Source organism: Dama dama, chromosome 20 (genome assembly GCF_033118175.1).
Source record: "Dama dama isolate Ldn47 chromosome 20, ASM3311817v1, whole genome shotgun sequence".
Classification (NCBI taxonomy): domain Eukaryota; kingdom Metazoa; phylum Chordata; class Mammalia; order Artiodactyla; family Cervidae; genus Dama; species Dama dama.
This window is the reverse complement of record NC_083700.1, coordinates 53,272,747-53,416,925: the sequence shown is the minus strand read 5'-3', so window position 1 is coordinate 53,416,925 and position 144,179 is coordinate 53,272,747. Positions and strand designations below refer to the sequence as shown.

Genomic DNA, 144,179 nt, shown 5'->3' with positions numbered 1-144,179 from the left:
CCAAAGCAATCACTTTTTTTCTTAACATATATATATTATTGAAGTATAGTTGACTTACAATGTTTCAGGTACACAGTGAGGTTTTTCAGTTATACATATACACATATATTATTTTTCAGATTATTTTCAATTATAGGTTATTACAAGATATTGAAGATAATCCCCTGTGATATATATCAAATCTTTTTTGCAAAGCAATATTGAGAAAGAACAAAACTGAAATATTACATACCCTGTTATCAAACTATGCTATCAAATATATCAATCAAAACTGTATAGTACTGGCACAAAAGCAGACATATAGGTCAACAGAACAGAATAGAGAGCCCAGAAAAACACCCACACTTATATGGCCAACTGATTTACAACCAGTGAGCCTAGAACTTACAGGGAGGAAAAGATAGTCTCTTCAATAAATGTTGGGAAAATTGAATAGCTGCATGCAAAAGAATCAAACTGGAACACTTACTTTTACAATATATAAAAATAAACTCAAAGTGGATTAGACACTTAAATGTAAACCTGAAAACATAAAACTCTTAGAAGAAAACATCAGGAGTATGCTCTTTGACACTGGCCTTAGAGATATTTTGAGGGGTCTGTCTTCTCAGGTGAGGGAAGCAAAAGCAAAAAAGTAGAACTGCATCAAACTGAAAAGCTTTGTACAGCAAAGGAAACCATCAAGAAAGGAAAAAGCAATCTACTGAATGGGAGAAGGTATTTGCAAACAATATACTCAATAAGTGGTTAATATAAAAATATATAAAGAGTTCATTACAACTCAATAACAAAAAAATAAACAGTCCAGTTGAAAAATGGGCAGAAGACTAAATACACGTTTCATAGGAAGACAGAGAGATGATGTACAGACACATGAGAAGATGCTCAACATCACTAATCATCAGGGAAATGCAAATCAAAACACAATGAGATGTTATCTCACAACTGTCAGAGTGGCTATTCATGGCCATTGTCAAGAAGACACACAAAAAACAAGTGTTGGTAAGGATGTGGAGAAAAGGAAACATTCATGTACTGTTGGTGGGAATGTAAATTGGTGCAGCCACTATGGAAAACAAAATGGTGCTTTCTCCAAAAAATTAAAAATAGAACTACCATTCAATACAGAAAATCCACTTCAGAGTATCTAACCAAATAAGACAAAAACACTAATTTGAAGAGATATATGCACCCCTAGGTTCACTGCAACATTATTTACAGTGACCAAGATATGGAAGCAACATAAGTGTCTGCCAATAGATGAATGGACAAAGCAGATGTGATATACATATACAATGGAATATTTCCCAGCCATTAACAAAGGATAAAAAGTTGCCATTTGCGACAGCATGGATGGACCTAGAGGCTATTATGCTCCTGAAACAAAACAGATAGAGAAAGACAAATACCGTGTGATTTCACGTACATGTAGAATTTAAAAAATTTTTTTAAAAGCACACAAAACAAAACTGAAATAACTTACAGATACAGAGGACAAACTGATGGTCACTAGAGGGAAGGGGAGGATGAGTTGGGCCGAATAGGTGAAGGGAATTAACAGGCATAAACTTATATTTATATAATAAATAAGTCATGGAAATGTAACATACAACATAGTGAATATAGACAACAATATTGTAATCACTTTATATAGTGATGAATGATTAACAGTCTTAACAAAGTGATTAACCTGTAATATATATAAAGGGTGAATCACTATGTTGTACACCTGAAGCTAATATAATATTTTATGTCAACTATGCATCAGTTTTTAAAACTTTAAAGAAGAAATATTGGTGGATAATTATTTTCCAGAAATATTGAAAGGAAACCAAACCACAAATTCAAGACCAATTAATCAAAGAAAATTACTTCCAAAAATATCCATATAGACACAACATGGTAAAACTGCAGAACCACAAAAGCTTTGAATTAGGTGGTAGAACAACTAAATATAAAATCAACAAGGATATAAAGGACTCAGCATCACTATCAAACCACTAGACCTACCCGACAACTGTAGAGTAGTTTTCCCAACAGCAACACAACACACCTCTTCTTTTAAAACACACCTGAAACGTTCTTTAAGACAGACCATACACAAGGCTGCAAAATCTTTTAAAGGATTGAAATCATGTAAATATATTCCCTGAACATAATGGACTTTAAATTAGAAATCAGTAACAGAGGGAAATTTGGGGATTTACAAATATGTGGAAATTAAATAACATGTTCCTAAACAATGACTGTGTCAAAGAAAACATCACAAGAGAAATTAGAAATACTTTGAAATAAATAAAAACATGAATTCAACACAATATATCAAAATGTACAAACGTGGCAAGAACAAAGCTGATAGCTGTTAACACCTCTATCAATGACTAACTAGCATAAAAGAAAATTTTAAAGGGTCCCTTACTTCAAATGAGAAATAAACACGAGGGCAGCAGAAAGTGAGTCTCTCTTAGCCTTGGCATAGCTCTGCAAGATTGGGACATGACGCACAATTCTGGGACTTCCTCTTCAGGAGGGAGGGAGAGAAGAGGCATGCACACTCAATGGCCAGGCTTTTCAAAGCACTGCCCTAGGAAAAGGGACAGGTAGTTTATGGAAGTCACACAGCTCTGTGAATTTGAGAGAAGGAGCATAACCTTGAGATTTCTCCCTCAGATGGGAACGAGAAGGATAGAGCATGAATTCAACATCTGCCCTAGGTAATGGGGTTGTGGGGGGGAGCAGGAAGGACAGCAGCTCATGGTGGGTGGTAGCACAACTCTGCAAGTCTGGGGGAAGACACACAGCCCTGAAACGTCTCTTCTAGGAGGAAGATGAGGCATGGAATGTGCACCTCCTTGGAAAATGTTTGAGAGCTCCCAGAACTTCTAGCCAGGCCAATTGCTAAAAGCTTTTCCCTGCCATAGCCAGTTCATTAAAGCTATGAGGGGAGTTACTTTTTCAAATCACAGAAGCCGGTGCAAAGCTGCAGGGAGCAGAAGTATCAGCAAAATAAGACACAAAGTAAATCTCCAGTAACTTATCCTAACGAATTTGAGATTTCAAAATAATCATCTTAAAGAAGCTCAATGAGCTTCTAGAGAACAACAACAAACTTTTTTTAAAAAAGAGAAAGAGAAAACAAAGAATATTGAAACTGTACAAGATCCTGAGTTCTTGTCTTTTGAAGTAAAATGCTGACTCAAGAGTTAGTGATTGGGGATTGTGAAGCTGTAGAAACAAAGGGTAGTTGTTGGGCTGGGGAGCTGGTGACAATTTACAATATAGTTCTGCCACATAGCAGAATCACCAGATTCCCAGTTCCCTTAAAAATACAGATGGAGGCCTGACACACATTTCTAAGTTGTTTCTACAGGAAATATACCAAACCATAACATGCAAGACAAATGATCTAAGCTCAAACGCCAGTTCATTCAGCCCACAGTCCTTTTATAGAAGAGTCCACATTCTTAACAATAACTCATAGGGACATCTGTGTTCTAAACATAAAACTACAAACAATAGCTAAAACTCCCAGACTTCACAAATTCTAAATAATTCCTGCAGAGACTATCATGTGTTTAACTCCCACCCCCTGCACCCTTCCTAATTTCCCAATTTTGAGATGCCACCTGGTTCCCTATTGTGTATATTTTCCCTGACTACAACCAGCAAAATAAAGCTTTTTCCTTGGTGAGTTTTGACCAGTGAGTGTTTAAAATAAAGATATAAAATAAAAGAAGTTAAGAAAAATCTTTATAATATAAATTTGAATTGAAAAAATTTTATGTATGTATATAACAGTTTGGCCCACTAAGAGGTCCTGGAAACAACAGAACTCTAATAATATTGAGTAAATGCAGCACCCAATTTTTTGTTTTTAAACAATTTTTTTCTTTTTTTAAAAAAATAACAGCAAATAGCACTCCTTGGAGAAATCAGAGGTTGCAGGTATAGGCAGAAAACATAAGGTGTGGCTGTGATATAGTTCTGTGCCAAAAAGCAGAAGCACACTCAAAGATTAATGAGTTTATATCAAGGACAAGGAGGCTGGCCAAAGGGACATCTCATGGACAAGTTTGGGACAATTTTAATATCAAAAAGAATCATGACTATGAGTGACTATAATCATATAATCAAAGGCAGTATCCTGATCTAACTTCAGTGATAGGAAACATGGGGGGAAGAAAAACAAAGTAAATGAAACTGCAAGAAAATGGATAGGCAGATTATCTGGAGTTTTCTATAAGAAAACTAATCTAGTTCTTTAAAAATTAAATGTCAGGGTTTCCCTGGTGGCTCTCTGGTGAAGAGTCCACCTGCCAAAGCAGGAGACACAGGTTCCATCCTGGTCCAGGAAGATCCTACATGCCCAGAAACATCTGAGCCTAGGCACCACAGCTGCTGAGCCTGTGCTCGAGAGCCCGGGAGCCGCAAATACTGAAGTCCAGGTGCCCTAGAGCTTGTGCTCCACAACAAGGGAGGCCACCGCAGAAAGAAGCCCACGCACCATATCTAGAGAGTAGCCCCCGCTCTCCACAACTAGAGAAAAACTGGGGCAGCAACGAAGACCCAGAACAGCCAAATAAATAAATGCATAAGTAAATAATAATAAAAACTTTTAAAAAATCTAATGTCATTTTTAAAAAATGAATAATAAAGAATAATAAGATGCCACTTCTAATAGATTGATCTAGACAGATACAACATACAAATAACTATAGGGCACCCTGCTGCTGCTAAGTTGCTTCAGTTGTATCCGACTCTGTGCGACTCCATAGACAGCAGCCCACCAGGCTCCTCCATCCCTGGGATTCTCCAGGCAAGAATACTGGAGTGGGTTGCCATTTTCTTCTCCAACGCATGCATGTATGCTAAGTCGCTTCAGTTGTGTCCGACTCTATGCGACCCTATGGACAGCAGCCCACCAGGTTCCTCCATCCAGGACTCTCCAGGCAAGAACACTGGAGTGGGTTGCCATTTCCTGCTCTGCTATAGGACATGAAACTTGGTTTATTCTGATTCAAAAATATAAATAAATAAAACAGTTATTAAAGCATTTTTAGATACAGTTGAGAAGATTTGAATATAGGATGACTCTCAGGTTATATCAGATAATTATTCATTATTATTAACTTTTTAGGTGTGCTAATATCATGTGCTTATTTGGGAGAAGATACTTATTCTTGGGAGATGCAGGCTAAAGTGTTCAGGGGTGAAGTATTGTGAAGTCTGTGACTTTTAAAAGGTTCATCAAAAAAGTATGCAGGGAGAGAGAGAAAGTAAATGTGGCAAAATGTTGCATTAACAAATTTTTAATCTTGATGACAAATATACGGGTGTTTGTTGCATTTTCCTTTCTATTTTTCTGTATGTTTTAAATGATTCAATTTAATGTTGGGAGGGAGAAAAGAAGGGTTCAAGTGCACAAAGTCATTCTTGCAGCGCTGTTGAAAATATTAAAACACAGGGTACCACCTACAGGCTCTGCAAAAGGAAATGAATTGATCACCTTTGGTACAGCTTTAGAATGAATTCTGTCAGTCAACAATTATTGACCAAGGAAATTCTTTGCAATGCATACTATCCTAGGCCCTGAGGATAAAAGATAGAGAAGGCCTTGGTTCTCAGGAAAAACCTAAAACAAGGAAACAAAGAAATGAACAAATTCATTATCAATAGGACTGACAAGGCACGCTGCATGAAGGAAATGACAAATGACAGAGAAAGCTCCCTGTGCTGAGGGATAGGGAGGACCATATGGGGTTGGCAATATTTCAGCTGAGGCAACAAGGAGCTGGCAGGGGGGAACACCTCCTAAATCTTCCCATCCTCTTAAGGAAAAGTTGAGTGCAAAGGCTCTGAGGCTATGCAGCATGAAAAGAATGATGCAAATTACACAGCACAGCACAGCAAAAGGAGTGCATGTGGTGTGTGAGAAGAGGGATACGGAACCACTCCTATACCAGGACACAGCTCCTCAGAGAGTTATATGCACATGTGGGATGACAACGCAAACTGCCAACAGCTTGTCAGTGTGTTGACATTACAGATGACCTCTACTGTCCTTCTTTCACTATCTGATTCTTCTAATGTGCAAATGAACATATTCCTTTTATTTAAAACAAAAAACGAAGGGTCCCACCCTGGAGGTAAAGAAAAGCAGCAGCACAGATGGCCCACAGTAACCCCCTGGTGCCCAGAATGAAGGTCAATCTGGACACCTGAGAAGACCATTCTGATCACTGTTTGTAATAGTCCAGGGAGAGGCAGGTTGCTTGTTCAAAGGAGGCATCCACTCTGCACAGGGAGAAGCTTCTTACATTTATGAAATGCTTTGCTTTCTTCCCTGACTCCAAACCTTGGGACTGAGACAGAAAAATAGTGGAAACTATTTATAAGCTGCCAATAACAGAAAACTTGCTGACTCTACCAATTAAATTAAATAACAAAAAACGAGTGTAGCTGTGACTGTGGGTAAGTGTCCTGGCTCCTGCCAGAGAGGAAAGCAACCTACAAGGAGCTCATCCCTGGAGCTAGGTGATTATCCCGCCCATTTCCACACCAGTGATCCAGCCAGTTTCAGTGGCTTTGGGGAGCATGCCTGATATCTGCAGATGCCCACAAGAGGGCAGCAGAGGAGTTTTTCTGAAAGTGCTGGAAGACTTGACAGGACAGAGGGAGGCGGCCAGGAAGAGAGAAATGGGAGATTTTTAATAAATTTTATAAAGAATCTAGTTTATAAGAAATTTACAAACTTTTAGTAAAGTTTGTAGAAGTTTCTTAGAAGTGATTCAGGGCAAATAAGCCAAATTTGATAGAAGAAAGGTGTAAGAAAATCAGATTTTACTGTTAGTAGGACTTCCCTGGTGGCTCAGACAGTAAAGAATCTTCCTGCAATGAGAGAGACCCAGGTTCGATCCCTGGGTTCAGAAGATCCCCTGGAGAAGGGGACGGCAACCCACTCCAGTATTCTTGTCTGGAGAATTCCGTGGCCAGAGGAGCCTGGTGAGCTACATACAATCCATGGGGTCGCAAAGAGTCGGACACGACTGAGCAACTCACACACAATAGTAAAACAAAAAAGAGAGGAAGTCAAAAAGAGATCAACTTTCAGCTTTTGGGGAGATGGCAGGAAATATTAGTCAGCAAACCAAATATTCCAGGATATTGTGTTCCGGGAGGTTTTTTATTCACTTGGGGAAAGCTGCATATATAGTGGCATTTGAGAGACCCCAAAAGTCCGATCTGTCTATAAATATCTCCCCTTCAAGTGAGGAAAGGTTTATTTCTGTATTTCTTTCTTTTGGCCACACCACCTGGCTTATGGGATCTTAGTTTCCCCACCAGGGAACTTGCTGGTTCCCCCTTGCAGTCAGTCTCTAGTAATGGAAGCATGGGATCTAACCCCTGGACTACCAGGGAAATCACTGGAAATGTTTGGTTTTTTATGTTATTAATATGATTAGAATTTTGAATCAGAGCACCTACAAATACTCGAATATATTTGAAATATAGTTGAAAATATATATTTTAAACCTTGAGGAATTTTTTTTTCTCCCCTTCCCTATGTTTTCTCCCTTCCTCTTCCTCTTTCAAACAAGTAGCTGGCTCTGTGCCAGCTCTTCATTGCCTTCAGAGAGGTCTGTAGCAGAGCCAAAAGCAAAAATTTCCAGGTTTTATTTCACAAATTCTAACACGGAAGGATTTAGAAAGTGTGGGGGAAATGAAAAGGAAAAAGGAATTTACATGCTGAGAGTCTTGGAAGAAGTAGCAGAATAGAGGGACTGTCCTCAGCCCAGATAAAAGACTACCTCTGGGAGGGGGAAAATAAACCAGAAGACAAGTGGGTCCCTGAAGACTGGGGGCCAGGGAGGAGGCAAGATCCCAGAGACCAAGAACTGTCCCATTTTCGAAAAGGAGAGCAAGGCAGGAGTTGCTGCAACAGGCCTTGGGACAGAGCCTGAAAAGACCACACAGGCCCAGGGGAGGCCTGGACAGCCAATCCTGTTAGAAAGCAAAGATGTGCTCTTTTGAGGGTTTAAATGAAGCTGATCCACCACCCAGTTCCCCCGGTGGTGACCATCACACACTGTGTAATTACAAAGTGGGGTCATGCTCAAAGACCCACACAAACTAGGGGGTGGGAAGAACAAAAGGGTGGAGGAGACAGAATCCCATCCTTCCCCAGTCGTGTCTGTTTCTGAGTTTTCCCCAGAGGGGTCTCATCCAGGTATGATATACATCACCCCTTTGCTCTCCACTCCAATCTTAACCCATTTCTCTGACCACAGAGCAGAAGTGCTAGAAAAGAAGGGTGGGATCACTCAGGGTGAGAGCTTCCTCATCAGAATCTAATGGGAAAGAGTGTGGGGAGTGATGTTCTACTAAGTAGATGTGGGTGCAGTCTATGAGTTTCATTCCCCCATTCCCTGCCCCCGCACTGTCCCTATTGCTTAATGCCAGTGAGGTACCAGCGAGCTGCCCGCATCTTACTAAATGTTTGATTAAAAACTAATTACTGCTTCCTAGATTGCCATAAATCCAGCAAATCTGCTTGTTCTCATAGTCTAGCAGGCCCAGAAGTTTGAATATTGGCTTGGGTAGAACTGTCTTTCTGACCTCTTCTGATCCAGTTTCCTTTAAAGTCCCTCCTTCTCTTTTCTCTACCCTTAAGCCCCAGACAGCCCTTCTCCTGCCTATTTCCATTCCTTCCTAATAATGACATTTCTTTGGATCCAGTGCTAGGTGATGGAAACCTTGTCTAATAAACTACATATGTGTTCAGTCACTTCAGTCGTGTCCGACTCTATGAGACCCTATGGACTATAGCCCACCAGACTCCTCTGACCATGGGATTCTCCAGGCAAGAATACTGGGGTGGGTTTGCCATGCCCTCCTCCGGGGGATCTTCCTGACCCAGGGATCAAACCCATGTCTCTTATGTCTCCTGCACTGGCAGGCGGGTTCTTTACCACTAGCCCCACATTCTTTGGTTTCTAAGGTGATTAGCTATAAGTTAGAGAAGCCTTCCACCCACCCTCAAAATGAACTTACATTTGCACATCCTTTCACACTGAGAAGACCTCCCAACATAGCCAGATTATGAAGCTGCTCCCTTGCATCAGTCTGCTGATATTATCCCATCACTTAGCAAATATTAATTAAGCAGTTACTATGTGCTGGGCATTGTGCTGCATGTTAGGGAGTTAAAACAAGTAAGCCATTGTCTCTATCTCTAGGGATTTCCAGGTAACTAAGAAGGGACTAAGAGAAATTATTCAGCTCCATGATTAACTTTCTAAGACTTTCACTGAAAACAAGCAAAACATGTCTAGAATCCACTGTGAAGTGTGATTAGTCTCCTCTTGACCCATGGCTGAGAAATGCATTCTTGTCAGTCAGGGCATATTTGAAATGGTTGACTGTGTCCCCAGTACACAGTTTTGTTAATCATTTTGCCCCACTTAATCTGTGGGCAGCCTGGAAGGGCAGAGTTTCGGAAAGCACGCCCCAACCCCAAGTTGAACTCAGCCTGACCCTTGCTTCCTTTTTCCCATTGGCTCCTTATAACCCCAACACAGCTTTGGAAAATTCAGTCTACTTTTGGTAGAAACTAGGTGCTGACTAATTGTTGACCTAAGCCTTTTGCAAAGGTTAAGTTGGATCGTTTTGAGTAAAGTTCAACCAAAATAACTGTCATATTCCTTACAGATGAACTGCTATAGTAAAGTGATATTTCTTCTGAATTTACTGACTTAGCTGGAAGGAGGTTCTTCTGTAACTGATGACTTCTCAGAAAGGCTAATATTTTCCTTTGAAAAAGCTGAATACGTTCCTTATGAATTATTTTTGTAGGCAAATGTAATTGTCTAGGACAAATTCAAGGACATGACCCTTGGAGTCCACATCTTAGGTAGGTTTTGAGCCAGTGAGCCCAAGCTGTGTTTGGGTGGGTCATGTAGGCTTCCTGGAACCCTCCTGCATGCTCAGATGCCTCCTCACTCTCTTGCAGGAGCTCAGAGGAGAAGAGAGTGGAGACCAGTGACAACCTTCACACCCTTTGCTGAGAGGCTCACGGCAAATCCAGCCCTTTGGGGCTGGAAGGACGGACAGCTAGTACTTGGAGTTTTATATTTACTAGAGATAACCTGGTAACAGTACATTTTTAAAATTTTTGTTGGAGTATATTGCTTTTCAATGTTGTGTTAGTTCCTACTGTGTAGCAAAATAAATCAGCTATACATACACATACATCTCCCTTTTTTTGGATTTCCTTCCCATTTAGCTCACCGCAGAGTATGGAGCAGAGTTCCCTGTGCTCTACAATAGGCTCTCACTAGTTATCTATTCTGTACATAGTATCAACAGTGTATATATGTCAATTCCAATCTCCCAATTCATCCCACCCCACCTTCCCCCTTAGTAGCCACACGTTTGTTCTCTACATCTGTGTCTCTCTTTCTACTTTGTAAATAAGATCGTCTATAGCATTTTTTTGTTCCACATTTATGTGTTAATATATAGTATTTGTTTTTCTCTTCCTGACTTACTTCACTATGTATGACAGCCTCTAGGTCCATCCATGTCTCTGCAAATAACCCAATTTCATTCCTTCTTTTAGCTTAGTAATATTCCATTGTATATATGTACCACATCTTTTTTATCCAGTCCTCTGTTGATGGACATTTAGATTATTTCCATGTCCTGTCTATTGTAAATAGCACTGCAATGAACACAGGGGTGTATATGTCTTTCTGAATTATGGTTTTCTCTGGATATACGCCCAGCAGTAGAATTGCGGGGCCACATGGTAGTTCTATTTTTAGTTTTTTAAGGAACTTCCATACTGTTCTCTGTAGTTTATGGCATGGTGTGCATGCTCAGTCATGACCAACTTTTTTGCAACCCCATGGACTATAGCCGGCCAGGCTCCTCTGTCCACGGGATTTCCCTGGCAAGAATACTAGAGTGGGCTGCCATTTCCTTCTCCAAGGGATCTTCCCAACCCAGGGACTGAATGTGTGTCTCCTGCGTCTCCTGCATTGACAGGCAGATTCTTTACCACTGATAGTGGCTGTATCAATTTACATTTCCACCAACAGTGCAAGAGGGACAAGTCTAGGATGTTCATTTTGTTGGCATCCTTTCCTTAGTTCTAAAGTTGAGATTTTGCATAGATGGAATCTGAATCATAATTTCAGGGTCTTCAGAAAGGATCACTGCCTACTTTGCAGATCCATATCACTAGTTTGAGACCGGGGCTTCTATCCTAATGCAGCTATCACTGAGAGTGCAGGACTGTATGTCTTATGGACCACTTATGCCTCGATCTAGATGACCCTCTGATTACTTCCTGAAGCCAACTCACCAAAGACAGGGAAGACCTAAATGGGAAATGGACACAGATCTATACATAAGATGGGTACTGCAGGCAGGTGGGGCTACTGCCAGGCCCGCTGCATTTGGAGTAGAGCAAAATATTTTCTGGCCGACACTTCTCCAATGGTCACATTTTTTCAAAATACTTGTTTCTGGAGAAAGAGATCGCTTTGGTGAGACAGCCAGATATCTTATGCACCATGGTAATATTTAAATAACTATGCTTCCAGAGTTAAGTAAATGTTTAGATTACCATAGATACATCACCCAAAAAGTGTACATTTAATCTCCATTAAGGCTTTGGACTAAAAACACTTCAGAAGGAACCTGATAGCCCACAATGTCAACATTACGTGGAAATGATCAGTGACCCCAGAATCTCTTAAGTTGGGCGCTTCTGTTTGCAATTGTGAATGTACATGGAAGGACTTCATAAAATGTTACTCAAATACTATAATTTTATGACTATAGAAACATTCTCACAACATTGCACCTTTGCTGTGATTGCAAGTTAAACAAAAAGCCATAGTTTACATTTCAAAGATACTCCCCAGTCCCTATGCATGAATGTACTTTTCATCCCTCAATAATTTGTAGTAAATGTTAGAAATAGCTCTCTTGTATACATAGACATTTGTCTTCATGCCTCAGCCAGTGCCAAAAATCAAAGATTTTACTTGTCATTTTAATGAAATCCCCATCAAAAGTGCAGTAGAAATTTTAGGGGACCTCAGCACATTTAGGACATGGAAGAATAAAAATTCGTGAATACCAAACTTTGTTCTTTAAGTATAGAAAAGGGAAGGGACTCTGCTCCAGAAATTAAGTTACACTATGTATCCTGGTGGCTCAGACAGTAAAGAATCTGCCTGCAGTGCAGGAGACCTGGGTTCGATCCCTGGGATGGGAAGATCCCCTGGAGGAGGGCATGTAATCCACTCCAGTATACTTGCCTGGAGAATTCCCATGGACAGAGGAGCCTTGGGAGGCTACGGTCCATGGGGTCGCAAAGAGTTGGACACGACTAAAGCAACTAAGCACACATATACATCCATAGTAGCAGTTCTTTTAAATACACAGTATTCATACAGGGACAGATAGACCATTAAGCTAAATATTGAGTTCAGAAATAGGTCCAGGTGCATATGGAAACTTGTCATGTGATGGGTACAGTACCAAAGACAAGGAAAGAAAGGATGTGCTGTATGTGAGATGGTGTTAAGAAATCACCTAGGAGAAAAATAAGCTGGATCTCTACCTCATACCTCCCACAAAAGTAAGCCTTGAAGGTTTAAGAAACCGAAAGTATGAAGAACTATATAAAGCTAATAGACAAAAATACAGGAAAGTATTTTTGTTGTCTTGGAATGGGGAGAACATTTTTAATAGGACCCACAATTCACACATCATCAGAGGGAAAATGATTGAGTATCTTTTCATCAAAGAAACTCTTGCAATCTTAAAGTACATGTGATTAGGCAAAGTTATTTATAGCATTTATTATTGACACAAAATTTACATCTAAGTATATCTCCAATACTTTGGCCACCTGATGCAAAGAGCTAACTCATTTGAAAAGACCCTGATGCTGGGAAAGATTGAGGGCAGGAGGAGAAGGGGAAGATAGAGGATGAGATGGTTGGATGGCATCACGGACTTAATGGATATGGGTTTTGGTAGACTCCGGGAGTTGGTGATGGACAGGGAGGCCTGGCGTGCTGCGGTTCATGGGGTTGCAAAGAGTCAGACACAACTGAGCAACTGAACTGAACTAACTGATAATAGATATTATAGAGTTAACAGAAGAATGAAGATTTGGACAAGAAATTTGAAATGTCTAACCCCAACAACGAAGTAGCATCTAGAACATTCAAGGGACACCAATAAATTAACAAATAACAACAAAATCTAGTTAAGCCAAGAAAAGAAATGAGCAAACAATCAGTATCATATAAATTATGTTTATTATTTGTGTCCATAAAACAGAGAACTCTGTAAAACCAGCTAGTATATAAAGCTATGCTTACGTCCAATAGTGCTTAAGAGAGTTGAAAAAATAAATAATAGCTTTTTGTACCCTTCAGATGGCAAAAGTCAAAGTCAGAAAATACGAAGTGAACAGGAACACTTGTTCAAGTGGTGGAAGAAATGATATAGCCTTTTTATAGTGCAATCTGTCAGTACTTATCCCATGACCCTTCTTCTAACTAGTGTGTGTATATGCCAGAGAAACTTTTGCACAAATCTATGAAGATTCATGGGCTTCTCAGGTGGCTCCATGGGTAAAAAATCCACCTGTAGTACAGGAGACATAGGAGACGTGGGTTTGATCCCTGGTTTGGGAAGATCCCCTGGAGGAGGGCATGGCAACCCACTCCAATATTCTTGCCTAGAGACTCCCCGTGGACAGAGGAGCCTGGCAGGCTACAATTCATAGAGTCTCAAAGAGTGGGACAAGACTAAAGCAACTAAGCATGCATGTATGTATGAAGATGCCTATGAATGGATATCCATCTGTAGTCAGGATAGATGCCCATCACCACATGGGCTGAGGTGGACAAATCCTAAACAATGCAACCAGTGAGTGAAAAAAAAGTAAGAAATAGACACACTTTAGAGCAAATATATAACATTTAATTTAAAACATGTACGTGGTGGCTCAAACGGTAAAGAATCTGCTTGCAATATAGGAGACCCTGGTTGGATCCCTGGGTTGGGGAGATCCCCTGCAGAAGGGAATGGCAACCCACTCCAGTATTCTTGCCTGGAGAATCCCATGGACAGAGGAGCCTGGCAGGCTACGTACTTAGGGTCACAAAGAGTTGGACACGACTGAGTGACTAACACACACACATACACACATGTATTATAACATACTGTGTCTTTTAAAAGAATATATATGAATCCAAAGACACATAGCAAGCACATTAGACACATTAGAGAGGGTTTGTTGAGAAGGCAGTGGAGGAAGTGGGAATAAGAACCAGAGGAAGAGATAATAGTATTGAAACTTGACTAAACGAAAATTAAACAAAAGTGATATTGCCCCAGGAAAACAGTAAGGAGTACAATGATCTCAACTATGCACCCAAGGCCCAAATTTTAAAAAGAAAAAGAAGTGGTAGGGGGTAGAATTTTTCTGAGATCACACACAGAATTAGAAGCAAGACCTGGGCTTTAATGGTGTTGACAGCCTCATTTACTGAGACCTTAACCTGTACTAGTCACTATTTAATAGCTTGACATTCTGTGCATTATCTGATTCAGTTCTCACACACACACACACACAAAAAAAAACATATTATTATTCCCATTTTAGAGATGAGTAAGCAGAGAATCAGAGAGGTTATGCCATTTGCCTAAAGGCACACAGCAAGAAGTAGCATACTTGGAATTTGAATCTAGGTCTATATGACTCCTAAGTTTATTCACTTTATTTCCTGCCATTGTTCACAATTATAAGAAATAAATGAAGTTACCAAAACCAAGTTCATTCTTTCCTACTCTACTCCTCAGTTCTCTATCGAATCATTGACTGATTTGTTACTGTGGTAAGTAAAATAATCCCCCCACACACAGATATGCCACATCCCATCAATCTAAAACCTCTGAATGTTTCCTTAAGTGGCAAAAAGGAATTTTCAAATGATACTGAGATGGTAAGAATATCCCGGAGTATTCAGGTGAGTCCACTGTAATTACAGGGGTATTTATAAAAACATCGGAGGAGGCAGAGAGAGGAAGAGAAGTGATCATGGAAGCAGGAGATGGGAGTGATGCCAGGGAATATAGGGAGCCTCAAAATGCTAATTTTCTTGATGAGCTCTTTTCCCATTTTCTTGTTTCATTTTCTTGTGCTCCAAAATCACTGAGGATGGTGACTGCAGCCATGAAACTACAAGATGCTTGCTCCTTGGAAGATAAACTATGACAAAAAGCAGAGACATTACTTTGCCTACAAAGGTCCGTATAGTCAAAGTGATGGTTTTTCCTGCAGTCATGTATGGATGTGAGAGTTGGATCATAAAGAAGGCTGAGTGCCAAAGAATTGATGCTTTTGAACTGTAGTGTTGGAGAAGACTCTTGAGAGTCCATTGGGCTGCAAGGAGATCCAACCAGTCCATCCTAAAGGAAATCAGTCCTGAATATTCACTGGAAGAACTGATGCTGAAGTTGAAGCTCCAATACTTTGGCCACCTGTTGCAAAGAGGCGACTCAGTGGGAAAAGACTCTGATGCTGGGAAAGACTGAAGGCAGGAAGAGAAGGGGACAACAGAGGATGAGATGGTTGGATGGCATCACTGACTCAACGGACATGAGTTTGAGCAAGCTCCGGGAGATGGTGATGGACAGGGAAGCCTGGTGTGCTGCAGTCCATGGGCTGCAAAGAGTCAGATTTGACTGAACAACAACTAGATGCTAAAAACTGCAAAGAAATGGATTCTCCTGTGAACCTTCAGAAAGAACCGACGTCTTGATTTTAGCCCCATAACACCCATTTCTGACTTCTGGCCTCCAGAACTATGAGAAAATAAACCTGTTGTCTAAAGCCACTGTTTGTGGCAATTTGTTAAAGCAGCAATAGAAATATTAAAAACTCACTTCAGGATCTTTAGAGCCATCGGGTGGGGGGTGGGAATGGTAGTAGTAGACGGGTTACCAACAAGGTTTGACAGCTAGTTAATACTGAATGTGGAACTGGAATCTGGGTTTCCTGATGCTGGACTCTTCCTAGTTCATCTTTCATTGGAAACACACAAGTCTCTGGAGTAATAGCAACAGGGAATTTGAAATCAATAAGCAGACACTGAATGTGTGTGACTCGTTTCCACGGGGGCACAGGTTTAGACACCACGCACAGGGACCATATAATCCCTGCTGTCCTGTTACAGACAGTAGCTCAAGAGATAAAAAGAAATGTTTCTAGGCTTAAAGTCCTGCACCTGGCTATTGGTGAAGTAGAACAATTCAGTTTGATTCAACTGCTCTAATAAAAACCACTTTCACAAGGCAAGAGAAGTATAAATAATGCTGTTATTTACTGGGTAATAGTTTACTGTATATTTTTTAAAAGTTTACTGCAATATTGTAAAACTGGGCTTCCACAGTGGTTCACACTGTAAAGAATCTACCTGTAATGCTGGAGACTCGCGTTCAATCCCTAGGTCAGGAATATCCCCTGGAAAAGGAAATGGCAACCCACTCCAGTATTCTTGCCTGGAGAATCCCATGAACAGAGGAGCCTGGTGGGCTATACAACCCATGAGGTTGCAAAAAGTCAGACAAGACTGAGCAACTAAGTATACAATATTGTAAAGAGAGAAAAAGAGTGCTGGAGTTGAAATCAGAATTGTGTTCAACTTCTAACTCTGCAGTTAGCTCTGTGATCTGGGCAAGTTAGCTTGCCCCTCCAGGTCTCAGATTCCTCACCCATGGAACGATCTGCATCAGCCCCCACATCTCATCCATGCTAGGAGCAAACCACTCAGTGCTCTCCATGGGGCCAGTGCCGTCATCCTGACGCCAGCCCCAGGCTGGGAGCCAGAGGGAGGAGCCCTGACACTCACCTAATACCTGCTGAGAGTCTGGTGCTGCGCTTCAGACTTCACCTGTGTCACGCTGGTCAGTGTTCACAGTTCCGCAGGGTCATATTATGACACATATTTCACAACAGAGGAAATCGAGACCCGGAGAGTTATAGTAACACACTCAAGTTCCCACAGCACATGTTAGGAAGAACCAGATCTGACCTGACATGTCGTAGTCTACAGCACTGTGTCATCTCCCATCTCTTCCCCAAAGGTTAAATAATGTAACTAACACACACACAGACATTTTTAGCGTCAGACACTTCCACAGTCAACGGTTCACTCAGACCGAAGAGCAATCCTCTGACAAAGCCAAGGCAGATGAGGAAACTGCCTCAGATATTTTTAAGGAACTTGTCAAAAGTCACAGAGCTGAGAAATGGGAAAGACAATGGAACATGAATTCGAGTCTCTCTGTCTCCCTGCTTTAACTATGATGCCCCAGGACCCTACTCTGCTACCACCAAAGGGGTCTTGGGTAAGTCACTTAACCTCTCTAAACTTCAGTTCCTTCTCCTGTAGTATTTCAATTAAAATACCTGCCCCTGAAACCATCTTGAGGGCTAGATAAGTCTGAGAAAGTGTTTTGCAAGCTTTTAAGAATGTACAAAGAGGGGTGGGGAGGGAGGTGAGAGGGGGAATTGGGATGGGGAATACATGTAAATCCATGGCTGATTCGTGTCAATGTATGGCAAAAACCACTACAATATTGTAAAGTAATTAGCCTCCAACTAATAAAAATAAATGGAAAAAAAATAAAAGAACGTACAAAGGACAGGAGTGTTTCAGCTTGCCTTGACCAATGACTATTTGTGTCATCTAGTTTAACTCTTTTCTTGAAAGTTTAGACAGAACTATCATAACATGTCAGGAACTAAATAGTTCTATGAAATATAACTCTATAAAGCCTGGTACAGGCTGAGGGCTTATGTGTTTGCTATTGTTAGTAAGAGAAGAGGCTTAATCACTAGTTGTTCAGAAAGAGAAGCCTAGCAAATGCTCAGATCATCAACAACAGCTTCTAGGGCAGTAGCCAGTCCATTAACTGGTTTTGAAACCAGAGTTCCACATCACTGAATTTTAGTGCAAGGGCAGAATCCATTTGCCATGAATGAAGTTCAGTATAACACTGAACCTGCTGTGGGCTGGATAAACCTAGAATGAGTGCCAGTTTGCTATAGTTGGAATAATTTTGATTTCAGAAATCTTATAACTAGCCAAGAGCACTGTTTTTTAAAATCTTTTTTAATGATAGATTTATTATCATTTCTGGTGAATTTCTTTGACTAGCATTTTGTTCACTATAATTATGAATTTATAATGTATATATTTAAAATGAACCACAGATTCATGATGAAAAGTTGTGGAAGAATCACAGTTGGTGCATTTTAAAAAAGATGTTACCAAAATTAATTAGAAATTTTGAAATATATAGTCATTTCAAACTATTTATAATAATAAGAATTAGGAATAACACAGATCCCCAAAGATGATTCTTATAACAAAACTTTTATTATTGCATAGATTCTGGAGTTTGAAAGACACGTACTTGAGTCCTACCTCTGCCATTCACTTGCTCATGCTTAAACTCATTATCTGTCATATGGGCATAAGGATGACACCCTAAGGGTTTATTTTTATCAAATTTTGTAATGACTATGAAAATATGATATGAATTGTAAATGTTAGTTGGTATTGAATGTTAATAAATTACAAGATGCATATTTTGTTCAAATTATAATAGAAGCTATGAGCCTTAGAATTCAAAGAGATTACTCATATTGTAAGTTGTTCCCCATTGTATTACAATATTGAGAAAGCAAAGAAAGGTATTTCAAACACCCAGCAAATGAAAGGCATGACAGGGTATAACTGAATCTGAAATACTGATGAACTCTAAAAATTGTTGCCAGATTATTTCTCAATTTAACTCTATAAGGAATGTGTTAATACAATTCAGATTAAAATTATAACACTCTACTACATTTAGGTGATAGGCAGTGTGTGTATTATGGAAACTAGGAAGATGACTAAGGTAAAATCTCTGCCTTTGAGAACAAAGAGTAATGAATAATCTTTAGTTATTCATCATCAGTTGGAATCATTGCTTATAAAATTAATTATTCCCTTCCCCCTCTCTTCCTCTGTCTCTTCCTCCTCCGTTCCCTCTGGTCTACATGTTTTGCTATGTATTTATATACATTTTACATGTGTGCATGTATATATATGAACATATATATACAATTGAATATATGTTTATATATCATCTAATAGCCTCTGGGATAATTTCTTACCCAGAAAATTACTTGTCCCAAAACATACTCTTGCCTCAGTCTTTTTCACTAAGTAAATGGCACCACCATTCCCGTAGTTGCTCAAACCACAGAGAACCTGGAAAAATGAGAGTGAAAATAAACATTATTTTTATAAATGATCTTGAAGCCATAAGAGAAGATATGATAGTAGTTAATAATATTGAAGCCTTATACATCATATATTGCCCATCTCATTCAAACCTCAGAACTATGCTATAGTTACAAAAAGACCTGAATAAACTTTTTGGCCAACCCAATAGTTATTTCTATAAATCCAGTAAGGAAACTGAGAATCAGAGAATTTTAGTAGCTTGCTCAAAGTCATACAGTTAATGTGTGATAAAACCTAGAATGAAAACCTAAATCTGTCTTATTTTAGAAATCATTTTTGTGCATGTGTTTGTGTGTATGTATTCCATAAATGTCTATGTAAGTATTAGAAAAACTAATAAGGAAAGCGTACATGCTCAGTGGAGTCCAATTCTTTGTGACCCCATGGACTGTAACCATCCAGGACTCTGTCCATGAAATTTTCCAGGCAGGAATACTGGAGTAGGTTGCCATTTCCTACTCCAGAGGGTCTTCCTGACCCAGGGATAGAACACATGTCTCCTGTATCTCCTGCATTGGCAGGTGGATTCTTCACCACTGTGCCACCTGGGGAGCCAGGAAGGAAGGCAAACTTGAGCATTAAATCTGAAATGTGAGAATTAGAAAAAACCTTCTGTGTATATTGATGGAAATCAGATAAAGATTAAAGGCCAGATTCCATAAAAGGACATAGTTTAGGGGAATTAACTGATCCTTTTTTAGGAGTAAAGGAGCTCATCAAAGAGAGATTCTAATAGACTGATCTTGCTGTCTTGATGTGATTAATTGCTTCGAAAGATGGCCCCCTTATTCTCATCTCTGTGTCCACGACACTTCATCCTGAGGAAGGGGAATCTACTTTTCCTCCCTTTGAATCCGGGTTGTCCTTGTGACAGGTTTGTCAAAAAGCTTACAGCAGAAGTCATGTTTTGATAGTTTCAGGCCTAAATCTTATGAAATTGGTAGGTTCTACTTTAATTCTCTTGGAAGACAGTAGCCATATAAAGAAGTTCAACTACTATGTCAGAGAGGAGAAGCCTCTTGGATGGATAGGTGCATGGACAAATGGGTGGCTGGGTGGATGACTAAATAGATAGATAGATAATGATTGATAGATGGATAAATTCTGGCAAGAAGATAGATAGACAACTATGTACATAGAGAGAATTGGATAATAAGAGAATTTGAAAGAAAAGAGAGAAGACGAGCCAGCCCCCAGCTGATCCAGCCACCCCAGATTATCAACATGTAAGTGAAGCTTGAATTACCCCAGTCAACACCACATGGCTCAAAGACAATACATCACCACTGAGCCCTCTTCAAACTCCAGAATAAGGAGAAAATGAATAGATGTCATTGCCTTTTGTTTTAGTTACCTATTGCTCTTTAACAAGCCACTCTAAATCATAGACAATGCATAACTGAAACACCTAGAAAATTGGTTCATAATACATTTTACTTTGAGCAACAGAAACAAAAATCATGACTGCATAATGACTTGCTCAGTTTTTTAATCAAGCCGAAGCTGAACAACAAATTCTTATTACTTGCAGCTTAGTGGTAACTATAAAAATATGTTAATATAGTGCCAGTAGTGATGTATTTTTGATGTTCAAATTTGGAAATTGCAGGACTCAGGGCAAACATCTCATTTACTTCTCAAAGGAAATATAACAGATTTTAAAAGATAAAAAAACTTGAGTCTTTTTGAAAGGTTAAAAAAAAAAAACTTAACTCTTTTGAGAGATATGATTAAGAAGCTGGGATACCTAAACAAATTATAAATAGAAAACATTCATCCCAAAGTCTTTTTAATTTTATTTAGTTTAAAACATGATAAACTGAATTTAGTGAAGCTGAGAATTTGTAAAGGAGAATAAGAAAGTTTTATTTTTCTTTTAAATCAGAAACCATTTTACAGTAGCTGGAGACAGAGTGAGGTCAATTTTTGCTTTATTCCTGCCAACCTAGAAGACAGAGATGGAAGACCTTCAAAACCACCCTTCATCCTCAGACTAGATATTAGTTTCAATCCACCCAAGTTCAACAAGAACAGTTTAAGGAGAACAGTATTTCCTTAGATTGGATTTCAAATCCCTGGTCATCTAGTGCAATTGAAAATGCCCAGAACACAGACAAAGCCAAACATTAGTAAGAGTTACTGGATATCAAGAAATATTTTAAATGACCAAAAAGTTGACTCAGAAAAGCTCTGTAGAAATTCTGGAGGTAAAGGCCATTAGTCTGCCACATGTGTCACTCCATTTATCACCAAGGTTGATGGCTGATTAAGGTGAATGAGGGCCCCATCCCCTGTCATTAAGTCACATAGACCTACAAATGCTGCCAGGTCAACCAAGGAGGACAGTATTCAACATCAAGGAGATGAGTAGGTGTACTTCCCTGCTCCATGCCCTAGAAAGCTCTCTGTTTGTGGCAGGGCATTCAGGAAACATTTGTGATAGTCTAACAAACATAAACTACATAATGAATTTAAGAAATAATCAATAATCAATCTCTAGCTTCTGAGTGAGAGCATAAATATCAAAAGCAAGAACTTTCTAATAAATAATAAAAACAAAATAGTTCACAAATTCTTTAAACCTCTACCTATAAAGTTAATTTGTTTGTACAGTGATCTCATTCTTGACTATTACTACCATCACAAAAAGTGTTTTATGTTCTCTTCTGCTGAACCAAGTTCTCTGATACAAAATGAAATAACAATACACTATATTTTTCTTAAATTCTATTTGTTTTATTCTTAATAGCTGAACTATTCCTATGGAATATTAAAAAGAATGCATATATGTGTGAAAAATTAATGTGGTCCAAACTTCAAATGAGGATGTAATGTTAAAAGTAAAATTCCTATCCCGCCTCCTCACCACCCAGTTCCCCTTCCTAGAGTTTCTTGTGTATTCATCCAAGGATATTTTATGCCTTTAAGGTATATATTTTCCCCTTCCCATGTTTTTAATATACAAATGGCCACCTTATAGTTGTATATTTTTCTGTAATATCCATTAAGATAAATTATGTTAAGCCTTAAAACTCCTTGAGGTAGGCATTTGCTCCAGTTTTATAATGAAAGTGAAAGTTGCTCCGTCATGTCTGACTCTTTGTGACCCCATGGACTGTAGCCTGCCAGGCTCCTCTGTCTAGGGAATTCTGCAGGCCAAAATACTGGAGTACGTAGCTGTTTCCTTCTCCAGAGGATCTTCCCAACCCAGGAATTGAACTAGGGTCTCCTGCATTGCAGGTAAATTCTTTACCAGCTGAGCTACCAGGGAAGCCCAGTGAGGACACTGAGAAAACATTTGAAACACTTGACCAAAGTTGAGATGACACAAAAACCTAGATCTGCTCATTTCAATCAACATTCCTTTCACTACAATCCAGTATTCTTGTTTATTTGTTCATCTCTCCATTCATTTTGCAAATGTATATTAAGCTTCCAGTACACTCAAAATATACATTAGATGTTTTGGAGTGTATATATTTTGTGGTGGTGATTTAGTCACTAAGTCATTGATGAGACCCAATATCTTCTCCCCAACAGTTTTAATTTTACAGTGGAAATAAAATCAATTTAGATGAGGTAGAATCTTGCACTGTAATTTTGCAAATTAACATGAGGTCCAAAAGAGGAAGTATTTTACCCTGAGATATCAAAAACAGTTTCATGGTAGAAATGGCCAAGCCATTAAATGTGCCAAATGTGCCAAGCCTTAAACTATTAACACAAGTAGAATAGAAATAACTCAAACATATCTGTACAATTAAAATATATGTATTTAAAAAGTGTGATAAGTATGTATGTTATAAGGCATTTAGTTAAGCAAGCAAAGAATTTTCTGTAGTGATAAATTTGGAATCTCTCTAGTACATTAATTTGTTTGTTCTTTATAGCAGTTCTATAGATAAAGAGAGCTATTTAATGATAAAATTTTCAATTCACCAATAAATTATAATAATTCTAAATCTGTATGTATCTAATAATAATAATGTCTCAGATGATATAGAGCAAAAATTGACCAAACTTCAAGGAAAAATACATAAATCCAATATGCCTACTGGGAAATTTTACCATGCCTTTCTCATTAACTAGAGCAATGGGACAAAAATACTAATATGTCTAGAAAAGTTTTAACAATAATATGATAATGATTTGATATATGAAATGCTGCACAAAACAACTACAGATATCCTTTTTTTGAACATTTTCTGGGTCATAAAATAAGTCAGAAATTTCAAAACTTGCAGGCATACAGAATGCAGTTTCTTATCACAATGGAATTAAGCTAGAAACCAATGCAAAGATAAAATTAAAATCCTCACATATTTAGAATTTTTAAAATACTCTTTGTAAATAACTCATGGGTCAGCAAGGAAATTGAAACAAAAATCATAAAATATTTTGAACTAAATGATAATGAAATCAGTCAATACCAAAACTTTTAGAACATAGCTAAAGCCAAACTTTTATAGTCTTAACACATACATTAGAGAGAGCAAAAAGTAAAAAATCAATGAGATAATTACAAAACTGAGAAAAAGAATAGCAAATTAAACCCAAAGAAAGTACAGAGGAAAGAAAGGTAAGAGCAACTAACAAAATCGAAAAATAAATGTGGAATAAAGAAGATCAACAATGCCTAAAACTTATTATTTGAAATGTATAAAAATAATGATTGATCCCTGGCAATCAAGAAAAGAGACAAAAAAGGTGCAAAATAAATAATATTGGGAATTACAAAGTGACATCAGTATGAATCATAAAGACATTGAAAATATCATTAAAAGGATATCATGAAAAATAGTATTCAAGTATATTTTAAAATTTAGATGTAAATCAGTACATTTCTTTAGAAGAACATAACTTTCTACAATGACAGAAAAAGAAATAGCAAATCTAAATAGTGCTGTAAAAGAATTGTGTGTAATTTAAACATTTTCCATAAAGAAATCTTCAAACCCAAAGGATTACCAAAAACAAATATTTTTAATGTTTTACCAAATACTCCACAGGAAAGGAGATATTTGTTTTTCTTATTGATGATCATTGACACAAAGATCCCAAACAAAATATTAATAAAAGCAAAATAAGCACAATAGTATATTAAAAAGATTATATATCACAACAAATTTGAGATTATTCAAAGAATGCAGTTAACATTTTTAATCAATTAATATTATTCTTCACATTAACAAAATAAAAGAGAAACCTGTATGATTATCTCAATAAATGCATAAATTTCAATACTCTTTCATAATTTAATACAGCAAACTACAAAGAGAATCTTCCTTAATTTACAAAGGGCACTTATAAAAGAGCCACAGAAAACACCATACCTAATGATTTGATGCAAGTAGTGGATCCTGCAAGAATAGAATGAGATTAGAAATACACAATATATCCAATTCTATTCCACATATTTGGAAATCCTAACCAGTAAAATAAATCAAGGAAAGGAAATAAAATGATTAATAACTGGAAATTTGTCATTATTTGCAAACGGCACAAAAATATAAACAAAATAAACAAAAAGCTATAGGTCACATACACAGGTCAGTATGACAAAACTCAAATCTGTTTCTGTTTACAATACGTGTGTATATGTCTGTAAAAGCTAGAAAATTAAAATTCAAGTATAATAACATAAATAAATATCACATATCTAGGAATAATATTAATTTTAATTTAATTCAATTTTTAATATGCAAGAAATCTACAATGAAAATTTTATTTATATATATACATATTTTTTTCTGGCTGTGCTTGGCCTTTGTGGCTACACAGGCTTTTCTCTAGTTGCAGCAAGTGGAGGTTACTCTCTAGTTGTGTCCGGGCTCTTCATAGCGCTGGCTTCTCTTGTTACGGAGCACAGGCTCTAGGGCATGCAGGCTTCAGTGGTTGTGGCACGTGGTCTCAGTAGCTGTGACACGTGGGCTCAGTAGTTGTGACACGTGGGCTCAGTAGTTGTGACACGTGGGCTCAGTAGTTGTGGCACGTGGGTTCAGTGGTTGTGACTCCCAGGCTCTGAAGCACAGCCTCAGCAGTAGTGGTGCAGGGGCTTAGCTGCTCCACAGCATGTGGGATCCTCCTGGACTGGGGATTGAATCCATGTCCCCTGCATTGGCAATCGGACCCTTTACCACTGACCCCCCAGGGAAGCCCTACATGGAAAATTATAAAACAGTATAGAAAGAAATTAAAGAAAATTTACATATACTATATTCAGGGATTAAAAGCTTCAACTGTAAAGAGGAAAATCCAAAGTGATCAATAAGTAATTGCAATCCCAATAAAAGTCATAACAGATTTATATTCTTATGTTAATTTTCCAATGGATTGTGAGATTTGTATTGGAATACAAAGGGCGAAGAGCAACCAATGACTAGAAGAACTGCTTTATGAGATGTCAAGAATCACTGATTATCAAGCTTCCATAACTAAGATACCCTGGGCAGGTGGTATTGGAACAAGGAGAGACAAATAGAACAATTAAGCAAAACAGAGGGCTCAGAAAGCAGACCCCATGTACATGGACCTTTGTTTTGTTAAAAAGGTAGCACTGCAGAGTATCTGAGAAAGGTTAGTGCTGGATGAATGAAAATATTTATGTGAGGGACTTCCCTGGTCAAGTGGATAAGACTCTGTACCTCCAATGCAGGGGACATGAGTTCGATTCCTGGTTGGGGAACTAAGATCCCACATGCCTGTGTGCCTAAATAAATAGATATTTACGTGATAGAAAGTTAAACATTACCTCTGCTTCACACTATAATTAAAAATCAAGTCCAGGTGTATTGTAGATGTAAAGATGAACAGCAAAACAATAAAATGTCCAGATTTCATGGATGATACCAAGATTGGGGGGCGAGGGGGCTTCATGGTGTAAAAATAACTAAAACAAGACTCAAAAAGCAAAAATCATAAAGGAAAAAATTAATTAGACTAAATTAAAATTATGAATCTAAGCTCATAAAAAGATTCTATTAAGTTAATAACAAGCGGGAAAAGAGATTTTCAACCCAGACAATCAATGAGTGCACTTTCAGAATATACGAACATTCCTACTAATACAAAAAGGACAAAGAAAGCAATTTACATATGGTTCTCTTAAGAAAGATTCTTCACAAAAGATCATAACCAAAGGGCCAACAAATATATAAAAAGGCTCTCAATCCCACTGATCCTCAAGGAAATACATCAGAGTATCTAAATCTAAGTACCAAGTGCTGGCAGACTAGGACAAAACAGGAACTTTGTCCTCTTCAGGTAGAGTTTAAATTAGTAAAACATTTTGAAAAAATATTTTCTAAAATGGTCATGCACACCCTACAGCCCTATGTAGTGGGTCTATCTGCATAATTTGTGAGTCCAATACAAAATAAAAATATGGGACATGTTATTCAAACAGCAGGAGAAAAGTGCTGCAAAAGGTACTAGAACAAAAAAATTTTCCTTTCAGTTTCTCTGGCAACTTGTTGTGAAGCTGTTTATCTTCTCTTTAATGTCTTCTAAGTAAAGAAAAATTAAAATTTTAAATTACTAGCCTGAGTTTTACAATTAATCTCTGTATTGTGCAATGCCAGTTTTAAGTGCACCTATAACGACCTTCGACTCAGCTGTGGAATCAGCACTATTACAGAATTTGTATTTTATAGCCCATACATGCAGATGTACTTTATTCTACCAAACAGCGGAAACTACACAAAACTAACTCTGCTATTTTTATTTCACTTCACATTCTATCTACATCCTCTACCTTTGGCTTACTTTAGACTTTACTAAGGAAAGACTAAAAAGAAACGAAACTAGGATTTCTCCTATCTTTCCCTCTCCTTCTCTGTCATCATTTTCAAAGTTACTTGGTTGGCTAGTAAAACAAAGTCAAAATTCTTAGAATACATTACCTTCTCCCTGCGTTTGATGAAAATTATGATTCAATTGAAAGCATGGCCTCTCAAGGCTGTCATCCCCCACTTACTGTCTTCAGTCTGTAGATGAAACACATTTATCTTAAAGTTGTTTTGAATCTTGTTGAACTTCCATGAACCGTGACTCCACTGGAATTCTGTGCTTGCAGGCATTCAGTCACAGGTGGGTAAACCCACCAGGAACTGTGAACATGGACATTGTGTCTTTCTCCTCTGCTATGCACATGCTCATTAATCCATCAGGCTTCAATTACAAAACACAAGTTTCAAGGTAAAATTAAAAATTTCAAGCAAGAAAAGATGAAAGCTCTAACTTTAAAAGATAACATGTACCCCAATATTCATAGTGGCACTATTTACAATAGCTAAGACATGGAAGTAAACTAAACATCCATCAACAGATGAATGGATAAAGAAGATGTGGAATATGTGTGTATATATACATATATATGTGTGTGTGTGTGTGTATATATATATATATAATGGAATATTACTTAGCCAAAAAGAATGAAATAGTGCCATTTTCAGCAACATAGTAGACCTAGAGAATATCATACTAAGTGAAGTAAGTCAAACAGAGAGAGACAAATGTTATATGATTTTACATACATGTGGAGTCCTAAAAATAGTACAAATGAACTTATTTATAAAAGATAAACAGATTCAGGGACATAGAAAACAAACTGATGATTACCCGAATGGGGAAGCAGGGAAGGCTAAATTAGCAGTACACATTACAACATATAAAATAGATAAACTGCAAGGACCTACTGTATAGCACAAGGCACTATATTCAATATCTTGTAATAACTTACAGTGGGAAAGAATTGGAAAAAAGAATATATGGGTAAATAAATGTATAAGTGAATCACTTTGCTATACACATGAAACTGACACAATATTATAAATCAAATATAATTCAGTAAAGAAGAAGTATCTCAAGACAGCAATGACAAGGCTTTAAACTAAGAACTGAACTTACATGAGCACAGGGCATTGTACAATTGTACAAGTTTCATGTCCATGAAGCCAGCTCTGCCCAACAAATTCACTCTTAAATTTATAGCCAACAGAAATGCCTGCATATGTGCACCAAAAGACATATTCAAGAACATTCCTAATATCATTATTTCTAATAGCCTTGAACTGGAAATCATTCAAATGCCTATCAAAAGTCCCTGGAGAAGGGCACAGCTACCCACTCCAGTATTCTGGCCTGGAGAATTCCAAGGACTGTATAGACCTTGGGGTCGTGAAGAGTCAGACACAACTGAGCGACTTTTACTTACTTTATTATCAACAGTAAATGAATAATTACATAGTGTCAGTTCAGTTCAGTTCAGTTCAGTTCAGTTGCTCAGTTGTGTCCCACTATTTGTGACCCCATGGACTGCAGCACGCCAGGCTTCCCTGTCCATACTAACTCCCAGAGCTTGCTCAAACTCATGTCAATTGAGCCAGTGATGCCATCCAAACATCTCATCCTGTCGTCCCCTTCTCCTCCTACCTTCAATCATTCCCAGCATCAGGGTCTTTTCAAATGAGTCAGCTCTTTGCATCAGGTGGCCTAAGTATTGGAGTTTCAGCTTCAGCATCAGTCCTTTCAATGAATATTCAGGACTTATTTCCTTTAGGATGGACTGGTTGGATCTTCTTGCAGTCCAAGGGACTCTCAAGAGTCTTCTCCAACACCACATCAAAAGCATCAATTCTGTGCACAGCTTTCTTCACAGACCAAATCTAACATCCGTACATGACCACTGGAAAAACCATAGCCTGACTAGACGGAACTTTGTTGGCAAAGTAATGTCTTTGCTTTTTAATATACTCTCTAGGTTGGTTATAACTTTCCTTCCAAGGAGTAAGTGTCTTCTAATTTCATGGCTGTAGTGATCTGCACTACCATCTGTAGTGATTTTGCAGCTCAAAAAAATAAAGTCTGTCACTGTTTCCACTGTTTCCCCATCTATTTGTCATGAAGTGATGGGACTGGATCCTATGATCTTAGTTTTCTGAATGTTGAGCTTTAAGCCAACTTTTTCACTCTCCTCTTTCACTTTCATCAAGAGGCTCTTTAGTTCTTCACTTTCTGCCGTAACAGTGGTGTCATCTGCATATCTGAGGTTATTGATATTTCTTTGTTCATAGTGATGCTTCCTAAGGCCCACTTGACTGCACATTCCCAGATATCTGGCTCTAGGTGAGTGATGACACCATTGTGATTATCTGGGTCGTGAAGATCTTTTTTGTGCAGTTCTTCTGTGTATTCACCACCTCTTCTTAATATCTTCTGCTTCTGTTAGGTCCATACCATTTCTGTCCTTTATTGTGCCCATCTTTGCATGAAATGTTCCCTTGGTATCTCTAATTTTCTTGAAGAGATGTTTAGTCTTTCCCATTCTATTGTTTTCCCCTATTTCTTTGCACTGATCACTGAGGAAGTCTTTCTTATCTCTCCTTGCTATTCTTTGGAACTCTGCATTCAAATGGGAATATCTTTCCTTTTCTCCTTTGCTTTTCACTTCTCTTCATTTCACAGCTATTTGTAAGGCCTCCTCAGACAGCCATTTGCTTTTTGGTGTTTCTTTTTCTTGGGGATGGTCTTGATCCCTGTCTCCTGTACAATGTCACGAATCTCCATGTATAGTTCATCAGGCACTCTGTCTATCAGGTCTAGTCCCTTAAATCTATTTCTCACTTCCACTGTATAATCTTAAGGGATTTGATTTAGGTCATACCCAAATGGTCTAGTGGATTTCCCTACTTTCTTCAATTTTGGTCTGAATTTGGCAATAAGGAGTTCATGATCTGAGCCCCAGTCAGCTCCCAGTCTTTTTTTTTTTTTTTTCTTTTTTTTTTATTATTATTATTTTTTTTTTCCAGTGGGTTTTGTCATACATTGATATGAATCAGCCATGGATTTACATGTATTCCCAATCCCGATCCCCCCTCCCACCTCCCTCTCCACCCGACTCCTCTGGGTCTTCCCAGTGCACCAGGCCGGAGCACCTGTCTCGTGCATCCCACCTGGGCTGGTGATCTGTTTCACCATAGATAGTATACATGCTGTTCTTTTGAAACATCCCACCCTCACATTCTCCCACAAAGTTCAAAAGTCTGTTCTGTATTTCTGTGTCTCCTTTTCTGTTCTGCATATAGGGTTATCGTTATCACCTTTCTAAATTCCATATACATGTGTCAGTATGCTGTAATGTTCTTTATCTTTCTGGCTTACTTCACTCTGTATAATGGGCTCCAGCTTCATCCATCTCATTAGGACTGGTTCAAATGAATTCTTTTTAATGGCTAGCTCCCAGTCTTATTTTTGCTGACTGTATAGGGCTTCTCCATCTTTGGCTGCAAAGAATATAATCAATCTGATTTTGGTGTTGACCATCTGATGATGTCCATGTGTAGAGTTTTCCCTTGTGTTGTTGGAAGAGGGTGTTTGCCATGACCAGTGCGACCTTTTGGCAAAACTCTTTTAGCCTTTGCCCTGCTTCATTCTGTACTCCAGGTGTTTCTTGACTTCCTACTTTTGCATTCCAGTCCCCTATAATGAAAAGAACATCTTTTTGGGGCGTTAGTTCTAGAAGGTCTTGTAAGTCTTCATAGAACCATTCAACTTCAGCTTCTTCAGCATTACTGGTCAGGGCATAGACTTGGATTACCATGATACTGAATGGTTTACCTTGGAAACAGACAGAGATCATTCTGTCATTTTTGAGATTGAATCCAAGTACTGCATTTCAGTCTCTTTTGTTGACTATGATGGCTACTCCATTTCTTCTAAGGGATTCTTGCCCACAGTAGTAGATATAATGGTCATCTGAGTTAAATTCACCCATTCCTGTCCATTTTAGTTCGCTGATTCCTAGAATGTTGACGTTCACTCTTGCCATCTCCTCTTTGACCACTTCCAATTTGCCTTGATTCATGGACCCAACATTTCAGGTTCCTATGCAATATTGCTCTTTACAGCATCGGACCTTGCTTCTATCACCAGTCCCATCCACAACTGGGTATTGTTTTTGCTTTGGCTCCATCCCTTCATTCTTTCTGGAGTTATTTCTTCACTGATCTCCAGTAGCATATTGGGCACCTACTGACCTGGGGAGTTCCTCTTTCAGTATCCTATCATTTTGCCTTTTCATACTGTTCATGGGGTTCTCAAGGCAAGAATACTGAAGTGATTTGCTATTCCCTTCTCCAGTGGGCCACATTTTGTCAAATGCTTTGTCAAAGTCTTTGGCATAGTCAATAATGCAGAAGTAGATGTTTTTCTGGAACTCTCTCACTTTTTCAATGATCCAGTGGATGTTGGCAATTTGATCTCTGGTTCCTCTGCTTGTTCTAAATTCAGCTTGAACATGTGGAAGTTCACAGTTCACGTACTGTTAAAGCCTGGCTTGGAGAATTTTGACCATTACTTTGCTAGTGTGTGAGATGAGTGCAATTGTGCAGTAGTTTGAGCATTCTTTGGCATTGCCTTTCTTTGGGATTGGAATGAAAACCAAACTTTTCCAGTCCTGTGACCGCTGCTGAGTTTTCCAAATTTTCTGGCATATTGAGTGCAGCACTTTCACAGCATCATCTTTTAGGATTTGAAATAGCTCAAATGGAATTCCATCACCTCCACTAGTTTTGTTCATAGTGATGCTTCCTAAGGCCCACTTGACTTCACATTCCAGGATGTCTGGCTCTAGGTGAGTGATCACACCATCGTGGTTATCACATAGTATACAGTCATAAAATTGAATTCTATATAACAATTAAAAATTTAAAACTATAGCTCACTGCAACACTGATGACTCTCAAATTTAACGTTTAGCAAAAGCAACCAAAAACTGAAGAATACATGCTCTGTAACTACTTTCCTGTAAAGTTTTAAAACAACCAAAATGATTCTAGAAGTCAGAATAATGTATGCTCCTTGGAAAGAAGGAAGGAAGCATTGTTTGAGAGAGGAATGAAGACAATCCTCTGTCTCTTAGCTTGGTTGGTGATTACCTAGTGTGCTTACTTTATGATAGTTTATTGAGCTGAATACTTATAATTTGCTCATTTTTCTGAATTGTCATAGTTAATTCTATTTTTTTATTTTAAAAATGGAAATATGGAAAAATATGGGGAAAGTGTTCCTTTTTTATTTTTGTAGTGCCGTGGAAAATATGAGTTCATTTAAAATTTTTATATGACAAAATAGTAATGATGATAAATAGCTCCTGCTATGATAATCATAGAAATCTATTTTAAAATGAGCACACTACAGCTTTTTCAGTTTGCTGCTTAAGAAGTTCCTCTTTCATTACTGCTACAAATCACCACCACGTGTATTTCCTAATACTTCTCTGATGACTTTATCTACTTCTGGTAGTTGCAGTTTGTTCTGTATACCCAAATATCATAATCATGGAAATTATTGAGATTTTATTCATTTTATCATCTTCTATAAGATTATGACTTTGTCAACATACATATTCAGGGATTTCTTAAATTTCTGTTTATAATTACCATGCACTGAGGAAACAAAAATAGAACAGGCCTTGAAGTCTTGTGTGGATTCCAGCTTCAAGAGGGCAACAGCAACAATCCAACCATTCAGTATTGACAAGAATATCTTGATTTCTATAACTGCTGAACACATAAAACAGATGAATTCATAGAAATTAGGTTCCTACTTCTATATGAGTTGACTGTAGGAATAAATAAATGGTGAGAAATAATCCCTTGTTTTTGATGTAACTTTGGAAGAGGGGTCCATGAAAAGCAGAAATTATGCCAGAAGATTAAGTTTTGGCCACAAGAGGGTGATATGAGGTACAGAATGCATTGATTCCTAGGTTTTGAGATCTATGGCCTTCCAGGGTTATAAGAGAAATCACTAACATCATCTTCATCACTAGCTTTAGCCATCCCAAATTTTGTACAATTTTTGGTCCAGGGCCAAGGAGGGAAAATTAAGAAAAAGAGATAATGAATGGCAGTGTTTTTTTCCTGTTCGCCAACTCTACTTAATATATAGTTCTCTTTCCCATTTTTAGGACCTGATGTTGAATACAACAGCTCATGTGGATATATTAGGAAAGAGTAGAATAAACTTCTTTCTCCAATTCTTCTAGTGATCTCCAAGTCCTAAAAGAACCATGTATGAAAATATAACTGTGTCAGAACCATTCCAACCTTTATGATCATTAAATATGATTCCAACCACTGAACTAACACTACCCTACTCTGCATCTATGTAGAAAAATGTAAAAGGTAAATGAAAATTACAATTGGCAGTGTTCTATAACAATTCTGTAGCTCTCTAAGAAGTACAACTATATCTATTTCATAATTGTAATAGTATTTAATTGTGGCTTTTAAATCTTTATTATATATTTTTTCAAATTCATTAATTTTCTCTAAAAAGACTAATTTAGATTCAAGTGGATTGATTGTTCAAGTTAACTAGAAGTCAACAAAAAGGAAGTATATATAATAGCAAGATAAATGATTAAAACCTTCTCACAACATATTATTTAACCACAAATCTGAACCACAAGATAAAGCCATCAGTGGGATTGCCCAATTTTCATTCATACAAGAACACGCTCAATTCATTTATATCAATGCTTTATAAATTAGCTACACATGCAAGATTTCTTTTTCCTTTTCTTTCTGCCACAACTATTAATAGATTGTGATTTTAATGACCAATTGCTTTAATACCTTCATATAGTTAATATTACTTAAGTCTTCTTTTCTAGGGGATTGGGTTACTTTAAGATACTTTATACCTTAAAATCAGACTACTGGGAATCAAAGAAATTAAAACCATCTAAAACTATCTTTCCTGGTCAGCATGTTGCCTGTGGTGATTTTGAAAGTATGCCTCAATATTCTTTGAACCTTCTCCCTTCAGGAGGTAAAACTTAATCTCCTTCCCTTTGAGTGTAGGTTAGTTTTAATGACTAATTTCTAATGATGTGGATATAGCAAATGTAATGATACCCACTTCTGAGACTAGAGTATAAAAAAATCTGTAGCTTCCTCCTTGGGAATGTGCTTTTTCTCTCCTGGATCATTTACTCTGGGGAAGCCATATCATGAGTAGCCCTGTGGAGAGGCCCATGTGAGGAGGAACAGAAGTCTCTTGCCAAAAGCCATTGGAAAGAGTTAGAAATGGAACCCCAACCCCACCCAAGCCTCCATAGACTGCAGCCCAGCCAACAGCTCAACTAAAACCACATAAGAGATCCTGAGTCAGGACCATCCAGCTAAGCTGCTCCAAGCAGCCTTTGAAAACTGTGAAATAAGAAATATTTGTTACTTAAAGTTGTTATATTTGAGAGTAATTTATTACACAATTGATGGCTAGTATAGTTTTGGTATCTGGAAATGGGATGCTACTACAACAAAAATCTAAAATGTGGGAGTGGCTTAGGAATTGGGCAATGGGCATCAAAGATGGCATTAATAAACACCTAAAGTGCATTGAAGTAGTTATTAATAGATGCCTGGTACTGTTGATAAGGCAGTGAGTGAAGGCTTACAAGAAAATGAAGCAACAGTTACTGGAACCCAGAATCAAGAGGAACTTTGCATTTTAATAGCAGAAACCTCAGCAACACTGTTGCATGTAGTTTTATGAAAAATATAAAGTGTAATGAACAGGGTGACGTAAGAGATTTCCAACAACAGTGTTAAAAAGTGCTACCTGCCTTCTTTTGCTGCTTACAGTAGAATGCAAGAGGAGAGAAATAAACTAAAGAAGAATTACTAAACACAAAGACACCAGAGCCAGAAATCAATGTTTTTGAAACTTCTTAGCTTTTCAGGATGACAAATGATTCTAAAATTAAGATATGAAAAAATAAATAAATAAATAAATAAAATTAAGAAATGTCTTCCAAGCAAAGAACAAATCCAAGGCACTGCTAAAGGAAAAATAAATGGGTTTAGTAAGAAAACAAGGACTGAACGGTCTTTTGTTTAGACTGCAGGGTCATCGAGGTGATTCTTTAGAGGGTGATCTAATCAGAAAAAGACTCTGAGGAGATTTAAAGTGTGTATCACAGATGCTCTCAGTCAAACCATAGGGCCTCTTGGGACTTCCCTGGTGGTCCAGAGGTTAAGTATCTGCCTTGTAATGCAGGGGACACTAGTTCGATCCCTGGTCCAGGAAGATCCTAAATGCCATCGATCCCTGGTCCAGGAAGATCCTAAATGCCAAGGGGCAACGAAGCCCACACACCACAACTACTGTGTCCTCGCTCTAGAGCCCATTCATGCACCCTAGAGCCCACGCCCCACAGTGAGAAGCCAGCATAGTGGGAAACCTGCACACCACAACTAGAGAGCAGCCACCACTCATCACAACTCAAGGAAGCCCACATGCAACAACAAAGACCCAGCACAACCACAAATAAAAATTTAAAATAAAAAAAAGGGGGGGGGGGTCTCTGGAAAGCTTAAGTGTACTATTGTTCCTCAGCCATCTCAGAAAAATCCCAAGGAAGAGATTGGGCTACATTGAAAGGATTTGTAGGTATGGCTTTTGTCTAACAGTTCAACTTAATAAGGTTCACGGAAAATCCACAATCTTTAAAAGAATTACACACTCAGAAACATTATCAGGTTGGCCTGAGAGGGACAGAAACAGTACAATATGAAAAGTAGACTTTGGACTACAAAATTTCCCTAGAAGGAAGCAGGCTGAGAAAATTGCTCAGTGGCAAACACACACTATCTGTTGTGAAAAAGGAAGGATTTCTCAGAGGGCAATGCCAGGAACCCAGAGAAAGGCATGGAGAGCCACGATGAAGTATTTCTAGGCCTGGCAACCTAATCAAGACACCCAATATGTCTGACTGGATTTTATAACTGCTCTGATCAGTGACTCCCCATTCCCCCTTTTTGTATACTAGAATGTCTACAGTAGGTATCTTGTGCCTTTCACACAAGTGATCATTGTGTGTGAGGGATGATCCTTTTTTTTTTTTTCTAATTTTTATTGGAGTAACATCATCATCATCAAGTAGTTACTCAGTCATGTCTGACTCTGTGCGACCCCATGGTCTGCCAGGCTCCTCTGTCCAGGGGATTCTCCAGGCAAGAATACTGGAGTGGGTTGCCAGTGCCTTCTCCAGGGGATCTTCCTGACTCAGGCATTGAACCCAGGTCTCCCACATTGCAGGCAGATTTTTTACCATTTTAGCCACCAGGGAAGCTTATTGGAGTATAGTTGATTTAAAATGTTGTAACTTTCTGCTGTATAGCAAAGTGAATCAGTGATACGTGTATATAAATCCACTCTTTTTAAGATTATTTTCCCATATAGGTCATTACAGAGTATTGAGTAGAATACCCTGTGCTATACAGTAGGTCCTTATTAGTTATCTATTTTATATATAGTAGTCTGTATATGTCGATCCCAATCTCCCAATGTATTTCTCCCCACCATACTCGCTCGTGTAACTATAAGATTGTTTTCTTTCTCTAAATTTATAATTCTGTTTGTTTTGTAAATAAATTCATTTGTACTATATTTTTTTAGATTCCACATATAAGCAATATCATACAATAGTTGGGGGCTTCCCGGGTGGCACTAGTGGTAAAGAATCTGCCTGCCAAAGCCAGAGTCATAAGAGACATGGGTTCAATCCCTGGGTCAGGAAGATCCCCTGGGAGAGGGCATGGCAACCCACTCCAGTGTTCTGGGCTGCAGAATTTCATGGACCGAGGAGCCTGGCAGGCTACAGTCCATAGCATTGCAGGGTTGGACATGACTGAAGCAACTTAGCATACATGCTCACATACAAGAGTTGTCCTTCTCTGTATGGACTTCTCTGTATTTCACTCAGTATGACAATCCCTAGGTCCATTCATGTCATCATAAATGGCATTATTTCATTCCTTTTTATGACTGAGTAATACTGAGAGGGATAGATCCTTGTCAGTTTAGTTCACAAACATACAGATCTAGGTAATTATACCTGAGAAAATACACCCAAGGAGCCTCATCCACACCTGCACCTGACTTAAATGATGAGATTCCGGATACTGCAATGAGGGCCAAGGGAGGAGGTGAGCGTAGGAGGGGAGGTGAATCAGTGGGGGCCAGAGGACACACTGCTGTAACCAGCTTCCTAGAATTCCCAGTGATCCCCCATCTCCTGGTGTCAGACTTTTGTGGGGTCCCCTCCCATTCTGTACCAGGGTTGGTCTGTGTGACTAAGAGCATTGGTGGAAGTGACAGCATGTTACTTCCAAAATTAGATTATTAGGAATTACAGCTTCTGTTTTAGGAAATGTTTCCTCTCCTCTGTTTTCATGCCCTTCACTCCCTCTTCCTGCCTCTTTCTCTTTCTCTGAGACCACTCACTCTGGTGGAAACCATGTCATGAACAATCCTATGGAGGACCCATATGGAGAGTAACTGAAGGCTCTTGCCAACAGCTGTGACTGTCAGCCAAGCAGATTCTCCAGACTCAATTAAGATTCAGATGACTCCAGCCCTGGCAGACACCTTGATTAAAGCCACATGAGAAACTTTGAACACTACCACCCACTTAAGCCTTTCACAGATTTCTGACCCACAGAAACTGTGAAACAATAAATATGTTTGTTGTTTTAAGCTAGTAAGGTTTAAGGTAGTTTTTTATACAACACTAGATGAGAAATACATTGACATATGCTGAATTGGATGTGCATATTTCATAGGAGCATAAATGAACAACAAACTGGGTGTTTTTTTTTTCTAAAAAAGATGTTTTGCCAATTGATTAAGTGCTTTTCCTACCATTTCTGACACCACTCTATGACCTCTCATGGTTAACAAAACAAAAAGTAAAATTCAGTTCAAAAGTTCCCTTAGCTATTTTCATTTTATCCATTATAAATAAAGAATTATCAAGGACTGTTTAATCAAGAAATCCCTATATTGGAACTTCCCTGGCAGTCCAGTCGTTAAGACTCTGCACTTCAACTGCAGGGGCCACAGGTTCAATCCCTGGTTGGGGAACTAAGATCCCACATACCTACTGCGGTATGGCCAAAAAAAAAAAAAGAAGAGGAAGTTCATCTCCCTGACCAACAGACTGGGCAAAATCTGTGATTCTATTAACAGGCCATTTTGACAGCACATCTATTGAAATGGTGCGGCAAGGGATGAGGCTTAATAGGAGTAATTATGAATATTTATAAATCACTTTGCTTTAAGAATAGTTTCTGAGTAATTTTTAATAGTTTTCATGTTTTCTTAACTAGTGTAATAGCACTTTTCCCATTTTTTTCCAGATGTTCAAGCTGCATTTATAAAAGACAGAGGAACCAGAGATCAAATTGCCAACATCCGTTGGATCATCGAAAAAGCAAGAAAGTTCCAGGAAGACATCTACTTCTGCTTCATTGACTATTCCAAAGCCTTTGACTGTGTGGATCACAACAAACTGGAAAATTCTGAAAGAGATGGAAATACAAGACTACCTGACCTGCCTCCTGAGAAATCTGTATGCAGGTCAAGAAGCAATAGTTAGAACTGGACATGGAACAACAGACTGGTTCCAAACAGGAAAAGGAGTACGTCAAAGCTGTATACTGTCACCCTGCTCACTTAACTTATATGCAGAGTACATCATGAGAAATGCCAGGCTGGATGAAGCACAAGCTGGAATCAAGATTGCCAAGAGAATTATCAATAACCTCAGATGAAAGAGGAGAGTGAAAAAGTTGGCTTAAAGTTCAACATTCAGAAAACTAAAATCATGGCATCCAGTCCCATCACTTCATGGCAAATAGATGGGGAAACAGTGACAGACTTTATTTTGGGGGGCTCCAAAATCACTGCAGATGGTGACTGCAGCCACGAAATTAAAAGACACTTACTCCTTGGAAGGAAAGTTATGACCAATCTAGACAGCATATTGAAAAGCAGAGACATTACTTTGTCAACAAAGGTTCATCTAGCTATGGTTTTTCCAGTAGTCATGTATGGATGTGAGAGTTGGACTCTAAAGAAAGCTGAGCGCCGAAGAATTGATGCTTTTGAGCTGTGGCGTTGGAGAAGACTCTTAAGAGTCCCTTGGGGGGAAAAAAAGAGTCCCTTGGACTGCAAGGAGATCCAACCAGTCCATCCTAAAGGAAATAAGTCCTGAATATTTACTGGAAGGACTGATGCTGAAGCTGAAACTCTGATACTTTGGCCACTTGATGGGAAGAACTGACTCATTGGAAAATACCCTGATGCTGGGAAAGATTGAAGGCAGGAGGAGAAGGGGAAGACAGAGGATGAGATGGTTGGATGGCATCACTGACTCAATGGACATGAGTTTGAGTAAGCTTAGGAAATTGGTGATAGACAGGGAAGCCTGGTCTGCTGCAGTCCATGGGGTCGCAAAGAGTCAGACAGGACTGAGTGACTAAATTGAACTGAACAGATTTTACTTATTAGGAGCCTGGTAAATAGTAATACTGCATTCCTATGCCACTCACCCAGATATCATAGGAGCCCAGGCAGAAATCTGTATCTCTTTAAGTTAGTTTAATAAACATTTATTATTTTATGATAAATGTTCCAAATACTAAACTAGACACCAAAAATACAAGGAAAAGTTGGTACATACATTTATTCTCCAGAATATTAAAATCTAGTAAATGTAAAAGTGAAATGGTGAGAGCAATGATAATAGTGATACACCACGTACAGTGACAGCAAAGCGGAAGGGTACTTTCCCTGTTCTCTTACGAGCAGGAGATACTTGGTCTTGGAACTCTAAGGATTCTTATTTTTCCCACTGATTCTATAGTCCAATGAACTCTAAATTCCCTGTATCTTAAACAGAAATAGTTGAGAAGCCTTTTTGACAGATACATTTTTGTTTATATGAAAGTGAAAGTGTTAGTCGCTCAGTCATGTCGGACTTTGCGATCCCATGGATTGCTTATATGATAAGACATCAAACTGGAAATTTTGTCTCATGCATCACAATACAATAGATATTTAATTTCAAAGTGAGATGCCAGGCCATATGTAAATTTTCAAACAAAAGTATGAGAACCAGTTTTGGTTCCTTTAAAACCCCTGACCCACTTTGATGATATAAAAGGTTGAGAGTTTAACCTACTGAAAAGAGCTTTGTCCTTCTTCAAATGAGGTGAGGAAATCCTGAGGGAGACTCTGGGTTCCATGCAGTTGTAAGGGCAGGCTGGGCTGGGGTGTGACTAGTCTGAGGCCTATGGCTGGATTCTAGAGCTACTGGCCAGAGGTGTCAGGACACAGACATCCAAGAGATTGGCTGCTGCTAGCTCATCAACTGAGACAGATCACTGATTGACTTTTGTCCTAGAATCATTTTAAAATTGCTGTTCAGATAGAACTTTGGCCTGATGGCAAGAAATCACAACAAAATCTGGGCTTGGGTGGACTGCCTCAAGTCTAGAAGCTAAGTGGGAGCCAGTAGTCATTGAATGAGGGGTACAGCCCACACTGTGGGAGTTGAGGTCAGAGGGGCCCAGCGGGTGAGCTGTCAGATAATCCAGAATGACTCCAGAAGGAGAAAGTCAGTTTTAAACATCAACCAGGCCCAGAGAGTAAGGAGACAGAATGAAAGTACCAGTTAAGTAAGAACCTTCTGTTCCTTTTCTCCTTGTCCATCCTTGAGGCTAATTTAGGTGGGACAAGCCACCCGTAGTCCCTCCCTGACAAGGCTGCAAGGAGGCAGCTAGGGATGGAAGGGGGAAGGAGAGGGGAAGGAACTCTTATGTATAAATGAAAACTAAAATTTAGTCTAGACATTCTAATTTTTGAATCAAGCTCTATTTTGCAAGTTAAAGCAACCATGGGACTTTCTGTCATTAAGTCCCCTTGAGCTTTTATCTAGCAGCAGGAGAAACATTTATCTTACTGAATACACTTTAAAATGTCAGTGGGAGGCAAAAATAAAATTGCTTTTCTTATTATATCCCTCAAACCATGCTTATTCAATATACCACTTGTATTGCTAGATTATGAAGAAAAACAAGAATTTAAATAGAAAATTGCATTGCTATCATGAAAAGTTATTATTAGGAATAACAGTCACAATGCCTTACATTTAAAAAACTTTTTAAGAAAAAACTTAAAAATCACCATCGCATCTATTTTTCATTATCTCTACAATTCTTTGAAGTGGTAGCAGAATAAGATATTAACACCACATCAAGATACCTACATACACTTAGGGCTTTATAAATCTAATATAGACTTGGAGGCTTATAAATCTAATAAAATATTAGATTTATAAAAGAAACCAGCTTAGCCTGGTTTCTCATCTCTATATCTTTTCCCACCCAGAATCACTGGGTCTGGGCCCAAGTCCGTATCAACTGGCTGGGTCCCTAGTCCTGGCCTAGGACTGCCCCAGCCCCACGTCCCAGAGTCCCATGTTGCTCAATTCTATTCTATTCTATTCCATTCTATTTTATCCTACCTATCCTATTCTATTCTAAACTAACCTGATATGAGTCCCTATTTCTGACATCTGCATTCCCAAATTTTGGCATCTACCTCTGTGACTTACAGTTGGCTTCTGCCCATCTCCAAGTTCTTGATTACTCACCTATACTCCAGTTCTTTACCAGGACGTTTTCCAAAGGTCCCTTCCAAAGGATTGGGGCCCTGTCCTGGAAATCAGCCTAGAGAACCAAGCCTTTGTAATCCTTGACAAATCTTCAAGTCTTCATTGCTGTGTCTTGCTCAAATGCCAGAACTCCCTGCTACATTATCGCCAGTTCTGTTACCAACTATTTTCCTGACTGAATCTGACTCAGCCCTCGGAAAGACAGAAAGTGTGCTTACCCAACAGCTTAAATCTCCAGCCCAGCACACACATCAGATGCCAGCTCCCCTATAGGAGGGTTTATTGCCAGGTCATAGGTCCTGTTATGAGTGTATTCTGCTGGAAAGAATTGATGTGCTATACTAAAACTCAATAATAATAAACATTATGCATATCTTACTAAGTTCCAGTCACTGTGAAGTATTATGTTATTTCTTACAACTCTATGCAGTAAATACTATCACCTTATGCAAATACGGAAACCAAGGCACTTACTGGTGAGAATCTTTGCCTAATATTACTTGCTCAAAAGCAGCAGAGACCAGAATCGACCACTTAAGATTGCAAGGAAGCAGCATAGGATAGGAGTAGGAAGAATTGATAATTGGATACATACACATTCACCAGGAAATAAAGCACTAAATAGAAATGATACAGGAAAACTTTAACTACATGTAAGAGAAGATTAAGTGCATTTTAGAAAAAGTAAAGACAAGTGAAAATGAATGACTTTAAATTTGTTGATACACAGGTGAGTTGAGCTACAAAGGGGAAAATAAAAGCTGAATTTGCTAACTGGGCAACTGGACAACCGTTGGCAAGAGGCACAAGAGAAAAAGACTGGTTTCAGGAGAAGAACGTTTGGTTGCCAAAACCCTGGAGGGAGAAGGAAGCCCAAACTTTGTCCCGGTTGGACAAGAGCTGGAACTGCTCCAAAGTGCTGAGTGAGCTGTTGAGTCTGGCACACTGAGCATTTTAACTCTCAGTCCAGGAGGGTTTTCTACCACCTATTGGGAAAAAGGGCTGTAGTACGACTGTTTGGAGTCCAACCAAACTAGGCTTCTTGGATTCCATGTCCCACCACTCACTCTGAGAAGATAACTAGTTTTCCTGACTCTATTCCCTCAGTTATAAAATGGGAACATCATGATCTCCCCTGCAGGATTATGACGATGTTGTGAGACATTGTGTAAATAACCACCACAGTGCCTAGCACAACCCAGAGGCTCAGCAAATACTTAACAACGGTACCATTGTAATTTGTGGGGAGAGAAGGGGAAAGACCAACAGGATACAAAGAAAAGTATTCTGAGCTGTATTTGTAACAGAGTTCCTCGCACACAGTAGGCAGTCAATAAACATTTGTGTAAATAAAAGAGTAAAACAAGGAATAAATGAATCTTAGTGTTTCCATCTCAAGACCCAGAATGTAGTTGTTTGCAATAGATAGGGCAGTATATGTGCTGACATCTGATGTGTCATCCAAAGTTCTGTCATTCACTGTATCTCAAGGGCTTCTGGGTCTTGCAGGCTCTGAGGCAGGGTCCAGTATGCTGGCACAGTGGTGTGCTGTAGGATATTCTGATGTTTTTAATATATAGGATTCATTCATAGTAATAGATGCCACATCTAAATCACTTCAGAATTTTTATGAGTCTAATTTGAGTATTTTTCCAGGCTTTACTTTTACTTTGGAGGTAGGTGGGTCAAGAAATTAAAAGATACCATGAAATTAAATGACACTTGCTCCTTGGAAGAAAAGCAACGACAAACCTAGAAAGCATGTTAAAAAGCAGAGACATTACTTGGCCAACAAAGGTCCGTCTAGTCAAAGCTATGGTTTTTCCAGCTATGTGAGAGTTTAATCATAAAGAAGGCTGAGAGCTGAAGAATTGATGCTTTTGAACTGTGGTGTTGAAGAAGACTCTTGAGAATCCCAAGGAGATCAAACCAACCAATCCTAAAGGAAGTCAATCCTGAATATTTATTGGGAGAACTGATGCTGAAGCTGAAGCTCCAATTATTTGGCCACCTGATGGGAAGAGCTGACTCATTTGAAAAGACCCTGATGCTGGGAAAGATTGAAAGCAGGAGGAGAAGGGGATGACAGAGGATGAGATGGTTTGATGGCATCACCAACTCAACGGACATGAGTTTGAGCAAGCTCTGGGAGATGGTGAAAGGACAGGGAAGCCTGGTGTGCTGCAGTCCATGGGGTCGCAAAGAGTCGGACACAACTGAGTGACTAAACAACAACAACACTTCACAGCCTAGATCTTCAGTTGCCTGAGCAACCTCTTGGTCCACTTTCACCTGGGCTTCCCAGGTGGCACAATGGTAAAGAATTCACCTGCAGAGGCATAGGCTCAATCCCTGAGTCGGCAATATCCCCTGGAGCAGGAAATGGCAACCTGCTCCAATATTCTCGCCTGGAAAATCCCATAGACAGAGGAGCCTGGTGGGCTACAGCCCATGGGGTCACAAAGAGTAGGACTCAACTAACCACACACACATACACACACACACATATACACACACACACACCACCTTCACATAGTAGTATAAATGTGGTGAAGAGCATCACTTGAATATAGATCCTTGAAAGTTCTGAAGTACATAGATGTGACCTTTATCTCTTTGAAAAAGAATTGAAAGTTGGAGAGAAGCAATAGAAGGAGTTCCAAGAGTAGGCAGGGTGGATTAAAGGAAAATCAGTATGGAATGAAATCATACAAGAAAAATGTTGTAGTCATGTAGCAAAAATCTTTCACCACATTCTATGAGACTGACTACACTCATTCCATATCAAGAATGAAATAAAATACAGCATCATAATGGACCAGAGACTTTTAACCCTGTGGTGTTTTTTTTTTTTTTTTTTTTTTGGTCACAAAGAAGGGAACAACAGATTATTTATACTGATGGCATTTGAAGAGTATCTGATACTAGTAAATGATGCAAAGTTCCACTGCAATTAATAGTATATCCAAAGCCAGTGATACAGAAGGGAGAAACCAGATGCTTTTAGGGACCCACTCTTCGTGTGAGGGCTGAATCCCCAGAGCAAAAATGAATACTAATGAAGAGAACTGGCTAGCAAAATAGATGCCTGGAGCTATCATACGGCAGTTGGTCCAGTTCCAACTCAAACAGCAGCCCAATCTGTGGCACTCTACTATCTTTCCACAGCCTGGCACCAGGCAACAAATAGCCCATCTGTATTGCTGAGATGGCACCAATGAGAGCAGACATCTATTTACATAAGCACAGATTTCAACGGCTAAAATTACTCTTTGTTTGGCATGGTTTGCTCATAAAAACTGAGCATGTAATATGCCAGTGGGCTATAATTGGTTCTATGAATTGTTTTCTTCATGCATGGTAAATTTTCAGTATTTTTCAGAGTCTAAATTTACAGTTTTCAAGGGCCTAAATTGTTTTAACTTAAAGCAAGCTAACTAGAAAAGTTATTTTACATGTTGTTGGAATATAACTATGTGGCCCTTTGTACTCAAAAAATATATATTTACTATTTCCTTCCAAAATCAAGGATGTTTTTTAAGTTTTTTCTTTTTGGTTGATGAACTGGGCTTTTTTTGGTTCTGTTTTTGTTTTTAAGGCAAGGACTATGGAGTCCTATGGATCTGGATTATAAACTACTTTCCAGTCCTTACTAGCTGCATTACTGTGGTTATTTGTGGGCCTCTGTTTCTGATTTTCAAAGTAAGAATAGGAACGCTTTTTTCAAAACTGTTGATGCTAAATGGAACACAGAGCATTTCACAGAGTCTGGAGAAATTAAATATTAAATAAATATTAACTACCTCTGCTTCTTTCTTCTCTACTGTCAGTGTTCTGACACAAATGCAATGTTTTTAAATTTTAAAAAGTAATTTGACCTAAATTTGACCTAAATTTAGCTCTCTGCCCAGATAGATGTATTTTTCAGGAAGTAGTTCAGAGAGGAATCTATGCAGTCATAATGATTATGGGTAAAGCTAGTGCACAAATTGGATTTTTTAAATCAAATGATTAACAATGAGTTTTTTTTTAAAGAAAATTTTAGAGAACAGAAAAAATGTTTATTTAAATAGTAAAAACAAACAAAATAAAAAACCAGTGATTTTTAAATCATAGTTCACACTTCAAAAAGAATCACTTGAGTTAGTAAACTTTGTTTGGAAAAAAGAATCGCCCCTAATTAATCTGCTTTATAATTCTGGGTTTCTGATCCTACATGATGACCTTGTCTAAAATGGGATATGTCTCTTAGTTCTTTGTAAGTCTATAGTTAAATATTTACTCATCAAAGTCAATAGATTTTGAAAAGGAGTACTGCATAATGTTTATTATATTTATATTTAAAAACATACTCTTTTCAAGAGTAATATTTCAATTTTTTGGAATAATAGGGCCATTGTTATATTTCAATCTTCCATGGAAAGAGCCTGCCTGATGTGTGAGTTTGTGTGTGTGCGTGTGCATGTGTGTGTGTTATAACATGGAATATAAGCATATACTCCACTAGTACATAGTATACCGCTAGTGACTGTTGGTTTTAGCAAATAGTGGTGCTAGTGGTAAAGAAGAGTGAAAATCGTTCAGTCATGTCTGACTCTTTGCGACCCCATGGACTATACAGTCTATGGAATTCTCCAGGCCAGAATACTGGAGTGGGTAGCATTTCCCTTCTCCAGGGGATCTTTCCAACCCAGGGATTGAACCCAGGTCTACAGCATTGTAGAATGATTTTTTACCAACTGAGCCACAAGGGAAGCCCAGTGGAAAACTTGCCTGCTAATGCAGGAGACATATGGGACATGGGTTTGATCCCTGGGTTGAGAAGATTCCCTGGAGCAGGGCATGGCTACCCACCAGTATTCTTGCCTGGAGAATCCAATGGACAGAGGGGCCTGGCAGGCTACAGTCCTTTGGGTTGCAAAAGTTGCAAAGACTGAAGCAACTTAGCACGCAAACCATCATCAGCCACTAACACTTCTTTAATCGATTTAACTGGGCAGAGTTTAAAGGGTTAACAAGAGGGGAGATAAGACTGAAAGGATGCAAAAGGTCTTATCCCCTCCACTGAGAGTTTGGAGCTGTGGGACACTGAAGGGAAATATAGGTCACTGAAGATAAAAATTCACTGCAAATGGAATACATCTGAGAGAAAATCCATAGAAATATTAAAAATTGGCATATGCAGAGTACAGGTTATTTTGCATTACATCTTAAAGTACTTGTCCATTGTTCTAATTGCATCATAAAATCAAAATAATAATACACAATAATAGTGAATTATAGGTGTGTCTGATTTTTTCAGAAATCAAATATCAGAAGTGGCCATCTAATGATTAGTATCATTGTGTCAAGTATTTTATCTAATCTAGCTGTGATTTCTGAATCTACTTCTACCGATATGGATAAGGAATCACTTTTTAAGGAAAGTTTTTTAAGTTCTCCTAGAAACTGCTATCAGAAACCTTTAAAAAAATTGAAATGTCCTGTGCTAAAAAATTTTCTTGCATGACAAATTTAAGCAATGTGAAACCCAAGAGATTAGAAATATGGTTCAATCATTTACCTATCTTGGCTAGCATTGAAAAAGCAGATGTTATACTAAACTTTAAAGCATTTCATTTGAATATAATAGATCTAAATTTTTCTCAGATGTCTTTGTTATAACTTCCACACTATTCATATGACAATGAAATCTCTGTAAAATTTGGTTGTTGGGGTTATTAACTTGTCAAATTGCATTGATATTTCTAGGTCCAAAAGCATAACTCCTATTTTAGGAGATTGGGAGAGTTTTGTGAAGAAAATCACCACTTTCAAATATTTCTGTGATATTCACATGGCACACCATTTGGAATCACAGGTGTTACTGAGAGAGTAACTTACATGCTAATATATTCTGAATTAGCAAGACACAGTGAAAAACTGATTTTGAATTTCAACTAAACATTCACTGTTTAGTTAGGTGCCTAATTTATCATTTAAGTAGAATTGTAGTCCTGTTGAATAGCAATTTCTCTTTCAGTTCAGTTCAGTCGCTCAGTCGTGTCCAACTCTTTTCAGCCCTATGGACTGCACAGGCTTACCTGTCCATCACCAACTCCCAGAGCTTGCTCAAACTCATGTCCATCGAGTCAGTGATGCCATCCAACCATCTCATCCTCTGTCTTCCCCTTCTCCTCCTGCCTACAATCTTTCCCAGCATCAGGGTATTTTCCAATGAGTCAGTTCTTCCCATCAGGTGGCCAAAGTATCAGAGTTTCAGCTTCAGCATCAGTTCTTCCAGTGAATATTCAGGACTTATTTCCTTTAGGATGGACTGGTTGGATCTCCTTGCAGTCCAAGGGACTCTCAAGAGTCTTCTCCAACACCACAGTTCAAAAGCATCAATTCTTCAGCGCTCAGCTTTCTTTACAGTCCAACTCTCACATCCATACATGACAACTGGAAAAATCATAGCCTTGACTAAATGGACCTTTGTTGGTAAAGTAATGTTTCTGCTTTTTAATATGCTGTCTAAGTTTTTCATAGCTTTCCTTCCAAGGAGCAAGCGTCTTTTAATTTCGTGGCTGCACTCACCATCTGCAGTGATTTTGGAGCCCGAAAAATGAAGTCAGCCACTGTTTCCACTATTTTCCCATCTATTTGCCATGAAGTGATGGGAACAGACGCTATGATCTTAGTTTTCTGAATGCTGAGTTTTAAGCCAGCTTTTTCACTCTCCTCATTCACTTTCATTTAGAGACTCTTTTGTTCCTCTTTGCTTTCTGCCATAAGAGTTGTGTCATCTGCATATCTGAGGTTATTGATATTTCTCCCAGCAATCTTGATTGCAGCTTGTGCTTCATCCAGCCCGGCATTTCTCATGATGTACTCTGCATATAAGTTAAATAAGCAGAGTGACAATATAACAGCCTTGACATACTCCATTCCCAATTTGGAACCAGTCCATCGTTCCATGTCTGGTTCTAACTGTTGCTTCTTAACCTGCATACAAATTTCTCAGGAGGCAGGTAAGGTGGCCTCGTATTCCCATCTCTTTAAGAATTTTTCACAGCTTATTGTGATCCACACAGTCAAAGGCTTTAGAATAGTCAATGAAGCAGAAGCAAATGTTTTTCTGGAACTCTCTTGCTTTTTCTCTTAACCTACTCTAAAAAAGCAAAGGTTTTGAAATGATCTCTACCATCTACTTCACAAAACATCTTCAGTGTAAAAAGAAAGCATTTATTGTACCTAACAATGAGTATGGCTCAACCTATAAATCCTCCTTTACATTATTCTTACTAAGAAATATCACACTGTCACTTATTGAAGAGAGACCAGGTGCTTGTATCCTCTGTTTAAAAATATCTGGCTCCTTTGGAATAAATCACTGCAGGATGGTATTTAAATTTATATTCACGGAGCACCTAAACATTTAGCACTTGAACCACAGTGGGACTTAGGGGGTATGTAGCACCACTTGAAGTCTCTCCGTTGCCAATTAATTTGAAGGAAAATATTGCCATGTGGGATTCTCGCTTTAGAGAAAAAGCTCTGCTCCTTGTTAAACCAAGTAATTTAAGCATGTTGAGTGGGAAATGGGCCCAGAACCATATTGCCCAAAATTTTCACTTCTTGGAGGATCTTAATCAACAGATTTCAGCATTGTTGAGCCCTAACAAGGCTGACCCCAGAAGACCTGATCAAAACCAAGGGTATTTGTGCTAATGAATACCTACTGGAGCAAGTGCTGGTGGGAACTCTCATGCATGCCGTTGCATTTCTGCTTACCATTTTATTCTCTTTGTTTTTTCCTTTTCTTTTTTTTTTTTTTTCATTTCTCATTTCTTACTCCTTCTTGGACAATTTTGTGTAGGTAACAGACAGAGGACAGGCTGAGTGACCTAGGACAGGTCAGATCTAATCTCTTCATCTGCAGAAATGAAAGAATAATATTAAATTTACTGTGTAATAAGAATTAGAGATAGTAAGTGTAAACTTATTTAAGAGATAGAAGGTAGCCAATAAAAGTTCTATTACACTATTTTTATTAATATTACTACAGTTATCTTTATGAGGTTGATTTAGATTCTTATACCAGGTACTACCGAACTCTACTCTGAGTTTCTTTATTACAGAATATCCATCCCTAGATGCTATGAGTGTTGGCTGCTAGACAGGCTCACACCATCTCCCTTGAGATACCTGGGAACTTGCATGCTCTCATGTCACCACTTCTCTAAAGATTTCTTCTAAGAGGACTTAATTAACCAATCATCTATAACAACTATGACCTTAGACTTTGCCTCTGGGATACTAACCTAAAAAAATTATTGCTAGTAGTAGTAGTGCTATGACTCAGTCATGTCTGACTCTTTTTGACCTTTGGACTGTAGCCTGCCAGGCTCCTCTGTCCATGAGATTTTTCAGGCAAGAATACTAGAGTGGGTTGGTATTTCCCACTCCAGGGGATCTTCCTGACCAAGGATCAAACCCGCGCCTCTTGTGTTGGCAGGTGGATTCTTTATCTCTAGCGCCCCCTGGGAAGCCCATTAGTAGCAGTAGCAGCAGTAGTCGTACAAATATATCTTATGCTTCCCACTAGCAACTAAAAATACCTCAAGCATTCAACTAAAGACAATGGTAATCTATACTTGATCAGTTTCTCCTTCCCACTTCCACATCTGGCATTACAATATGCAACCCAGACTCACTCCTCAGCAAAAGTGATGAGAAGTATTTTTAAACAGCCATTTAAAAATAGTTGGCTGGGGACTTCCTTGGTGGTCTGTGGTTAAGAAGCTACCTTCAAACTCAGGGGATGCAGATTCAGTCCCTGGTTGTGGAACTAAGATCCCACATGCGGCAGGGCAACTAAGCCCATGAGCCAGAACTAGAGAGAAGCACAGACGTCACAACTAGAGAAACTTGAGCTCTGCAATGAAGAGCCCTCATGCTGTAACTAAGACCCAACATAGCCAAATGAAAGAAAACATATTTTTAACTATTAAAAAAATAAAAATAGTTGGTTGTATAGGCATATAAAAATATAAATGGCCCTACAGCATACAAGGAAATATTTACTCAAGAATATTTACTGAAATTCCATAAAACTACAAGAGTCTGTGGTATCTGAACCAAGATGAACACTGTCCCTCTCTATTACTAGCTTAAGGAGATGGGAACTCCATCCAGACTGGTACAGCCAAGAACACAAGGGTCTGACTCCTCCCCAGGTCCCAGCTGGCGGGCTATCTTCCTGAGAAGGATAAGAAAGACATCAGCATTTTTCATGCGGCACCCAGCTACTTGTTCCTGAGGGAATGTTCTAGATAAGTGTAGCCAAGAGGCAAAGGGCTCCTTTCTCCCATTCATGAGACAAAGGTTCTACCTACGTAGGACACTGAGATTCCAACTACTCTTGCCTCAGCTCATAGGACAGGGGATTTATGCCAAGGGAGACAAGCCAAGGCTACCTGGGGCTGTGCCCCGCATCCACTGAGCACTTAGTTCCTCAAGCTGGGGTGTCACTTAGAATTGAGCTGTTTCTTTCCATTTTTTTAAATATTCTTTTATTTGAATGTGCCAAGTCTTAGTAGCAACACACAGGATCTTTGACCTTCACTGTAGCATGTGAACTCTTAGTTGAGGTATATGGGGTCTAGTTTCCTCACCAGGAATGGAAACCAGGCCTCCTGCATTGGGAGCACCGAGTCTTAACCACTGGACCACCAGGGAATTCCCTTGAGCTATTCTTATTCTAGCGCCAGAGTTGTGGCTCAGACAATCCAATCAAAAGGCAGAGACTGTCAGACTGGGTTCAAAAAAAAAAGATCCAAATATGTGTTAACTACATTGCTAATCAGCTGTTGGACTTCCCTGGTATCTCAGATGGTAAAGAATCTGCCTGCAACGCAGGAGATCTGGGTTTGATCGTAGAGTGAGGAAGATCCCTTGGAGAAGGACAGGGCAACCCACTCCAGTATTCTTGTCTGGAGAATCCCATGGACAGAGGAGCTTGGCAGGCTACAGTCTATAGCATTGCACAGAGTTGGACACAACTGAAGCAACTTAGCATACTCCAGTATAAAATAAAAAGTCTTTTAAAAAACAAACATATGCTTTCTATGGGAGACAGGTTATTATCAAAATTACAAATAGATTAAAAGTAAAATAATGGAAAAAGATGCACCCTGCAAACAACAACCACAAAGCTGAAGGGACATAATATGATACTAAAACTATCAGTCCAGCAAGAAGATATAGCAACTATAAATATATTGTCACCTAACCACAGAGCACCAAAGATATGAAACTAGAACTGACAGAAATGAAAAGAGAACTGTATACTCATCCTTTAGTATCCACAGTGTATTATTGGGTCTAGGACTACCCATGGACACCAAAATCTATGAATGCTCAAGTCCTTTATATAAAATAGTGTGGTACAGCTGGTCCTCCATATCTGCAAGTTTTGCATTTGTGAATTCAATCAACAGCCAATTGAAATTCAATCCACAGATGCAGAACCTGTGGATACAGAGGGGTGACTATGTTTACATAAAGTTCCACCTATCATAGCATCCTTAAGCCCTGGTCAGATTTATTATAAGGCCCCAAATGCACAGTTTGGGGAATACTTGATAGAAGATTCATTTCTTTATAGCTATTTTTAAAAATTAATATACCTAACAGTTTGCCTAATAAAAGGCAAAAAATTTTGAATTTAATCAAACCAAAATAACCTATTACATTACTTTTATCATTTCTTAATCTGTTCTTTTGGCATTAAAGAGACATAATTTTGGATTATTTCTTTAGCTTTAAAATAAAAAGCAAACAAACAAAACAGAAATCACTTGATAGGCATAGCTCTACAGGAAATCTTCATATGGCAATGTCCAGATTCAAAAACTCTACCAAAGCCTGAAATTTTGTCCTATGGTTATTAGATTTGGGTATACTCAAAGGACATTGATTTTGCTTAAAAGGAGATGCAGTTCATAGAACTCACCTTTTTAAAGTGTACAGTTCTCCGTTTTTTAGTATAGTCACAGCATTATGCAATGATCATAACTGTCTAATATCAGAACATTTCATCAACCCCCCAAAAAACACTGTTCCCATTAGCGGTCACTTTCTGTTCCTTCTCCACCCAGCCTCTGGCAATCACTAATATGTTTGTGTGTGTGTGTGTGTGTGTGTGTGTGTGTGTGTGTAGACTTACCTATACTGGACATTTCACATAAGCAGATCACATATTATGTAATATTTCATGACTGGTTTCTTTCACTTAGCATGTTTCTGAAGTTCATTTATGTTGTGTATGTGTGCTAAGTCGCTTCAGTCATGTCCAACTCTTTGCCACCCAGTGGTCTGTAGCCCGCCAGGCTCCTCTGTCCATAGGATTCTCCAGGCAAGAATACTGAAGCAGGTTGCCATGCCCTTCTCCAGGTCATTTATGTTGTAGAATATATCAAATCTTTATTTTTATGGCTACAAAATATTCCATTGTATGGATATACAACAATTTGTTCATTCATTCATCAATTGGTGGACATTTGGACTGTTTCATTTTGGCTGTTATGACTAACACTACTATGAACATTCATGTACAGTTTTTTGTGTGGCCATGTATTTTCAATTCTCTGAAATATATTCCTAGGAACAGAATTGCTGGGTCATATGGGCTTCCCTGGTAGCTCAGATGGTAAAGAGTCTGCCTGCATTGTGGGAGACCCGGGTTTGATCTCTGGGTTGGGAAGATCCCCTTAAGAAGGAAATGGCAACCCACTCCAGTATTCTTGCCTGGAAAATCCCATGGATGGAGGAGCCTGGCGGGGTACAGTCCATGCAGTTGCAAAGAGTTGGACACAACTGAGCGACTAACACTTTGACTTTAATAGTAATTTCTTGTTCGACACTTTGAGAAACTGCCAGGTTATTTTTCAAAGTGGATACACCAATTTACAATTCCACCAGGTATGTCATAAGGATTCCAATATCTCCATATCATTACCAAGATTTGTCATTTTCCAATAAGTTTGAAGTAGTATCTCCTGTGAATTTGATTTGCATTTTCCTAATGACTATTGATACTTCATGTGCTTATTGTCCATCAGTACTTTTTTTGGTGAGGGGGAATGTTGATTCAAATACTTTGCTATTTTAAAATTGGGTTATTTTTCTTCTTTTCATTAAGTTTTCTTTCTATATACTCTAAATACAAGTGTCTTATCAAATATATGATTTGTGGATATTTTTTAACATTCTATGGGTCGTCTTTTCACTTTTTTAACATTAATATTTTATTTAATGCCACCCTTCTTTTTTTATTTAAAATGCATGAGAAAAAATACAATATTTGTAAAAATGTATAGCTACAAATGCTCTGGAGGAAAGGCAAGGAAGTGAGACTTGGTTTTTATCACAAATTATGCCATTCTCAAGGCCATAACACCAAATCTGTACTTGCAGCACAGTACAATATGTCTATCTGACATATCCTATTCCCAGAATCCAGGACATCTGAACTCAAATCAGTGTCTGTCATCAAAAAAAAAAAAAAAAATCATTAATTGCTGCACTATGAATATCTCCAGTAGAGAGCACCAATGTTTCTTGAACATTTTGTATAAGTTGTGTTAAGCTAGAAAAGGCTTAGGAAGCAGTTATGACCATTTTCCACTCCCACATACCTGGGAACATAAGACACAGGCATTTATTCCACATTTATTAATAGTTTATAGAGCTTCCTGGGTAGCAGGAACAGTTTATAGAACACTCACTATTTCCAGGTACCACGTTAGTCCTTGGATCCTAAAGAGGAAAAGATATACTTCTTACTCTCAAGGAATTTGGTGTCTAGTGAAGAAGCTTATCTCAATTTCCCAATAGTCTCCCCTTCCATCAATCAAGGAAAGCATTTACTAACTAATCATGCATTTCTCCATCCCTAGCCATACACACATATGGTAGAAAAATGCATGAACTGTCATTGCTTTAAAAAAGTAGGTCATAACTTTCCTTCCAAGGAGTAAGCGTCTGTTAATTTCATGGCTGCAGTCACCATCTGCAGTGATTTCGGAGCCCAAAAAAATAAAGTCTGACACTGTTTCCCCACCTATTTCTCATGAAGTGATTTCCCATGGAGAAATTAAGTAATGACAAAAATCAAACAGCTCATAAGTGCAAAGCCATGATTTGAATCCAAGCAGTCTTGTTCCAGAGTTCATGCTTTTAAACTATGCTATATTCAAGTAGCTATTTCTACAGGTAATCATGATTTCTGACTCATGTCTTTACACTGTCTTGTTACTTTCCAGCATCTCTAAAGCAAAATTTTTGGTCAAAAATTATCAAAGAAATCTCAAGATACTATGGCACTTCAAAGGCACAAGACACTCAAGTTGAGAAAAACAGCCCAATCCAATGTGGATGTACACATTACCAACAGGAAGAGATGGAGGCATACGTGTGCGTGGGTGCTAAGTTGCTTCAGTAAGTCTCTAACTCTTTGTGACCCTATGGACCATAGCCCACCAGGCTCCTCTGTCCATGGGATTCTCCAGGCAAGACTACTTGAGTGGGTTGCTATGCCCTCCTCCAGGGATCTTCCTGGCCCTGGGATGGAATCTATGAGAAATATAATAAGTAATCTTGTAACAGGCAATTTTTTTAACTAACTTTGATAAATGTTGCCACTTGTATATCATTGCTTTCTCTTCCTGACTCACCCCCATGTACTCCTCCCCACTTCCAAATCCCAGTCTTTGCTTTTTGGCTGTTCTGGGTCCTTGTTGCTATGCACTGGCTTTCTCTAGTTGCAGTGAGTTGGGATTACTCTTTGTTGCAGTGCGTGGGCTCCTCCTGTTGCAGAGCACAAGCTCTAGGTGTGGGGACTTCAGTAGTTGCAGTATGTGGGCTCCGTAGTTGTGGATATTGGGCTCCAGAGCACAAGCTCAGTAGTTGTGGTGCAAGGACTTAGATGCTCTGTGGCATGGACCAGGGATTGAATGTTGTGTCCCTTTCATTGGCAGGTGGATTCTTATCCACTGTACCACCGGAAAGTCCCAAATCCCAGTGTTTTAAATTTGCTAATTCTTCAATCAAGTAAGATCAAGTTAAACTATGAGAACTAAAGTGAACAAATCTAGGAATTAAATCCTGAGATGACCCTAGAATACACAAGATAGAAAAGATGTGCATTTCAGAAGTCTCAAACTTCATTTCATTTTACTCTTTCATTTATCATCCAACAAATACTTGTTTTGTGCCTACTATGTGTAAAACACTGCCCCTGTTTCTGAGGATGCACGAATCCTAGTGATAGATATGCCTTTACCCTCCTGAGGTTCACAGTCTTGCAGCATTTCTCTAGAGGATGTTAGGGATGTAGAGTTAAGTAGTTGCCAACTTTCAACCTACTGGGGCTCTGAATGATGGCTGAACTGCAAGAGGATTAATAGAGTGACTCAGCAAGTCTAAGGACTGCTAATAGATAACATCACTCTTAGATATACAGACTTCAGAGGAAGAGCATATTGTTTAGAAATGCTTGTAATACATGATTTGAGTGATTTGTGTGAATTATAAAACAGTACATAAATAGAAATTATTTGCATTATTATTATATTTTGTCAGAATGCAACATCCTTTTTGTCTTCAAGGACCCTAGAGAACAAAATATTCTAGCTTCTTATTGAATTGGTAAGTAAATTAAGTAAATCTCGGAATTTTACCGGACAATCGACTTCATTGAAGAAAGATAAAACTATAAATTTCCACCTACTCATATATCTGTTTTCATCCTTCAGTATGCTTTTGTCTCATCTTCACTTGTAACCAAGCTGTCTGTAATTCCTCCACCTACACACAGCCACCAAGAGCTGTTCCACTCACCAAAACAACAGGCTTCCCTTAAGCCCTAACTCATTTACCCTTAGGTCTGAATTTCTCTGAGAAGTCTTTCCTACTTTAACCCACTTTTTCTTCTACTAGTGTAAGACCTGACTACCTTTGCCCCTCAATTTTGAAATGAGATAAAGGGCACCTGGCTTATTACTGTTCTTTTCATAAGGTAACCTGGTTATATAACAGCTATCATAAAGTGTATTTGAGTTGTAGGTTCTGAACCATATCAATATCCTGCATTAGGAGATGTTACTTAGCCCCACAGTTGCTCATATAACCAGCTATATATTTGCTTCTATTTTTTTAAGATTTAAAACTTTAAGCTTCTCGAAGGTACATGTCTTTCTGCTCTTATATGCTCCCCAAACAACAATTTGGTGGAGATAGATGGTGGAATTGGATGTAAAGACGTCTGCAGAGATACGTTAGTAGAAAATAAGCAGATAATTTAAATGTGTATCTGCATTTGGGTACACAGAATCCAGGAGACAAAGCCAGAAAGGATGGTGGTGTCAAGAAACTCTGGAGTTTGGTTAGTTAGTCCAGTGTTAACCAAACACTGGAGTTTGGTTAGTGAGGACTAACTGATTTATTAATATCACAGCCAGCCTAACATTCCCTAGAGGAATGCTGGGAAACTGTAGACTCCAGGAGGGCAAAGGCCACATCTATCACATGACCCAGTGTATCCCCCAAATCTAGTACAGTGTTTCACATGTAGTAGGCACAGAATAAATAAATCAATAAATATTTGTTGGATGATAAATGATTGAGTCTCCTTCATGGATCACAACCTTGTCAAGGCAAAGGGGTTTGTGTAACTCAATGAAGCTATGAGTCATACCGTGCAGGGTCACCTAAGAAGGACGGGTTATAGTAAAGAGTTCTGACAAAATCTGGTCCACTGAAGGAGGAAATGGCAACCCACTCCAGTAGTTTTGCCTGGAAAACCCCATAGGCAACATGAAAAGGGAAGAAGATGTAACACTGGAAGATGAGCCCCCCAGGTAGGAAGATGCCTAATATGCTATTAGGACAGAGTGGAGAAATAGCTCCAGAAAGAGTGAACAGGCTGGACCAAAGTGGAAAAGATGCCCAGTTGTGGATGTGTCTGCTGGCGAAAATAAAGTCCGATGCCATAAAGAAAAATACTGAATAGGAACCTGGACTTTTCGGGTCATGAATCAAGATAAATTGTATGTGGTCAAGCAGGAAATGGCAAGAGTGAACATGGACATTTTAGGAATCAGTGAACAAAAATGGACAAGCATGGGTAATTTTAATTCAGATGACCATTATATCTACTGCTGTGGGCAAGAATCCCTTAGAAGAAATGGAGTAGCCCTCACAATCAAAAAATGAGTCTGAAATGCAGTATTTGGGTGCAATATCAAAAATGACAGAATGATCTTGGTTCATTTCCAGGGCAAATCATTCAACATCACAGTAATCCAAGTCTATGCCCCAACCACTAATGCCAAAGAAGCTGAAGTCCAACAGTTCTATGAAGACTTACAAGACCTTGTAGTGAAGTAAGTGAAAGTCACTCAGTCGTGTCCGACTCTTTGTGACCCATGAACTTTAACCTACCAGGCTCCTCTGTCCATGGAATTCTCCAGGCAACAAACCACTGGAGTGGGTTGCCATTTCCTTCCCCAGGGGATCTTCCCAACCCAGGGATTGAACCTAGGTCTTCTGCATTACAGGCAGACTCTTTACCGACTGAGCCACCAGAGAAGCCCAAGACCTTGTAGAATGTAGAACTAACAGCAAAAAAAAAAAAAAAAAAAAAAAAACCCTTTTCATCATAGAGGATTGAAATGCAAAAGTAGGAAGTCAAGAAATACCCAGAATAACAGCAAGTTTGGCCTTGCAATATGAAATGAAATAGGGCAAAGGTTAACAGAGTTTTGTCAAGAGAACACAGTGGTCATAGGAAACACACTTCTCTAACAAGAAGAGAGGTGACTCTATACACGAACATCACCAGACGGTCAAAATCAAAATCAGATTATGTTTTTTGTAGCCAAAGATGAAGAAGATCTATTCAGTTAGTAAAAAACAATACCTGAAGCTCACTGTGGCTCAGATCAAGAGCTTCTTATTGTAAAATTCAGACTTATATTAAAGAAAGTAGGGAAAGACAATAGGCCATTCAGGTATGACCTAAATCAAATCCCTATGATTATACAGTGGAGGTGATGGATAGATTCAAAAGATTATATCTGGAAGACAGAGTGCCTGAAAAATTATGGACAGAGGTTCATAATATTGTACAGGAAGTAGTGACTAAAATCATGGAAAAAAGAATGCAAGAAGGCAAAGTAGTTTTCTGAGGAGGCTTTACAAATAGTTGAGGAAAGAACAGAAGTTAAAGCAAAGGGGAAAGGGAAAGATATACTCAACTGAATGCAGAGCACCAGAGGATAGTAAGGAGAGATAAGAAGATCTTCTTAAATGAACAATCCAAAGAAATAGAGGAAAAGAGTAGAATGGGAAAGACTGAAGATCTCTTCAAGAAAATTGGAGATATCAAGGGAACATCTCATTCAAGGATGGGCATGATAAAGGACAGAAATGGTAAGGACCTAACGAGGCAGAAGAGATTACAAAGAGGTGGCAAAAATACACAGAAGAATTATACAAAAAAGGTGTTAATGACTCGGACAACAATGACGGTGTGGTCACTCACCTAGAACTGGACGTCCTGGAGTGTGAAGTCAAGTGGGTCTTGGGAAGCATCACTATGAACAAAGCTAATGGTTGTGATGGAATTCCAGGTGAGCTACTTAAAATCCTAAAAGATGATGCTGTTAAAGTGCTGCACTCAATATGTCAGCAAATTTGGAAAACTCATCAGTGGCCACAGGACTGGTGAAAGGTCAATTTTCATTTCAATTCCAAATAAGGGTAATGCCAAAGAATGTTTCAACTACTGTACAACTGCACCCATTTCAAATGCTAGCAAGGTTGTGTTCAAAATCCTTCAAGCTAGGCTTCAGCAGTACCTGAGCCAAGAACTTCCAGATGTACAAGCTGGGTTTCAAAGAGGCATAGGAATCAGAGATCAAATTACTAATATTCGTTGGATACTGGAGAAAGCAAGTGAATTCCAGAGAAACATCTACTTCTGCTTCTTTGACTACACTAAAACCTTTGACTGTGTGGATCACAACAAACTGTTGGAAATTCTTAAAGAGATGAGAGTACCAGACCACCTTATCTGTCTCCAGAGAAACCTGTATCCCAACCAAGAAGTAACACAATCAGACATGGAACGATGGACTGGCTCCAAATTGGGAAAGGAGTACATCAAGGCTGTATATTGTCACCCTACTCATTTAACTTCCATGCAGAGTATATCATGCAAAATGCGAGGGTGGATGAAGCTCAAGCTGGAATCAAGACTCCTGGAAGAAATAACAACCTCAGATATGGAGATGACACAACTCTAATGGCAGAAAGTGAAGAGGAACTAAAGAGCCTCTTGATGAGAGTGAGAGAGGAGAGTGAAAAAGCTGGCTTAAAACTCAACATTCAGAAAACTAAGATCATGGCACCTGGTCCCACCACTTCATAGCAAATAGAAGGGGGTAATATTGAGGCGGCGACAGCTTTTATTTTCTTGGGCTCCAAAATCATTGCGGACAGTGACTGTATGAAATTTAAAGATGCTTTCTCCTTGGAAGGAAAGCTATTACAAACCTAGACAGCATATTAAAAAGTAGAGACATCACTTTGCCAACAAAGGTCCGTAGAGTCAAAGCTATGGTTTTTCCATTAGTCATGTGTGGATGTGAGAATTGGACCATAAAGAAGGCTGAGCACTGAAGAATTGATGCTTTTGAATTGTGGTTCTGAAAAAGACTCTTAAGAACCCTTTGGACTGCAAGAAGATCAAACTAGTCAATCCTAAATGAAATCAGTCCTGAATATTCATTGGAAGGACTGATGCTGAAGCTCCAATACTTTGGTGACCTGATATGAAGAGCCTACTCATTGGAAAAGACACTGATGCTGGGAAAGATTGAAGGCAAAAGGTGAATGGGGTGGCAGAGGATAAGATGTTTAGATAGCATCACTAACTCTTTGGACATGAATCTGAGCAAACTCCAGGATATAGTAGAGGACAGAGGAGCCTGGTGTGCTGCAGTCCATGGGGTTTCAAGAAGTCAGACACGATGTAGTGACTGAATAATAACAATAACAATAGCAGGTGTTTGAGTAAAATAAAATGAAATCTGAGATATCTGGAAGATGAACTATACCTATCTTCTTTTCTTATATAGTCCAGGATACATATATTAACACATTGGAAATTAGAAACTCTAGCCTAGACTGTTAGTGGCTTGCCCTGGGTCTGTTAGTGGCCAGAAGAAACACCAAGTTCTGTGATCTTTCTGGCATATATTTTTCTCCTGCATCTCTGAAATGTTCTGAATCTCATTCTTTTATTAATAAATTTATTTTGATTTCTAAAATTCTTAATAAACTACATATTTAATATACATATTAGCTCCTACTCTTATTAGAGAATCATTTTATATGAAAATTGAAGTCTAGTTTTTGAAGTGTATTATAATTAACAGATGGCCTTATATTAGGCCAAGAAGCCACACACACAAGTACATACACACACAGCTGTTGAGAAAAAAAAAATGGTGGGCGGTGGTGGGGAGAATCAAGGGCTGATTAGTGTTAGATCTGAGCTACTTAAACCAAAGAAATGGAAGGGTCTACTATGAAGAACCTCAGAAACCAGCTAAACCAGTTGCTTTTTCCAGTAGCAGGAGACTTTTTGCCTAGATTTCAACATGATCCAGGGAACAGAGACTCAGTCCTCACAGGGATCCCAGTAAGCACTCAGAGACTAGCAGAACCCCTAAAGGCTTTTTTTAGACTACTTTGCAGGAGCACAAATTCTGCTTTAAATCTAAGATTTCAGTCTGGCTTCACTTGTAAATATTTTCTTAGAAGTCTTCTTTTTATGGATAGGAAAGGGACAAGAGTCAATAATTGGCTGGCTGCTGTGTGGCAGACTCCAATACGTGATCCAGATGACGGTATATACTCTTTAAATGGGATGCATGGGAAACTTTCAAAGAAATATTTGGACATCTTCCCAGAAGATAGATCAACTGGGGATGCTGGGCATCCTGCTGCAGGAATTCATGCTTTTCCTTTGGAGAAGAGGCTGGATGTTCACCTTTCTAGCACCTGCCTCATAAGAAAATGGAAATGCATATTTAAGACATAGTGGGCAATCAGCACAGTGGGACATGAGAACATAGTGTAACTAGTCATGAGTATTCCATCCTGGGACCATGATAAAGGATCAACTCATACAGAAGTGCACAGCTGGCCCTGCACAATTAGTTTCTAGTCAAGCTCCCTTATTCCAAACACATGTGCAATGTCCCACTCATCCTATCTTTGGACTTCTCACCACTGAGCTCATTCTCAGGGGTCATTCTCAGAATTTTCCCCAGGCCCAAGGAAAGCTCATGACAAACCTCTGCAGAGACTTCCTTGGTGGTTCAGTGGTTAAGGCAGACACTATGGGTTGGATTCCACACACAGTGCAGCCAGATAACTTAAAAACAACAACAAAAAACCCCTCTGCAACCATGAAATTGAAAAGATCAGGACAACATGGTGAAGTACTTGGTTAAAAATAGATAAAAATCTTTGTCAGTGACAATATGCCCAACTATACACAGCTGAACCAGGGGGGTTCTGGCAAAGTTTCTGAGAATGCAAAACCATGAATGCCTTCTAGGTTTTCTTTTCTTCTGACCTGATGTCTTGGTAAAACTAACAAACTTGAACCATGATGGTGACACAGTATTTAAAAGTAATATTCTGATTTAGAAACTTAAAGCTAGCCAGACTTCCCCAGACCCATGTTCATTTGATTCTCCTCCGACCCTGTATGGCTCCCCAACCTCACCTCCCCTTTAAGATGCTGTTTGCTATCTGGATAAACCTTCTCCATTAGAATACACATCTTTTAAGAAAAGGAATTATTATATTTATCTCGGTATTCTCCCTCACCTCTGTCAGATCTCCAGTGCTTTCTTTTATACACTGTAGGCATTCAATGTTTAATTAATTTAAAGAAATAAAGGATTTTTCATTATCAAAAATAATTTTAGAATTAGAAAAGAACTCTTAATACTGGATAATATTCTGTCTTACATTAATCATGAAAATTCTCAAGACAGAGAAAACTCTTATCAAGGCAGCCACATGGAGCATAATTTAATGCTGATGTCACTCAGATTTTTCCCCCCAGGGTGTCAGCTCAAAAGGGGCCTGCCAAACCCAAAAGTTACTTAATTATTTCTTCTTGATCATGTAGTTCAATAACCAGATAACCAAATCATAGTGCTCCTTTCATTTCTATTATTTGTGTCACTGGGCAGAGGAACCAGCCAAATATATTTATTTGGCTGCAAATATATTTGCTAGCTATAGTCATCCCTTTTATCATATGAATATGACGAACCTATCACTCACTAGCTATTTCTTATTCAATGGGATGTTGTAGAAAACAGAATTTCAACTTCTGCTTCTTCTAGAAAGTCTGTTGTTACCAGAAAGAGACTGACTGAGCCCTGAGAATGGATTGGTTATTTTAAGACAATATTTGGGGTAGATAAGACAAAGATATGATTCAGTTTTTCTAAATTTTGCTTTTCTTTCAATAAAGTTCCCCTTTCTTCATGAGGCTTTGTCTATTACCATCTACACTGATCCATCTCTTCAGTGGAGCATAAGTAGTACTTGTTTTCAATGGGTTCATCTAAGCTATGGGCTGCTGAGGTCAGGAACTGCTGAGTCTCATGCTGTTTTGGTATGCCCACCATGTCTAGCATACTTGCGTGCACACAGTAAGTGCTTTAATATACATGCGTGCATGCTAAGTCACTTCAGTTGTGTCCGACTCTTGGGTTTTCTTGGACTATGGACTGTAGACCGCCAGGCTCCTCTGTCTATGGGATTTTCCAGGCAAGAATACTAAAGTGGTTTGCCATTCCCTTCTCCAGGGGATCTTCCCAACCCAGGAATCAAACCTGCATCTCTTGTCTCCTGCATTGGCAAGCAGGTTCTTTACCACTGGCAAAAGATTTTGACAAATTTGGCTGTGGAAATAGTGACTGAATCTTTTAGAATTTTCTTTAATCAAAATAATCATTTTCTTTCATCAAAATGAATTGATCAGAGTCCCTTAGAGGATTTCAGATACTTCTTTAAGGACTGAGAATATTTCAAGATTCCACTCATCTTGTTTTCGAAGAGATTACAATGTAATAGAAAAACTGGGCACAGGCATAAAATTCAAACAGTATTTGTATTTCTCATTATAAAGTCTAGCCTGGTGTAAGGCATAGTTCCGGCGAGGCAGAAAAGGAAAGACGACCTCAACAGAAGTAGGTTACCTTTATTCAGGCAAGGAGGGGCGACAGTCGGCCTAACGACCAGGCTGAGCGCCGAGAGGGGTCAGGGAGGCTTCATACTTATAGGGAGGTTTGTGGAAGTGATGAGGGAAACGTCAACCAGGCGGGATATTTTGAGTATTCTTTTGTTGAGATGACACTTGTAGTTGGGCAGGGGGTGATAAGTCTTCTGGGCGGGTGGAGGGGGTGGTAGGTTTCCGGACAGGGGGTGATAAGTCCCAGATAGATGCAACTGGCCTGGAGCATCAGGATGGAACTAAAGTTATGCTTTGTTTTCTCCGAAGTTAGATGATTCAGCAAGGGGCCTTTGAGACTGTTGTTCTCTTTTCTAGGCCCAAAAGACTCCTTCACCTGGGATGCCAATAATTTCTAATTACTAAATATTCCTCTGTATCGGTTTGAATCATGTGCACAGTATTAAAGCTCTTCGAGAATAGCATTTGAGGTCATTTATTTTTCTCCTGCGATATAAGCAGGTGCTTATATGAAGTGAAACAGGAGAAAGAAGAAACAAGAGAAGCATCTGTTGCTACAGTTTCAGAGAAGTAATCTCAGAAGCAATACCGCAAATTCAGAAGCCCATTTTCTCCAGTGTCAGTAATATGTGTCACCCTGGAGGGTGATTTTGTTAATGAGAACTGGAATAAATACATTCATAAGCCACATATCTGAGATGAATCCAAAGCTAATAGTTTTAATGAACTTGAGCACTTTAACTTCCTGCTGACGGTGACTTGGGTTATCAAGCATGGGAGTCATTTTTTTAATTCATACTCTTATAGGAACTGAAAACATAATTTTCAATTATGATCATTCAGTTTATAATCTATTTTATCGGTGAAGAGGTTGACTTCCAAAAAGGTTAAGTGTAACTACTCCAAGTCACACAAGTAGTGATATTCATGGTTTTTGGAAGGGGAGAGAATACTCCTTTCCAAACATTCAAAGATACATATGGAAAGTTAGACATCAAAAATTTTTAATGTCATGACTTTACAATCAATATTTCTTATAGAACTTGCTTTTTTCCTGTTTCATAAGTAATTCTGAATACATTTTATTTTCTTCTCCAGGTTTTAAGCAGTTTGATGACCAAACTCAAAACTAAATTAGCTTAACACAGCTGTACATACAGTGTCTCACACTCATAAGCTATATTAAAACTCTATCAATGACCAAAGGAAGAAATGCTCTTTTGGCTTTTCCTCCAAGACAGCTGCCAACCCAGAATGGAATGGACCAGGAGAGAAAAGAGTAGTGTCATCACAAAGACAACCAACCCTCTTATTCCCTTCTGGGTTAATTCAGATGGTAGTCGTAGCCTCAACAGCCTCTGTCTGACACAACCCAGTCTCACATAACTCAGTTGTTCCATTTTCTTTACTCCCATTTATACAAGCCGATCAGATATGTTCCAACTGTGAGTCTTTTATAGTCTCTATTTAATTCCTTTGGGAGGTCTCTGTACAAACATTTTTTTAATGGAAATGTGACTGCCATAGCAACTCAGAGATAGAAATGTTGCCTAAGTGAATCACAGTGTTAAGGATGATAGTCTGCAAAAAGACTGAGTTAATTTGGGGTGGGGATGAGAATCGGGAGTGAATGACGATGATAAAAAAATTTTGTCCCCCGAATTCCTGGCTTTGGATTTACTTTCTGTTTAACTTTCCCCACCTAATTGTGGAGGGAAAGCAGTTGGGGCAGTAGATGGGGTGAGCCTGCAGTTTACCAGCAGTGAAACGCTGGTGATGAGTAAAGCAAGACCACTCGACCGCGTTGTTCTCTCCCCATGCGGAGGATAAGGACGCATATGAGAAAGAGGATGCTATTGGAGGCCCAGAATCTTAACTTAAGCCGCTTAGTTTGGTACAACCGTAAACTGCCACACAGGACTCGGCCCAGCAGCCTAAGGACGCAGCGTAAGGAAAGGTGATGGGATTTCCCGCAAGCTCCACCCCAGGCTTCCCTGAAGATTCAAAACATATTATGTAAATAAGTTACTCTGGGTGTGCACGTGAGAAGGCGCTGGTCCGACCCAGAAATACTGTACTTCCAAAGCCCCTTGCACGTGCACCTGGCCATTCCTAAGTCCCTCTGCGGTCTCTTGAAACCAGCCCTCCGCGTTCCTAGCCCCAGCTCGACGGGCGCAGGGCACTGCAGGCTGCGCAGCGGAGGCTGTGCGGCGCGGGCCGGCGGCCACATGGCGCGCTCCCGGGCGACGGCAGCTACGCTTTGTTTCCATCAGCAAGGGGTGAGTCACAGGTTCCCGCAGTTCCTAAGCCGGGCAAACGACTCGGGCCAAGGCTGCTGCAAATTTAACAGCTCGAGCAACTACCGAAGCAGCCGCGTCCCATTTCTCCCCTTCCTCCTCCTCCGCCACCGCCACCGCCGCTCGGCGGCCGCCACCTCCGCCTCCTGCCTCCGCCCAGTCCCCTCCTCCTCCCCCCGCGAACTTAGTCAGCGGTTCGCGCCGCCGCGCCCCGATTGGCCAGCGGCACTCGCCGCGTCACAATGGAGCCGGTTAGAGGCGGCGAGCCGGGCAGCGCTGGGGCTTCCCGCTGAGCCCGCAGCAGCCGGCGCCGAGGAAGTGCGGGCGCGGGGCCGCCGCCGGCGCGCCCACAGCGGCGCGGGGCGCACGCCGTGGGGAGCGCCGGCGCCCGGGCCCGGAGGCGCGCAGATAGGTCCGGGCCGGACGTCCCCGGTCACGGAGGAGGAGCGGAGCCGATCCAGGTGATGGAGGCAGAGAACCGGGCGAGGGGACGCAGCAGGTGGGGTTGGCCGAGCAGGTGCGGTTACCTGTTCTCGCCTCACCTGAGAGCCGGGCCTGCGGGCAGGTGGCTGGGCGAGAGAGATGAGAAGCAGTTTTGCCACTCCCTTGTCTCCGGGAGAGTGGGAGTGATGCCCGTGACTCCTCCGGGGTGCTGGGGTCATTCGGGGCAGGAGGAATGGACTCTGCCTCCCCCATAATCGCGGCGCTACACCTGAGTGTGAGACCTCGGGGCGGGGCGGGAACCGGGTTCTGGTTTCACCAGGCTGGAGTCTCGCCCTCCTTAGGTGGGCAGACCCGTCCGGAGGGCGTCCGCGCTTGGGGCGCTTTCCTTTGCCCCCTGCCCTGGTGCTGTTCATTGGCATACATTTTTCTGCTCTTGGGAAACCTATTATACAGTTGTTCACCTACTGTTTGATGGTGGTGTTGGCACTCATTTGTTTGTTTGAGGGAGAAGGGAGCAACTTCTAACCGTTTTCGGGAGAGAATCTTGAGTTTCCCCTTCCTAGGCTGCAGCTGAGCAGGTGCCGAGAGGTCAGACGGGAGGAGGCTCAGTGTTGGCTCATCACTGTGTCCTCAGCTGACTTCCCAAAGTCCATAGGTTGCCTTTAGTCAGATGATGTGTGTGGAAGACTTTTTTGTGGTCAGGAAGACCCTGTCGGCAGCCCCCTTCCCACCTCCCCCAAAAAAGGTCAAACCTGAACTTAAAAACCTACCCTTAAACTTTCTTGAATAAATCCGCCTTGCCAAAAACTTTTAAAAATCCATAAAAAGATACTGGTATGAAATTTTAATTTGCAGATAAGTTACCAACTTAAAATAGACAGTATTCACTTTTTTTTAAAGAGGAAATGGTATGTATCTTTATCAGACTATTAGGTGTCCTAAATCTTAGTTAGGTTGTGGTACACAGAAGCAACCAAATTGCAGTGTAATTATTTAATTACAATAACCTCCAGGTGCTGAGGTCGAACCTCCTGAGAACCCCAAGGGCTGTGTGATTTGTGAGTGTCAAGGTGACTTCCTTTTACTCCTGGTTTCGTAGTCGACAGCTTCACCCTTGAAGGAATGTGAAATGACAGCCAATCCCGCAAGTGACTGGGCCTCTGTGATTTAAGACTATTTGTCCTAACATGTCTGATGTTCCTCTTAGTTCAGGTAACGCGGGGGACAGAGTTGTCTCCGAGTGTGCAGTTGAGTCATAATACCTACTATCCATCTACTACATGTTAGAATTAAATTTTGTATTGTTTGAAACGTGTTCTTCTTTTCTTAAATTAGAAAGGTGTCCCAGCACGTCCAGCCTAGCGTGGAGCATGTGGAGATTGATTTCATTTGACTGGTTGTTAAGATTTGCTTTATAAAGATCATTGCCCTCCCCACTGCTGTTTCATTCCTCTGAAGGCTCGGAATGAAAAGGGTTGTATTGAGTATCACTGAAAAAGGGTATCAAGTCTTCTAAAGTGTTTTTTTGTTTTTTGAAAGAGAATGTATTTTTTAAAGCAGTTTTAGGTTCACAGCAGAACTGAGAGTAACTGCAGAGAGTTCCCATATACCCTCTGCCCCCACTCATGCATAGCCTCCCCCATTATTAACATCTCCCACCAGAGTGGGACGCTTGATCCAGTCGATGAAGCTACATTGAGATGTCATCATCCAAAGATCATAGTTTAAGAGTTCACTCTTGGTGCCATACATTCTGTGGATTTAGCCCACTGTGTAACAAGGTGTATCTGCCATTATAATACCATCAAGTATGATCCTATATTGTATGATCACTACCCTAAAAATCCTCTGTGATCTTCCTGTTCATTCCTACTGCCTGCCTAACCCTTGGCAACCACTGGTATTTTCACTGTGTCCACACTTTCCTTTTTTCCAGAATGTCAAATAGCTGGAATCAGTCTGGAGCCTTTGCAGATTGGCTTCTTGCACTTAATATTATGCACTTAGGTTTCCTCCATGTCTTTTCATGGCTTGATAACTTATTCATTTTTTTTTTTTTTTAGCACTGAATAATATTACTTTATGGCTCTAGATTTTTTTAGACTGTGTGGGTATTTTCCTATAAGTGGCTTGAAATTTGTGATTTTTTGTTTGCTGGTGTGGAAGGTTGGAAATATTTTAATATGTGAAAGATTCTTGTTTGAGCCGAAATTTTTATTTATAAACAAGTTTTTGTAATTTATGAATCTATTTTGATGGTATCTGAATATTTTTATTTTCTTTTTGATTTTTTTTTTACTGCCCATAAAAATAGCCTATTTAATCTAATCTCTGATGTTCATGTAGTGTCTCTCAAGTTGAATTTCCAATTTTTTTTTTTCTCTTTCCAGCATCCTTCTAGCATACACTGGTATTATCAGAAACAAATGTATGCAGACTCTGTCCTGTTACCCCAGACTCAATGGCTTGGTTTCCAGTGCCTTCTATATAGCGTGTACCATCTGCTTTCTTGACTCAGGGGGTACTGCCTGTTCTGCAAACATTACAAACCTGTGACCACTCATGAGGAATTTGGGAGGCCCAATTATAGTGTGGAGTTTGTTTAATGAGTTGTAAAGTGTATTCTAATTTCTGTCATGTCTGTTTTCATATCGCTGCCTTTTCTTTTATTGCTTTTGCCCACTTGCATTTTATTTCTCATCTATCTTTTATAAATTTCCTATGTGCCTTTATTATGACAGGTTTTTACCAGGTGTTTAAAATAATGTCTTTGGCAGACATATCAACTTACTTTTTCCTTTTCTGGATCATTAAGATTGATTTTAAATAAAATTGGTCCTGTCTGCAGTCACTGAATCTGTCTGCTAAGTTCTTATCAGTGCTGTTCATTTAGAAATTGAACAAAGGGAAATAATAAACTCCCTGTTCTATGACTTCCTCTTATTTAGGATTCTGCTCAATTGCAACAGAATTTAAATTCACTTCTTCAATGCTGTTGTGAACGCGTGTAAAGGAAATGAATAAAAATGAGTTGTCAGAGCTTCAACCTTGACCTTTCCTATTGCCTTTTTGGCCCTTAAGCCTTGATGTGGGTCATGTGATTCTGCCTGGTTCTTTCCAGACTCTGTATCTTTGAACTTCATCTCCTGCTTCTTCAGTTTCAGGGTTCCTTTAATTCTTTGTTATGTTTGTTTCATCCTGTGGCCATTTTCAGGGCTTTGTTCTACAATGCCTACTTCTTGGTCAACAGTATCTGTCAGAGACATTATCAGCTACAAAGCTTCTATTTCACTTATCTTTCCAGCTCCACACAGGTGACTGAGATCTTCCTCTGCCCATCTCTGATGGAGACTAAATTCTTTACTGTCAAGTAGCATATTCCCTTTGATGGTCTGTCAGGTAGAAAGATTTGAGAGTGTATTCAAACCTTCCTTCTTTTCTTCTGTCATTTTTTTTTCAGCATGTTTACACTTCTTCCTCAGATCTATTGCAGATTATAATCAAGAATTCTTCAGGCTTCCACCTAAGAGCATAAGCTATGCAGATTGATGGGCCTGGATTTGAACCCTACGCTGTATCACTTTGAATGAGTTACTGGATTAGTTAAGATTAGCTGCCAGTTACAGAGACCACAAAGAACAATAGCTTAATTAAACAAAGCAATGTTTGTTTCTCTTTCACGTTAAAAAAAAGTTTGCAGAGAGACAGTCCAGAGCTGGTATTATGATTTTGCAAATCTTTTCAGACCTAGCCTGGTTCCACCTTTCAGAACCCCAAACATCAAATCAGACCCTCAATCTCATGATCCAAAGGGGAGCTTAGGCCATCACATTCAGGTTCCAAGTTTAGAAAGGAAGACAGAAGGAAGGAAGGAAAGAAGACGGGGGAAAAGCAAGAGCCCAGGATCTCTTAAGGAAATTTTTTGGAGGCTGTCATACACTTCTTATTACATCTCATTGACCAGACTTTGAGTAATATGACCTCATCTAGCTTTTCACTTTCACATGTTGGAGAAGGAAATGGCAACCCACTCCAGTGTTCTTGCCTGGAGAATCCCAGGGACGGCGGAGCCTGGTGGGCTGCCGTCTATGGGGTTGCACAGAGTCAGACACGACTGGAGAGACTTAGCGGCAACAGCTAGGATACAGACTAGGGAATATTGTCCTTACTTGAGACAATCTTAAGCCCAGCTAAAATGTGGGAGTTTTGCATCCTTAGTAAGATAGAGGGAAAGAAATATTGGAGTAGTCAAACACCACTGTTATTCTACACCTCTTTTTTCTTGACTGTTATTACCCATCTCACAGGAGTCTTAAGATTAAAAGAAATGTTAACATGAAAGCATATAATACAGTATCTGGCGTAAAACAAGCTTTCAGTAAATGTTATTTCATATTCCTCCTTACTCATTTTTCATAAATTATTTCATTTCTCTGCTACCACATCATTGGTATCCAAATCCCATTTTAAATACTGGCCCCAATTGATGGTACTAGACTGTAGTCAGGTTCCTCATCATGGGAGGGAGCAACACATTTTGACTCAATGTCAGCATCTACTTCTTAGCTTAAAGGGTGGCTAAGAGTTAAGATATAGCTCTTGGAATCAAATATAGCTAGATATAAATCTTGGCTCTGTCACTTACTTAGTATGTAACCTCAGCCTCTTGCACCCTCAATTTCCTCATTTGGAAATCTGGAGTAAGATTCAGATATGAGGAGTATGGAAAAATTGTATTTAGAGTGCCTAAGAAATTGCGTGATAAAGTGCTAGCTTTTCTTTTAAAATTTGGCCCAATATAGGTGAACCTTTCAGAAAATGAACTCTTATTCCATTAAAAAGAAGTTTTAAATTTGGTCATCTCCATACGTATCTAAATGAGTGTTGTTAAATTTTCAGTCAGACTTTTTGAGAATTGTCCCCAAAATCAGTCTAAACCTTGAACAGCAGCAAAATCTTTGCTTTTTTAAAAAAACAAAAACCAGAATAGCTTGGCCTTACTTTCCTCAGCCTTGATTTGAATGATTTTGGCAGATCCACTTTCAGAAGCAGAATCATTTCCACCAGTGGGTTTATGTCATAGTCTTTTTTTTTTTTCAGCATCTGTTTGTTAAGCACCTGCTGTGTACCAGATATGACTATGCCAGGTTCTAGGGACACAGCAGTAAGCAAAAACATACATGGTCCCTGACACCGTGGGGGTTGCAAGGTACTAGGGGAGACAGGAGAGTCAATCACTGCAAATAAATGAAAAAAAAAAATGCCACTTAACATGGTCAGGAAGGAGATATACAAGTGCTATGAAAGTATGTGCAAATATCTTATGGTCGGAAGTTGAATGGTGTCTTTAGGAGAAAGTCGGCCAGTGAGCAGAAGCAAAGAGGTGCTGTGTGAGTGTGGTTTGAAATGAGCTCTGCCATGAGATGAGCATGGTCTGAGCATGGATCAGTGTCCCACAGGTTTCCAGCACCATACTGAAGAAGGCATATCGTTTAGAGCCATCAGTAAGATATGTATACATAATATATAACTTCTCCATGTGAGTCTCTGAAAGGGTCTACATAATTCAGGAACAATTTAATTCTTTTATAATTTATTTGTGCTTTAGTGACAAGCTTTAAATTCAAATACCTTTTTTTTGATACACCAAGCAAATGCATCTGAGAAAATAGGCAGTAAAATAGGGTCTTTTCAGAGGGTCAGAGGATTGATCTGCATCTCACTTAGCGAGTGGAATTTGAAGACGTTTGGCTAGACAGGGTTACATGAAAGAAGGTTGATAGAAGAATAGGTAACCCACAAAACAGCAGTGGATGATGACCACAGGCGGGGAGGCAAAGACAGTGTTTTCCGGAGAGTGGGCTGCATTAGGGCCCACAGGCCGCCCAGCATCCCATCTCTCCAAGGCCTTCAGGCTTGCATAGATAGGACCCAGCTTAGCACCTTGGCAGTGGTATACCATTTTTCCTTGTCCTTTCCAGCTGAGCTAATGGGGGCATCCTTTGCAAGAAGTGTTGCATCTCTCGTCCCTTTGAGGGCCTCGGAGAGTGTCTGGGAGGCTCTGCTCCCACATAACATGTTAAGGCATGACTGAGCCTGCGGGGCAGAGCTGCCTGCCATTGGGCTTCAGGTTGTTTCTTGCTCTGAGCTGATAACATTTATGATGAATTTCGTCCATCTAAAAACTTTAAACTTCATCTCTCTAGGCAAAACTGAGTTTGTTCCTGACCCCTGTTTCAATGCCCAGATAAGCAACTGAACAAGTGACTTGTCTTTGAAAAGTGTGTGTGAGTCATGATGCAGTTTCTAGATGTGCAGGGCTGTGCTTGGCGGGCAGGTTCCCAGAGAATTTATGCTCTGCTTGCACTGCCCTAAGGGGCCGCAAGCCTTTTAACTTCACCCTCCCAGGAATGCCTTTGGAGCTGGGACTTCCTCTGGCTAACCGGGTGCCTGGTAGTTGGAATTCCTCCCTCAGGACATGCCAACCTTGTTACTACACCAGGGACTTCTCCATTGCCTGGACCCCTTCCCTTATGAGTCTGTGTAACTGCTTCCTTTTCAGGGAATAGTTGGCTCCAGTGACCTCAGAAATCCTTTCCCTGATCACCTCAGATAAAATACGTCTGCAGGCTTTTGGTTTATTGTTTGCTGCCCCCTCCCTACCCCTACCAGAATGTAAGTTCTGTGAAAGCAAGGATCTTGTCTCCCTAGTATACGCGCTCTTAAGCCTGGTAGGTAGTAAAACTCCCCAGACTGCTACATGTGGTTTGGGGCAAAAAAAATTAGCCCTTTGAACATAAAATGGGGATAATAGCACATGTGCTACCTGCCTCATGGAACAATGAGAAACTGGAGTTAGTGTATAACAAAGATACTCTCCCCACCCCAAACTTGCTGTTCATCTTTAGATTTCACATTTTTGCAAACAGCAATACCATTTACCCAATTATATAGCCCTAAATACTTAGAACTCATTCTGGGCTTCTCTTTGCTTTGTTCCCTATTAAACTGCTCTATAAATTATGGTAACCAGTTTGTCCAGAGGCCGCATCCTTCAGGTCCCTCCCATCAGCACCCTTCCTTCACAGCTTCTTGACTGCCTTGAGTCTTTTCCAGGCCTGCTGCTTACTTACTGCCTGCAACCAATAGCTCAGTTTGTAGTCTTTTCCAGTCTTCTATCCCCCAATTCGTTGTCCACATAACAGGAAAATAATGATTATGAAAGGTAAATTTCATACCACCACTGCCTGGTTTAATAATCCTTTAATGACTTACTTTGTCAAAGCATCAAGTCCAGATGCCTTGGAGAGCCATTAGTAGTCTTCCTCTGCCTGCTTCTTCAACTCTCCAGTTTCACCTTTCACCCCTCCTCATTTCTAAATCACCAGTGCGTGCACTGTGGACACAGCATGCAGTCACAGCCCGTACACCAGGCATCCTAAACTGCAGTGCAAGGAGGAAGGTAAGAGGCAGCCAGACGGCTCCACTCCATGTCCCCGCCCCCTTTTTTAGCCTCTTCTCTGTCTGTGGTGTTCATATCCTCTTGTCACCTGCCCATGTTTCAGCAATCAGTTCAAGCATACTTTTTCTGGAAGACCTTTCCAGACCCTTCCCTCTGCCTACCACTTCCAAGAGCTCCTGATTCCCTTATCTGTGCTACCTCCGAGCACACTTCCTATAAAGATTATTTTGTTTATCCTCTGATTGAGCGTCCTGAGCCAGGCATTATACTTGGCATGTAAATTGATATCTGGGAAAGAATTAGGCAATAAAACTCAGTATACTTATTATCTAGTCCAGTGCTTTGTTTCAATAACATACTTCTGACTGGTATTTGAAAATTTGGAAGGTCTCCTTGAAGGTTGGAAGTAGGAAGAAGAATTATCATATATATGCTGGTAGTAGATATCAATTGAATAACCAAAATATTTTGTCAGTGAGCTAGTGTTTACTGAACATTTATTGTGTTCAGAGTTCTGAATTTGGCCATTTGCAGGACAGGGTTGAGTCAGCTTTTGGAACTTTCTAAAATAACTCTGGCTTTATCATTCTATCAGAAGTCAGAGTTTTAGATGGTCAGCACAAGTTCTTGGTTTATAGGCAGTTTAGAACAAAGTATCTGAATGTTTTTCGTCCAGTACCCCCTAAAAGGATTTTGAAACACTATCTCCCCTCTTCATGTGTTTTAAAAGTTTTATCTAAATTTTTTTATAGTTGTAAAAGATGGCACCTGTGATATGTAAATATTGATTTAGAAAGACATCTTTACTCAGCGTAAGTTAAATACTAAAATGATTTTGTATCTACTGTGCCATCCATTTAAAAAACACAAAAACAAGCTTGTTTAGAAAAGCTGGAAATTTTACATAGTTGTTTCCTTTGTGGAATGCATTTCATTCTTCTATAAAACTTACTCCCCATTTAACATTTTTATGTTTGAAAATCTTGCATTGAATTCCTTATCACACTCTTGTGACACACATATACACACAATGTATTTTGAAGTTCTTGTGACTATAAGGTTCTCAATATTACATAAAATTTCATTTGGATTGAGTTTTTATGATTTTGACTAATATACAGTTGACTAGAACAAGTATATTAGAATTTTGATAAATAATTATTAAGCAGAGGTAAAACTTTATGGGAAATAACTTCTCGATGAGATGCCTAGGACTTAAAAATATTTATGCGTAAGTAAGTATTTCATATTGCTAGGATAAGATAGGCTTCATAATCAAGTTTTCTTTTTAAATGTAAATGCTTAAGACACTTTCCCATATGTATATGAAAATGAAGGCAATATAATTCCACTCTATTTTTTAAACTTCTGAGGTGTATGCCAAAATTACTTAGTAATTGATCACAAAAATGATTTTCCATGTTCTGCTGTCTGACTTGGTTAAATCTCCCTCCAGTGTTGTTTGAAGCAGAGAAATGGATACTTTCCCTTAACTCCCAAAAGGATGTTTCAGTCTTAAAAGTCATTCACTTTCTTAACGTCTATAACCCTACCGTTATCTCAAATGACCCTCAACTTGGGGCCTGGAGATTTTTACTCCCCAAGGCAGTGTACCATAAGCATACTCCTGAGAAATGAAAGGTTTGCCTTTCTTATGGAGTGTGGGGAGAGGATAACTAAGAAAAGGGGAAAAGGGAGATGACCAGAAGGAACCAACTGGACAGCAGGTGTTCTGAAATAGATACTTTATTTTTTGGCTATACTGCAAGGCATGCTCAGGCTCTTTGTTCCCCGACCAGAGATCGAACCTGTGCCTCCTGCAGTAGCAGCACAGAGTCTTCACCACTGGGCAGTCAGGGAAGTCCCAGAAGCAGACACTTTTAGACAGGGGTTAATCGGTAATCTGAAAGTAGATCCTACCAGATTACCCCTTCTTCCAAAAACAAAAGGCCTTCCAAATCCCATACCTCACTTTGTAGATCAATTGATTGGGTGCTGAAGAAACCTTTGCCCTGTCAAGTTAGCTGTCAACTCTAAGGGAAAATGCCCCTAATAAGCCAATTTAAAAATTTCTTCTTGGTGGACAGGAATATTCAATAGGGAAAGAACATGGTTAGAGTGAATCACTGTTTTATAAAGACTTGATGAAAGTTAATTTGATACCATAGTGATGGAATCACCATTATCCACTTTAAGAAGTATACTCAAACTCTCCTAGAATATTTAGAAATACTTTTTATACCCATTGTTAGGTAGACTAGATACAAATAGAATGTTGGTAAAGATCAACAGATGCTTGACTGACAGTCATATAGGTCAGTAGGTGACTGATTTCTAATTAGTCCCATTGGAAAAATTTTTTCTGCAGCGTTTTATCAAGAATACTAGTTTTTTGTTTGTGTTTTTTTTTTTTTTTCCCAAAGGGGAGGTTGTGAATTAAATGCCAAAAGATTTGGTCCCAAGCTAGGTTTAGGACTTTTTTTTTCTTTGCAGATTAATGCATTCTGAAGGGAGAGGAGTTGAGCCTGGGCCATCATCCCATTGATTAAGAAGTCTTTCCTGGGGTCCTGTTGATCCTAGATGCTCTTGACACCATGTATGTAAAGACACTGTTCGGAGGTCCGCTGTGCCCTTGCCTTCTCTACCAGTTTGTAGCAAATCTCTCCTGAAACACTTACAGAGCCCCCACTGCATTACTTACTATATTTTTTGATGTTGCTTCTAATATACTAAAGCATTTATACTCACATTTATCCTCCTGATGATTTGTGGAAGACAGGTCAAGTATTATTCCCATGATGCAACTATACATACTGGGTTTATAAAGGGATATGTGGCTTTTCTCAGCACACTCCACATGTTAGCTGCAGATCTGGTACCTGATAAAGCAACTCTTTCTATGTATATTGGCTGCTTCCTTTTTCTAGTCATTTTATAGAAGGCTCTGAAGATTGGAAAACTTGCTGTAAAGTGGTCATATAAAAATTAAGATAAATATGCTCATAAATGCTTAGTAGAGTATATTGTTCTTAGCAGGCCCCCAGCTTATTTAAAAAGAAAAAAGATGTATTTGAATTTTGAATCTGCTTTTCTTCATTTTATGGATTAAAAAAATTATTCAGTATTTTTGGGGGCACTTATTATTTGCCAGGCATCACGCCAGCCCTGGGAATAAATCCAACAATGAAGAAAACACAAAAAACATTTTTTTTGCATGGAGTGTACATCCTAGAGGAGGGAAGATAGAAAATAAGCAAATCTGACATACAGTATTGATCTTAACGAGTATCTCTTTTTAACTTTTTTATATTGTACGTATCCTTGAGGGTCTTTCCCAGAATAATACAAGACATATGCATAACATTTTAACATGCCTTGAAATCATCCTTACAACACTTCAAGTTCATTATTTCTGTTCTCAGTTTTTCTTTTTACTGCTAAGACAGTAAGGTTGAAAAAAGCAAAGTGAAAATCATCCAGTATCACAACTAGTTGACTTCCCTGGGGGCTTAGCATTAAAGAATCTGCCTGCAGTGCAGGAGATGTAGGAGACTTGAGTTTGATCCCTGGGTCAGGAAGATCCCCTGGAGAAGGAAATGGTAACCCACTCCAGTATTTTTGCCTGGGAAATCCTGTGGACAGAGGAGCCTGGCAAACTACAATCCTTGGGGTCACGGAGTCGGACACAACTGAGCGACTAAACAACAAAGTTGCTAGATTGTTAAACTCTCTCAGTTTAGTCCATGACGTGTCTCCTGCTTTATGTCTGTGTGTGTGTATACTGCTTTTATTTATGTAGAAAACCTCCCCAAGTAGCTTATGTGGCTAAGTGTAGCTCCTTTTCCCATTTCCTGACCCATAACAACATAAATAATATCCCAAGTATTCCAAATGTCTTAGAAATTTTTCAATGAGGAGAACTCAGGCTGGTAGCAGAAAAGGAAAAAACAGAAACAAAAATGGAGATCTTGGAGTGGGAAGATTTTCTTACAGACCTGATAGGGACTAACAGTGCCTTTGAAGGTCTGTGTACAGACACCAGAGGGATTGGTGGTGGGAAAGGCCTTGTCCCAGTTTCAACAGGGACAGTGACTCCCTGGGGTGACACAACAGTTACCCTCACCAACCCACCCAATGATTTCCTCTTTGGACATTTTATACAAAAACTTCGAGGAAAATAAACTTGTCAGTTTCAGGAAAATATTCATTGTGTCAACTTATCTTCCCAGCCACACTTCGTCACAGATGTCTCAACTTTCAGTACTATGAAATAACCAAGAATTTTAAGTAGTAGTCGGAATAAGTGTGTAATTTTCAAAATTGGGTACTGTGTAAAGGTTTTGATTTGCATGCAAGATTTTCTAATAAAATATATCTAGCTTTTAAAACCTTCAAAACTTACCAACTCCACCTCCTACAAAACACTGATATTTACTGAAATTTTAGGCTGCTTTCTATTGTTGCTCTCTTAAAGACAAAGAAAACCTACTTTTTTCCATTAGAAGTTCCCCTTAATGTTATGTTGTTAGAAGAATTGTATCCTCTTCTCTCTTAACCAGTGAAAAGCCCTTTCTTCCATATTCCCCATCCCCACCTCCATTTCTGGGTATTTCTAGCCTACTTTTCCATCTGTGTGCCTTGTTACTATGGTGATGGGCACCATAGAAATGGAGAACAAAGCGGATGTAATAAGCATCTCCTACATGGTTCACAGTGCTAAAAAGGGATCTAGGTTTTTTCAGGCTTGTTCTTTATTGGTGGTAGAACTGGACCAACCCAACTGGGAGAGGGCACTGGGGTTATGAGCTGATTCAGGCCCTGCTTTTCCCATTGTTCTCTTCCCCAGACCTTTCTTCACCCAGAGTCATGAAGGTGAACAAAGAGTAATGGGGTCTTGTGGAGGGGATGTAGTACAGAAATTAGTGCCATAGAGTCACTGCATTGCGAAAGACAAATCTACTGAAGCATATTACATGGGAGGGAATCATGAACTGGTTTTAAGGTTTAGCAGTCAGTCCTATTACCTGAGTTAGCATTGTTCAACTCTACCTCACATTAGAGATTTGCCAGCCTAGATTTCCCTGCCTTCAAGATGCTTAGCCTGTATTAGACTTTTTTTTTAAAAAAATGAATACAAATTTATCTTAATTACTGATAGCTTGCAGTATTTGGTCCCATCTGTTTGAATTTTTTAAAATCAGAGGTTAAACTAATGTGTACTTATTTTGCTTGTTTTATAATTACAATTAAATACTTCCCCTGCATTGTGGAAATTAGTATTTTCTGTAAAATGTGGGAGAAGGTGCCCACAGGTATTTACTTTAATTTTTAATTGGAGGATAATTGCTTTCCAGTGTGTGTTGGTTTCTTCCATACAACAGTGTGAATCAGCTGTCAGTATACATGTATCCCTCCCTCTTGGGCTTCCCTTTAAACCTTCCGCATGCATGATCATTCTTTAATACATCTTCATGTATCAGATTCTTGGACAACCATAATGAAATACCCAAAGATTAAATAAAATATTCCAGTTAATCAGTTCCATCTTCTGGATGGTTATTTCTAAATTTTTTAAAATTATGTTTTAAGTTTTACATTGCTCATATTTTATGTCTGTGTTTTATGTACAAGGGAAAAAATTTAGCACAGTGCTTTAGTATATAAAGTCATAGAACATGAATCAAATTTGGAGCTAACAAAGATGAACATTCTGTTTCTCTGTTCTGTTGTAGCATGAAGGCCTGAAGTTCTTTTTGACTCTAAATTCTTGTTTCTTTGGTCACATGGCTCCTTTCTTTTTGCCTGATGAAATAGTATTTTGCCAATTTTATCTGCTATAATGGCTCTTATACTGATGTGAAAATAAGCTCGAAATCAACCTCGCACTGTGTGTGTTTTAAGTATAGACCGAGTGTAGCCCTCCCTGCCAAAGTCAGCTCTTCCCCTTTGCGTCGTGAGCAGAAGAGTGAGAGCACCAGAGACCAGAGCGGAGCTGGAACTTTGAAAATCATAGCTTCTGCTACAGCAAAATGCATCTGTTAGAACCTAACCCTTAAGGTGATGGTGCTGGGGGAGACGGGCGAGGGGTAATTAAGTCACAGGAGTAGAACCTTCACGAATGGGAGTTGTGCCTTTGTGAAAGAGACTCTGGAGAACGCCCTTACCCCTCCCACCATGCACAGACACAGAAGCAGTCCGTCTGTGAACCAGCAAGTGAGCTCTCACCAGACACTGACTCTTCTGGCCCTTGATATTGGACTCCTCAGCTTCTAAAACTGTGAGAAATAAATGTTTATTGATTAAGCCTCCCCATCTTTGGGATAGCAGCCCAGATGGATTAAGACAGCTTCAAAACCTGAGTGTCTTCTGACTAGAAATGAGAGAAGACTTGGGAGAAGTAGTGTGGGTTCTGTGGGAAGGATAATGACTCTTTTTGCAGAGGAGAGGTCTGTGGAAACCAGGTAATCCCTCCACACAGGACAGCTCCTTGTTTCCCAGGAGGCTTGAGAACTGTGGACACGTTGGGTTGGTTTTGTGGGCAGAACAGAGCTTGTGTTTGCCAGGAGTTTCTCCCTTCATGGGCAGTTGTTCTCTGATGCCTCCTGGGAGGAGGGAGTAACCATTGCATTTGATATTATCATCAGTGAGAAGGTAGAAAGTAGGCCAGCTAAACTATTTCTATTTTTACAGTCAAGCTGGCGTTCTAAGACACTGTGTCACTTGGCTCCCAGTTAAGGAAGATGTTAGGCAAGATATGAGTTCACTCTCCTTAGGCATTTTGCTGACCTCTACTGCTCCACTCATGACTGAAGGAAGAGGTGAATGAATGAATGGGTGTTCAGTCCGCTGGTCATTTTATTGAGTTGTCAGTCAGTCAGTTCAGTTGCTTAGTCTTGTCTGACTCTTTGCGACCCCATGGACTGCAGCACGCCAGGCCTCCCTGTTCATCATCAACTCCTGGAGCTTGCTTAAACTTATGTCCATCGAGTTAGTGATGCCATCCAACCATCTCATCCTTTGTCGCCCCCTTCTCCTCCTGCCTTCAATCTTTCCCAGAATCAGGGTCTTTTCCAATAAGTCAGTTCTTCCCATCAGGTGGCCAAAGTATTGGAGCTTCAGCTTTAGCATCAGTCCTTCCAATGAATATTCAGGATTGATTTCCTTTAGGATGGACTGGTTGGATCTCCTTGCAGTCCAAGGGACTCTCAAGAGTCTTCCCCAACACCACAGTTCAAAAGCATCAATTCTTCGGCGCTCAGCTTTCTTTATAGTCCAACTCTCACATCCATACATAACTACTGGAAAAGCCATAGCTTTAACTAGACAGACTTTTGTCAGCAAAGTAATGTCTCTGCTTTTTAAGAGGCTGTCTAGGTTAATGCTGAGCTACTTTTTATTCCCCTGAAAGATGTCTTTGAAGATTATGCACATTCTGGCTGGTCTTCTGAGTTTGCCAGTTGTGCTGACATAGATAAATTCCGTAATTCTGTCTCAGTTGCCTCATCTGTAAAGTGGAGATAGCCTCATGGTGTTGTTGGGAGCATGAATAAGTTCATTGATATGAAGGGCTTAGTGTAGAATATGTAACATATGGTTATCTTTGGTGAGCATCAGCTTCCATGACCGAGTGTTACAATATGCTGAGTGAATTTGACTGCTTTCAGCCTCGCACCAGCTACTTATAAGGGCTTCACAGAACACTGGGCTCGTTTTCTCTTATCTACCTAGGAGGAGCTATTAGGGCCAGTCCCACTTCATTTGTCTTTTGATGATTTATAATAAGTTGTTTCAGCTAACTAGGCTTTAGATGGACTTTTTTCTGGTTATTTTTAGATTCAAATTACTTAAGCCTCGAAGATTTGGCTTTTGGATAGTTATTGATTGTACAGGAACACTACAGACAAAGAATTTGTACAAAAAACACTACAGTGTTAGAAGAAATTATAGCTGTCCCAGGAGCAGATTGGAAAAGCCTGTAAGTCTTTGTTTTAGCCTGAAACTTGTTCAATCTTCACATTCTCTGAAATTCAGCCTTGAATTATTCAGCAAATGAACATGTAAAAAAATTATGGTCCGTCACATTTTTAATGCATATTTTTTGTGATATGTAGACTTTAACTTTGAAAAGTCTTTCATGATAATTGATCAGCATGGGTAGCAATACTGAAAGCCACTTAAGTCTAGATGATGTAAAATCCCCATTGCTATATGTTAGAAGCCTTGGAACTCCTTTGTTTCTTGTCTTGTTGTATGAAAGTGACTGAATCAATGACTGGTAGCTTCCTTAAAGCATCTAGATAAGAGAAAGTTTATTCTAACAATATGATCTCATTTTTGAAAAATGATTTTTTTGGTTTGTTTTCTTCAGTCTATCGGTGTGTGTGTGAACAGAGAATGAGTTGTAAGGATGCAGAGAGTTACTTGGTGTGTGCAGTAGAGGATGATGAGAGGGGAAAGGGACTGGAGGAAGGAAACCATTCTGTAGTTCTCCCTTTTGATTCTGTGTTTTTCCTCTCAAGTGAAGGCCTCAGAGATGTCACACATGGTGCAGTCTTACAAAAAAAAATAAATTCTTTCTGAAAACATTTTGCTTCTTAATGAGATTTATTTTGGTGCTTTGTTGTCATTGTGCTGGGAATTTTGCAATGTTCTCTGTGTATTTTTGTGATTTTTGACCTAATAATCTCATTTGGGTTTACCACGCTTAGCAGCTGTTGTTTTTACCAACTATTGCTAAATTGTGTTAATGTTCAAAGTTGAAAAACCCTGTTTTCTACATTGGCCTAGATTATCCAGAGTTTTATAAAATTTAAGCCTTTTCCTCATTCCTTGTACTTTTCATCTAGTTGCAAGAAAACTTATAGTATTAACATTCTAATGGATGGTTTAGACAGGCTGAAGCTGTCTCTCCCAGCTCCAATGATGGCTTGCAGTGTCATTTGTAGAACAGTGTTTTTTTGATAAAGCTGTCTATCCTCTTTTTTACTGGAGGAGGGAGAGACCTTGATTCTATTGTAATTTAAGTAGTGTTTAGTGTAATATGATAAGTGTTTGCAGTTTGATAGTAATGATTATTCTCTGGCAAAGCAAAAGGAAAATTTGAGAAGTCAAAGGCTTTGAAAATGTCCTAGAAGAGAATAAACTCAGAATTATAGCCATTTTACTGGATAATTCTACAATTTTATTTGAAAGAGGGCATCAAATGTTGAATTTTGACTTTTCATTTAAAGTAACAAAACTTTTTCTTAAATAGCTGACAATACATCTTGCTTCCTTTGCAGTCTGTTTTTAGAGATCCTTCAACCCGTCTGTTTTAATTATAAAGCAGTGGTGGGGGGGTTGGGTTTTTTTGTTTGGTTGGTTGGTTTTGTCTTGGTTTCTGTTTCTTTTATGGCTGTGCTGCTCAGCATGGGGGATCCTAGTTCCACGACCAGGGATTAAACCCATGCCCCCTGCGGTGGAAGGGGGGGTCTTCCATTGGAAGTCTTAACTTAACAATGGAGTCTTAACCACTGTACTGCCAGGTCCCAAGGCAGTGATGTTTGCAACTAGACTCTAGGTATGCTCTTAAATTCCCCCAGGGGTTAACTTTGTTAGTACTGAATCTCATCTGACTTCTGTTTTTCACATTCCCATTTCCCCTGTTGAGAGCTTAAATCTCTTCTCATATATTCAAGATCTAAAGCAATAGTTGTTATCAAGTCAGATGGCCAGGTAATGATGTGTATCAACAACATGCTTTGTAATTACAAAGCCATCTTTGCATATATAATTGCATTTGATTCTGACAGTTCCAGGTGGCTCAGAGGTAAAGAATCCGCCTGCCAGTGCAAGAGACACAGGAGACACGGTTTCAATCCCTGGGTGGGGAAGATCCCCTGGAGAAGGAAATGGAAACCCACTCTAGTATTCTTGCCTGGGAAATCCCATGGACGGAGGAGCCTGGTGGGCTACAGTCCTTGGGGTTGCAAAGAGTCAAACGTGACTGAGCATGTACGCATGCATGTCTGACAGTCTAGTGAGGAGAAGAGAGAGAAAATGGCTATAGTTAATTCCTGTTTTATGGGAAAACTTCAAGAAATCACTCAATATACCCCAGAATAACATACAAACAGTAGGACCAGAACAAGAACTAGTTCTTTTAGCTCCATGTCTAGTGTTCTTTCTGGCTTATCATACTTCGTGGGCACACCCTGTTCTATGCCATGAGATGTTTGCCATACAAGTAATTGAGTCAATATTTTTATAAACTTTCTAAAACCAGGTTGTTACTTAGTTCGCTTCCTACTGAACATCATCATTTCACTGTCAGTGCAGAGCAGTCTCCTGCTTTGCAAGCTAATGACATTGTGAGCGTACAGCTTAGGAGGTCAGGAACAACAGGACAATAATAAGAGAGATGCCCAAGGAAGACGTAAACTAAAGTCACAGGTTCAGCAGAGAAACAGTGTAGGAAGAGATACCCAAGCGAGCCTGGTTGGATGAGATAGAATTTGGAAAGGTGAAGGGAGTGGAAGGGAAATGTCTGACCAGAGATGTACAGGACATAACTGAAAGACTGTATATTTCAGTATACAGTACTGAAATAATTGTGGGTGAAATGATGTCCAGGATTTGCTTCAAAATTAATCCTGAGCATGGGTGTGATAAGAGTTTGTTAATTGTTGAAACTAACTGGAAGGGTCCATGGGGCTTCCTTGTACTATTATTTGTACTTTTGTATGTATTAGGGATTTTTCATAAAATTTCATAAAAATTCATAAAAATTTCATAAAAATTTAAAAAGTTTAAAATATAACAATGGTATGTATTTTTGGACAGTGAGTCGGCTGCCTATTTGGAAAGAAGGGTGTGTTCAGAGGCATAGTGGGAGATGATGTTGGAAAGGCAGTGTGGGAACAGAGTTGGTGCTGGGAGGAGTTGATGAAGTCTGGGTGTCTCTGAAGTCCAGACTCTCTGGAGTCCTGATGAAGGCTGGGACTCATCATGCTCTAATGGAGTCTTTGCCAAAGTCCAGACTCTCTGGAGTCTGGGTGAGTACTGGTAGACACCGCTTCATTTTCTAGACTTTGAGTTTCACTTGACTGTGAACTTAAAAGTGGAGTTGCAGTACAGCCTTGCTTCTTCATCAAGGATGACAGCAGCCCCACTTGGGGGTTTGTTTGGCCCCATCACATCTGACTTGCCATATTCCACTCTGGAACACACATTTAAAAAGGGCTCTTAGAAACAGAGTCAACGGTTGTGTGACAGAAAGTGTCACATCTTAGGAATCTTTCTTGTAGAACATTTCATCAATTTATGGTTGTCTACCTGAAAAAGACTTATTTTCCCATCTGCCAAGTTCCTCCTCTGCTCTTTTTAAAACTCTCTTTCTTGTGTGCCTGGGAATGGGCAGTAAAAGCGAAACAAAAACACTGCTATTATTGTTTAGTCGCTCAGTTGTGTCCAGTTCTTCTGCGGCACGTGTGCCTGACAGCCCATAATTTCACTTCCTGGAAGCAGCCTTTAAGAGCAGACTGAGTTACACACAGCAGCACCAAAGCCTAAAGAAAGCCAGACACCTTGGTGTAGCTTTCTGAAGCAAAGTTCCCTCTTCCTTCCTGCTTAATATGTTTCTCTGTTGCTAAGGGAAAAGAGGTGAGGGAGAAATTTGATAGTTGGTACTATGAAGGAATTATTAATTATTTGCTTGTGACTCAGTGGTATTATGGAGTTGACAAAAGTTAATTATTATATTTTCAGGAATTCTGCAAGCCAGTTGTTAAACACAGCCTTCAAAAAACTACACAAACTTAAAGTGTTAAAGTAACACTCAAAACTTATCACTTCCTATTTATTTCTCTATAATTTGCTGTTATCTGTGCTCTTAAGGTTATCTGTAAATGTATAAACTACTTACGGTTATTTACATATAATGTATATGTAAAGTTCAAACTACCATGCGGTTGCACTCATATCAGCAAGGTCTGCTCAAAATCCTCCAAGCTAGGCTTCAACAGTACATGAACCGAGAACCTCCAGATGTACAAGCTGGATTTAGAAAAGGAAGGGGAACCAGAAATCAAATTGCTAACATCCATTGCATCACAGAAAAAGCAAGAGAATTCTAAAAAAACATTTGTTTCTGCTCCATTAACTATGCTAAAGCCTTTGACTGTGTGGATCACAACCAACTGTGGAAAGTTCTTCAGGAGATGGGAATACCAGATCACCTGACCTGTCTCCCGAGAAACCCATGTGCAGGTCAAGAAGCAACAGATAGAACTGAACATGTAACAATAGACTGGTTCAAAATTCGTAACAGAGTGTGTCAAGGCTGTATATTGTCTCCCTGTTTATTTAAATTACATGCAAAGTATGTAATGTGCAATGCTGGGCTGGATGCAGGACAAGCTGGAATCAAGATTGCTGGGAGAAATATTAATAACCTCAGTATGGAGATGACACCACCCTTATGGCAGAAGTGAAGGAGAACTAAGGAGCCTCTTGATGAAGGTGAAGGAGGAGAGTGAAAAGCTGGCTTAAAACTCAAATTCAAAAAACTAAGATCATGGCATCTGATCACATCGCTTCATGACATATAGATGTGGAAACAGTGACAGACTTTATTTTCTTGGTCTCCAAAATCACTGCGGACAGTGACTGCAGCCATGAAATTAAAAGATGCTTGCTACTTGGAAGAAAATCTATGACCAACCTAGACAGCATATTAAAAAGAGAGACATTACTTTGCCAACAGAGGTCCGTCTAGTCAAAGCTGTGGTCCAGTAGTCATGTATGGATGTGAGAGTTGGACCATAAAGAAGGCTGAGCACCAAAGAATTGATGCTTTTGAACTGTGGTGTTGGAGAAGACTCTTGAGAGTCCCTTGGACAGCAAGGAGATCAAATCAGTCAACCCTAAAGGAAATCAACCCTGAGTATTCATTGGAAGGACTGAGGCTGAAGCTGAAGCTCCAATTCTTTGGCCACCTGATGGAAAGAGCTGACTCATAAAGACCCTGATGCTGGGAAAGATTGAAGACAGGAGGAGAAGGGGATGACAGGGATGAAATGGTTGGATGGCATCATCAACTCAATGGACATGAGTTTGAGCAAACTCTGGGAGATGGTGAGTATAGGGAAGCCTGGTATGCTGCAGTTCATGAGATCGCAAAGAGTCAGACCCAACTGAGCAACTGAACAACAACATGTATAATGTGTCTGCATAGTGGAGGTACCATATGTATGCTGTACATTTCTTATCAACCCCATTGAAATTGGCAAGGACTACCCTCCTCCCCTGGCTAGAGAACTGGTGGTTAAATATTACCAGTACACTCTTGGGTATGATTATGATGTTGTGGTTATGTTTTTAAAAAATTCTTTACCTGTTGGAGATGAGGACTGAAATAAGCCTGATAAAGGAGTATATCTAGAATTTGTTTCAAATAATTCCATTGGAGTGGGTATCATATTCGTTGTGTCAGAGTAATGGACACACAGGCTTTATTTTACTACTGCTCTCTACTTTTGTGTATGTTTCAAATTTTCCATAATAAAATGTTAATAATTAAGGAATGTGCTAAGTCGCTTCAGTCGTGTCCGACTTTTTGCAACCCGTGGACTGTAGCCTGCCAGGCTCCTCTGTCCATGGGATTCTCCAGGCAAGAATACTGGAGTGGGTTGCCATGCTCTCCTCCAAGGGATCTTCCTGACTCAGGGATTGAACTCACATCTCTTAAGTCTCCTGCATTGGTAGGCGAGTTCTTTACCACTAGCTCCACCTGGGAAGCCCAATTTAGGAATATTACAACATAAATCAGTTGCCTATACCCAGTAGATGGTCTGGTACCTGTCTATCCCTCAAACTTTGGTGCATCAAACATTTAAAAAATATGATTCTCTAATTTTATAGCCCTTTCTTGTAACTGGTTGGTGTAGATCATTGAAATAAATGTCTTGTTTCTTATTAAATAAAATCAAGAAATCACTATGCACAGTTTACCATGCCTGTAAGTATAAAGGAACCCAACAGAGCCCTCTCTATGACACTGAAAAGCTCTCCCTTCACAGTGGGATGAAAATGTACTTGTTGGATTGCAATCCTGTTTGCAGAAGCAGTTGAACAGATAGGGGAAAATGAATCAAATTATTGCCCAGAGGACTACTTTGGGCTATATGACAGCTGTGTACCCTCTAGATTTATTTTCAGTCTGACTGATTTGAGTCATTGCTCAAGAAAGGAGGGCTGTCAGGTGCATTGTCTTCTCTGCAGTTGATGAGCCTTTCTAGACATTGCCTTGCTGATAAAGTTGATGTGTTTGGAATTGCTGGCCTATGAATTAAATTAGGCCAAATCCAATGACTTAAAACACCTAGCCTAGGTTATGTGCTGACTATATCTCACAAAGAGTGCACAAGCACAATATTTTTTCTAACGTATATCTAGACATCAACTGAATAATTTGTAGCTTAGAATACATCTCTTTTTTCCCCTAAGTTTGAAGTCCTTTTTTAATTTCATTCACTGTATGCATCTGGAGACTTGTGGTAGTTTTCTTCTTGTCTTTGATTGTATAATAATTCCTACTTACCAAATGCAGTTGACCAGAGAAAAAAATTTATGTAGAATAAGGAATGCAAGTGATCACTGTGATTATCCCATCAAGCAGAGCGGTGAGGAAATTATTAGGTTTTATGTGAGGGGGACAGGGAAGGGCAATAAGAACCTTGAGGGGAAAGTAGTCTATAATATTTGTCTTGTAACTTTAAATTATGTGAGTTTCTAGGCTGCGTAAGAAATATAGGCTTAGACCATCCTCTATATTTAAACACACACACCAAAAAAAAAATGAAAATGTCAAGCAGTGAAAATAACAGATGTTAAACTCAGGTACCCTGGGGTCAGATTACCAGAAGGAAGTCTAGGTTGAAGCAGATGCTGAAAACAGGAACTGAGGTCAGGAAACAAGAAGTCAGAGTAGGAGGGCAGAAGAATCATAACTCCTTGTAAGACAGAGCTTGGCAGAGGAATCACCTGGAGAATCTGGGAAGGTATAACTCTTGGCTACCATTTCTCCCACGTTCATTTTTTTGTACCAGTAACCTTCAGTGCCCTTCAGAATCTCACGATGATATAGGTCCTAAAAGAATTTCTTTGGAGTATATAAATAGAAATCATGGTTCAAGATGCAGTTAGAATATGGAAATTGAGTCATGATTGCTAAGGAAAAATACATGTCAAGTTTGTGAAGTACAGTAATCTCAGGAGTGTGATACGTTCACTCAGCAGTTATTTACTGAGCTCCTATTATCTGGGTTAAAAGCTAGAGAGAGATATGTCATTGAACTTTACAGATAAAAGCTCTATGCTCTTGGAGCCTACTGTGCCTGGTGGGTAGACACAGAAAGTAGACAAAATAATTATATAGTACGTTAAACAGAGATAAATTACACAGAGAAGAACAAAACAGGAAGTATTCTTCCGAATTGGATTCCCCAAGGGTACATTTCCCAATTCTGTCAAAGCTAGCAAAGGAAAGATTGATATTTATAAATATACAAAACATACCACATCTGAAATTCCTTCCTGTTTCTATTAACTCTGTTGATAAGCTAAATATATTCACTATTTCTGCAACCAACCAGTAAATTTAGAGCACAAAATGAAGTTTAAGTAGCGTGAGAGAGAACAGCTTTTTTACACCGAAGTATACAATGAAAAATCTGCCCTTGCACATTTTGTTAGAGACTTGGCCATTCATGATCAGGAAGGCAGTGAGTACCTACAATGGAAGACTGGAAGTTTGTATTTAAAGTCTTTCAATCCTGTTTACCTCCATTTGGTCAGACAAGTAAAAGCCACATTAAGAGGCGTGTATGTGTGTTTGTGTTTTATAACATACAGACTTTATATTTTAGTCAACTTGATTGCCTTCATAAAAAATTAAATTGTCTCATCTTTAAATAGACATACAAAGAAAAGTATTAGGTGAACTAATTTTTATAGCAGATAGACTCAGTCTACATTTAGTTTTTTATTTTAAATAACTTATTTTTTCCAAATAACCAAGTGCAAACCTTTATTTTATATAACTTATTTTTTCCAAATTACCAAGTGCAAGCCTTTGAATCCAACCTTGGCCAGAGTAAGTGGCAAAAAGAGTCTTAACAACTCATTCATATGTTCTCCTCTCCACAGGGCTCCAGTTTATTTCCTACTGCCTACTAAACCTCACCACCTAAAAGGTACTGCAAGCTCAGTATCTTTAAAACACCATTCTCCACTGACCAATTTTCGCCATTGACCCTGGGTCCAAAACAAGGGTGGTCACTTGTCCTTGAGTCCTGGCTCTCCTTAACATAGGGTTTGCCACCAGTCCTGACTAGTACCTGAGTAGCCCTGAGATCCATGCCCATAGACTATTTAGCAAAGTACCTGCTTGAAAGTACTGAAGAGTGATGATACTTTAAAGTATTTGCTTTTATTCCCCCTTTTCTCACACTCAGTCACATCTTAGTTCAAGCCCTCTTTTTATGTTTTTATCCCTTGGACTATTGATCTGGTCTCGTACATTCCCCCTTCTAATGAATCCTCCATGCTCCCAAAGCAGCAAATACTAAATTTATAAATTTCAAATTTAACACTGACCAGATCATTTCACTTCCTTGTGTAAAAACCTTCATGGTTCCATAGCATGGTACCCAAGTCTCTTTATGATCTGAACCTAAGTGGCCTTTTCACCTCACCTTCTTCAACTTTCCCACAGGGTTCATTCCCAAGAGTAATACTCAGTCAAAACTTAGCCTAGCCAAACCCCTAATAAAGGAATAAGACCTTTATTATGTTAGTAAATTATCCTTGATCAAAGTGAAAGCGAAATTCACCAGATTGCTCATTGGCCTTCCAATGAATAATTGAATACTAACTCACACTTCACAATAAAGCCTTTCACCCAACTTCATTCCTATTTCCTTTCCTTATCTCTCCCATCAGCCAGTACTAGTCAAGTTTTTTTCTGTTACTGCTGCTTAAATTCACTCCTGTTATTCTCACCGACACTACCCTGTTTGGGTCCCCACTACTCAGTTATTGAATTACTGCAGTAGGATCCTACCGCTTCCCTTGCCTTCATTCTATCTCCCCTCACTCCTCCTGCCCTGGGGGATCTCCCATGCCCCGCTAGGTTCATTTTCCTAAAACGTTCCTTGCATTCTATTTTAGGAATGTAGTGTTTCTCTTTTGTGAGTCAAGACAAACTGTATTCTTCATTCTGGAATCTTAAGTCTTAGAAGTGTCCTTTCACATCTTTGTGAAGTCATTTCCCTTTGGCTAGAAGACTGCCATCAGTCTTCAGTGGGACCTGCTGACTCATTGCTCTTCCTCACTCAAGAACCCCCTGCTCTTGCCCTTCCCCGACTGGAATTCTTCTTGATCTCAGCTCCATCATATTCCCAAAGTCTCAGACACACATCACCTGTGCTGCTTTCTCCATTCCCTGAACTCTTACTGTTGGCCTTTGTGAGAGGCAGTGTTAATAGTGAGAACACCACCATATTTGGTGTCAGTAATGGGATCAAGCTCTTGTTCACCATACATCTGCCTCAGGCAGCTATTTTTTCTCTTTGAGCTGGTCTCCTTAGTAAAGTCACATGAATGATTTAAATGACTTACGGGAAAAATTACTCCATAAACTTCAAAGCATTATGCAGGTGTGTCTCACTGTTGTTTCAACTAGAGTGTTCAATCCTTGATTATATATATTTCTGTTCCCTATTCATTTTGTGTATATTTCCTGTCTCCCTAACTTTTGAGTGTTTGAAGGGTAGATATGAGGTGAAATACAGAAGTAAAATGAATTCTCATTTAGTGACTCTTATTCCTTCCTGTCCTGTTTAGCCCACAACATAGCAAATGTTCAACAAATTCTCCCCTGTCAAGAGAATCCAGTGAATACAAACATAAACTATAAGGCACTAGAGTGGAAAGTACTGGGAGACGGAGTAACTGGCAAACAATGGAATGACCAGAGAGGAGACTGTCAAGGCCACTGGCCTGCCTCAGTACTGACTGACTTTATCAGTTTACAGGTGGGCCCATTAGACCCCGGGGCAGTATCTTTAGACAGTGACAATAGAATTGCCTCAGTTTCTTAGGAATAATACAGTTCTTGCATAGAATAGGCTCTCAAATGTTTAATGAATTCACTATCCACATAATTATGCATACTATTATATGCACACGGTTCATACAGGCATATATAGTGCCTGTGGATGTCACTAACATTCCTAGTTTTTTTTTCCTTTAAATTTCATTCTCGTGTGTAGCAGCAGTGTCCGCTTTGTCTGCAGAGGAGCAGTGGCCTATTTGCCTTTGCGTTGTGTCTGTGCAGTGTCTGACAGGGAGTACCTGATTCCTTGTTGAAGCCTAGCTTATTGACCTGACCAAGAAATGTCTATAGAAATATTGCATTATTTTTATACTAAGCTTAGTCAGATCCTGCTTAAAATTAAAAATAAGAATAAAAGTAACTGTCGGAATTCCTTAAGCAGTAAGCAGGAATTCCTTCTGTTTTTGCACAGATATCTTCCATCTGCCTCTTCCACAAGGCAGACCTCTAGGAGTGAAGGAAAAGGTGCCGAGTGCAGGTGCTTATGATTCTCCTTGGAAGGGGAATATGATCTGTGACAAGTCCTGTTTGATAACACTTCCCTTGAACAATAAAAATAATCATTAGATACGTATAACTCTTGTTATGTCTGGGTCATTGAGTCTTCATACTCAGTGAAAAAACAAACTGATCAAACAGTAAAATATGGTTCCTATTTTTAAGGAGTTTATAATTTAAAGTAAATCACAGGGAATGACAGAAATCTCAGTAAAACTACTAGGAGGAATGGGATTTGCTTGTTACCTTAGAAGCAAAGGGCACATTTCTCCAAAGTAAGTCATTAAAGACTGCGATTGTTTTTTGTTTTTTGTTTTTTTTTTAGGACTGACTTTGTATCATGAAAATGATAACTTGATCCTGTTCTCTATTCACCAGGCAGGTGGGTGAGCACCCTCATTTCAGATGAGCCAGCCCAGCTGCAGGAAAAGGTATTTGCATAGGAGGTTGAGGGGAATTGCCAAACAACAAAATGAAGACTTCTCCTTTTGCAGTTCCTCCTATTACCACTTTAAATAAATTGGTGTTTCCATAGGAATGAATTTTTACATGAAATCTTAATAGTACTTCGGCAGATTCCGAATGTATTCTTTCATCTTACTCTGCTTTCACAACGTGATCATATTTATTCTCACTTCCCAGTTTGTCCACACAAGCCTGTTGCTGGGGAATATTTAAACAAAGTGTTTATGAAAGAAGAATATAGTTTTTAATGGATGTGTTTTTATTTAATTTAGATTTAGTTCCCGTAGTAATTTTTATAGAAATAAGATTTCTGATGCCTAAACTGGTAAATCAGTTACATAAAGAAAACTTTTAAAAAGTCTCTTTTGAAATAAATAAATAAATAAATAAAAAGTCTCTTTTGGCACTGAATTTAATTAAGTTTCCTTGTGGTGAAGTCTACAGGACTGTTTGATTAGGCACCGGTTATGAAACAAATGAAATGTTGGCTCATAATTAGAGTAATTGTAACTTGATTTTAAACAGAGATTTGGTTGCATGGTGAGTGACATAATGCCTAAGGATTTCTCCAGAAGAAAAGCCCAGTATACTCTTGGGTGGATGGCTTGCCTCGGGCATATCTAACATGGTCACTTGTGTATCTGGCACTGTTGTGTATGTGTGTGTGTGTGTGTGTGTATTTTAAATGACTGTTCTTCTCTGTTATAACATTGCATGAAATATTTGGCTACTAATTCTAAAAGTATTATTTTTATCTCAAAGCATCTAATTTCTACCGAAGTATTCAAGTACCATCTAGTGTAGAGAAACTAATCAGGAATTTTCCTGGCAGTCCCATGGTTAAGACTCCATGCTTCCACTACAGGGGGCGTGGATTCCATCCCTGGTCCAGGACCTAAGATCCCTACATGCCACTTGATGCAGCAAAACAGTAATAACAGCAACAGAAACTAATCAAATCCTTTTCTCCTTTGAAAACATCAATTACGACTTTTAGGAAAACTCTGTCCCCTCAAAATGTAATTGTTTTGTCCAATTGCATCATTTTACTGGCTAATCTGAAAGCTTAATATTTTTAAGCATAACTGCTTTTCTACTTGGTATTTCAAAGTCCCAATATGTTTTATTTTACAAGGTGACGTGATGTATACCTTAATATAGAATTAGGCTTACTGCTCTCACCCTCAAATCCTTTCCAATGAATTCTTCCTTATGCTTTCAAATTAATTTGCCTCATATATACTAATATGCCCTTAAATTTTTTTTCCCATCATTCCTCTGCTCACATGCCATCAGTAGTTTCCTATTGCTTGTATGTTCTACTCTAAATTCCTTTCTGCTCTCATAAAAATACTTGACTATTAATTCTAAAAGCGGTATTTGTATCCCAAAGCAGTTATTTCTCAGGTGCCTGTTACATACCAAGGGCTGAGATGCATCTTGAAAAATTCTTAGCCTGACAATCTAGACTTGAATCAGTTCAGTTCAGTTCAGTCACTCAGTCGTGTCCGACTCTTTGCAGCCCCATGAATCGCAGCATGCCAGGCCTCCCTGTCCATCACCAACTCCCAGAGCTTACTCAAACTCATGTCCATGGAGTCGGTGATGCCATCCAGCCATCTCATCCTCTGTCGCCCCCTTCTCCTCCTACCCTCAGTCTTTCCCAGCATCAGGGTCTTTTCCAATGAGTCAACTCACTTTAATATTTAATCTTAATCTACTTTACACTCATCTCCAGTATTGTTGTCTCAAAAATTCCACTCCATCCACACTAAATTCCACTCCAATCTCTTTACTAACTTCTGAAATATCCTTCTGCCTTTTTATTTGTTCCCCATCCCTTCACATAAAATATTATATGCCCCTTATTAATCCTCCCTTCTATCTCTCATCCCATTGCTGCTGCTGCTAAGTCACTTCAGTCGTGTCTGACTCTGTGTGACCCCATCCCTGGGATTCTCCAGACAAGAACACTGGAGTGGGTTGCCATTTCCTTCTCCAATGCATAAAAGTGAAAAATGAAAGTGAAGCTGCTCAGTCGTGTCTGACTCTTCGTGACCCCATGGACTGCAGCCTACCAGGCTCCGCTGCCCATGGGATTTTCCAGGCAAGAGTACTGGAGTGGGGTGCCATTGCCTTCTCCGTCTCATCCCATTACCTCCCATTTATATAAATCCTGTGCATTTTTCTTGGTCCAACTCATAAATCTTGTGCAATGACTATTATTTCCTTAGCATATATTACCTTAAAACACAACTATGTAATCCATTTGTTTGATCTTTCTTGTATTCATGCTTTATTTACCAAAGCATAAGCTCCTTTTGAAGTTCATGTCATGAGTCTGACACCTTTCTTTCCCCTTCAGCACCTGGGATGATGCTTTGCACCCAGTAGAGGCTAGGTCATGATTGTTGAGGATACCTAATGAATGAAAGATATGACAGTCCTCCTACACTCTCTGAACCCCATCTCTGGCTAGGACCAAGTTGGTGGCACATAGGACCCTCTTCATTTCTGTCACTGTTCAACTGACAGTGACTTTGTTGTTGCCTTCCTTCAATGAGTAAAGACTTTCCACAATAGAAACACATGATGTTGTCGGGTGGAAATAGAAAAATGTTATTTATTGTGTATGGATTAAGGGGGAAAAAAAAGTAGAGATAGGAAAAAAGGACACCATTAGCTTTCTTGGCACAATCTTTCTACCTTCAGGTTTGTTGCTGAGAAATAATCGTAGGTTCATTTGCTGTGCACAGTGGAGAAACCCAGGTCACTGACCAAAGATGATACCTGTTGTGCTGGTGAATTTGTCACTGAGCCAGGCAACGCCCCACCCTGATTTAGAAGTCATGTATTAAACTTCCAGACAGAGAGGGTGGCTTTTATTTCCTGGAAGCCATCACAATTCTAAATTTTCAGAGAGAACATGGTTTCTCTCCTTTGCTAACACCACATGAAGCCACAGAGTCCCCTTGAGTTCTGAAGCCCAAAGCCAACCCAGGGTGTGAAAACCCTACCACTCCCCTTCTTTGGAATGTGGATGATCTACCTGATTCCTGTTATTACAGTTCTTTGTGGGTTCTTTCAGAAGCCTGACCTTCCTCTTAGCTCCTCAGTAACCCCAGAGCTGCCTCAAATTATTCTTAAGGCCATGCCTAAACTAAACCTCTTTTCTCTAGCCCTGCTGACAGGGCTAGAATAGAGACTTAATTTCCTAAAGGATTCTGGTGATTTGAAGATTAGATGATGCAGTGTTTGTAGGAAATGGTTCTGGTTTTTGCTTCAAGCAAGGGGAGGAGGTTCTAATTTTAATTATTTTAATGTTCATTTAATATTTAATAGCAGTTACTGCCTGATAAGCCCTGGGCATATAATGATAAGCCTGAGACATGTAGACCAGACCTCCTAGAGCTTATCATTTTTGTTGAAGAGAAATAAACCTCAATTGAATGATTACATAAAGGTGTGTAATAAATGCTGTGAAAGCAAGGAATAGAAAACTAAAAAAGCCAGATGTGAAGGTCCTGGTCAAAGGTGTCCCTTAAGAAGTAACTTCTCTAAGTCATTAACTCAGGACATCCATGGCTTAAGTGACTGCCTGCTCTGTTTGGGCTTTGAAGGTGAACCTGACTTTCTAAGTGGACCACTTGGCACTGTTTCAGACTGCAACTATTTTGAATAAGAATTAGCCCTCCTGTAAGACTGTTCTCATGCAATGTGATGCCATGAGTGGTATAATAAGGAATACATGTATATTTGGTCTTTGCCTTCAGTTTATAGCACAGAGCTCCTAAAATTCTTGGAATTTCCTGATAGAAGCATCCTTTGTTACACAGGAGGAGCCCCTTTCAACCCTACCCAAGTTTATGCAGATAGAGTGACTCTGGGTGAGCCCCTAGATGGCTTCTGGATGGGGGCTGATTGCCATAGGAAGCAACCAGGTGATTAGAGGGTTGGAACTTTCAGTCTAGCTGCTGACCTCTGAGGAGGGAGGAGAGGGTGTCGAGAGATTTCTAATCGCCAGTGGCCAGTAATTTAATCAATTGTGCCTATGTAATGAAACTTCCAGAAACATGCCTAGACTGCAGAATCTGGGAGCTTCCAGATCAGTGGACATATCGAAGTTCTGGGAGGGTGTCATGCTTCCTGCATGAGAGCTTCACACCCTCCACCGCCCTCCCCACACACACCACGAAGTTCTCACCCTGTGCATCTCTTCCATTTGGTTGTTGCAGAGTTGTATCCTTTACAATAAACTTGTAAGCATAAAGTGTTTTCCTGAGTTCTATGAATCGTTCTAGTGAATTATCAAGCTTAAGAAGGGGGTTGTGGGAACCCCTGAAGTTGTAATCACGTTGGACAGAAGTGTGGATCATCTGAGTCCCTGGGACTTGAGACTGGCATCTAAAGTAGGGGCTGTCTTGTGGGACTCTACACATAAACCTGTGGAATCTCGCACTAACCTAAGTGTCGGAAGAAATTGCGTTGAAGTCTACCCAGTTGGTGTCAGAGAAGGTAATGTCAGAAAAAGACAACTCACTATGTTTACCCTAAATGGAAACCAGACATTTCTCTGCTCTAGCAGAGGAGCAAATGGAAACCAGTGTTTTTGACCACCAGCAACCATTAACCAGGGTTGCAAATAGGAAGCACTGATTTAATACCAAGGTAAAGGTGGACTTTTTAACCTCTGAAAAGTAGATGATATAAGAGCTTGCTTTTCAAAACTGACCTACTTCTCTCTCAATGCTCTTGCTCGACCCTTTATTTCCCACACTTTGCAAGGAAAACAGGAGCCAGAAGAGATAAGCAGTCTTGGCTGATAGAATGTTTTAACAGGCCTCTGGGTTGGGCAGACAGGCATGGCTGCATTTCTTTGGCATTGTGAACCAGAGATTGTGGGTGTTATTTTTTTCTTTTTCTTTCTTTCTTCCTTCTTTCTTTCCTTCCTTCCTCTCTCTCTTTCATCCCTAGTTGACAGTATGAATGGCCCGTTTTCAGTCCATTGTTGCAAGGTGAATTTGGAGAAGACCCATGTCCTCGAGTTATTGTTTTCTCACAGTGATGAGACTATTGCAGTTTTGTGTTTTGGTCACATATTTCTACCTGGACCCCTGTGCCTTTTTAAAAAAATTGTTTTTGACTTTGTGGTGGGACTTCGATGTGAGGGGGCATCCATGACTTTGTAACACTTGCTGTTTTGTTTTCTTGGAGCCAAGGTGGTATAAATAAGGCTCACTTCATGGGCTGTTTTGCTTCAATTTAGGATAGTGCTCCAAGGCCAGAAGCATCCTCCTCTAAAATTACTTAACCAGCAAAAAAATTGGCTTTCTCTAATGGGTTCCCCTTTACATTCATGTACACCTTTAATGATTGCAACGTGCTTCTGCAGTGTTTCTTTATCACTACTACAAGTAGTGGGGGCAGTATAGATTGGCCCTATTTCAAAGCCTAGGACATGGTGGCCGGACTGAGTGGTTTGCTTTAGCCCCTGCAGATGGCGGTGGAGGCAGGCCTGGGAATTGTTCCAGTGTACATTTTCCACTGTGAGCAGAGAAAACCAGCCCCTACCTCCTACTCTTACTTGTGGGTGGAGTGGAGGGTTAGGAGAATAAAAGATATGAATAAATAAAACGTGGGCAGTTTGCAATCACCTAAAGCAGCTCCAGAACATTCACAGAGCAACACCTGTTCTCAAGTGACTGGTGATCACAGAATAAGGTCCAGTCTGCCCAGCCTTTGGGGAAGGAAATAGCAAGAGCTAATAAAACCACAAAAGGGGCTGGATAGCTCTCCTTTCCCTGCTATTCCATTACCAGCTTCCCTCCCACCCCCCTGAGACATTATAATAACAAATAACCAAATCAGGAGATGATATGTTTTAAAAAGAGGTCTCTAGCTACAGTATGGAATTGGAACTAAGGAAGCCAAGAAAGGAGACTTTTCCAGATGTCTTCCCCAAAGATGAGGCAGGCTTCATCCAAGGCAGTGGTAGCAGGGATGCAGAAGGGAATAGTTTAAGAAAAGAACCAATTGATTTCAGAGAATAGAGGAAAAGAAGGTTTGGGGTTAGGTACCTGAGTTCTGGATGTTGCCATCAACCTTCAGCATCATTCAGCTATCAGTGTTAATGTTGCTTCCAGTATTCAGGCACTCAGGAAGAGCAGGTTTGGTGTGGGTGTTGAGAAGAAGTGACAGGTTCAGTTTGGGACATGCTAAATTTCAGTTTTCCACACATCTCAGTGCATAGCCAGGAAAATAATGGGGAGGTGATTCTGTGGCTTGGGCTTAGGGAGCTGGGCTTGTCATGTAGTGTTTGGGAATCATCTGCAGGAAGATGTGGATGATTCTTAATAGAGGATGTCCCCCAGGAGAGCATATGCATGTGCAGAGAAGCTACTGACCAGGGACTGAATCCTGGCAAACCCTGCTGCCTAAGGGATGGTGGTGTTAGGACCCTTCCATGGTTCTCACTTACCTTTCTAGCTCAATTAAAATCAATTCTTTCATCATATGCTTGACCTGATGACCTTCCTTTCTTGCGGTGACCCACTTTTCCTCTCATTTTGGCAAGACCAATTTATTAGTTTCTAATTGCATACCATTCAGTGTACTCTCTTTCTAAGAAAACACAGCATTTACCTTCAGGTTAATGCTTTTCCTGATCATATCGCTTTCTTCTCTTAAAGCCCTGCTCGACTCTCATCACTCCAAAGTGATCTTTTCAGATTAGGTCTCACTTAGCTCCAGCTTCAGTTAGTCAACTCACAGGATAGTGGAATGCTGGGAGTGGAGGGTCTATCATTTGGCTCTCTGTAACATGACAAGTGAGGGAAGTCAGGTCAGATGAGGTGAGGTGACTTGTCTAACATATGATCAGTTATATATAAAGTAAAGAGTAGAAATTGGGTTTTCCCATACTTAGTCAGGGATTCTTTCTGTTCAGGCATGATGCCTCAGAGTCTTGATTCTTCCCTATGCCATGGTGATGGTTACTTTCCTTCATTTAAACATCCAATCTCATTACTACGTTTCCCTCATCCTTCTTTAATATAGCCCTGTAGAGAGGCAGAGCAGCTATTTCTCATTTTAAATTGGCTTTCATTTGATATGGACCATTACCTTTATTCACTCATGCCTTGAATGGACATTTCTGCCACACATAATGCAGAGACCAAGGAAGTAACCAGACAGTCCTACAAAATTGTGCGTTATTGTGAAAGCCTCAAGAATTGACTGACTGACCACTCTAGGAGCCCAGTAAGTATGTCTGCTCTCACTGAGGCAAAGGATTATGGTGAATCTTCTCTAACCACTTCCACACACAAACACACCTACATGCAATCTCTCCACGTTACCACCAACCTCTCCCCCCACCCTGTCTCACACCCTATAAGGCTATCCTAGATGCTTTTTGCTGAACTGACCTCTTAATAAAAGACGATTAACAGGAGGGTCAAATAATTTGCAAATTCATCACAAGTTATTAATGATTTTTATAAACATGTGGGTTCTTCATTTCTTTTAGGAGAAAAAAAAAAAAAAGATCTCATGTGTACCTAGTACCTAACTAGTCACTAGAAGATTTTTGAATGTCTTAGCTTCTTCATACATGGCTGTTTATCTAGTATAAAAGAGAGCCACGACTTTCTGGGCAAATAGTGAGATCATATCTCCCCCACTCAAATCCTTCCAATTAAAAGTAACCAAAAAATTCATAATGAAATAGTGTTATAATAATTGGCAAATTATGGACAAAGCAAATTTGACACAGTATAACTATATTTTTATGTGTTGTTATGTTTTCTGGTACATGGGGGCCTGCTGTGTATTTCATTTGTGTAATCCATTTATGCTCATTTTTAAAGCAGTAGGGGAAGTCCCTGGTGGTCCAGTAGTTAGGACTCCATGCTTTCATAGCCAGAGGTGTAGGTTCAACCCCTGTTCTGGGAACTAAGAAGAAAAAAAAATGAAGCAGAATAGTTTTCCTGTTTTACATGAGAGGGGCTTCCCTGGCTCAGAGGTTAAAGCATGCGATGCAGGAGACCTGGGTTCAATCCCTGGGTCGGGAAGATTCCCTGGAGAAGGAAATGGCAACCCACTCCAGTATTCTTGCCTGGAGAATCCCATGGAGGGAGGACCCTGGTAGGCTACAGTCCCCGGGGTCACAAAGAGTCCGACATGACTGAGCGACTTCACTTTCTTTATATGAGAGATTTTTTGTAGTAAAATATATATAACATAAAATTACAGTTTTAACCATTTTAAAAGTGTATAGTTCTGTGGCATAAAAGATATTCACATTGGTGTGCATCTGTGATTATAGACTTTAAAACCTGGCCTTGGGTGACACTAGCTGTATCTGACTTATCTGCAGCATGAACCTTGATTGGAAAGATAGGCATTGCATGAAAAAGTGGAGGTTACTTGGACAGGTTAACTTTTTTAAAATGTTGCATCACCCTGTGTTGTTTTGGCTTCACAATACTTGGTCTTCCCTATGTGTCATATATTAAATAATTTAGGTAAGTTACATTTATATTTGTGTTTCACAACACTTTGTAGTAACTGAAGTCATGTGATACATTGCAAAATCTGGCATGGAAATCACTAACTTGGATGGAGAACCAAACTCCCTAACATCCAGTCTGGTTTCTCTTCACAGGGTAATGCTTTAAAGTCAATCTTTGAAGAATTCATTTTAGATATACCTATTAGTTAATAAATTACCATTTTTGAGCATTTACTTCGAACCTCCTGCTATGCTAAGCATTTGATTTTTATAGTTACCTCATTTAATTCTTAAAATATTTAATTCTTATTGTCATCGTTATTTTACAGATGAGAAAAGTGATACTTAGTTTATCTAAGATCAAGGAGGTGGTAAATGACACAGAACTTGATCTTAACCATTCTGCTACACTCCCTTCCTCATGAGCGTGTCAGATAAGAACTAGGCCTAACAAAGCAACTAACAGATTAAGACATGCAGTACTTCTTTATTAAGTCATTCAGAAAGGTCATATTTAGATGTTATGGCATAAATTTATTTTGTTTTAGTTGCTAAGTCGTGTCCAACTCTTTGTGACCCCATGGCCTGTAGCCTTCTGGGCTCCTCTGTCCTTGGGATTTTCTAGGCAAGAATACTGGAGTGGGTTGCCATTGCCTCTTCCAGGAGATCTTCCCCACCCAGGGGTTGAACCCATGTCTCTTATGTCTCCTGCGTTGGCAGGCAGATTCTTTACTACTGAGCCACCTCATTTTAATAGAAAGACCAGGAAGAAAAGCCATGTAAAACATCATTTAAATACAGATGAAACTTGGGTTACTCCTCTTGTCATTACAGGGAGGAGTGAGTGTTTCTCTATAAGGGGCTGTGGCAGCAGGATGTACGCCTGCTCTGGCTGGCTGTCATGCTGATCTTAATTACTTAATAGAGGCAAGCAGGATGGAGGGAGCAGTTGGTGATTCAGTTTCACTGGATGGAATACTGAGTAATGAACAGGAAAACTTTATAGATCTGAGTTTTAGATTGTGTCTTTCAGTTTCTCTAAAAGATAGATCGTAGGTTTTTGGGTTTTTTTAAAGCATTGTCACATGCTATATAAAACCCCTTTTACCATAGCTCACTGGGGAGGCGGTGTAGCAGATGGCTCTTAGTCAGAGCTGGTGTGAATTCTGGCTTTGCTCTGTGAGCTTGAGCCTGAGCAAGCCTCTTCGTTCCTCTCGTTCTCACCTTTCCCACCATTAGAGTTGAGACCATAATACCTACCTCACTAAATACACATTAAGTGGGAGCCTTCTCCTTTCCACCTCCCACCCCCTTTCTCCATTCGGCAGACAGTTACTGAGAATCTTGTGTGTTAGCCCCTGTCTTGGCACGTGAACTCTTCTAAGAGCTCATAGCGAGAGGCAGGAAGACATCGGACCAGCTCTTGGTGATGCAGTTTAATAGAAGCGGTACAGCTCTCAGCACTCCCTTAATGCTGAAGAAGCACCAGGTATGGAACCACTACTTGTTTTGGGGGGTGAGTGAGTAGGAGTGTTTACTTTAAACATCTGTGTTTAGTGTTAGTGGCCATTCAGTACTTGGTGAACATTACACTTTTGTACTTTGTGGTCGGAAATTAGCATGATCTTAACACAAGTCTGATTTGCAGTGCGTGGCAATTTATTTTTGTCATTGGGTTGACAGTATGGTAGTGCAGATACAGCACTTTTTACAGTGATCACGGTCAGAAGTTACTGGTCTTATGAGACTGAAACCATCCCAGGACATGAATATTGTCAGCTTGATCATAGCACACAGGATTGTGGAGCTACAATAATTAGGGAGCACTTAATATGTGGCAGGCCTTGGGCAACGTCCTTACCTTCCCAGAGCCCATGGTCTTGGGGGAAGGTGAACTGGGCATCAGATGGGCACAGAATAACTTGGTACACTTTATCCTTGTTAGGTGGTAACTTGATACTTCCTTTGGCTCACTCATTTTCTTGTTGCCTCATACTGTTAATTCATACAAAAGAAGAATTGTGATGTCATGATTTGATAAGATATTAAGGTCATTTAAGAATGCTGTGGCATTTATCCAGCGATCCATCACTGATTCAAATTGACTCACTGTCATTATAATGCAGCCAGTCAGGCTGAATTTGACAGCACTTCTCTATTCAGATTTGTGAGATGTCATGTTTGGTGAGTAAGTTGGCAAATATGAATTTTTCTCCTTTCTTTCTGAAGGGTAAAGGCTTAGCCTCTGCTTCTGAATCTCTGCACCTGTCAAGAGCTGATGGAAATGCCCGCGGCTCTGTCTCCACTGCTTTGTTTATCACCCTTCCAGGCCCACTGTCTGTGCTGGAGCTGTGCGCACATATCCTTTAGAGAGCCAGGCCTGCTCCTGCATACCCTTGGTGCCTAACTGGGCGGGGAAACCTGAGCTGGTATTATTGGTTCACTCGATAATTACTTAGTGTTTATGATGAGGGCAAAGGCAGGACTGGGACATGGGAGCACCCTAGGTGGGCTATTAACTGGTCACTCTGGGCAGGCTAATGACTTGATGCCACTTCAGCCTGCTGTTCTTTAAATATTTGTTCACAACATTGTTAAGAGAAGCCAGGAGCTGTGTGAGAGATAATAGGGTAGCCAGAGAGCGCCTCTAGTTCCCCCTTTTGCCAGTTTCAGGATCTCAACAGACCCGAAGAAAAATAGCAGACTCCTTGCCTTTTCTTCCAGCCATATTCTGTATCATCCCTGAGAAAAGGCATAATATTTTAGTTTAATTTCACTAACTTTCCAGAGATGTTTGAACACCCCATTGATGAATTGGCACAGGGAAGCTGCCATAATATCCAGGCCCTAAGTCTAGCCTTAGAAAGAGACATTGGGCTAGATCCTAAGAATATAGGTAAATAAGATTCTGCCCCAGTCCTCAAGGGATGTGAGACTGTAACTTATTACATGTCATAAAATAGTGGGAGAGAGCAATTGTTCACTTGCTCAATCATGTCCAGGTGTTTGCAACCCCATGGACTGCAGCACACCAGGCTTCCCTGTCCTTCACCATCTCCCGGAGCTTGCTCAAACTCATGTCCATTGAGTAAGTGATGTCATTCAACCATCTCATCCTCTGTTGTCCCCTTCTCCTCCTGCCTTCAATCTTCCCAGCATCAGGGTCTTTTCTAATGAGTCGGCTCTTCCTATCAGGTGGCCAAAGTATTGGAGTTTCAGCTCTAGCATCAGTCCTTCCAATGAATATTCAGGGTTGATTTCCTCTAGGATTAACTGGTTTGATCTCCCTGCAGTCCAAGGGACTTTCAAGAGTCTTCTCCAACACCACAGTTCACAAGCATCAATTCTTCGGTGCTCGGCCTTCTTTATGGTCCAACTCTCACATCCATACATGACTAGTAGAAACCATAACTTTAACTATACAGACCTTTGCTGGCAAAGTAATGTCTTCACTTCTTTTAGGTTTGTCATAGCTTTTCTTCCAAGGAACAAGCATCTTAATTTCATGGCTGCAGACACCATCTGTGGTGATTTTGGAGCCCAAGAAAATAGTTTTTCAGTTTCCATTGTTTCCCCATTTATTTGCCATGAGGTGATGGGACCAGAGGCCATGATCTATTAGTCTTCTGGGAAAGCAGATGGAAGAACAGTGAAGATAGCCTGTGGAGGTCAGTGTGGCTCAAGGCAGTGATTCATGACACTGATCCTAGGGCAGGATCATTGGTGAAGTGAAATACCCTTTCTTAATTTTAAGTAAGTCTGGTGTTCAGAGTTTGAATCTTTCAAATGGATGAAAATAGGATGCTTTCATCTTACGCAACCTAAAGCCTTAAACTTATGGAATTGCACAAGGCGGGTTGAGGAGGTGTGACATTGCGGTGATTCTTGCCATATTGACCTGGTGGCTTAGACGGTAAAGAAGGATTCTTGACGCCTTGCTACATCTTAAAAGGAATCTATCACTGAGAGAGAAATTCTCCCAAATGGAAGGCCTTTCTCAGATTCTGAAATTTTACACTAGGCCTGTGCATTACTACAGAGAAGTTTGTTTCCTCAGACCCTGCCATCTCCACTGAAAGTAAGAGCCCCTGGACGTCTCAGTTTTCAAAGTGAAAGCCTTGGGACCTTTTGTGTTTCTATCAGAAAGCTGGTTGTCCCCTATTGTTCCTTAATCCACAGTCCCTTGGGAGTGTTCTGGGAGCCTTCTGAAAAAAAACCTCTTATTTGAGAAAGGGACTTCTCAGTGTTTGTCATCTCCAAATCTTCCAGAATACATTTTTTTAAGGTTATCTTGGGATTGATTTTTTTCAGGGAAAATAAACATCTTGTGTCTTGCCTCTGGGGAGAGTAAATGTTTTTCAGAGGGTAGATAAGGCCAGTTTTGTAACAAGCTGGGGAACTCACTGATGCTGCCTCAGCAGCTGGGTTTGTCACAATGACTGTGACAGTCCAAGTCCTATTTTGATCTTGCCTAATATGGAATATTTATTTCTATTCTTAGAAGCTTTGTGATTTAGTGCTTTCACATTTCATTATTCCAGCTTGTACTGTTGTTTTGTGCTGGGGAGGAAGAGAGGTGTTAACTTTTGCTGTTGTTTCTAAAATGAATTTGAGTGATTTGATTTTATGCTGAATAAAAACACTGAGCTATATTTTGTTGGTTTTTTTTTTTTTTGCTTGACAACAGTGACTTCACTCTGAGATGACAAGCTGTCATTGTGAGAGAGTTTGCATTAAGTTCTACATTTGTATCTTAGCAGAATACTCCAGTTTAGGTAAATGTGAAATGGAAAAGAGTAATGAAACTCATTGTTGAAACATGTTGGGAAGCATTCAAGCTAATTTCAAAGAAACGTACAGTAAAGCAACAATGAGATTCTTTTCATATATGGAATTAGCAAAGACTTTTATTTTTAAAGATTATTCCCACCTCTGGTGAGGGTATTACTCATACTGTTTACAGGAAAGAAAATTAGTATAATCTCCCTGGGAAATAATTTGATGTATCAGAAGCCTTAAAATGTTTATGCTCTTTAGCCTAGTACTCTTACTTCCAGAGGTTTCTGCAAAGGAAATCACATGAACAGAGTTATGTATTAGTAATAATATGCATTATTAGTAATAAAAAGAGAAAAATCTATGATTCAGTAGGGAAATAGTTTTGTAAACTATGACATATCCATGTGTGAACTGTTATGATTTAAAAATGATGTTTAGAGAAACTACAACATCAAGAAAGCCTATGAGAAATGATGAGTCAAAAAGATCTCAATATCTTATCATTGAATTTTGTAATGGTATAATTGTATAAAACTAGCAGGCCAGCAAAAACCAAAACAAAAATAGAACTGGAAGGAGAAAATGATTCTAAACATTAAAGTTGTTTTCTCCCCATGTTTCCCTATCTTCTGTAAGAAGCATAGATATTTTCAATGAATTTTTCTTTTAGTTAAGAGAAAGCAATTTTCTTGTAGTGGTGCCTTAGATATAATGCTTATCTCATTCTTCATTAAAAATTTAAAGTTCATATTTTATGCCTTGTAAATTGCCATGGTGATGGGATTAAATGCTTAACTTATGATGTAAATGTGTGCTAAGTCATTTCAGTTGTGTCCGACTCTTTGCAACCCTATAGACCACCAGACCCCTCTGAACATGGGATTCTCCAGGCAAGAATACTGGAGTGGGTTGCCATGCCCTTCTCCAGAGGATCTTCCCAACCCAGGGATTGAACCTGCGTCTCTTAGTCTCCTGCATTGGAGGCAGGTTCTTTACCACTAGTGCCACCCAGTGATTTATTTACCTCCCTGGGTTTTAGTTGACAGCTTTTGTGAGAGGTTAAAACTGACCTCTTTAACAGCAGTTGCTTTATTAAACCATTATCTTCTGTATGTTTCAGAAAGTTGTTATAGATGTTTGAAACTTTAGAACCACAAAAATGGATAAAATTGTCTTGTAGTTTGTGATGGATAAAATGTAACGGTATGTTTATGATTTCTCTTTAGGAATTTTTCAAATAGAAACTAATTGCAGCATTTCCAGTTGACCAGCATTCATAGGGTAAGATTAATATTCTGAATTGTGAACACATGGTAAAGATAATTACTTTTACATTGGTAGCTTGGGGCAAATAAATACTGAATACTTAGTATGTAAAAAGATTACTGTTCTTACAGATGTTTTGAATAAAGTCCTTTTGATATTTTAAAACCAATTAAACAAAATTAAATCTGTATACATTTTGGTAAAATATCATCTTGCTATTCTTTGTTTATTTTGTATGTAGGAAAGGATATGTGTGTATGTATGTGTTAGATATTTGTAGGTTTTTAACGTTAAAGATCTAAAGTATATGATAAATGTTTATGAGAAGCTTAGACTCCATGCCTCCATGTCTCTATTTTTCTGATTTTTGTTTAAGGTAGCATTTTTAATGCATAGAATTGGTTTGTTTGGTATGTTTCCATAATAAAAAGATGGCCTTGCTTTCCTCAAGTAGGTAAGTCAGAAGTAAACAAGTCCCATCTCCTGCTGCTTCCTGCAAGCATCATTCATCTTTTAAGTTGTGGAAATTTAATCTTGAATTAGCTCTGTGGCAGAGCTTTTGACTTGGACATAATGAATGATTAATTTTTCTGTATTAAATTGCATGCTCTCCAGTGTTCTGAATATGGCATATGTTTTAAAGCTGTGTCACCCAGCTCTGAACATAGTCCCGGTAAAGCAGTGCTGAGGACAGTGGACCTGTCTCCTACTGTTTTCTGAGCATTCTTCTTTTTACGGATGAAGGTAGACACTTGGACTTCTTGACTATATCCACATTTTCCTGTTGAATTACCAAGTTCACTATGAATTCTGAAAAGCTAATAACAGATCAACCACTTCTCTTCTCATGACTCTTCAGTGGCTTTTCCAGCACTCCTATACTACTTGTTATCTGAACTGTTTATCTTGCCTGCAGGTCCTCTGTTACTCTTACTTTCCCCAGGCTTCTGACACTGTGGCCAAGTGTCCTCCTCTCTAATCTGCACACATCCTAAGCTTCTTGCGCCTTCTGCTTAAGGTGATCTCCCCCAATATCATCAGATGGTTGGCCCCATTCTCATCTACATTCTAGTGGTCCCTCTAAAGAGAGAGGCCTGCCCTGACTCCCCAGCCTAACGTAGATGTGTCTTCTTCGTAGCTTTTCTGATTTTATCATGTGCATGTATCTGATTTTCTGTCTCTCCTTACTACACAGTAAGGTCCCTTGGAGCCAGGATCTTGTCCGTCTTGCACATTTCTGTATTTCCCTAACACTTAGAACTCTGCCTGGCACATAGTAGACATTCTAAATATTTGTTGCATAACAGACTAAAATCCTGACCTCTCTTTGACAAGCACTACTTTACTATTCTCTGTAATGTTTCACCCATTCTTTTTGGGTATTTTGTTTGTGTAGAACCAAATGCAGTGCTTATTTTTGGCCACCATCCTACTTATTTTGGCACTGAAATGACAGTATAAGATGGTGTTGCTAACTCTCAACTATGCATGTCATCTCTCCACAATAGGATTTTAAATCCCATGAAAGCAGAAACAAAGCCTCTTGTATCCTTGGTATACCTTTGTAGTCCTAAACTCCATGACTAAATGCATGTAAATGTTAACTTTAGAGAAAGGGTTAAGACCAATGGCTTAATCATATTTTTAAGTATCTAGAAAGTATTTTTTAAAAATATAATTCTGGTTTGTGTGTCGTAAAGCAGGGAGCGGGGGAAACTTCTCATTTTGATTTATGGTTTAAAATATTTATAACACAGAAATGTTCTGGACTATTTTTTCAACTTCATGGTCTAAAACTGTTTAAGAAAGCCTATTATTACTTAGGCTAGGTGACCAGAAGCAATGCTCTCAACTTCCCAGTTCTTTTCAAATTAGGCAATAACCCCACGTTGTACTACCCTGTGACCCTAGAGAAGCTACTGAAACATCTCTAAAATTTAGTTTCTTTATTTTAAAGAGTTAGACTCTGATCTCTATGGTTTCTTCTTGGGTTAAATAGTCCATATGATTCTGCTCCTGTGAAAGGTAGGTCACCTGTGGAAGAATTAGAAGCAAATGGGCTGATGACTGCTGTTGTCATTTTAAAGGAGAGCATGTGTGATTCCCCAGGGACTGCGCAGAGGCTGAGTTTGGCTCAGCTTTGTGGTTTGCTGACCCTAGGATGATGGGAGGGGGTCAGGAAAACAGTTTTGTAAACAATGAAGATGTTAGAGAAGGGTTTGAGGTTGCTGTCTGCTTACACATTCTAGGAATGGTGTAGCCACTGGTGGCTTATGCTCTACTGTTAAAGAGATAGTAATAGGGCTGCAGCTTCTCTTCACTTTATTCTAGATGATTTGGTAGCTTATTTAAAGCATCAAAGAACTGAGAGGGGTTTTTCTGAAAGCACAATTACCATGTAAATTAAATACATGATGTATTTCATAACCATCAGAAACAAGAAGTGAAGCAATGTTCCCTAAAGTTCAACAACTCCGATTTAATTAGAATTTCTAGAGATGGTCACATGCTCTCAATTGTCATATTCAGTAACTTTCTCTTGGGGCTTCAGATGATTAGGGTAATTTTTCTAATATTTCGCATATCGTTTGATTGTTTCACAGATCCCTTACCACTCTACAGCTTTGGATAAGAAGCTGCAGAATGACAGCTACCCGTCTCTATTCTCCTTTGGTTTCTCTGTTTTGACTATGATGTCAGATCCTTTGATTTCTGTGCTCCAGAAACACTGTGCTGCTCTTTTACCTGCTTCTCTATTCACCGTTACTCTTTGTTGTCTGATGGCCCTTTTCCTTATCTGGTATGTTATAAAGGAGAGAGAGATTCTAGTCTTATTTCACCAAATTCTTCCAAAGAATTCATTTCTTGGGCACTATCTGCTACTTAAATGCTCAGGACTTCCCATGGTGGGTTAAAGATGGCTGAAAATACTTTGTGATTTTTTTCCCATCAAGAGATGGAGTCTGTTTCCCGTCCTTTTAAATCTGGGCTGGCCCTGTTATTTTTTCTGACCCGTCACATGTGGCAGAAATAGTATGGGGTAAGGCGGGGCCTTAAAGGCATTTGTAACTTCTGCTTTTGCGTGCTTATAATTTTCTTAGTTAGAACTCAGCCTTCTTGCTGTGAGGAAGCCTAAACAGCCATGTGGAGGAGTGGCAAGGCCCCTGATCAGTAGCTGAAGCTGAGGTCCAGGCCAAGCAGCCAGCCAGAACACCAGCCCTGTGACTGAGGCATCTTGGACCTTCCAGCCATCCCAGTGTTCCAGCCAACACCATGCCAAACAGAAGAACTGCCTCTTCATCCCAAAGAATCATCAGAAATGATGAATGGTTATTTCAGCTGCTAAGTTTTGGGCTGGTTTGTTACATAGCAATAAAGAACCAAAATAAAAATCGGTACCTAGAAGCGAGGTGTTGCCACAGCAAAACATCTGGCATTGGCTTTGAGACCAGGTAGCAGTGAACCTGAAGGGGAAATAAGAAGATTATTAATGGTGGCTGGAAGGGCAGAAAGGAAATTTCTACTGGAGGATATAAAACAGTACCCTTGTTAAGTGTTGGCAGAAAACTTGACAAGACTGACACAGTAACATGGAATATAGAAAATGAACCTAATCGATTTGTATATCTAGCTTGGATTTTCCTTCAGAATATTGGAAGTACTAATTGACTTCTTAAAAACACTTAGGACTAAAGTAAGAGAGAGATTAATTATAGAAGAAACAGTTCAGATTTTAAGTAGACTTTTAGAGGACTTATTTCCACTTCAGAATTTTCTGGGGTCACGAATAAAACTGTTCTTTATTCCTAGCTTCTCTTCCAGGCAAAAGGTACTCAGAGATGAGATCCATCTTTACTGCTAGTGCAGTAAAATTTGATCTTAAGGTAGGAATAAAGGCCAGGGCACAGGTATAGGGCCCTGTACTAAGACTTCAGAAAGATTTAAGGCAGTGCCTCTTCTCAGCTAGATAGAAAGGCTTCTAAGAATCTTAAGGGTGTTGTCCCATAGTATTCCAAACATGATTTAGATGACAAGATCCTGGACTTTAAGCCTGAACTTGATGCCATAGTGGAATAAAACTTTGGGCAGAGGGCAGGACTTGGGAGAGGGTGAGGCTTTCATGTGAGAGGAATGTAAATCATTTGTGGGTAGAGAGTAGACTGATGTCTGCACATTCTTTGCCATTCTTCCACTGAGAGGAGGCATTTATTCCCGAATAAATCTGGGCTGGTACATGACTCCTTTGGCCAATAGCATATGCTGGGCATGACACCGTGATTTGAGAGCTGTGCCATAAAAGAACTGCAGTTTTCACCTCTCTGTTTGGAATGCACCATCATAGAACCTAGGCACCAGGCTGTGTGAGGACGCTCGAACACCCACAAGAAGTCTCACATGAAGTTCCAGTCAGCACCGAGTACCAGCCTGATGAATAAGGACATTTTGGACCTTCCAGCCATCTCTGTGCCAGCCAACTCCAGGAAGTGAAAGAACCACCCACAGAATCACAAGAAATAAACTTATTTTTAAGCCACTAAGGTTTGGAATGTACAGACTAACTAGCCAAAATCCTTCCCAACTATATGCTTCCGAGATCTTGCTTCTCCAAGGAGAGGCTTAATCCCTTAGATACATCCTGCCTAACATGTGAACATAATACTCTTCTGCCTTATGCATTTTTGTACATTCAGTTATTTATTGTACAAATACTTACTGTACACCATGTGCTAGAAACTGTGGAAGATCCTATAATGCCATAGGATCAGAATCAGAATTCTTTTGATCCTGCCTTCTCCATGGTCCTCTCTTCGGATATTTGATGTTGCTAAGTGGTGTTGAACTTTCATTTACAGACTATTTTATTCACTGCTTCTTTTCAAATATATTGCAAAGGTTTTCAGTATTATTTCTGGCCCACATGATTGAAATAACCTTTCAGCTGCCCCCCTACCCCTCCATCTTAAATCCATCCTGCAAATCTCTGTAGCTCAGTGACTCATTGGTCCCCCTTCTCACCTGAAGGGTCCTGTGGTTGATGGTAGCTGTTAGTTTGTAGTCTTTGGGGAGGGGGAGCACTCTAGACATCTGAAACTTCCAGGAAGACTTAAAAGACGGGCAATTTCCCCAGCTTTTTTGTTGCCAGTCTATCTTGTGAGCTCTCTCCCCTGACCTCACTTCCACCAACTTTAAGAGTGGCATCTGGTTTTAAGTTTCTTATAAAAGTGCTCCAGGTAGTTCTAATGTGAAACCAAAGTTGAGAACCACTGTCTTAGATTTGTGATTCTCAAAAAGTAGTCTTGCACCAGTAGCATCAACATTACTTAGGAATTTGTTAAAAATACACATTCTTGGGGCCTACTGCAGACCTAATGAATCAGAAACTCTGAGAGTGGGGTTTATCACATGATTTCACAAGCTCTCCAGTGATTTATGAGCATTAGTGTTAGAGAAACACTTTACTAGATGAATCCTATAGTTCCCTTGTAGATCACAAAACTAGTAACTGGCTAGTGATTCTTCAAGTGCTTGAGGAATGCTAAATAATTGTCATCAGACCTTTGAAGAGTGGTTCAGAGGATTATTTAGTATAAAACAAAGGAGCAAATGAGTCCTGGACACTAATGCCTTATTTCCCAGAGTGAATTTAAATTTCAGCTAAAATATGTTAGACCCAAGAAATATCTTGATGAGAAGAGTAGGACTAAGTATTTTGAAAGACTATAAAGTGATTTTTTAAGTCAATTATCAGTGAGAGTAGTGTACAGAAACCCCATTTTGATTTGTTTGGCTATGTCCCTGCCTGGAGCCAGAGACAGATATCTTTGAAGTAGCGTCCAGTTCTCAGCATAGAATGACTCTAAATACCATCTGATCATCATTTGTTTATTTTTTCACTGGTTATTTTGGAAATGCTTTCAAAGTAAAATTAGGACTAGTGGGAAGTAAAGACCGTCTAACTTGAATGTTGTTGTTCCAGTCTTAGAGACTTCGGGGTGAGATTGTCAAGTGAATTCATGTGCTTTGAAAAGCTTTTATGATTTTTTAATGAGGTTTAAAAGCTAAAGGAATGGGATTAAGACCATAAAATCCTTTACTTTTAACATTGTTTCTTTGAACTGATTTAGTGCTTTTGTATATTAGAAATAGAGATCTGATTTGGATTGAATCCTCATTGTTTGCAAAATATGGTCTGGAAAAAATTTCCTGGACACACAAACAGTATTCAACTTTGTAACGACAAAGGACAGCTATGTTCTAACTCTCCAGTTAAGCACTTCAATTAGAAAAATTAGCATCATTTAATATATGGGAATGCTTGAGACTTCATACAGCATTAAATGCATATGCTATATATTTATATAAAGTCTTAAATAGTTCAGTGGAATATGTTTAGTAGAAAAAGTTTAGCTGAGAAAGCAGATTATATAGTATGTAACTGGAGACATTGCAGAAAGCTGTGCATTTATAGCCTGGTCTTTCCAAAGATTAAAATGGAACCCACTTATAGTGCAGATGTTGGGGTAAGTTGATGTTTTAGTCCTTTCAGGCTGCTATACAGCAAACTACCGCAACAAAGTTTCATTTATTTCTCAAAGTTTCTGGAGGCTGGAAAGTCTAAGATCAGCAGACTCAGTGTCTGATGAGAGCTCACTTCCTAGTTGGTAGATGGCCACGTTCCTTCTGTTTCCTCACAAAGTGGAGAGGGCAAGAGAGCTCTCTGGGGACCCTAAATAAGGGCACCAATCCCATTCACTAAAGCACCATCCTTGTGACCTATCTCACAAGGTTCCACCTCCTAATCCTGTCATGTTGGGGCATTAGGATTTCAAAATACATATTTTTCAGGGATACAAATATTCAGTCCATTGTAGTTAGGGAAAAGAGTTAAATATTCAACTATTTTCTTAGCTTTTGAAAGAACTGAGATTGGCATAGTTAACTGGATTGAGTGGCCTAGACAATGTGGTCTGGTGTGGATGAGCCTTGAGATTTTATCCTGAGGACCTAGGTTCTAGTTGTAACTATTTCTTGCTGTTCTTGTCACCTTGGACAAGATAATACCTTTGGGCCTGCTTTATTTTCCATGTTTATAAAATGTAACAAATCATACTTATTATAATGGTTTGTCGTAGGTATAAAACTAATGTAAGTGAAAGTGCTTTGACAGTAAGAAAACCGATATTAGATTATTAATAATAGATATTTATTTGTTCTCTTATTGATGAGGAACTTATCCAAGGAAGTCTAAATTAGGTGATTAGAGGAAAAGTTTATAATTCTTAAAAAGATGAACAGGAAAAATGATTTACAAATAATTTAGAATAAATGTCACAAATTTGTAGTGAATTGTGGTCCTCTAACAGGTTAGTTATAGTAATCTCTCATTCTGGTTATTTTAAAACCATTACTGTAGTTGGAAGTTTGTGATTCTGTTTTTTTCTTCTTATGTCTAAAGTAGAAAATATATTTGCAGTCTTTAGGGAAACTGTGTTGTATAGTAAGTATTGTGATGGCTGGGCAGCATTTTAGAATTATGCAATAAATTCTCTCCTGGCACATTACAGCTGCAATGCAGTGGAACAACATGTAAAATGTTTCACACACCAAATGTCTTTATCGTGCTTACTACACATAAATGCACTTGTCTATTATATGTTGTCAGACTTTTAAAAATGAATTGTGAATAAGAAACTCATACTCCAGTGGTGCTAAGTATGAGTTAATACACGGTTGGGTTGTCACACACTGTGCTTTTGGCCTGAAAAATAATTTGATCCTGGGTAGTAGTTATAAAGAAGCTTTTACACATGGATTGGTAAATCCAAAGTAAATTTCAGACATGCTAACTTTTTGATCTTTGAAAATGACAAGGTTACAAGAGTATTGCTAAAAGTACCTTAAGTATAATTTGGGGTCAGTACTCTGAGCTGGATTTCGAGTACTTAATAAACCAAAAAAAGGATTGTATATTCCAGGCAAATATATAAGCCTTCTCAGCAACTTTTCAGAGGATACATAGGCACTCAAAAATACTATTTTCACACCCAACTAAAAAAAATTTTGTATGTTTTTAAATGTTCTCACATTTCAAATGAATCAGTATATGTGTAATTTAAATTATTGAAAATGATTGAAATAGATGCTAAGAATGGCTTTTATTAACTTACTATGTACAAAGCAAAAACCTATTAATGTAAAGGATAGCTACGTTTAATAATATGATTTCAGAGAATTTCAGTCTTATTTCTGAGCTGTGTAAGTTATTAACTTGTAACTATATTTAATGAATTAGTAGTCTGAATTTTAAGAGCACTGAGCCTTCTTTGGATAGATGTGTGATAAAGTGCAGAAATTATATGATTTGACAGGCCATCTGATGAATGCAAATAAGACCAACTGAATGAGCAAAATTAGAGTATGTAGACTGCCTGGAAAAAGCTAAGTGTTCACCCAAATGTTGTAGCTATGGCACTTTAAAATATGTTATTAATAACATGTAAATTTCTGTAGAAACATCTCTATAAATTAAGGAAGGTCAGAGGCCGTATGTGATCTGGTCTGTGGATGGGGTCTTATAATATAAGTAGCTTTGCCAGAGTGTCCTCCAGTGTGAAAAGTAAACTGATCTATGAAAATCCACTTGCCATGTCTTATGATGGAGAGGGTCTCTAAAGACAGTATCTCCAATTTTGTTTGTTTGAATGATCACAGCTATTTCAAGATATTTATACTTTCTCTTAGAATGAAGACAATCACAGAGATGGTGTGTCTAAGAAATTTCAAAAGGTGTAGACCTCCTGATTGAAGTACAGTCAATTTACTGGATTCATTTTTTTCTTTCATTTTAGTAAGTATAAACATTTAAAGTATATTGTTTTGGCCAATGTTGACTTGTATTCTTTGTTGAATCAGTGTTTGCTCTCTGTCAGATACCCTTATTGTTAAAGCTGTTTGTGTTTATGTTATTCTATAGTTTATTGTGTAGCTTTAATGAATTTAACTCTGAGGATCTTTGAGAGGACAAATAAAGCTGTAGACTTTGAGCTGGCAGAGCCCTTAGAGATGATCTCTTTCACTTTCTTTATCCATTATAAGAAATTCCTTCACAACATCCTTGACAGATGGTCATCTTATTTAGCTCAGTCCTGGTAGGGAGAAGGGCCTAAACTATTTCACAGAACTATTTCTGTGGATGTCCCGGTACAAATTAAATCAAAATACCACTTTCTAAAATGTGCACCCTCTTAGTTCTGCCTCTAGAAGAAATCCACTTATTCTTTAATCCAAGAGGTAGTCCTTCAAAAAGGTAAAGATGAATTCTTAGATTCCCCTAGTCATCTTTTATCTCAGCTGAATATCATCAATTTCCTGTGTTCCTCCAAGGGAAATGGTTCGTAGACAAGTAGCTCCTGATTATTTCAGTGTCCAATTAGTCTTTAACCTGTGACTCAATGTTGGGTTCCAGGTGTGATCTCACCAGGCAGGCACAGAAGGACCATTGCCCCTTTATCTGGGTTCATGAATTAATATGGCCACAGATTACAGTCATATTATAGCTATATGGAGCATAAATATAGCTATATGTTGCATAAAAGCTATGATACAGTTAGCTTAAAACATGCACTCATGTCAACTAAAATCCTTAGGTATTTTTCCCATGTTCACCCAGCAGTGTCTTCTGCCGTCCTTCTCTCCCATCGTACTTACAGTATTTTGGGGTCCAAGTCCAGACTTTCTATCTGTTGCCTATGATCCTCTTATTTTGGGTTTTTGTCATGTCTTGACACAGTTATAATTAACTGCAGTGGAGTGAGGCAGAAAGGGAGGAGTTGAGAGTTAGATCTTTCTAACCCTCCACTAAACCAGAGTAAAGGAGGGAAGCCCTGGAGAGTTATTTAATCAAGTCATGGGTCCTAAGAGGAAGTTGAATCCGTATAGTATGATGTTACCTAGAAAGGATGCAGGTGGAAACTCGTGCTGCAGGCCAGTAGTTAAAATCAGAGATCCTGGGATGCCCTAGCAAGGGGGAGAGCATGAAGGTATAGGGCTCAGAGTCAGATGGCCCGTTAAATGTTAAAGCTGACCAGCAAAAGAAAAGACACTTATCATAGGTACCAGAGCCTCTGTAATGGGATTTTAGGGTTCAAGGCAGGATACGTATCAAGTCCCTCAGAGGAGGACTGATGAGAGCAGAGAAGTTTTTCTTGGTGATGCTACCAGGATTAGGGTATCTAGAGAGAGAAACTCAGGCCCAGGGTTAGACGGTAAGACTTTACTCTAAAAAGTGCAAGAGAAGTCCTTGGATGAAGGTTGTAGCTGGACCACTAGCAAGGATGACCATACTCACGTGATTCTTTTTAACCAGTATTGTTATTAGATCCACATATTTCCTTTTATCTGTCTTTACTCTGTGCCATCATATAGGTGGTCTGGATTTTACCAGTTAACAATTTTTAAACAATTGGTTTATGTAAGGCTGAACACCATGTAAGTCATTTCTGTAAGGAGCAGTGTCTGAATACTTTTCAATATGAAAATGAAAAATCCACCTTGTTGTTTCTGAAGGCAAAAATAATAATAGCATATGCCCTTAATCATTTGTACTATTAGTACTTGCCGTCAAAACACTAAATACAAGAGAGTCCCCATAGTAGGGTGTTGTAACTAGGGCTTTCTTCCCCATCCATTTTTTTAAGCCATTACCGTTATGTGTCAGCTTTTAAGTATTCTAAGTTGGATATGAATTTAAGTTACAGAGTTAGAGCTTGAGGGAAAAGGAGATAATATATTAAATCATAATTTTTCTGAACATAGATAGGATTGGTAGATCCTGCTAATCCTAAGGGATAATTTTATAAAGTAGTGCTCGCTCAAAGGAAGTTCCTGTAGTGGTTGAAACACAGCTCCTAGGCCGTAACTGATGCTCCAGGCTTGGAAATGAGATGTGAAATAGAGCTTATTCAGACCATTTAGAAGGTACAACATATGGTTGTTAGAAATCAGTAGCATAGGAACAGAATTTCCTAATGTTGATTGAAGAAAATTCAGCTTCTGGTTTTTAATAGATTAGCATGAAGTGGAGATGCAGGAGGAAGCTAGATAGTTGCTTCATGTCCTACCCCAGATACCTTTGCAGAGATCCAGTCTAGCAGTCACCAAATAGTCTCTCATCTGTGGGACTTTATAGTTCTCAGTTGGCATAGCCTAAGGTTTTGAATGAAGCCAGGGGACTTTGATACTTTTTCATCATCACCCCTGCCTGCCTGGTTTTGCCCCTGAGCTAAATCCTACTTGGATATGTACAAACATTAGAGTTTAAGCTTACTTGGGGTACTTGCTTCAGCAGTTTTTCTTTTATTTTCCTCTTCCAGTTTCTGTCCTCCTACAAAGGGAAAGCCATGATTACACTAACAGAGCTAAAATGTCTCGCAGACGCCCAGTCCTGTTATCACATCCTGAAGCCATGGTGGGACGTCTTTTGGTATTACATCACCCTGATCATGCTGCTGGTGGCCGTGCTGGCCGGAGCCCTCCAGCTCACACAGAGCAGGGTTCTGTGCTGTCTCCCCTGTAAGGTGGAATTTGACAATCACTGCGCCGTGCCTTGGGACATCCTGAAAGCCAGCGTGAACGCATCCTCCGGTGCCGGGATGCCACTTCCGCTGCCCCTCAGAATCCAGAACGACCTCCACCGACAGCAGTACTCCTACATTGACGCCGTCTGTTACGAGAAGCAGCTCCACTGGTTCGCCAAGTTCTTCCCCTACTTGGTGCTCTTGCACACCCTCATCTTTGCAGCCTGCAGCAACTTCTGGCTTCACTACCCCAGCACCAGTTCCAGGCTCGAGCACTTTGTGGCCATCCTGCACAAGTGCTTCGATTCTCCCTGGACCACCCGCGCCCTGTCAGAGACGGTGGCCGAGCAGTCAGTGAGGCCCCTGACCCTCTCCAAGTCCAAGGTTCTGCTCTCCTCCTCGGGGTGCTCAGCCGGCGACGTGGATGCCAACAAGCAGTCACTGCCCTACCCACAGCCTGGCTTAGAGTCAGCTGGCATAGAAAGCCCGACCTCTAGCGTCCTGGACAAGAAGGAGGGCGAACAGGCCAAAGCCATCTTTGAAAAAGTGAAAAGGTTCCGCCTGCACGTGGAGCAGAAGGACATCATCTACAGAGTGTACCTGAAGCAGATCATAGTCAAAGTCATTTTGTTTGTCCTCATCATAACTTACGTTCCGTATTTTTTAACCTACATCACTCTGGAAATTGACTGTTCAGTGGACGTGCAGGCTTTTACTGGATACAAGCGCTACCAGTGTGTGTACTCCTTGGCAGAAATATTCAAGGTCCTGGCTTCGTTTTACGTCATCTTGGTTATACTTTATGGTCTCACCTCGTCTTACAGCTTGTGGTGGATGCTTCGGAGCTCTCTGAAGCAATATTCCTTTGAGGCCCTGAGAGAAAAAAGCAACTACAGCGACATCCCAGATGTCAAGAACGACTTCGCCTTTATCCTCCATCTGGCTGATCAGTACGACCCGCTTTACTCCAAACGCTTCTCCATATTCCTGTCAGAGGTCAGTGAGAACAAGCTGAAACAGATCAACCTCAACAATGAATGGACGGTCGAGAAACTAAAAAGCAAGCTTGTGAAAAATGCCCAGGACAAGGTAGAACTGCACCTTTTCATGCTAAACGGTCTTCCCGACAATGTCTTCGAGCTGACAGAAATCGAAGTGCTAAGCCTGGAGCTGATCCCCGAGGTCAAGCTCCCCTCGGCGATCTCGCAGCTGGTCAGCCTCAAGGAGCTCCACGTGTACCACTCGTCCCTGGTGGTCGACCACCCCGCCCTGGCCTTTCTAGAGGAGAATTTAAAAATTCTTCGCCTGAAATTCACTGAAATGGGGAAAATCCCACGCTGGGTGTTTCACCTGAAGAATCTCAAGGAGCTCTACCTGTCGGGCTGTGTGCTGCCTGAGCAGGTGAGCACCATGCAACTAGAGGGCTTTCAGGACCTGAAAAGCCTGAGGACCCTCTACTTGAAGAGCAGCCTCTCCCGGATCCCGCAAGTCATCACGGACCTCCTGCCTTCGCTGCAGAAGTTGTCCCTCGATAACGAGGGGAGCAAGCTGGTTGTATTGAACAACCTGAAAAAAATGGTCAACCTGAAAAGCCTGGAGCTGATCAGCTGTGACCTGGAACGTATTCCACACTCCATTTTCAGTCTGAACAATTTGCATGAGTTAGACCTCAGAGAAAATAACCTTAAAACTGTCGAAGAGATCATTAGCTTTCAGCACCTCCAGAATCTTTCCTGCTTAAAGTTGTGGCACAATAACATTGCTTATATTCCAGCCCAGATCGGGGCGTTGTCTAATCTAGAGCAGCTCTCTTTGGACCATAATAACATTGAGAACCTGCCCCTGCAGCTTTTCCTATGCACCAAACTACATTATTTGGATCTAAGCTATAACCACCTGACCTTCATTCCGGAAGAAATCCAGTATCTGAGTAATTTGCAGTACTTTGCTGTGACCAATAACAACGTAAGTAAATCCATTCTTCCCCTTTTTTGGCCAGTCATTTGAGCATCTACTGTTGCAGTGTGTGATGTCACTAAAAATGGACTTTAAGTCATGCTAAGCATCTTGAGCTTGGCCTGACTACCACTTACTAGACATGTGACTGTGGACGAATTATCAAAACCCTGAGAGTCAGTTTTTAATGTAATTTACAAGTTGTCATGGAGATTTTACGAAAAAAAAATATATAAGCATTTGGCACAGTTTCTGGCATGTAGTAGGTACTCAAATATTCTCTTTATCCTCTTTCCCTGTTTTTTAACATAAATATAACAATAGTTATGGCAGAGCTTAGTTTCATTTCAGAAAAGGCTTAAGTACAATATTTAGAAAGTTTCATAAAATTTTTCAGCTTTCCAAGTCTGACATAGGAGAACTTCTTGTAGAAAATTCTGGGATTGTGAATTATTCATAAGTTCTTTCTGTGATGCGGTAAGAAACACTTGAAATCTCCATGCACGTCTAGAAAGACGATTCAAAATGAAAGGCCTGGTTCTGTAATGCAGCACTAGGGCTTCTTAGAAGCTTTTTCCAGCATCCATGCTTTAAAAATGAACCATAATTTGCAACAGTAAAACCAAATTAAGGAGAACTTAACTTAGCTGAAGCAAGAAAAAACAGAATAAATGAGTAGTTTCCTAGGTTAAAATGTGAAGAAGGAGAAAAAGACAAAAATCATGTTGGCTGAAAGGGCAAGAGACTGATGGTAATATCCATATGGAAAGAAGAAAAAACCTGTCAGAAATCAGGTCTGCCAAAAGATGAAATTGCCTATCTAGTTAAAGTGGGAACTACTTTCTTCTACCCCACCCAAAAATGTATTATCCCCTAGACTTTTTTATTTATTTATTTTTAATTGAAAGATAATTGCTTTACAATATTAATTTGATTTCTGCCATACATCAACATGAATTAGCCATAGATGTACTCCTAGACTTTTTATAGTTTATATTTCATGCTAAATATATCTGTGAGCATGGAGTTGGCCAATAAACATATTGATCACCAGACAGTGTTTTAAGAAACCATAGATTGTTGGAAAAATACCAGAGTTGGGGAAAGAATAGAATTTATTGCTGACTTAAAACTCTGTGGCTTCACTATATGTAGAAGGATAGAACCCATTATAAGATTATGAGGTTTTAAAACTCCTTTAAAAGTTAGCAGTGTACCTTAGAATTACCTGGAGGGCTTATTGAGACACAGATTTCTTGGCTGCACTCCCAGGGTTTTTCATTCAGTAAGTAGGTCTGGTGTAGGATCCAGAAGTTTATAGCACTAAAAATCTCAGGTGAAGCTGGTGCTGCTGGTCTAATGACCATACTTTGAAAACTACAGGTCTAGAGATTTAGCATTAGTGTTGCTTAATTCGGAGAAGGCAATGGCACCCCACTCCAGTACTCTTGCCTGGAAAATCCCATGGATGGAGGATCCTGGTAGGCTGCGGTCCATGGGGTCGCTAAGAGTCGGACACAACTGGGCGACTTCACTTTCACTTTTCACTTTCACACATTGGAGAAGGAAATGGCAGCCCACTCCAGTGTTCTTGCCTGGAGAATCCCAGGGACGGGGGAGCCTGGTGGGCTGCCGTCTATGGGGTCGCACGGAGTCGGACACGACTGAAGTGACTTAGCAGCAGCAGCAGCAGTTGCTTAATGATGCAGTTGATTAATATTAGCATTTTGGTCACAGTTTTCCCATTGTTAAACCTGTACTAAAAAATATAAATAATTATTTTGAAAGGTATTGGTTTCACCAAGTTGTTGTCCAATTAAATCACTCCATGGAGTTTTGAAAGTCACAGCTGATTAAATTGTCATCTAACCATAATTATCTTAATCTATAAGCAAGTTAATGATCATCTCTAGTTTAATGTAATGAAACTGTGAGACTGTTGACACTAAGTTTATTGACCTCTTTTGTGGCTGAAAGGGAGACTAGGAGTTAGTATGAGACATATTTTGTCTTGAATAAGGAAAGGGTACTTGATACTCAAGCATATGAAAATTCTTATGCTTAAGATAATTTATGGCCCAAGAACGATGCTGTCTTTGGCCGTATTGTCTCAGAAGTCATAACCAGCAGTTGTGAGCATCCTCAGAACTGTTGTAATGACTGCAAATCTTGGACTGGGTGAGAAACACTCTTCTCAGAACTGTGAAGAGACTTACCTGCTAAAGTGAAGTCGCTCAGTCGTGTCCGACTCTTTGTAACCCCATGGACTGTAGCCTACCAGGCTCCTCCATCCGCGGGATTCTCCAGGCAAGAATACTGGAGTGGGTTGCCATTTCCTTCTCCAGGAGATCTTCCCAACCCAGGGATCGAACCTAGGTCTCCGGCGTTGGAGGCAGATGCTTTACCATCTGAGCCACCAGGGAAGCTCAAAAAATCACTCTTTTGATCCTGTGAAAGTGAAGTTGCTCAGTCGTGTCCGACTCTTTGCGACCCCATAGACTGTAGCCCACCAGGCTCCTCTGTCCATGGGATTTTCCAGGCAAGAATACTGGAGTGGGTTGCCATTTTCTTCTCCAGGAGATCTTCCCGACTCAGGGATTGAACCCGGGTCTCCCGCATTGTACGCAGACACTTTACCGTGTAAGCCACCAGGGAAGTCCTGTTTACCTGCTAAGGATGTGGTGAAATTGGAAGACAGCAGCCAGAGACGTGTAAGGTTCCTCTCTGGTGGGACAATGTAGCCTAGCGATAGGAAGCACTGGGAAGGGAAGGGAAAGAGAATCGTCCACACTATTTGTCTTCAAATGTTCGGAAGCCCTACTTAGGAAGAAAGCCTGTTGGGAGTTGCTGTTAGTGTTAGAGCTGACAAGCAAGAGGAGAGTTCTCATCTTTCCCAAGAAAGCTGTCCAGAGACTGAATGAATATCTGAGAGGGGAGACGTGATTTTCTTAATAAAACTGTCCTGATGTCAGTTGTCAGCCGCTTGGTGGGAACATTGGTAAAGGGAACCGAGGATTCATGTTTTATGTAGGAATTTAACTAACTTGACGGTTTCTTCTTGAAACCTAAAGGTTCTCATGACTCTGTAAGGTAGACCCAAATATTTATAAAACTTAGAAAATAAAGCATCAAACCTGCCGCATAAATATTTAGATATGCTTATACTCAGAAACGTGAGTTGATTCCTCTCTCTGGAGTGGAGGTTGGTAAGGATTGCAGAAAGAACACTTTTTTAAAGACTTGGGCATTGTGTCAGGTTCATAAGATGTAGGCAACAGATGCTAACTCTGGGGTTGAGCCGAAAAGACATTTATTGAAAAGATGTCATGTATCTCATTACTGAAAAGGCTACAAAATTGGGCTTGGGAAATAAGGACAAAGTTAGATAGCAAGAGAAAAGCAGCCAAAATCATAGTACAAAGGTAAAATTAAGAGGATACCCCGACACTGGCCATACCAGCCCTGAGCACCCGTGCTGCCCTGAAGACGATGCTGCTATTTCTGTGGCCCTTGCTCTCCCACAAAATCGGTTCTTCGTGGTTTCTGCTTTATGCCTTGAGCCCCACATCTAAGCAACTGATAGAGCTTGTGAATGCTCACGGGCTTCCCATGTGGCTCAGTGGTGAAGTATCCGCCTGCCAATGCAGAAGATGCAGGAGACGCTGATTTTATTCCTGAGTCAGGAAGATCCCTTAGAGAAGGAAATGGTAACCCACTCCAGTATTCTTGCCTGGAGAATCCCATGGACAGAGGAGACTGGCAGGCTACAGTCCATCGGGTAGCACAGTCAGACACGACTGAGCACATATACATGCTTGTGCTCGTGAATGCTCACACTAGAGCTGCAGGAGATCAGGGACCAGAAGAATCTGGTGGTGTCAGTCCTCTAGGGGGAAGTGGGCGCTGCTTCCCACCAAGAGCCCCATGAAGATAAGGTAGAGAATTCTCTAGACATTGAAGATGTTGGGCAGTCCCCAGATAACAGACATTCACTGAGCGGACACTCCAGACTTTACTCCACGGGATAGTGATAGGTCTTCTCACAAAAAACATGAAACAGTTTTTAGCATGTTTTTGCGGGCAGATTCCTCAGAACCTTTATCATATGAACATGCATTGTGCTTCTCCAAGAGGAGGATAGGGTGTGCAACATTTGGCACACGTATTTGAGCAAGGCCTTTTTTATGGTAACTCTTGAGAGGAGTTTTCTGAGAACACTGACTGGGGAAATGTGGAAGGATAGAGGTCATGCCCAGGTGTAGTAAGAGATGACAGTCTTTAGACGGAGGGTCAGAATGGAGACTGCCTTGAATTCTGCCAGTCTCGTTCAAGTTTGAGTCATTGGGTGGTAGCTAAGGTGAGGCTTGAGCCTGAGAGTGCTAGGTAACCTGAATTGGTGCCTCCGAGGAGGCGCTGGTTGTGGCATACTCAAGGGTTGGAAGAGGACAGTCAAGAAACAGAACCCCATGGGAAGTTTTAGTCAGTTATACTTTAGAAGTAGGAATATAGATTAAAAAGACTCATGTATGAAAGGAATACCATGGATCATTGGTCCTGAGGTCAGCAAATTACAGCCTCGGAGCCAAATCCACTCACAGCCTGACCTAAGAATGGTTTTTAAATTTTTAAGTGATTGGGGGAAGAAAATCAAATAATAATACTTCCTCATATTTGAAAATTATAGGAAATCCAAATTTTAGCATCCATAAATAAATTCCATTGTTCTCCCTAGTGGGCCTATATTACCAAAAAAATTATACTTGTTATTATTTTTCACTACATCACTTAGAAATATATGAAAAAATTTCCTTTTGTTATTATAATTACCTACATAGTATTTTCAATTTTGCCATTTGGCCTGCAGAACCTTCAATATATTTACTATCCTGCTCCCCCCCCTTTTTTTTTAAAGATTTTTTTTTATGTGGACCATTTTAAAGTCTTTATTGAATTTGTTACAATATGCTTCTACTTTTTGTTTTGGGTTTTTGAGATCTTAGTTCCCAAAGACATATGGGGTCTTTGCTCCCCTGTACCCCCTGCATTGAAAGGTGAAGTCTAAACCACTGGACCCCCAAGGGAGGTCCCTCTTGCTTCTTTTGAAACAGTCTTTGCCAGCCTCTGTTCTAATCCACTGCCCTCACTTTATTGATACTGAAACTGAAGCTCAGAGCAATTTGCCTGGGGTCCGAAGTTTCCCAGTGATGGATCTGGGCTGGAACCTCTGTTCAGCTCCTCCTCCAGTGCTCCTCCTGCAGCTCAGATTCATCAGTCCAAATGATGCGGCATGGGAAGCAGTGGTGTGTGTGGGTGACGGGGTAGGAAGAGGCAACCTCCAGCTCTCTCCAGTGCCAAAGTGTAGTTGGATTATGATGGTGTTGGATGTGACCAAGAAGCACAGGAAAGGAGGAGGATTTAATGGCTTTGCTCAAATCTTAAAAATGACTCCAATTTATACCTCGGTCTTCCAATTTCTCTATTTCTGCATTTAAATGCATTTTATTAACTCACAGACTTTTAGCCCAAAGGTGAATAGTGTAGAAATCCCCTCTAAAGATCATTTCTGTGGCAATGTTCCATGTTGGTTTTGACATTATCACTTAGATATGGAAATATTCAGCTTTGTTTCTTGAAATGATTGGACTTTACGGATTTAGGTTGGCCTATTCTGAAATAGCATGTGTCAATGGCCAGAAAAATAGGAAAGCTGACACAGAAGAATTCTGAAGTGAGGTCCCAGCCTCTGGGAAACAGTGAAATATCTAATTGTCAGCGTCAGCCATGAATATAGGAAGAGAACCATCCTTCCTTGGCTGTTCTGAGGGCTTCAGTACATTTGGCTGAGACGGACAGGTAGCGCTCAGGAAGCATGCATTGTCCAAGCCTTTCACTCACTTTCTCAACAGTGCCTACTGAGGGGCCAACCCCAGAGCTCACACTCCTTGCCTGCTGAAACCCCTCACCTGTACTGGGGGCCGAGAAGAAGCTAAAATCACAAATTCAGAGATTTGAAAGAAGATGAGTGAGACATGGTAGTGCTGATAGCCAGAGAGGAAAATGGCTTACGGTCTTCACCCAATAAAAAGTCAGTACAATTAAGATACCTGTTGGAGTCTGGAAACTTGACTGAAGAAGAAAGATTGGGGTTCTTTGATGCAGCCCTGGTTAAGGCACTCTTCTTCATAGCAGCCGTTGTAGACTAATGATCTCCATAATTGTTTAATACTTCTCTTCCCCAGTAGACCAGTGCTTCTCAAAGGAGGGCAGTTTTACCCTGCAGAAGACATTTGTCTGGAGACGTGTTTAGTTGTCACAGCTAGAGAGGGCAGTGGCACTGGCATCTAGCAGGTAGAGGTCAGGGATGCTGCTGAATGCACAGGGCACCCACACACAAAGAATTATCCCACCCCAAATGTCCGCAGTGCCAAGGTGGAGAGACCCTGCATGGGTCTTAAAGACCCATGTGTCTTACTCAGCATTTTATCCCCACACCTGGTGGGGAACCTGGCACAGAACAAGGCTCTCCAAAGGCATCCACTGAATACAAGTGAGACAAGTCTGCCCTCCTGTCAGCCTGTTTGCCTAAGTCATTCCTCTTGTGCCAGCAGGTACTCTCAACCTTGAGCACATTCATTGCACAGGACTGATCATTCCCTCTACTTGTACGTCACTGACCCTATTTATGAGCTGCAGATAATGTCTGATCAGAAGGAGGTTATGTTTTTTTCTCTCATTTCTCTGCCGTATCTATACTGAAATTGACATATCTATGGTTTTGTATCTGCATTCTTAAGGAATGAAATAAAAGGGTAGATATTTTCCTTTGCTTATACCACCTAGTATTTTGATGTAGAATGAGGAGTTACATTGCATGATAGTCTTAGAAGCAGTGATCATTAGATTTATTTTCAAGGATATCCAGTACTGAATGTATATGTGATAGAGGAGGGGGCAGATTCCAACATAATAAGCCTTTTTTTTTTTAATGCAGTCTGACCATCTTTTACACTGTATAGGGAATGTTTATCTTTTTAAAGAGATATTTCTGGAAGGCTCTGGAAGTTCCTGCAGGGAACTGGCTCAGTGGGGTTGTACTAGGTCATCAGAGGAGCAAGTTGAACTCTGGAGCACCCCATTCATCCCTCTTTTTAACAAGGCAACTTCTTGAACTAGGGAGCCTGCATTGGTTCATAGTTGCAGAGATGCCTGGTCCAGGCCTGTATAAATTTGTGAAGCATTAGAGGGTGGAGTATGTGCAGTCCAGCTTAGCCTGGAACAAACTTGCAGTTCAGTGGCAGAATGAGAGCTGAGCACATTGAGTATGCTATCTCTTTCTCTGGGTGTCTTTCCCCAATAAGCCCATTTCATATACACACTGTGGCTCCCTTAGAAACTCACATTCAGCCTTCCCACCAGATAGAGGGAGCAATTCAGTTGAGCAGTTCTAGGTGTTGACCTAATCACAGGCTATTTATCATATTCCAAATGATTTCTGTTTCATATGACTTAAAACTCTCAGGAGCAGGAAGAGAGTTTAATACTCATGAGCATGCATGTAGAGGAGAATGAAACGTACATGTTTATACGATCGCATCTTCTTGTCTGTGCTCCTGTCAGCTTTTTTTTTTTAAACCAGAAGGAAGTTTTCAGTCAATATTGTGAAACCCTAAGAAATAGCCTTGTGTCTGTTTTTGAGGGTATAGCTCATTACCTCACACAGTAAACTCTTTTTGAGGACTGTTGAGAATGATCTGCTTCTCCTGAGTTCCTGGTTTGTAAATGAGTATGTAACTGATAGGTTTCCTTTGAGAGTTGAGAATTGCATTGTTAGATCTAATCTGTTGCCCATCCATAAAGAGCAGGGGTTTCCAAGTTCTTGGCCTCAATCCTGACTCCAGAACGTCCTTATTTTTCCTGTAAGCTTCCCATCTACTTCAAATGTATCATCATTGTCATATGTACCTCTCTAAAATGTCTGGAAATGTTTGGGGGGAAAGTTAGGGGTATAAATAAATACTTGTAGTATAGTAGGCCCTCAAAAACCAGTTTTACTGGCTTCTTTTTTTTCCCTTTCCAGATTGAGATGCTTCCAGATGGGCTGTTTCAGTGCAAAAAGCTGCAGTGTTTACTTTTGGGCAAAAATAGCCTGATGAGCTTGTCACCTCAGGTGGGTGAGCTGTCGAACCTTACTCATCTGGAGCTCATGGGTAATTACCTGGAAACACTTCCTCCTGAACTGGAAGCGTGTCAGTCCCTGAAACGGAGCTGCCTGATTGTCGAGGAGAATTTGCTCAATACTCTTCCTCCCCCTGTAACAGAACGTTTGCAAACATGCCTAGATAAATGTTGACCTAAAGAGAGAAAAATTTTTAAAAGTACATTCCAGGGCTTTAAATGAGAACTAAAATTTCCTAAGTTATAAAGATGAACAATGGATAATTACGACTAACTATAACCAAATGTCTTATTATAATAAGGCAACTCAGTGTCTAAAACATGTAAAAAGTATTAACACTGAAACAAAGTTTTGTGAATAATTGATCTTTAACTTATAGAGATATAAGAAGTGTACACTTGGAGGGTAGAATGGGGCCATGAAATTATTGAATCTCTACGCTGCAGTTTTTATCTTTTGAAGATGAGATATTACTTACTTGCATACTTGTTTTAACTGACTTCCTGTTTTGATATTTATCACCTAGGCCATAAACTCATCAACATAAATCCCCTTGAGGTACACTCAGCACTGTCTTTGATTTATGTTCTTAAATACTTTAGGCAGGATGCATTGTGCTTGGCAGAGTTCCTCCTTGGCTTAATTTTTACTTCCTGCCCCAGCTTGTTTGAGTCTTCCTTCATCTGGTTTTCTCTTAACAACAGTGATGAACCCTGAGAAAGTGCCTGCCTGTGGCCTTTGCACAGAACAGGAGCAGGGTATTTAGGACAAGTCATCCTCGGGCCATCCTGAAATTTTAATGTATCCTCTGCAACTTCTTCTTGTATATCATTGGAGCCTTTTTTATTTACTACTAATTTTTATATCAAATGTGAAACATATAAATATTTTCTATTGTGTAATCTTGGATTCAAAATCTGTGAGAATAGTTTTTGTAAGGTACAGAGAACACATCCTTTTCTTTAAGAACTTACTATTAATATACTTGGTTTCGGCTGCTTACGAGTCTCACGTTTGTGTGCACTTGGCTCCAAAATGTTTTTGTAGTCTGCAGCTAATTATTTCTGGATAACAAAAGCCTTGTGTTTCGTGCCCTGAAATATTTGGGGGTTTCCTTCCAAGAGGATGGCCACATCATCTACCTCTCTCTTCCCTAGTTGCTGTGCTGTTGTACGGGTAACCATTCTTAATTACTTCAAAAACTGTGATGGAGGGGAGAGGTACAGATTTGGATCTTTAAAACTGATTTTCAAACACTGTAGAAATTAAGTAAAAGTTAAACAAAATACTTTCTTCTCCATCTGCATGATGTCTAGATAGGGTTATAATGTGAAACACTCAGCCTCTATTCATTGTTTATTGTGGGTTCTCAAAACTCACAAAGAAATAGATCTAATTAACTGAAATTCATCTCATGCCTTTGTCTGACTTTTCGGGAATACATTTTGCTCCTTTTTTTTAATAAAGAGTTTTGTGTTTGGCTTTTTATTATCATGCATATTGTGAAATGAATAAAGCCGACTGACTCATTTTGGGGAAATGTACATTTTCGATGTGTTTTTCTCTGTGTCTAGGCATTGTGATGCCATTTCAAACTATGAAATAATCTATGAACTGCACCTCGACAAAACTGGAAAACACTATGGGTAAAGAGCACTGTAAACATGGAATTGTGATGTCTGGTATGTTTTTTCCCTTGCCTTGTCCCTTCCAGAAGGATGAAAATGAGTTTTCAAATTATGGCCAAATGTAGCTTTCCTCACCTGCCACACACCTTTGAGCTGACATTCAGAGAAGAGAATTGTTCACGTCAAATAAAATTTGAGTCATAGCTATAAAAAAAAACATAAAACACCAAAAGCTGCCTAAAACACTGCTGTTTATTCTGAATGAGGAGGAACAATGTAAAAATGCAATCCTTACCAAAACTTGCCTTTAGTCAGAACACTCAAGCTCTCAGGGACCCAGGCATAACTGATGAAACTTTCTTCTAGGACTTCAGAAAACAGATTCTGACTCTATCTAGTTTGTTATTTTCAATCTTTTTAATGTGAGATCATTGTCATTTTAATGTTTTCCATCTGTGTTGCACAGTAGAATTGTTATGTGTACCGGTTCCAGTGTTGGATAGGATTATCTTGTGTTTGGAACATGAATATGACACATGGAAATATGTTCATTTGGGGTCATATAATTACTCATAATGTGTATGAAAAATCTGATCCCTTTTGATAAGGAAAAATTTTCAAAACAAATTTCAGATTTACTACCATTCCCCTGGGGCTTTCCAGGTGGCACAGTGGTAAAGAATCACCTGTCAATGCAGGAGCCGTGGGTTTGATCCCTGGGCTGGGGAGATGCCCTGGAGGAGGAGATGGCAACCCACTCCAGTATTCTTGCCTGGAGAATCCCATGGACAGAGGAGCCTAGCAGGCTACAGTCCATGGGGTCGCAAAAAGTCGGACATGACTGAGCAGCTGAGCACGTACACACCATTCCCCTGACAGTTTACAGCCCCTCCTGGCTGGTCACCAGGGTCTGTCCACCTGCAGAAGGCACTAGCTAAATCTTCCTTATCACCTGTCTACATTTCTGGAAGCAAATTACTATCATAATGAGTTTTGTAAGCTGCTTTCCAAACACAAGGATTTGGTTACTAGTGCAAACTCCTTTCTTGATGCATAATTTTTAAGTTAACATTTTTATTTCAATCCTACACACCAGTGTTTAGGTAGCTTTGGGAATGATGTAGCACAGATGCCATGAACTCTGAGACCACTACTCAACATTCAAAACTGTGGTGTTTGCCAACTTTAATGCAATACTAGAGCAGATCGTCATTTTGGAAGAGGATTATCAAAGAAGCAAATGAAGTTTATTTAATTATAATTTTGAGACTAGTTGACAACTTGCTTTCCAAGAATGTGTAGTGCATTTTCCAAAAAATAAATATGGATGTTATTCAGAACAAAGTTGACAGCTTATGCTAGCTTGGATGCATTTTATTTACCTACACACACACAGATACACAATGATGAGCCTGCAGGTGCATCCCTGTGTGTACAAAATGTAATTTATTCATTTTGGATATGTGTAATATTTTTCCAAATTTGCAAGTGGTTGTAGGTTAATGCTAAAATCTTAATTATTTTTTATTCCTTACTTGTAATCATGAGCGCTCTATTCTCTTAGCTATAATATTAAAGTGAAAAAAATGAAAGTGAAAGTCGCTCAGTCATGTCCGACTCTTTGCAGCCCCATGGACTATACAGTATATGGAATTCTCCAGGCCAGAAAACTGAAGCAGGTAGCCATTCCATTCTCTAAGGGATCTTCCCAACCCAGGGACCAAGCCCAGGTCTCCCAATTGCAGGCAGATTCTTTACCAGCAGAGCCACCAGGAAAGCCCAAGAATACTTATTAAAACCAAAGTCTCAGACTGGGTCAGCAACCTAGGTGGTTTTGAGCATTCCAGGTAAAGTGTAGTGAGTGTTCCCTCCCTAAAGTACATCAAGGTCCATCTGTGTGGCACACAGATAAGGTGTCTCCATTCTTCATCCTTCGTCTTCATTTTCTCCTGATATCACCATGTTTTACTGTCACTTAGCAAATGTTTGTGTTAAACAGGGTAAACAGAGATGCCAGTATCTCATCGTTGTGGCATAGCTCCAGTGTATGTGCTGTGGGGAGCTGCAGTGAGTTATCTGTATAAAATTATTGTTTGATAGTGGAAATATTTGTTTCTGTTCTTCGGGTGTCTCAGGATTTAAATTTTGTATGTTGAATTAAAATATTGCATAATATTGATGGGTTCAAAACCATTAAAATAATCAAACAATTATTCTGTGGGTTTAGTTTTATTTCCTTGTATTTTCAATCAAATACTCTTTCAATCTAAACTTTCTTGTAACGTTGTCCCATCCACATAAGCTATTTTGTTTTCCCTTTCTGCTCACCCACCTCCTTAAATTGATATAGTAACAAAATATATTTGTGCTAGAGAACTTGAAATAATACTGGAGCATGTATTTATTTGGGGGGAAGTCAAAGCCTATAATTATGCCTAATTGAATTGTTCTACTCACCCCATCCTTGCAGTGTTCAGAGCTGATCCAGTGATCCTTCATCCGTACCAATATAACTGAGACAATGAGAATATAACTGTAAATCCACTTTGTTTTCAGGAACTGTATATTGCATCAGAATCTGTGTTTGTTTCTTTCTAGAAACAAGAGGAAGTCTGGTCTGGGGAGGAGTTATTTTGCACCCTGGTTTGAATTATGAAGACATTATATACATATATACATTATATATGTATATATACATTATATACATTATATACATACATATGAAATGGCCTAAACTAATAACTGTTGCAAAATGCCCTGGATGTAATAATTTCTTCAGCTGTATCTGAAAGCTGAAGCAGTGAAAAGAAACCTGTTTAACTGGTTTCTTCCTGCCTCTGGTCCATCACTTCTACATCCACTGAGACCTATCTACTAAGTACCTTTTGGTAATGAACTACATTTTCTTCACCTTTTTAAAAATACAAACAGTTCCATCAAAACCTAAAGTATTAGCATAGAATATAAGAGCCAAAGTACTGAGTTGAGATGGCTTCCGATTGAACTGAATTCATATTTAAATTTTGCATTTGACTTGTATAATACACTACAGGCTAAGAAAAACAATTAGGAATGCCTCCTGCATGTTACATGTTATCTCTTAACAGAGATGGTGCAATTTAAAAAATTCAAAGGGGCATAGAATTAGCATGGGTGTGTTTGTACATATATGTATTATGTATAAACCTAAATATTCATGCTTAAATATTTTTCAAGCTCTTCGAATGTTTCACTCTCAACAAAATAAAGGGCCAATTCTGAGAAGAAATAATCTGTGTAGTTAGCTTCACAGGGAATGCTAGCATTTGTTATTTTGTTTTTTTATATATATTTTAAAACATGTACATAATTGGTTTTTTGCTTCTGGTGATGAATTATTAGAAAATGTAAGATTTTGTCGTGAGCTGAATGCTTTTGGCCCTCAGGTTTACCATGTAAATCTGGATTTTGGTGTTAAATCCCTCTGCCTGAGATTTAGTACTTTTGAGTGAACTTTATTGTTTTTAAAATAACTTTTATGTAACATACAGATTCAATTTTTATAATAAATAGCAAATAAAAACAGATTCAGTGTTGGAAGAAGTTGACTGGACTAATTTTACCTGTATACATTTATCAGTGCCCAGGTTCCAGAAGTGAGTCCCTCCTCTTGCCAGGGTTCCCTGTGCAGTTGTGTTGTTATCTTGTTCACCAAATGATAGATTTCAGACTTATGTTCTGTACTTGTCTTCCAGTTGCTAAGTTGTGTCTGACTCTTTGCGACCCCATGGACTGTAGCCTGCCAAGTTCCTCTGTCCATGGGATTTCCGAGGCAAGAATACTAGAGTGGGTTGCCATTTCCTCCTGCAGAGGATCTTTCTAACCCAGGGATCGAACCCACGTCTCCTGTGGCTTCTGCATTGGCAGGCAGATTCTTTACCACTGAGCCACCAAGGAATGGTGGTATGACTATCATAACAGTAATATGAGTTTTTAAACTATGCTACAATGGCCACAAGGCTCTGAAAACTGTTGAACTGATCCTGGAATACCCTGTGGGAGGGTATGCAGTCTGTCACTCCCCTGATTCATCTGTCCAGCAGTGTCCGTCCCTTGGGACTGGTTCACAAACCAACCCATCTCTCTCCCTTTCTTCTTCTTGGCTCCTGTTTCTCCATTTGCTGTTAGTTTAGCGCTAACATTAACTAGTGGACCAGATGAAATAAAAAGTAAAAAACTAAGGAGATGTTGAAGTTTAGGTAGGGAGAAGAGATGGAATTATCTGGTAAACCAGGTTCATAATAGTTTGAACTTTTGAATAGAAGACTTTTCCCCTCTGTCAGTCACATACTCAGACTTTCAGGAGCACATTAGGAAGCAGATACCAAGAACTGTTCTCTGCTGGAGGGCAGAACTTGGTATAGACTGAAGCAGGTTATGAAGGAAACTAGATGGCACTATTTTCCCCTGGAAATGTACTTTAAGCAAGGCTTTCTCTCACCTCTGAATGCCTTGGGAATGGGAATATGTTGAGGGGATGAAACCAGTGCCTGACCTAAGGCATCACTGCAAGGTGGTTTAGCTGGGTCCTATCCTAACAGCCCAGAAGGCAGTCACCGGCCCCCACAATCGTGGCAACAATGGTGGGTCCACGTTCTTCACTCCTTTCCACTTTGCAAATCACTTTTCAAACATGCTGGGAAGGGAGCCTGGCTGCGCAGCAGAGGCTGTGGCCGTGCTGCTGAGGCCACAGCCTGATGCTCTGGAGCTGCAGCTCATGCTTGGGTGTCTGCCCCTTGTTTGGATCCTCTGAAATCCAGGTTCCTAGCTTGTTTTCTGTGTCCCTCTCATCTCTGAGATCCAGAGAAAAGCAGTTTATCCAAAGGCACAAAGCCAGAGCTTGAACTCAGCCCCATATTTACAGAAGAATATCTATACGCCAAAGAAGGATCAGAAAAAAGTCATCTTTCAACATGTGTAGTCTCTTTTTGGAAAATATAAGTCTCTCTTCACCCTGTGTTGTCTCATTATGCTCCAGATGAGAGTTCTAAGTCCTGCCTCCTAAATACCAGTAAGTACTTCTATAGAACAGCCTGTGTGCCACTGAGCTTTTCAGATTACTTCTTATATAGCAAATACCTTACGTTCTGTGTGCCTTTTTACACAGGCCTGTTGTTGGTTTGTGTAGGGTTTCAGGCACATCATTTTTTTTACTCTCTGCCTCCCTCTGCCGCTGAGAAGAGAATAAATCAAATAGAGGCTTGCCTAGTTCCTATTTCTTCCCCTTTAATTCAGTTTCTCCTTGCCTGCTTCCCGAGGGAAGATCTTTAGAATTCAGTGGCCCTCACTTAATCTCAGAGACTCCATCTCAAATGAGATGCACTTAGAAAGCCCTATGCAATGCCCAGCACCAGCATCAGACAGGACATGTTGGGTGCCTGGGCAGGAAACAATTCAGCAACCTTGAAACATGCTTTGAATGTTCATTTATTAGGTATTTGGTAAAGATGGGGGAGCTGGTTTTCTACTAGTAAAAATCATGGACCTTATATAGGCTAATTATTTCCTTCTCCAAAAGCAATACTCTCACAAAAATGTGAGGTAGAGCTTAAAGATGACTGAGCAGAGAGACAGCTGGGGGTTGGGGAGATAGTGTAAATAAGTCTTCATAGCATTTCTATCAAACACCCCAACAGACAGTCTCTTCTCCCAGGCCTCACGAGCAGGCCCATCAGCTGCCGGGTCTCTCCTCTCTTCCCCCCGCCCCCCCCACCCCGCCGGAGCATCCTTCTCTTTTGACCCAACTCTTTCCCTTCCCAGATTTCAGGCGCTACACACTTTGGTGTCTCTGTCTCTGACTGGACCATCTAGCATTGTCCTAACCACATATTCCATGCTTACATAAATCACCCTTTACTAAATCCCAACTTTGAGAGTATTAAATACCCATCATATCAAGGGAGATGTTTTACTTTGTAGTCATCAAAATAAATGTCTTTGAAATCACAGTGTCCAGAGGAGTATGACTGTCCGCTGGCTCGACGTGCTTGCAGCCCTAGGAACTGGAGGCAAACGGGATTACACTAGGGCCAGGATGGTTTCCCAGGTTCCTCAGGTTGTAGGTTTATCAGAAGAGGAGTAATAGATTTGGACCATTGAATACAACATGCTGAATAAAATACGATGCATTTGAAAAAGTAAATAAATGTCTTTCAGTTATCAGGATTCTCCCTTCCTACAAAGTGGTTTCCTGTCACAATTTCAGATTCCAAATGATAGACTTGTTCACTGTGCTGGATGGAAGTAGGACCAATTTGCAGTCCTTAGGCTAGGAACCTAATGAATTGCATATGAAAACCCAAGTTAATTGGTCCTGACCTATTATCAATTATTCCAATAATATTTGGTGTTCTTTGTAAGTTAGTACCAAGGCAAATGTTGGAACATTGCGGGGACCAAATGCCACCTGTCTGAAGGGAGTTTCCCTCTAATCTTTCCTTAAACTGGGTTAGGATTCACATCCTTGTCTTATGTGCTTATGTCTTAACGTGCTTCTATGGCATGTCCTAAAGAAACTTCACAGGTCATTTTGGGTTTGAGAAAAGAGTGGTTCTGTCACCTTTTTTATAATAGACTAAACCAGTCTCGGGCAACTGCTCTGTAAAAAAGGAAACCCAGAAGAAGGAGCCAAGTGAAAAAGCATTAATTCAATCTGCATTCTGAGGCCTGAGGGAAATTCGCTGGCCTGATGATTCCAGGGCAGAACAATATATTATAGACCTCATTAATGGCTTCAAACTGCGGAAAGATAAGAAATCTAATCATTTCATCCCTGCTCCTTCAGCTTGGAGTCTGCCACCTTGAGGGAAACATCACCAATAACATCATTTGCCTTCTGCGGACCCCCAGGTGGCATCAGTGGTACCTGCCAATGCACGAGACACAGATTCGATCCCTGGGTTGGGAAGATCCCCTACAGAAGGAAATGGCAACCTGCTCTAGTAGCATTGCCTGGAATATTCCATGGACAGGAGCCTGGCAGGTTACAGTCCACAGGTCACAAAGAGTTGGACACGACTGAGCACGTGCCTCCTGCAACCAGCCAAGCACTCTGGTAGGTTCTTCATGTGTGCTGTCTCAGTCCATCGAGCAACCTTATTTGGTGTGTGATTCCCAATTTACAGATAAGACAGCAAACTTAGAAATGAGAACTTTCCCAACATCTTGTGACTGTCCAGAAGAGGAATCCAACTTAATTTACAGGTCTGCAAAAGCTCTTTCTACAGAGATTTAGGTAAACAGCACCCAGGATGAGCACTTCACCCTCTCACCCACCTGAGTATTTGAAGACTCACAGATCATGCTCTGCTCTTCAGAGTTCACTGGTCTCCTCTTGGTAGCTTTAAGCCTGTTGCTTCCTCCTGTTCCATAACTATCTTAGTTTATCTTCTCCTGAACCAATGAGTCACTTCCTGTCCATACTATTTCCCCCATCCTTTCCCAGGATCACAGAAGTTTCCAGCAGAAGAAACCATGGGGACTTTTTAGACGAGGAAAACATAGGTGACTTGTCTAAGATAACAAGCCCAGTGCCTGAGAGAGCTGGCACCAAAATCTGCATGTCCCCCTGCTTAGTGCTCTTCTCAGGAGCACAGGAGTCTATAATAGGGGTCTCCAACCCCCAGGCCATGAACCAGTACCCATCTGTGGCACATTAGGAACCAGGCCACCCAGCAGGATGTGAGTGGTGGGCAACTGAGTGACGCTTCATCTGTATTTACAATCACTCCCCGTTGCTTGCATCCTTCTGATTCATGGGAAAATTGTCTTCCATGAATCCAGTCCCTGGTGCCAAAAAGGTTGGATGGAGTGTGCTGTGCTTAAGTCGCCTCAGTCATGTCCATCTCTGCAATTCCTATGGACTATAGCCACCAGGCTCCTCTGTCCTTGGGATTCTCCGGGCAAGAATACTGGAGTGGGTTGCCATTTCCTCCTCCAGGGGATCTTCCCATACCAGGGATCAAACCCACCTCCTGCATTGGCAGGTGGGTTCTTTGCCACTAGTGCCACTTGGGAAGATCCGCTGGTCTAAAACCAAAGCCTAGTGGAAGAGCCAAGACTAGCACCCAAACTTCCTCCCTAACTGCAAGTCCTGGGCCTTCTCTAACAAGCTGCATTCATTTTGACTGTGTCCTGTATCCCGATAATAACACTTTCAGTGCAGAGCACACTGCTCAAAGCAGGGCCCAAAGCACTTGAGGCTCCTATCCCCACTTCACTTATCAGACAGCTAGGCTCTGAAAGGAGCCATCAATAATTAATCATGATTGAGAACTTTTGAGTTCAATGGCCATAGACTTTATAAATGTGTTTAAAATGTGTTAAGATAGGCACGGTCTCCTCTGACAGAAAAGAGAAATCAATCCAGGATGGTATATAGCGAGTATGTGGCAGACCCAGGGTTTGAACTGGAGACTCTACCACCAAAGCACTGCTTTTTGTATACTGCACACTGCCAAGATCATGTGACAAGCAAGTGATGGCGGTGTGACAGCAGCCTAGGATTTCAGCATCTGATCCAGTATTCTGTCCTTCAGACTGTGCAGACATGCTGGGAAAGGACTGATATGCACACAGATATATCCATATACACAAACACAACGCTTCAAACACCCTTTAGTATAAATACAACAATTCCATCCAAACGACTAATGTAATTTTAAACTTCGTGGTTATTTTTGAAACTGCAGAGTTTTTCTTTCAATGTCCTAACCTAAACTATGAGCACATGTGCTCTCATCAGAGGAACAGAGTGCCATTCTGAGTTTCAGACCCTGTGGGAGATGATGGATGAAGACCTTATCCTGTTAAAAAAAGAGTTGTCAATATTGTGGTTCTTGCTTCAAGGTGCACATGGGGCTCCCAGTCAGTTTGGGTTTAATACAGAATTGCTGTTATAGTTTAACTCCCTGAGAATCTTGGTTTATTATACAGAGATGCTGGCAGACATTTTAGACTTGCAAAATGACTACCAATCAGAGTTCAGGCTAAACTGATTCTAAATTCATTCTGCTGATGTGGACTTTTGGAGAGTGCAGAGGAGGGGTGGTTGATGCTGTCCTTATTGAATTCCTGCTGTGCTCTGGATAAGGAGGTGTGTTCCTCACACCAAGCTGGTGACGTGTCGCTCCCTGGCTCTGCATATTGGCTGAACATACCCCTAAACATGGAGAAAGCCTCACCTCAGACTCTAAGAACCCATTCCTCGAAGCCTTGGTTCACTTGGCATTTCCCCTTGCTTTCTTCAGAACGCCTGCCCTTCAAGACAAGGGCACGTCAGACCCACTGTGAGCTGCCCAATCAACCGCCTCCAAGGCCCTTCACACAGTGGAACTGTAGCTCTCACATGACCTTCCATCCCAGCCACCGAGCTCGGCTCAGGAAACAAGTGACTTTGCAGCGTCACATTAGCTGCTTTTATAGTCTTCTAGAAGATGAAAGAAATTGGCCCGCCTCCCTTTTTCTTTCTGATGATGAGTCTAATTCCCCCAGCTAGAAAAGAGTGCCCACTGAGATTTTTTTTTTTTTTTTTGCAAGATTGAAAATGAGCCAAATGGCTCAGATGCTGCCTCAGATAATCAGCAGGTGCCCCAGCTGATCCCCTGGCTAGAGTGGTTACAGGGAATCCCTTCCTTGGCGAGAGCTGTGGCTCGGGAGTTTGGACATGTTGAGGATGCCAGGGGCCAGCTCATAGTGGGAGAGAAAGTGGGATCCTTGTGACTTTTAGGATTTGGCATCGGCCCTTGCAACTGCCATTTCCAGTGTGATCTGTGGGTGCCTGTGTGCTAGGGTCCCCATCTAACAGAGCCTAATGAGAGGGTGAGCTTAGGTGTTCCCTGGGGCGCCTTCCAACTCCTGTATTCTGATCTACGTAAGATGCTCAGTAAGTGGGAAGTGTTGATCAGGGTTATTATTGAGTAATTTTCTTAAGAGCTTGAGCATGTCATACATTTAATTTTTAGCTTTATAAATGACTCATTTTTATGGCATGTGAACAAGCCTTTTATTCACTTAAGAACCTACTGCATAACAGCAGGTGAGGGAGGATGGGATGGTTTTAAGGGTTGTTCTGCCAAGCCTCCCATCAAGAGAACCAGATGTGTGGTGAGAAGGAGCCATGGAGGGCAGGGCAGATAGGTGCATTCCCAGGAGGTCCTATGTCATCTCAGGTTACAGTTCCCTGTAAGGAGAAAAGACTTTGGGTGGCACGGGTAAAAAGGTGACCTGGGAGGTACTTGACCCTCTTGGGCTTTTAACAGCAAAGCATGAAATCCAAGGCTGATCCATCACCGCTGATGTCCAGCCCAGAGTCTAACCTGAGACCAGCTGCTGCCTCCAAGTTTTCAGTCCTTTGATTTCTGTTTCACAGGTCTCTGGGCCTAAGTGTTCCATCAGCTAACAGGCTCAAGCTGCAGAGACATGCTTCCAGGCTTGGGTCCACTGAGAGGTCAGCTCCTCCCTGCTTTAAGGGTACAGCCCCGGCAGGGTGCCAGCACCAAGGGCAGACTCGGCTGGCTGATCTGAACCATGACTGGCAGCCCTGGAGCTGTGTTATGCACCTATTTTGTGCCCTGGTACCCAGTTCAAGACTGCTGCAGGCCTAGGTGTGAACTCTGCTGTTTAGAAGAGGAGAAGGCAAGCCCCTTGTCTTAGAGCTGGGCTGTCAGCCGGCTGCACCCCGGGTTGGAATCTTATCTCTACCAGTGAGATCTGGGTAACCTTACCTCTCTGAGCCTCAGTTTCCTCATCTGTAAAGTGTAGACTCTATCCTACAAATATTTAGTGCCTGCTCCCACACAGGGACTACCTTAGGTATTGAGGATACAGTGGGATCAATAAGGACAAGACAAACAGCGTCCCACCCTCATGAAAACTGACCTCCCTTGGTCTCAGGAGGATTCCAGGAGATTAAGTACAAGGCTTAGCATCATGTTCAACCCCAGTGAGTGTTTACTGCATGTTAGTGGTCATGAGTTTTCCTCCCAAAGATAGATGGTAGAAAATCTTTTAAAATGTATTCTTTCTCGTCTTTACACATGTATTTCTCTTCCATGTTCCATTTGTCTAACTAATCTGAGTTCTTCCGTTTCTTGGGTTTAATGGTCGCTTCCCCAGCATAGCAGTTGTCTGACCAGATCCACATTCAGGCTCCCCTGTTGTACGTTCTCATGGCGACTGGCACTCTGCTTTGAGGTAGCCATCCCCTTGGTAACTATTACTCGTTTAATGTCTGTGTTCCTGACTAGACTGTAAATCTGGTGTGGACAGCACCCATGGCTGCCTGAAGCGTCAGCACCAGGCTTTGAGATTCTCCATGAATATCTGCCAATCGGACTGGCCTGATCCATTAGGAGCACACGGCCCCTTTCTTTCCTCCTTCTTTTCTCTCTGCTCATATGAAGAGGACAGACAGCCAAGAGATGGCTGAGAAAACCAGCCATGTCCTGGACAACACCCACATCTCTCTGGAAGCAATCAGGTAACCAGGAAGGTATCAGTTACCTGATATCAGGAATCAGTCAGGTAACCATATTAAGATGCAGAGGAAGGCAAGAAGGGTTCCCTGTTGGTCCCAAGCATGTACCTACCACCACACAGGGCACTGCTGAGAACAGGGCAGGCAGAGCCTTCTCTGAGACCATGTACCACAGTCACGCTTGTCTGTTCTTCCACAGTCAGATTGTGTGATTAAAGGAAGAAGTCTTGTCTCTTGTAGCTATATAGAGAAGGTTGAGAAAATGAAATCCAACTCCACATGACTGGAATGATATTAGCAGCAGAAATGTAACCATGTTGACTTTTCACTCTGTCACCCAGAATGACAGGAGCCACCCCCTCCAACCTCCCACCTCAGTACCTTGAGAAAGAGACACAGTCATTTACATGTGACTCACTGGAAATGTTCATATTCTTGCCCTCTAGTACACTGTGAGGCTTAACAAAGCAGCACTGTGACCTGACCCCAGTGATTTGCTTCTGGCCAGCACCCAAACCCTCAGGGCAGTGCTGGACTTCCCACATGCATTCCTGTAGGCCCCCCCAGGGAAGGGCAGGGAGCGCACGGCGGGCCACTGGGCCAGGCCTTCCCAAACCTCCATGCCTTTGCCCACCCTGTTCTCTCACTCAGAGGCCCCTTCTTTCAATATAAATTTGGAAGATTATCTATCATCTATATACTATTTAAAGAGATGGGAATATCATATCATCTGACCTGCCTCTTGAGAAATCTGTATATAGGTCAAGAAACAACAGTAGAACTGGACATGGAACAACGTACTGATTCCAAACAGGAAAGGAGTACGTCAAGGCTATATACAGTCACCCTGCTTATTTAACTTATATGCAGGCTACACCATGCAAAATGCCAGGCTGGATGAAGCTCAAGCTGGAATCAAGATTGCTGGGAGAAATATCAACAACCTCAGATACATAGATGATACCACCCTTATGGCATAAGGCAAATAAGAACTAAAGAGCCTCTTGATGAACGTGAAAGAGGAGAGTGAAAAAGTTGGCTTAAAACTCAACATTCAGAAAACTAAGATCATGGCATCCAGTCCCATCACTTCATGGCAAATAGATGGGGAAACAGTGGAAACAGTGGCTGACTTTATTTTTCTGGGCTCCAAAATCACTGCAGATGGTGACTGCAACCATGAAATTAAAAGACACTTGCTC

At 40.0% G+C, this 144,179-nt stretch overlaps 1 protein-coding gene across 5 annotated transcripts; it reads left to right on the top strand.

Moving 5' to 3' along the window:
- The first annotated feature begins 66,917 nt into the window (after positions 1-66,917).
- Positions 66,918-133,675, top strand: LRRC8B (leucine rich repeat containing 8 VRAC subunit B). 5 transcript variants are annotated; one of them, XM_061121435.1, is made up of 6 exons: positions 66,918-67,007; positions 108,087-108,141; positions 116,869-116,974; positions 119,499-121,667; positions 129,736-129,825; positions 131,409-133,675. In XM_061121435.1, exons 4-6 carry the CDS (start codon positions 119,526-119,528, stop codon positions 131,415-131,417), a joined length of 2,241 nt encoding a protein of 746 aa, XP_060977418.1. In that variant the 5' UTR covers positions 66,918-67,007; positions 108,087-108,141; positions 116,869-116,974; positions 119,499-119,525; the 3' UTR covers positions 131,418-133,675. The 5 variants fall into 5 exon arrangements, with proteins under 5 accessions (XP_060977418.1, XP_060977417.1, XP_060977414.1 ...); XM_061121434.1 differs by having other exon boundaries at positions 119,560-121,667; positions 129,736-133,675; XM_061121431.1 differs by having other exon boundaries at positions 129,736-133,675.
- Positions 133,676-144,179: the final 10,504 nt, after the last annotated feature.

Bases quoted from the DNA above. Each gene is read 5' to 3' on its own strand.
- LRRC8B (XM_061121431.1), top strand. From the start codon at position 119,526: ATGATTACACTAACAGAGCTAAAATGTCTCGCAGACGCCCAGTCCTGT. The intron at 121,668-129,735 runs GTAAGTAAATCC...TTCCCTTTCCAG, and splicing joins TTGCTGTGACCAATAACAAC to ATTGAGATGCTTCCAGATGG.